The sequence below is a fragment of the Cucurbita pepo genome, chromosome 6, assembly GCF_057944985.1.
Source record: "Cucurbita pepo subsp. pepo isolate OVF chromosome 6, ASM5794498v1, whole genome shotgun sequence".
NCBI classification, from domain to species: Eukaryota; Viridiplantae; Streptophyta; class Magnoliopsida; order Cucurbitales; family Cucurbitaceae; genus Cucurbita; species Cucurbita pepo.
In genome coordinates this window covers 5834318-5976400 of record NC_141803.1, presented here as the reverse complement: position 1 = coordinate 5976400, position 142083 = coordinate 5834318, and the positions used below count along the sequence as shown (strand labels likewise).

At 36.8% G+C, this 142083-nt stretch overlaps 12 protein-coding genes and 11 non-coding genes across 30 annotated transcripts; 12 read left to right on the top strand and 11 right to left on the bottom strand.

Moving 5' to 3' along the window:
• The first annotated feature begins 18869 nt into the window (after nt 1-18869).
• Nucleotides 18870-21278, top strand: LOC111797694 (glycolipid transfer protein 3-like). The gene is made up of 5 exons (XM_023680791.2): nt 18870-19059; nt 19132-19303; nt 20200-20338; nt 20579-20722; nt 20802-21278. The coding sequence occupies exons 1-5, from the start codon at nt 18870-18872 to the stop codon at nt 20835-20837; spliced, it is 681 nt and encodes a 226-aa protein (XP_023536559.2). The 3' UTR covers nt 20838-21278.
• Nucleotides 21279-25141: 3863 nt separating this feature from the next.
• LOC111796550 (uncharacterized protein C57A10.07) lies at nt 25142-28073 on the top strand. The gene is made up of 3 exons (XM_023679222.2): nt 25142-26083; nt 26165-26289; nt 27574-28073. Exons 1-3 carry the CDS (start codon nt 25486-25488, stop codon nt 27892-27894), a joined length of 1044 nt encoding a protein of 347 aa, XP_023534990.2. The 5' UTR covers nt 25142-25485; the 3' UTR covers nt 27895-28073.
• A 1023-nt stretch (nt 28074-29096) lies between these two features.
• LOC111797452 (pathogen-related protein) lies at nt 29097-30190 on the bottom strand. 2 transcript variants are annotated; one of them, XM_087125061.1, is made up of 4 exons: nt 30015-30190; nt 29497-29931; nt 29257-29418; nt 29097-29225 (listed from the first exon to the last, which is right to left on the bottom strand). In XM_087125061.1, exons 1-3 carry the CDS (start codon nt 30150-30152, stop codon nt 29269-29271), a joined length of 723 nt encoding a protein of 240 aa, XP_086981187.1. In that variant the 5' UTR covers nt 30153-30190; the 3' UTR covers nt 29097-29225; nt 29257-29268. The 2 variants fall into 2 exon arrangements, with proteins under 2 accessions (XP_086981187.1, XP_023536214.2); XM_023680446.2 differs by having other exon boundaries at nt 29097-29418.
• A 4597-nt stretch (nt 30191-34787) lies between these two features.
• On the top strand, nt 34788-34861 carry TRNAV-AAC (transfer RNA valine (anticodon AAC)). The gene has a single exon. It is a non-coding gene; the product is annotated as a tRNA-Val (tRNA).
• A 1222-nt stretch (nt 34862-36083) lies between these two features.
• TRNAV-AAC (transfer RNA valine (anticodon AAC)) lies at nt 36084-36157 on the bottom strand. The gene has a single exon. It is a non-coding gene; the product is annotated as a tRNA-Val (tRNA).
• Nucleotides 36158-39449: 3292 nt separating this feature from the next.
• Nucleotides 39450-39547, bottom strand: LOC111797780 (small nucleolar RNA Z221/R21b). Its single transcript, XR_002815606.1, has one exon. It is a non-coding gene; the product is annotated as a small nucleolar RNA Z221/R21b (small nucleolar RNA).
• A 2812-nt stretch (nt 39548-42359) lies between these two features.
• Nucleotides 42360-45438, top strand: LOC111797530 (serine carboxypeptidase-like 42). Of its 2 annotated transcripts, none has more exons than XM_023680553.2 (10): nt 42360-42853; nt 42987-43094; nt 43166-43258; nt 43355-43447; nt 43866-43951; nt 44032-44310; nt 44391-44524; nt 44692-44784; nt 44873-44990; nt 45076-45438. In XM_023680553.2, exons 1-10 carry the CDS (start codon nt 42598-42600, stop codon nt 45241-45243), a joined length of 1428 nt encoding a protein of 475 aa, XP_023536321.1. In that variant the 5' UTR covers nt 42360-42597; the 3' UTR covers nt 45244-45438. The 2 variants fall into 2 exon arrangements, with proteins under 2 accessions (XP_023536321.1, XP_086980965.1); XM_087124839.1 differs by having other exon boundaries at nt 42691-42853; nt 42958-43094.
• Nucleotides 45439-46730: 1292 nt separating this feature from the next.
• Nucleotides 46731-49880, bottom strand: LOC111796516 (Pentatricopeptide repeat (PPR) superfamily protein). The gene has a single exon (XM_023679167.2). The coding sequence runs from the start codon at nt 49814-49816 to the stop codon at nt 46808-46810; it is 3009 nt and encodes a 1002-aa protein (XP_023534935.1). The 5' UTR covers nt 49817-49880; the 3' UTR covers nt 46731-46807.
• Nucleotides 49881-51627: 1747 nt separating this feature from the next.
• ADH1 (alcohol dehydrogenase 1) lies at nt 51628-53773 on the bottom strand. 2 transcript variants are annotated; one of them, XM_023679134.2, is made up of 9 exons: nt 53632-53773; nt 53360-53496; nt 53242-53288; nt 52822-53147; nt 52651-52733; nt 52499-52574; nt 52272-52429; nt 52029-52190; nt 51628-51943 (listed from the first exon to the last, which is right to left on the bottom strand). In XM_023679134.2, the coding sequence occupies exons 1-9, from the start codon at nt 53666-53668 to the stop codon at nt 51827-51829; spliced, it is 1143 nt and encodes a 380-aa protein (XP_023534902.1). In that variant the 5' UTR covers nt 53669-53773; the 3' UTR covers nt 51628-51826. The 2 variants fall into 2 exon arrangements, with proteins under 2 accessions (XP_023534902.1, XP_086981071.1); XM_087124945.1 differs by having other exon boundaries at nt 52272-52574.
• Nucleotides 53774-56758: 2985 nt separating this feature from the next.
• TRNAL-AAG (transfer RNA leucine (anticodon AAG)) lies at nt 56759-56839 on the top strand. Its single transcript has one exon. It is a non-coding gene; the product is annotated as a tRNA-Leu (tRNA).
• An 81-nt stretch (nt 56840-56920) lies between these two features.
• On the top strand, nt 56921-57001 carry TRNAL-AAG (transfer RNA leucine (anticodon AAG)). The gene has a single exon. It is a non-coding gene; the product is annotated as a tRNA-Leu (tRNA).
• Nucleotides 57002-62021: 5020 nt separating this feature from the next.
• On the top strand, nt 62022-62102 carry TRNAL-AAG (transfer RNA leucine (anticodon AAG)). Its single transcript has one exon. It is a non-coding gene; the product is annotated as a tRNA-Leu (tRNA).
• Nucleotides 62103-62324: 222 nt separating this feature from the next.
• Nucleotides 62325-62405, top strand: TRNAL-AAG (transfer RNA leucine (anticodon AAG)). The gene has a single exon. It is a non-coding gene; the product is annotated as a tRNA-Leu (tRNA).
• An 82-nt stretch (nt 62406-62487) lies between these two features.
• Nucleotides 62488-62568, top strand: TRNAL-AAG (transfer RNA leucine (anticodon AAG)). The gene has a single exon. It is a non-coding gene; the product is annotated as a tRNA-Leu (tRNA).
• Nucleotides 62569-62650: 82 nt separating this feature from the next.
• TRNAL-AAG (transfer RNA leucine (anticodon AAG)) lies at nt 62651-62731 on the top strand. Its single transcript has one exon. It is a non-coding gene; the product is annotated as a tRNA-Leu (tRNA).
• An 82-nt stretch (nt 62732-62813) lies between these two features.
• Nucleotides 62814-62894, top strand: TRNAL-AAG (transfer RNA leucine (anticodon AAG)). The gene has a single exon. It is a non-coding gene; the product is annotated as a tRNA-Leu (tRNA).
• A 1106-nt stretch (nt 62895-64000) lies between these two features.
• TRNAL-AAG (transfer RNA leucine (anticodon AAG)) lies at nt 64001-64081 on the top strand. Its single transcript has one exon. It is a non-coding gene; the product is annotated as a tRNA-Leu (tRNA).
• Nucleotides 64082-64619: 538 nt separating this feature from the next.
• LOC111797495 (scarecrow-like protein 1) lies at nt 64620-68051 on the bottom strand. Of its 3 annotated transcripts, none has more exons than XM_023680505.2 (3): nt 67905-68051; nt 67681-67748; nt 64620-66453 (listed from the first exon to the last, which is right to left on the bottom strand). In XM_023680505.2, exon 3 carries the CDS (start codon nt 66386-66388, stop codon nt 64736-64738), a length of 1653 nt encoding a protein of 550 aa, XP_023536273.1. In that variant the 5' UTR covers nt 66389-66453; nt 67681-67748; nt 67905-68051; the 3' UTR covers nt 64620-64735. The 3 variants fall into 3 exon arrangements, with proteins under 3 accessions (XP_023536273.1, XP_023536272.1, XP_023536274.1); XM_023680504.2 differs by having other exon boundaries at nt 67681-67784; nt 67905-68044; XM_023680506.2 differs by lacking the exon at nt 67681-67748 and having other exon boundaries at nt 67905-68024.
• A 6364-nt stretch (nt 68052-74415) lies between these two features.
• Nucleotides 74416-79295, bottom strand: LOC111796475 (thylakoid lumenal protein (Mog1/PsbP/DUF1795-like photosystem II reaction center PsbP family protein)). The gene is made up of 5 exons (XM_023679107.2): nt 78828-79295; nt 77038-77141; nt 74997-75108; nt 74673-74900; nt 74416-74568 (listed from the first exon to the last, which is right to left on the bottom strand). The coding sequence occupies exons 1-5, from the start codon at nt 79093-79095 to the stop codon at nt 74504-74506; spliced, it is 777 nt and encodes a 258-aa protein (XP_023534875.1). The 5' UTR covers nt 79096-79295; the 3' UTR covers nt 74416-74503.
• A 10793-nt stretch (nt 79296-90088) lies between these two features.
• Nucleotides 90089-91781, bottom strand: LOC111797496 (uncharacterized). Its single transcript, XM_023680507.2, has 2 exons — nt 90400-91781; nt 90089-90309 (listed from the first exon to the last, which is right to left on the bottom strand). Exon 1 carries the CDS (start codon nt 91746-91748, stop codon nt 90417-90419), a length of 1332 nt encoding a protein of 443 aa, XP_023536275.1. The 5' UTR covers nt 91749-91781; the 3' UTR covers nt 90089-90309; nt 90400-90416.
• A 16370-nt stretch (nt 91782-108151) lies between these two features.
• On the bottom strand, nt 108152-115304 carry LOC111797277 (SKP1-interacting partner 15). 2 transcript variants are annotated; one of them, XM_023680236.2, is made up of 2 exons: nt 113991-115302; nt 108152-108474 (listed from the first exon to the last, which is right to left on the bottom strand). In XM_023680236.2, the coding sequence occupies exon 1, from the start codon at nt 115145-115147 to the stop codon at nt 114035-114037; it is 1113 nt and encodes a 370-aa protein (XP_023536004.1). In that variant the 5' UTR covers nt 115148-115302; the 3' UTR covers nt 108152-108474; nt 113991-114034. The 2 variants fall into 2 exon arrangements, with proteins under 2 accessions (XP_023536004.1, XP_086981070.1); XM_087124944.1 differs by lacking the exon at nt 108152-108474 and adding an exon at nt 108533-110099 and having other exon boundaries at nt 113991-115304.
• Nucleotides 115305-121277: 5973 nt separating this feature from the next.
• On the bottom strand, nt 121278-130554 carry LOC111797101 (factor of DNA methylation 1). Of its 2 annotated transcripts, XR_002815478.2 has the most exons (9): nt 130430-130554; nt 128602-129493; nt 128148-128329; nt 127804-127893; nt 127404-127691; nt 126983-127198; nt 124094-124363; nt 122245-122389; nt 121278-122037 (listed from the first exon to the last, which is right to left on the bottom strand). XR_002815478.2 is itself a non-coding variant. In XM_023679999.1 (8 exons), the coding sequence occupies exons 2-7, from the start codon at nt 129491-129493 to the stop codon at nt 124133-124135; spliced, it is 1899 nt and encodes a 632-aa protein (XP_023535767.1). In that variant the 5' UTR covers nt 130430-130554; the 3' UTR covers nt 122086-122389; nt 124094-124132. The 2 variants fall into 2 exon arrangements, 1 of the variants encoding a protein (XP_023535767.1); XM_023679999.1 differs by lacking the exon at nt 121278-122037 and having other exon boundaries at nt 122086-122389.
• A 1712-nt stretch (nt 130555-132266) lies between these two features.
• LOC111797619 (transcription factor VIP1) lies at nt 132267-135882 on the bottom strand. The gene is made up of 4 exons (XM_023680676.2): nt 135206-135882; nt 134994-135126; nt 133071-133155; nt 132267-132851 (listed from the first exon to the last, which is right to left on the bottom strand). The coding sequence occupies exons 1-4, from the start codon at nt 135778-135780 to the stop codon at nt 132580-132582; spliced, it is 1065 nt and encodes a 354-aa protein (XP_023536444.2). The 5' UTR covers nt 135781-135882; the 3' UTR covers nt 132267-132579.
• Between the last annotated feature and the right edge of the window lie 6201 nt (nt 135883-142083).

Below are 142083 nucleotides of genomic sequence, written 5' to 3'. Positions count from 1 at the left end.
TGCCCCAGTATTTCCTTGTGTACCCTGTGACATGGTCATGTTACTTACTATCCTCAAAGATCAATACGAATCCTTTCACTAGGAGGTATCCAACCTACTTATCGGTTGAAGTTCTCACATTCTTCCCAGAGGTTCCTAGACGCCAATACACTAGGGAGATATGCAACCTACTGTTTCTACAAAGATAGAGTTTTTACTTTCATATTTCATTTTCATTTTTAAGAACAAATCGATTTCAATACTTCTGTCCCAAGGACGAAGAGTTCATTCCCTTCAACATATACCTTAGTCAAATGGTTAAAAGTTTAAATCTCTCAAATTCCACCCGTTATTAACCTAAAACAAAACTCGTAACTTCGCAACAAAATTTTAATTCACAAATATAAAATAAACTTTTTCGAGATCAGCCCGAACATTAGAATCAGAATAAAATAGTAGAAATTTGAATCTAGGACGATAATTAAAGGGTGTTATCAAGACATTAATCAATTAAAGTTATTTCCTAGTCCAAGTTTAAGATAATTAATTAATTAAATTAAATTAATAAAAAAAATTACATTTTAATATATAGCTAATCCAAAATTTTGGGTTTTAAATAAAATTCTGTAAGTTGGCAATTTAAAATTGTTGGAATAATTTTTGTATTTTATTTATGGAAAAAATTAAGATTCTTACGAGGAATGTTCATCCATTCATCTCCTTTTCTCATGCAGCTAATTAAATAATAAATTAATTTTAAAAATTGTTAAAAATAGAAAAATGAATAATATTAAAATTTAAAAATAGGAAAATTAAAAAATTAAAAATAAAAGTAAACTTGGTGGGTTTGACAATTTTCAATGAATACAAAATTTAAAGTTTTTTTTTTTTTTTTTTTTTTTTTTGACAAAAATGGAAACGGCCATGAATTATTAGTGCATACCCATTATCACAAACAAGACATGAACCCACTTTCTTCCCTTTTTAAAAATAAAAAATAAAAAATAATAGCTATGCTTTTTTTTTTTTCGACGAAATAGCGATGAGCTCGTTAAAGTCTAATGAATGAATTCGTTTGATTACACTACTGATCCAATCGAACCCATTTCTTCGTTAATGTAGATAATATCAATAATAGATATATCAATTATAGTCGTATATGAAACCCGAGTACATGAGAGGTGCATGAATGAATCAAGTTCACATCTGAATGGGAGAGATTCTGACTATAGATGACTAAGAAAATCTTACAAGAATCGGAATGTAGACGTATACCAATAAGATTAGCTCAATCATGGGAGCTCTATATTTGAGTATACCTTGCTTGGAGCAAATTATATATTGGGTGACCTCTTGAGAATTTTTCTAAAATGCATGTGAGTAAGGACATAAAATGTTGGAAAGGCTCGTGTTAGTTTGTGGGGATAGTGTTCACTCTTAGAAACGAGTAGTAAGTAACGTGACCATATCACAGGGGATGCAGGAGAATGTCGGAGCCATCAAGTACTGAATCCAGATTCCAAATCCTGGGTATGAATCGTTATATTTAATAACATAGTTGCGATATTTGGGTATCGATGTATTTAATCAATACTCAATTTAAAACTCTCGTGTATATATAATTGTATCATATTCAAATATGTTTTTTTAAGTTAAAAATAAATTATAAACTGGTTCCATATCACAGGGGATGCAGGAGAATGTCGGAGCCATCAAGTACTGAATCCAGATTCCAAATCCTGGGTATGAATCGTTATATTTAATAACATAGTTGCGATATTTGGGTATCGATGTATTTAATCAATACTCAATTTAAAACTCTCGTGTATATATAATTGTATCATATTCAAATATGTTTTTTTAAGTTAAAAATAAATTATAAACTGGTTCCATATCACAGGGGATGCAGGAGAATGTCGGAGCCATCAAGTACTGAATCCAGATTCCAAATCCTGGGTATGAATCGTTATATTTAATAACATAGTTGCGATATTTGGGTATCGATGTATTTAATCAATACTCAATTTAAAACTCTCGTGTATATATAATTGTATCATATTCAAATATGTTTTTTTAAGTTAAAAATAAATTATAAACTGGTTCGATTCTACCCAATCTAGCTTTAATGGAATCTATGAACCAATCCAACTTACAAATTTTTATTCATTTGAATCCAACCTAATTCAAATTAGTTCGTAACTCAAATCAAACCCTAATGGTTAGGCTGAGTTGATTGAGTTTTTCGTGTTATCAAATTTTTTAAACACCCCCATCGAATTATAGATTCGAGTTATAGTTTGAGTTGAGTTGATCGAATTTTTCGGATCATCGAGTTTTTTTAATACTCTTATCAAAACAAAGATTCAAGTACAACAACTATTATTTTTATTTCTCCTAAGTTTCTATCCATACAATTAAATTATGCTACTTGTGACAAACCCTAAAAAACATGGATCATTAAATGGAAGGTATCTTTCCTAAAATATATGAAGAGAATAAGATTAAAAAAAAGGTGGGTAAAGAATCTAAGGCAACAATAATCAATTTCCAACTACCCAAAAAAGTAGCTTGTTTATGGAAGCTTGGGTTTTTATTTTGATATATACAATAAAAGGGAACAACAAGAATATTCTTTATATCCAATGTGGAAACATATTGCCACCTTACTCGTAAGAGTCATGTTACTATTCCTCTTTAATTTGGCTCCATTCTCAATATCTTTATCCAATCTTTTATGTATCCTTAGAGATTTCTATATCTAAAAGAGTATTCATGGTTGCCTAGGTAGGTGGGCAAGCATATTCCATTTTAGAATTGTAAGGATAGAGAATACACGTACATTTGAAAAGAAGATGAGCAATTTCTTCGACGGAGAAATAAAATCTCGAGAAATTGTATAGGTAGAAAATACACGTACGTCGAAAAAGAGGATCATCGGATGGAACATAAGCAATCTCTAATATTCGCATGAAGTATAACACATCAATCATTGTCAAATTTAGAGAAATAGTTTTGCAGAAGTTTGAACTTGAATGTTATGGACTCACATAGGTTGACTTGAATTTTAAAGTACAAAAATCGAACTTTCATTGAGGATAAATTGGTGACACCAACTTAAGCTAATAGGTAAGTGACCTTACTACTGCAGTTAGATAATTGAATGATGTATGACGATGCATGCCTCACGGCCCATGCATGCACCATATTATTTTATGCTATACTTATGTGTTCTATGTAATGACCTATGACGCTATGCTATGTATGCATGTGATATCCATTACATCGTGTTGGGAATGAAATGAAATGAAATGAAATGCTATGTATGTCATGTTATGTCTTCCCATGTAAAACTATGTAATGCATTATGTGATGACCGTCATATATACATGATGCATATATGTAATATGTCATGGATGAAAGGAGAAAGGGAATGATGTTAATGTTATGCTATGAATGTAAATCATGGGGACCTCATGCATGTATGTATGTCATGTGCATCGGGTTACTTCTCCATTACGTTATGTTAGTATGGACGCGTACCTTTGATATTTATGTTCGTCATGATATCATGCGTGTCTTTGCGCATGCGTGGGTCGTGTATGGGAAAAAACCACAAATCCAACCCTACTTGAAACGGGAAAGAGTCCAAAACCATGCTACAATTTTAAAAGATAGGTTCCATCATTATATGTGTGATTGCATTACTAACTCCAACAGTACAGTGACTTACTGATAATTTTTTATAATATTTAAGCCACGTGCTACCCTTATATTTTCCAGTTAAAGGTAAAGCGCCCCGACACAGATGACAGTGAATGCTGGAATGGCCATGAGAGCCAAAATAGGACACTAATATACATTGAGTTTCATTCAGTAGTTGGTACATGGTTTAGTTCATTTTTTGTGTTCAAAAGAATGTTATTTCTACTTTCTTGTTTTAAATTAAATGGGTAAGTCCTTGGCTTCATTTGAAACATTTTATTTAAATTTTCACATATGTTATTAAAAGCATGCATGTAGCGACATCTTTGATTTAGGTAAGAAAATTAGGGGTATTACATCTATGGCTACAAGCTACATACGTTTTAGACCCTAATTCCAAACTACATAATCATAGTTCTGATTTTTCAGCATAGGCTAGATCGCCCATGTTATGAGACCTAGTCACATGCTAGATACTCAATCTCTTCAAGTTCTTGGATCGAGTAAGTTATAGAATATATGATCTAATTTTGAATGGTTTTAGGTCCCCAAGAGTTAATGTTACATTTTATTGTGTATCATATATAAATCCCCAATAGAGGGCTAATTACATATTTTTTGTAATGATCAACCTATTCAAAATATTTTTTTTAGTTAAAGACAACTGTGTATTAAGGACATGAAAAGAAGGGTTGTTGGTTGAAGTCCAGAAGTTTGATGGATCCAATTTCAATTTTTAGAAGATGCAGATTGAAGATTATTTGTATGAGAAAAAATTTCACGAACTCTTATCTAGGGTGAAGCTAGATACCATGACGACAGAGTAGTGGAAGCTCAAGGATAGACAGGCTCTAGGATTGATTTGGTTGATACTATCAAAAAATGTGGCATTCAACATTATAAAGGAGAAGACAACGTCGAATAAGTTGAAGGCATTGTAGAATATGCACGAAAATTTGTTGGCTATGAACAAGGTGTATTTGATGTGTAGATTATTCAATATACAAATATCTGAAGGTAGTTCTATTATGAATCATATTAATGAATTCAATGTGATTGTAAGTCAATGAGTTCGGTAGAAAATAATTTTGAAGATAAAATTAAGGCATAGATTTCAATATCATTTTTATTGGAGTTTTGAGATACTATTATCACTGCAATCAGTAGTTCTTGGGGATTAAGAAATTGAAGTTTGATGAGATCTGAGATATAGTTCTCAATAAAATTATTCGTAAACCAAAAATTGGTGATTCATCTAGCAATACTCATCTTGACCGAATGGAAGAAGTAACTTGAAAGGCCCAAACATGCATGGTCAATCAAAATCAAATAAGCGAGGAAAACCCCCCAAATAGACTAAACATAACAGGTTTGAATTATCGAGAAGAAGTACACTTTTCAAAAAATTGTACAAAACAGAAGAAGAAGCATAATCACAAATCTGGAGATGACCATGATTTTGTATATTCGGTAGAAGATATTGAGGATCTCTAATCCTTAGTGTGGACAACCTGATTAAATATTGAATTTTAGATTTAGCTTCATCTTTTCGTTCGTATCCGAACAAGGAATTGTTTCAAAATTTCAAATCAGAAAAATTAGAGTAAGGTGTATCTTTTCGACAATAAATCCTTAGAAATTAAAAGAAAATAAGACGTATGCATACAAACTCCAACAGTAAATCAGTGGACATTGAAGGATGTCAGATATATTTTAGGTCTCAAGAATAATATAGTCTCTATTGGTCAGTTGGACAACACAAGCTATGCAACAGAAAAGATTTGTGAAGGGTGTTATGGTGGTAGCACAAGACACAAAATGTAGAACCGTATACATCATTTCATAGTGTATGAACATAGTTGTTTTTGCTGAGAGTACTTCTAGTTCAAGTCTATGAAGATATTGACTATGAAAGAAGTTTTAGAAGGTCTTAAACTTGTTGATATGAGTCTTTGTGAGAGTTGTGTTATGAGCAAATAGAAATGCGTTAGCTTCACAAAGGCTTTCAGGGAATCGAAGAAAGTACAGTTGGAAATGGTCTATACAGATGTTTGGAAACTATCTCTAGTTCCATCATTTGGTGGATCAAAGTTCCACATCACCTTCATTGATGATTTCAACCGGAAGGAACGAGTTTATTCCCCGAAACACAAATTAGATGTGATTGCCACCTTCATGAAGTGAATAACTAATGTTGAAAATTAGACCATTTTAAAGATCAAATGTTTGAGGTCTAACAATGGAGGAGAGTACGAAAATTAGAATATAAAGCATTTTTTACAGTTGAGGGAATTAAGTTAATGAAGACAGTTCTAAGACAAGACAAAATGATGTTGTTGAAAGTATGAGCAGAACATTGAATGATCGAATAAGGAGTATGAAGATTCTCTCTGTATAGCTAAAGACATTATGAGCTGATGTTGTAAATACAGTAGCCTATCTGATCAATAGAGGGCCATCAATACCCTTGGAATTCAAGTTTACATAAGAGGTATGGACAGGAAAAGAACTTTTTGCATTGTGTATGTTCATGTTCATGTTCATTTAGAGGAGAGAGAGACAAGCTTAATGCTATAGATGTGAAGTGCTACTTTATAGGCTATGATTCTAGAATGTACAGGTACATGATTTAGAATGACAAGAATAGAAATATTCAGAGACATTGTGATGTGACATTTGATGAAATGTTCGGTAAAAAATCAAAGAAGAAAATTCTGAGACATTTGGAGTTGATGTTGAGTTGCGAAAAATTCACGTACTAATGTTGTAGCAAAAACTCAAGAAATACCAAAGACTAATGTTGAGGAATCAAATGTGGAGTTGAGTAGGTGTTGAGAAATTCATCTAGACCCATCAGAGAACGAGATAGATATTCACCTTCATTACATTATTTGTTGCTGACTAATGAAGGGACCATAGTCATTTGATGAGGCTCTACAGTTACAAGGTACAACCAAATGGGAGTAAGTCATGGATGATGAGATGAGTTGGATGTCTAGGCTTGAAAATTGTGTTGTTATTTCATCTTCTGAGACTGAGTACGTGACAATAGCTCAAGTTGGAAAAGAGATGATATGTATGATAGACTATCTAAAAGAATTAGGCAAGAAGAAGAGCGAGAAGATTCTTTATATAGATAGTCAGAATGCCATACAATTTATGGAAAACTTAATTTATCATTCAAAGATAAAACACGTCAAAAGACGATACCATTTCACTCTTGAAGTAGGTGATATGTGTTTGGAGAAGATAGAGTTCAAAGAATCCATAAAATTGAGGTTGTGCAAAGCCTTAGTTGTCCTGTGTAATGAAGATATTGATGGTGAAGAGAATCATCTGAGAATGAAATTCTTGGTTGACTAGATGAGTGCCTAAGCCGGAGAATGGTTAGATTATGGAACCTATTGCTTATTTATAACTTACTCAATAGTTATACATAATAAAACTATATATGGTAATGTTGTACGGCTGACGACGACATCACAATTTGAGATTATGACACATACATAGGGTAGTTGTACTTATTTTCTAAGACTTAAGTTAGAATAAGGTGTTTTTAATTGTAAAGCTTATTTATTTCATTTAGTATTTACATTTAATACAAGGCTATTGGAATAAGTTGGGATTTAACCAAGATTTGCCGTGGTAAATGACCAAAATACCCCTATGAGAATTCTAACATGTTTTCAATACCTTAGAAGAATGAAAATTTATATGAGACTCTTTTACTATACTAAGGGTAAGTATGAAAGAACTTAAATAAATTAGGACAATTTTGGAGTACGAACCAAGAGGAAAAACTAGGAATCTATGTGAGCCCTAAGTTAAGTATGATTTAAAAAAATTATGGAAGAATTGAGTAGAGAACCGAAAGTTAGGGACCTAAACAGCAAAGTTTGTGTGGGATCCAAGTGACTTTAAAATACCCCTATAATTAAGCACCACTTATTTATGATCCAAATGACCTTTAAATGACATGAAATTTTATAAAAAGTCTCCTCGTATGGTTTAAAGGAATTATGTAAAGTTTCAAGGTCATTGGAATATTCTAAGAACTTAAACCAAAATTTGGGTGGTAAATGACCAAAATACCCCTATAAGAATTATGAGATGTTTCAAGACTCTAAAGGACTCCAAGTGTGAGGATTAAAAAAAAAAAAATTAATCGCCGGAAAACGTGGGTTTCCCGAAGAACCCGCGCCTCCAGCAAACCCATGACCATACTTGAAGTCCTACACTTCAGTAAACCCTCAGATTGAACTGGTAAGAAAAGGAAACACGAAATGCCGAGAGAAAATGATGGAAAACCAATGGTTTTGTCTCGTCGGACATAAATGACGGTGAAATAGAGACCTTCAATCTAGCAAACAAAAGACTAACAAACACGCAGAGGATTAACACGACCATTGTTTTGGGAAGATGAGTGCGAGCTCACCGAGTTCAGTATGGTTTCAGAATGTGTAATAATAGCGCTGACAAGGATGAGTTTAAGAAAAAGGATATGGTCACGATTATTTATAAATAGAAAAATGATAGACTGATAAAATGATACGATTAGTTATGAATAGAAAACGATATGGTTACGTCTCATTGGTGAAATGATATGGTTAGGTTATGGATAGGAAAGGACAGAGATGTGATAGATTCATATAATGATAGGATTTAGGATACGTTAGGAAACTATATGACTACGAAGTGCTTATGAAATCATGTGAATGACATATATATATATATATATATATATACATATATATATATATATATACATATATATATATATATATATATATATATATATATATATGTTGTGATATGATAAGATTTATGTCATGGTACGAGATTTGTGTCAAATTGATATGTTTATGATATGATATATTGTGATACGCTAGGTTATGGTATGACATATTTATACGATGAAAATTGTTATATCTGGAAGCATGGAACGTTATGATATGACATATTTATATAATCTAAATGATATGATATGATTGACATGCAAAACAATAAACTAGTATGAAATACAACCTCGGAGTATGCATGAAAGATATGATTAATGATGTGATAAACAATATGAAAAATGATATGAAAAACTATATGATATGCACAAAATGCTAGCGGGGTTGTATTAAGGATAATTAAAATGGAAAAATGTAGAGACCTCATGCATTAGGGGATACCCCTATTCTTTCACGATGGTACGGACGCGTACACTATTAGGCAGGAGAACGATCATTATGTTTGACATAATGCGGCCGTGACAACCGCTACTTCTAATGGGTGTCCGACATCGAGAGCTACCAAAGAATACTCGTCCAACAAGAAAAGGGGGCCAAAGAGGTGTGCGAACCGACTAGTGAATCCATACTCACACGAGTGGGCCATGTGTAGAAAATTAATTACACATCCAAGCTGCCCGTTAGGATTGCCGCCGTAGGAAAGCAGACTGTTATGATAGATCCCATTCATGAAATTGCATGTGTTTGCATTCAAGCCACATGCTACTTCTATTTCAAGTTAAGGTAAGACATTCATGTACGGCTGACGACGACATCGAAACTCGAAACCATAGCACATGCATAGGGTAGTCGCATTTATTTTTCTTAGACATAGGTTCGAATAGGATGTTTTTCATTTAATCATTCATTTATTTTATTTAGTCCTTTGTGGTGTCATTTTAAAGATGTTTTCGAACACGTAAGTCCATGACTTAGTTTTAAGATGAAAATTATGTTTTATGAAAGTTTAAATGAAGTATTTTCACATTTAATGCTCATGATATGTATACAATAGCCGCCTTAAACTAAGTACAACATTTCAGGTCATTACACCAAGTGTTAAGAAATTTTATAAGACCTTAAAAGGTAATTTGCGATATCTCACGAGAGGTTAGAACATGTTTGAGATATGAACCTAAAGGAAAAGGATGAAACTACCCTTAAAAACTCTTGATAAGAAATTAAGGGTTATTATGAATAATATCATATGACACTACGCCGGTTATTATGAATATCATATGACAATACGCTCATTTGAAACTGATTCTTAGGTATCTTGAGTTTTACTATTTATGCAATATTAATCTTAAAGAAAGAGTTTTGTTAAGACCCTTCTTAGTCTTACAACGAGATTAGAAGAAATAACCCTCCTACTATTTATGCACTATGATTATAGCAGAAAATATTCAAAGGAAGCTTTGAACGTGTATGGGTAAAATTGTCAATAGTTGGACACTTCACCAAGGTTTAGAGCGTGTGACTTGAGGTTGAATTAAATATCTAAGGTATTCCAAAATTAGTATCAACACGAGAGGTGGATTTCAATAAAGAATCCAAGTCATGTACCCACTTACAATTCTTAAGATTATGGATAGAACAATTTAGTAGAGTTGAGGTAGACCAAGCCACAGACACATGAGTTATGAACGCATCAGCTCTCATCATTAAGAGGAAAGAGTTGGCCCACCCGACAATATATTGAACATGATGAGCGGATCAAGATAGTGATGAAAAAAATGCATTCACATAGAAACAAAGATTTCATCAAGTGTTCGACCCAAGAAGGGCAAGATATAAAGGTTTTGTCTGAGTCAAACATGGTTGTGTGAGTTAGAGCGATATCGTGGGCTCACTAATACCCTGTAGTTTATGTAATTTCCATGAATTAGATATTCAAGGAGGATTCTAGACTTGTTTCATACTGGTACTTGTATAATCATGGGAGGCTAATCAAAGACAAAAAGGTGACAACAAAATGAGCCCTTAAGTCAGTCTTTTATTATATAATATATCTTACGCCAAACCTTATGAGTCGAGTCTTGTTTACACAGTTATTTTTCTCAAGTAGCGAATGTCAAAGAAGATGGTATTGCAAACCAATTTAAAGGAGGAATGGTTTGCAGTTGGTCTAGCCTAGTTCATAGCATAAATTTGTAAGTTTCATCACTGGGATGATGTAGAAGGTTTTATCCAAATGTTTTGAGTTTAGCTCAATCGATTCACATGAACCCAACTCATATTTAAAACGAGACTGTGAGAAGAGCTTTCTAGAGTTAAAGAATTGGTTGACCTTAATATAAAGATGTATTAGATGATATATGCATGTAAGTAAAGTCTAATGGTGTTATGAAGGGATGACTAGTTGGAATACAAAGGTAACATAAAAAAGTTAGCCTCATTCTTAATTTAGAATTTGGTGCTAGCCCACTTGCCAAGCCTAACGGGTACGTGAAACTGCATGGTAGACCCATGTGTGGGTACGTGGGCCGTGTATAGAGAAGTACTGTACATCCAACCCTGTTCAAACTAGAGAGCAACCTAAGGCCGTCCCATGATATTTTTAAAAGACCAGGTTTCATTATATCACACGTGTTTACATTTTCCTCTTCCAACAATATAGCTACTTATTGAGTATTTCTTAAAATACTCAAGTCACGTGTTACTCTTATTCTTCAAGTAGAGGCAAGACAATACTCAAGCCACGTGCTACTCTTAAAGCAAGACATCCATGTACTGGTTACAACGTCACGGTGAAGGATATGGAACTAGGGTTAGGATAGTTATATTTATATTTGTTTAGTAGACCATAGGTTAATTAAGGGCTTTGTTTATTTTATTTAAATTATGATATTTACTTTTCGCTTTACTATTTACGACTACATTATTTTAAAGTATCTATTTTAAATTTTAAGTTCATGACACATTTTCTGAAATATTTTAAATAGATGTTTTTCGCACGCATTAGTCACATCATGCATGTAGTGACGATCTTGTTTTTAGTAGTCCCGCGTGCACGAAAACATTTTTCATTAACATGATGCATCATAAGAAATATTTCATGCCTAACATCATACATAATACCCATCACATATCATGCATGACGTATTATTTTCAGAAAACATATAATCATCAATACTATAGAAAATCGAACGTCCTAACCCTAAAAAGCTTCAATAGTAAAGCCACTTACCTCAATATTATCCATTTCACTTACACTCACTTTATTCTAATCCTCAAAATAAAGTCTCAATCTTAATACCGAAAATCTTGAAACTAAACTCTACTATAACGTTTTAACAATAGCCAAAAGGCTTAGAAATTTACCTTAATCATTACTTATCTAAAAATAAATTTCTCGAACCCCACGAACAATTAAATTTTAATACAAGAGAGCAGAGCTTATAGTCGAAATCACTACATAAAATAATGGACTAAATGAAAAGGTCGAGACCCATTACCTACTATAAGATCAACGAAAGAGACTAAAATTGAAACCAATTACAACTCCGAAGTTGCGGAACGTAAACATTCCCCAACCTCAATTCGACCCACCCCAAGAGTTTGGCCAACTTAAATTGATCAAAACCTATAATTTACTCGTGTGAAGATATGGTTGTTACACGTTAATTGAAAAGACGGATGGAGCGACCAAGAATGCTACTAAATGCAAATTTAAAATTGGAAAACTCGAGAACCCAAACGTAATCTATACCAAATTTCAAAGACCAAAATAGTAATTTACCAAAAAGAAAAGTTAAATTATACAAAACACTACTGCTATGTTTCAATTATATTCTTAAACTTCATTCACATCCGTTGACGTAATTGCTGATGTTTGTAAAAATTGATTATAGGATTAATTTAAATTATATTTTGAAATGAAATAAATGGTAACATCAATTCTATATATTTAAAAATAATATCACGAACGTTTCAACCTCAATTTTCAAAGTCTAAAGGTATAGTTCGATGGGCTAGTTTTTTTTTTTTTTTTTTTTTTTTTTTTTTTAATGTCAAACTTGTTTTGAATTAATTTATCTTGAATTGAGAATAAAATGCAAGCTGTGTTATGACCTAAGTTTAAGAATTTAAGGTATAAAAAGAATGGTTTTAATTCATGTCAATTGTCAAACATTCAATCATTTTTCTTAGAGATCTTATGGTTAATATTTAAAGAAAGAAAATGGATTTTTTTCTTATTATTATTATTATTAGGAAAGAAATTGTAGATGCATGAATATAATCTAGGATGGACTTCTAAACTTGATAGATACATAGATATATATTATTAAAGGAGTTGACCAAATTAAGGCATGATTTGCCATGGGAACAATAGAAACAATTTCAACAACCAAACCCTTCAAACCCTAAGAAACATTTGCAATTATTGTTTAAAAGTTAGATGTAACGCTTCATGCTCGAATTTGGAGTTCGAATTCATGCTCAAAACATGTTGAAGTGTTTTTAAGAGTGAAGATTATCCTCACAGACCAACACGAGTCCCTTTCAGCATGTTTTGTCCTCACTCACGGACTTTTCACGAAGATTACCAGGTCGAGCATGTTTAGCTATGAAATTATTATAATTGAGCCAACTAAAAAGAATGTGTGTCTTATTAGTATAGATGGTAACTATCGTTCTTTTAAGGATTTCTTAAACATCATATCCTTAACATCACTCTCATTCAGATGTTTGAATTCTATACCTTTAATTGAAAAACAAGTGTAACACGTGGCTTGAGTATATTAAAAAATACTTAGTAAGTAACTCCATTGTTGGGGTCGAAAAATGAAAACGGATACGATATGGAGGGACCTATCCTTTTCTAAAACATCATGGCATGACCTTAGACTACTTTCTAATTGGAGCAAGGGTGGATTTTTAGGATCGCACAACAACACACGCTCGATCTAGATGAACACAAAAAATGGGAGAGAGAAAATGCAATGAGAAATATTGGTTTTAGGTTTATATTGATGACCTTAAGTATATACAACAAGAGACAATATAGAGAGTGCAGAAGTTACATCTTCAAAGCACTTGTTTAAGTGAAATATATATAGTTCAGTTTACTATATAGTTTTATCAGATATAATCATCTACTGTATATAAACATCTACCGTATGTACCCTTTTACTATACATAGTTGTTTAAATGACCCTTTTAAGTCATTTACCATATATAGTTTTATTATGTATAACCGTTGAGTAAACTATAAACAAGCATCAATCTCATAACCTAATAGGATATGTAGTACTTCCCTACTTACGGTCCACGCAAGCTCACATAGATCCACCAAGCAGGCTCGTATTTATATCGAGGTGTGACTCGTCAGGCTAGCGCATGCTCATGCTACTAGACACCACGGAAGGAAAGGACTTGTAGAACATCATGGTGAACATAAATATCGTAAGGTATGTATTTATACTAATCGTAACAAAGTAGTCTGATGCATATGACACACTTAAATGCATGAGATCACATAGCTTAAAATCATGGGATAAGTTTATGATGTCAGGCATATCTTCATTCAGTAACAACATAACAAGCCTATGAATCATTCATACATAATTCATGTCAAATCTTTCATGCTTAACATAGCTTACATGGCGTGGTGTATGAAGGTTTATGCATCTTAGGTTATCAATATCATAAACATGATTCTACAACATGAAATAACCACATAAAAGCATAACATAACATGACATAGCATAGTATAACATGACATAGAATAGCATCACAATCGTAATTATGACACGTGCAAGGGCCACGAGGCACGTGTCATCATACATCATACAATTCACTTAATCAAGCTAATAGCAGACCCACTTACCTAGTTGGCCAAACCAACGTCATTTGAGTTGATCGAGGCATCCCATGATCATCAATACAAATTAAAACGCTATATAATAATCCAAATGTGAAAAGAAGCTTGAAATTGTGATATAATATTAACAAAGAGAGATAGAAAGGATAGAGATAGAGACATGATGAGAAGAGGATAAGGATTGATAACATTATTCCAAGCTTGAAAGGAAAAATTTCCTTAATACTTAGCAAAAATAGGAAACTTCACCATATTCTTCGGAGGGGAAACATCGTTTATGACACAGATGCACATTAGAAGGAACATTGATTCACTTTGTCCACAATAATGCATTACCCTTTATCCACTCACCCCTTTTTAAATTCAATTCCTCTCCCTACAAATAATTGGATATTATTCACATAACATCATCCTTAATTATTAATCGGTAACAATTTAGTGTTTCGGAGATAGATTGTGAGATCTTACATCGGTTGGAAAGAAGAACGAAACATTCCATATAAGGGTGTGGAAACTTTTTATGAGTAGACGCGTTTTAAAAGTTCTATGGTATCAGAGCCAGACACTGGACGATGTGCCAGCCTTCTCGCTGTTCCCTGAAGGGGGGTAGACACAAAGCGGTGTGCAAGTAAGGACGCTGAGCCCCAAAGGGGGGTGGATTTGGGGGCGGTCCCACATCGATTGGAGGAAGGAAAGAGTGCCAACGAGGACGCTGGGACCCGAAGGGGGGTGGATTGTGATGTCCCACATTAGTTGGAGAGGAGAACAAACCACCATTTATAAGGGTGTGGAAACCTTCTAGAGGGTAAGCCCGAAAGGGAAAGTCCAAAGAGGACAATATCTACTAACGGTGGGTCTGGATTGTTACAAATGGTTGACAGTAAGTTCGAATGAGGAAGACCAAAGAGTACAATATTTGCTAGCGGTGGGCTTGAGCTATTACATATATTTTTTTTTCCCATTAGCCAAATAAGTTTAGGGATAAAGATTACATTTCCTATCTCCACTTTGACCTCGCCCCACGTAAATATATATTTTCTAAGAGTAATTTTAATGTTAGAAATTATTTTGAACATTTTATTATATTTTTTTCTAATGAAATATTTTTAGATTTATTAAGATATTTTCCATATTAACTAACGAAATTATATTAGAAAATAAAAATTATCAATACATAATTTTTTTCAATATTTTCAAAATTTATAAATTTATTAAATAAATAATTCAAATTTGTTAGATAAATATTCATATTAAATTATATGAATGTAACATAAAAAAATTTGTGATAAAATAATGAAATTTTACAGATTTATTATACATTAAACAAAAAAAAAATTATAAAAAGGTTATTAAAATTAAATATTATAAATAATTCCAAATGGAAGACAAGTGTAGAGATTGTCGTACCAAAACCCAACAATATTTGTAGTTATCTCATTGGTGGCTAAATATTCAGATTAATCTAAAAAAGAAATAAATAGTATTTATTAAATTTAAAATTAATTTATGTTCTTCCACATTTAGACAAACCCCTCAGGTACATGCACGCAATAACTGTACTCTTATTAACGTGCATTATATTTATTTTTTTATTTTTTTATTTTTTTATTTTTAAAAAGACAACTCTTTTCAATTAATTTAAACTTTTTTCTTTTGTAATTATCACTGTTTTTCATTTTAATTTTATTTAGGTTCATGTACTTTCATTGTGGTTCTATTTTGGCCTTTTAATTTTTAAATATTTTTGTTTTTTTCTACCTTAGTTTAGAATTAAAATAAAGTCGTCGTTAATTATTTAAATAATGATAATGTAACGATCGAAAACCAGATTTGAAACAGGGTTAACAAGGGTGTTTCGTTCTCCTCTCAACCAATTTGGGATTGAGGGATCGCACAACTCACCCCCTTCAGGGCCCTGCGTCCTTGCTCGTACTCATTCATAATCGATGTGGGACCCCACCAAATCCACCCTCCTTCAGGACCTAGCATCCTTTCTAGGTCACCCACCAAATCCACCCTCCTTCAGGGCCTAGCATCCTTACTGGCACTCGTTTCTTTCTTTATTTGATGTGGGACCCCCACCAAATCCACCCTCCTTTAGGGCCCATCGTCCTTACTGGCACTCGTTCTTTTCTCTAATCGATGTGGGAGCGCCCTTACTGGCACACAGCCCTGTGTCTGGCTCTGATATCGTTGTTGTTCCTTTCTCTAATCTATGTGGGACTCCCACCAAATCCACCCTCCTTCAGGGCCCAGCGCCCTGTGTCTGGCTCTGATATCATTTAATACAACTCGAGCCCACCGCTAGCAGATATTGTTCTCTTTGAGCTTTTCTTTCTGGGTTTCCCCTTAAGGTTTTTAAAACGCGTCTCCTAGAGAGAGGTTTCGACACCATTATAAAGGGTGTTTCGTTCTCCTCCCCAACCAATGTGGGATTGAGGGATTTCATAGTTTCTTAGTCATCCTATCCCCAAGATTGCTCTCATTCAGATGTGATATCGATTCTTCATGTACCTCTTCTTTACTCAGATGTCACATTTAAAATAGTTAACCGTCGACTCTTTTAATTAATACAATTAAAAGTACATATTTCTAATTTTCATCCCATTTTTGTTTTTATTTCTTTAATTCTCTAAATAGAAAAGAAAATAGTTTTTGTGAAATTTGTGGACTAAAATGTAAAATCCAACAAAAATTAAGGACTAAACTATAATATTAAAAAACTTAATAGGAAATGAGTATACCATAATCCTTAAATTTACTAAAAATGTGTTGAAGCATTTTTCAATATTCTAATTTGACATTAAAAAATATATATAATATTCCAAATTTTCAACTTATTAAAAATATTTCTAAACTTAATATCATGGTTGACTACATTCCATTATTGTTAATAAATGAGATGAATAATCATTTAATTATATTTTTCTTGGAAGAAAAATGAAAGTAAAGACTATTTTATATAATTAAAAAAATAATATTTTAGAAAACATTCCAAAATATATTTATAATTATTATTGTCTAATAATTATAATTACATAATTTTCAGAATATAATATAAATAATGGATAAGATAAATAAATTTGTAAACAGCCAACCAACAGGAAAATCTTTGGAAGATACATTTAATTAAAATATTAATTTAATCTGAAAATGACTAATAATTTGTAGACATTTGGCAGAGATAAACTATATATTATTGGATAAAATACAATTATTTATTCAACAATATAACATAAGAAAGAGATGGGTGGTGTATTTATAATTTAAAATATTTCATAATTCTTGCTTATTAAATTATTTTAAAAACTAAAAAACATATTATAATATTTTAAAATTAATTTTAAATGAAAAATTTATGATGACTAATATTTAATATTTTATGATGCCTTTTATAATTAAAAACGAGAATAAGAAAGTCGTTATGATTTATTTAATTTAAAATAGGAAAAGTATCTAAAAGAAAAAAAAAATTAAAATTTCTATCCATTTTTTAGAAATTATACGTCTTAAAGTTTAAATTGCTTGAAGAACGCTCCATATTATAAGCCATGAATTTGTTTTTTTTGCATTTCTCGTGTCTAGATTTGCATGCTAGAGTCATTCAAGTAATCATGATCCAAGTAGTCATGATCAAGTTATCGTGTTAAATTTGCATGTCAGAGTCATTTGAGTAGTCTTGATCAAGTGCTAGAGTCAAATTTGCATGTCAGGGTCATTCGAGTAGTCTTTATCAAGTGCTAGAGTCATTCGAGTAGTCTTTATCAAGTGCTAGAGTCATTCGAGTAGTCTTTATCAAGTGCTAGAGTCATTCAAGTAATCACTGAAGATTTGCATATGCTAGAGTCATTCAAGTAATCTAATCTTGATCTGGGCGGAATATTTGCATATGCTAGAGTCATTCTAGTAGTCTTGATTAAGTTATCTTGTGGGCTGAAAATTTGCATGCGAGAGGCATTCAAGTAATCTTGACCAAGTTATCTTGTCGGCTGAAAATTTGTATGCTTGAGGCATTCAAATAGTCTTAATCAAGTTATCTTAGTCTTGATTTAGTTATCGTGTGGGTTGAAAATTTGCATGCTATAGTCATTCAAGTAGTCTTGATCAGTTATCTTGTGGTCGAAGATTTGCATGCTAGAGTAATTCAAGTAGTCTTGATAAGTTAGCTTGTGGAGTGATTCGAATTGAGCTCAGAAAAAAATTTCCATTCCCAAACTTTCCAGATCTAGTCTTGTTCTTCAAAAAGGCGATGAAAAAGATTACAAGGACTAAAGAATCTATGCTTACCTATCGAACTTCGAATGCAACAAATGCATAAATTAATTTGAAATGCACTAGTGGTGATCGAATCATCAATGTTCGTAGATTAATCACTAGTTATGTTCGGATCGACAAAATTTATGATGAAAACTGGGTCGAATATAAAATTATTTGCAGGTCAAGGGAGGGAAAAACTGCAGATGATACAAAATAAAATATTAATAAATCCGAACTCCCTAATTTTCTATTCCAAAAAACCGAGAATAAAAGGCAAGGCAAAGGAAGAAAACAGACCGCCATTGAAGCCGATAGAGGAAGGTCCGAAAATGGAGAAATCCGCGATCAGGTCCGCAGCAGAGCAACTCTCGCAACTCTCGCAACTCCTCCTCATCAAACCAGAACCAGAAGATCAGCGAATCAACCACGACGGCGAGGATGCTGCAACAGCCGCCATTAACATCGTCATCCCTGTCCAACCTTTCATTTCGCTCTGCAATTCGCTCATTCACGTCCTCGGTTTGCTTTTCGCCTCTGTCTCTGTCGATCTCTCTCTGTTTCTCTCTGTGATGTTACCGTTCACGATTGCAGATAAAATCGGACCGACAATGGCGGTTCTGAGGCAGGAAATTCGTCAGAACATTGAGCGGCTTGAAATGGCGGAAGAATGGGGGGATTTGGTTGAGATTCTGAAGAAAGAGGGAAGGGAAGGGAGGGCGAGAACGGAAAGCAGTTGTAGCAGAGCGTTTGTTTGGCTGATTAGGTCAGTTTGAATCATTTCACTGTTTTCGCATGCAATTCGACATCCATTGGTTAGTTACGCGTAATAATTAAATAAGCTATACTGTTCATAGCCATAGCCATAGCCATAGGTTTCTCTATTTTTTAAATTATTTATATTTCTTCATAAAAAACCATATATATATATTATTTAACTTTTTGCTACATTAATAAAAATACCTCGAACTAAAAGTATACTTTTAAAATTTTTAATAATACTTTTAATTTAAAAAAAAAAAAAACACTTATTGAATTGTTAATACTTTGTTTCAAAAATACTTTTAAACTCTCGTAGAATTAAAAATTTTCAATATTATTTTTAATCTAAAAAAATAAAAATTACCTTTTAACATTTTTTTTTTAGAGTTGTTAGGATATGGATGTAACTATTAGTACTACGTTTCAAATTATATGCACCTTTACTGTCAGTATATAGATTGAACTGTTATTAGCACGAAGAAAATACTTAATTAATACTGTTAAATATTTTTTAAAAAAATGAGTAGGGAGAATATTTATAGAGTGTAAATAGACAGTTTCTATTCATATATTGACGGTAATAAAAAAAAAATTATATTATAAAAGATATTAACGCTCCTTTTAAAAGTTTTATGAAATTTTTTTAACCATGGTACTGATGATAAATGTATTTTTAAACCGTAAAGAAATATTAATGAATTTTTTTTTTTTAATTTCGTCTATTCTATTTAAATAGTTTTAAATTTCTCATTTGTTTAAAATAATATTTTTTTTTATCAAATTTAGTAAAATTGTAATAAGATTTATCGAAAACGATAATATTAAATTTGGACGTTGAAAGTATATGAACAAAAATAAACGAGTCTCATACGCATAAACCAAAATGATAATGGTGTACAGATCTCTAGATTTCACATTGGCCCTATTGGAGAAGGTAGCAAGTAACGAAGTAGGGATGAACATGGAACGAGCAGTTGAGGAATCCTACAACCAAACTTTGAAGCCATGGCATGGTTGGATTTCGTCCGCTGCTTACAAGGTAACCAGTCACTTTTATACCATTCTCTTTGTAATAGTCCAAGCTGACCGTTAGCCGATATTGTCCTCTTTGGGCTTTTCCTTTCGAGCTTCCCCTCAAAGTTTTTAAAATGTGTATGCGGTTTCAATACCTTTATAATGTGTTTCGTTCTCCTCCCCAACTGATGTGGAATCTCACACTCTTAACCTTGTGTATACAAAATTACTTAAACAAAGATCTAAACGGGTTCGGTCGATGCAGATAGCTCTAAAACTAGTGCCTGATACACCAACCTTCATCAACATAATCATGGAAGATCACCATAACTACCACACCCTCCTCCATGACATCCACATTTTGATGCCTTTGCTCTCGGCTTTTCTCGAACAAGCTCACTCCATTCTGGTACGATAACGATCTTACAACTTTTGATTTTTTTAAATCTTCGACTTTTAAAAGTGTTTAATATGTTAAATGTATGCAGAGATTGTATAACTTGAATCGGATTAAGTCGAAATAGCCACTGAAGACAAGAGGAGATCAAAGTCGAGTGTTGCCTTTGTAAATTATATTTCATTTATTTGTATTCCTATCTTTTACTTGTTCCATCTGTGGAGAACCCATATCAGAACGGTTCATTGTGTTCTTGCATTCGTTATTTTCCATGCTTTAATGATCTTGTTGAATGTCGTCTTGTGTTCATGGCAATCATTGCTGATGGACTAGCCGACCATTTAAAGTAGATTTAGTCCATTTTTGTTGTTTGTCACACCGTTGCAATGTAGCCTCTCCTCCTCCCCGTTCTCTTTCTACCGATCGTCGACCTTCAACGTTTCCTCCCTTTGTGTTCGTCCCAACATCGTCTTACATAGTTCTCACACACGCACATCATTGTACGCTATCGCACCTCCCTTCCCTTTCCTCTCCTTTGTAGGTTTTGATCCTCGATCGAAGAACACCAAAACGAATAACTGAAGCAGAAAGAAACACACTAACTTGTGGGGAGAAATTCTTTGTTCTAATGTACTTTGAGTACTATGCTTTTCAATTTTTGTTGTGAGTGTATAAAGTGTACATCTGATGACTATTTATTGGGAGAAAACACTGAACAACTTCCGTGAACTTGCTTCACAAGTTACTAATTCATACAAAAAGGTTAAGTAAGTATAAGTCAAGTTTATTGACTAACAACCTCCCCTTAACGATCCTAAATTTTACCTATTTAATCTAACGTCATTACTATACCTTGAAATGCGAAATTTACATTAAGTTGGCTCTTATAATAAATACAACTTACACTGACCTTTTATTACCTCGTGAAAAAAAAAACGAATACAAGGGAAAGAAAGGAAAAAGAACAATACTGAAATAATTGTCTTATACTACCCTATAGTTTATTATGCGATTAAAATTCAACCTACCCTATGGTTTATTATGCGATTAAAATTCAACCTACCCTATGGTTTATTATGCGATTAAAATTCAACCTATACTAATGATGCAAACCAAATTCAACCTATATTAGCTTATACTACGAAATGGAAAACAACTACCCTATGTATGTACCACGGTCCCGGGGTATACGATGCTGCCGTCGATCTCACATGGGTGCCTTGCCCTTATTTGAAAAAGTAAATTACCACGAGGCTTGAGTATTTCTAGAAGACTCAGCAAGTGACCCCCTATCGGGGTTATGCAACAGTCACATGCAATGAGATGATGGGATCTATCTTTCATTCCGTTTTCCCTACGGTGCTGTCCTAACGAGTAATTTTGGACGTGTACCATATACTCTACACACAGCCCATACATGCGAGTATGGGCTCACCAGCTAGTTCGCACACCGCTGGGCCACTTTCCTTGTCCGGTGGGCATACTCTGGGAGCTCCTTAGGCCGGACACCCGCTAGAACTAGTAACCGTCACGGTAGCGCTATGCAAAGCATAACGATCGTTGTCCTGCCATTAGATGTAAGCGTCCGTACCCTCGTGATGGGATAGGGGTATCCCCCCAAATGCATGAGCACACATAATGCATGAGGTCCCCATTACTTCTACATTAGTCATTAATGAATATAACCCCACTGTCATGTTTCATGCTAACATGTCATTTCTCATTTTCAGTTTACGTATCATACATATTTCTATTGGGGTTATATTTTCAGGCAGTTTACCGTATTTCATATCATACATTTCATGCTGTTTACATTCAAATATTTCACACAATCATGCCATAATCATTTAAGAACATTATAAACGTCATGAGCACTACATATCTCATCGGACTAAACAGCATACATTCACATTCACATGATTACGTACTTAAGCATAACAGTCTAGCATACAATTTAATGACACGTGCGAATCCATGGGCACGTGCCAACATACAACAAATAACGCGTAACCTACGACGGGTGAGCCACTTACTTGGTAGGCCTTAGCCGAAGTACTCCCTAAAATATAAACGTAAGCTCCTAGCTCCTTGTAAACGTCCTACGCTTCCGTTGGTGGTTGGTTCCTATTGGATCATTCGACACCTTCGTTAGTATTTCACAAACATAATTAATTTCCAAGTTAAATTTGTGAAATACGACCTTAGAATGATCTATTTTACCTTAAACAGTGTCAAAACTAAGTCCGGGAGGGTTGGAACAGTGACAAACGGGTCAGAAACAGGTTTTTCGAGCCGATTAAGCCGCTGAAGCCGAGGGGTGTCGCGCTGCAGACGTGCCACGTGGCACAACCAAAGGTCGACGCATGTGCAGCGGTCTCGAGTCGAGGCGCGGGTTGTCGGGTTACATGCGAGTTTTCGGTTGTGATCACGGGCCTGGGTTGACCACGGGTGATGGGCCGGCCCGAACTGAAGAGAAAAAACGTGTAGGTGGGCTGGGCTATGAGCGTCGGGTGTTGGACTAGGCTTGCGGGTCTCGGGTCGGTTGGGTTTTTGCTCTCAGGTCGTGGATGATGGGTTAGGCCGTAACTGGCTTTCTGGTTTGGGCTGAGGCGACTGGGCCGCGGGAGTCGTCGGGTGTTAGACTAGGCTTGTGGTGGTTGGACTCGGTTCGGGTCGCGAGAGTCCGACCCTCGGGTCGGACTTCGTCTTCTTTGCCTGGTTGTACCCGTTTTTCTGGCGACCTCTCTCTCTCTCCTCGGCACTGGCCTCGTCGTCAACCAAGTCGTCGTCGGCCTCCTCACCATAATCGGCTCCTTCGCCCACTGTAGTGATCCTTCCGACTTCAACACCTTCTCTGTCCATTAGAACTTCACCACCTGAAATGGCGTCGGCTACTTCTCCACCAACTTCACTTACTATTCCATCATCGGCCCTCCACTCCTAGTAATGGTGGTGCTGTGAACAGAATTGCTGTCTCTGGATCTATCATTGTAGCTCTTCACCCACTCTTGATGGTCTCTTTATTAGTGAGTTAAAATATGCTTGAGATATTCTTACTCATGTATGGTAATAAGGTAAATATCTTATAATAAAATATCAAATATGATATACATGGTAAACAATAATTTATTACTAAATATCCTTAACAATTTGCTTGATGGCAAACGAGTTCACAAGGCGCAGACGACACTCCATCTTCGCCCCTCTCTTTCTTTCTTCGTCTATAATACACCATAGAGTTTGCCTTCTCAGTTTCTACCCTCTTCTTCCTTTCTCTTGCCCTTTTATCATAATAGAGTCATCGTTCTAATTTTGAAGTCTCTAACTTGCATCTCTATAGCTCAGAATTAATGGTTATTTCTCAACACCTTGCTGATGGTTCTCTTTTCTCTAATCTTACTCTATCAATCTCCCGTTGGCGTCTTCTTTATTGACTTTTTCTTTTATCCGTCATTTCTTCCCGATTATTTCTCCATTTCCGTACTCTCTACTCTCTTTCTCTAGTTTTATTCCTATTCTATTTTAAACTACAATTTCTATATCTTCCAAGGTTCGATTTGCAGTAATTCGTAGGGGGATTATTCATTCTCTCTCCGCTTTTTTATTGTCTTCGAGACTTGCGAAAGGCCCTTCCAATGACCCTCTCTCTCTCTATTCTCCTTCTTCCTCTCGGTTTTCCCTCGTACTTTGTGGAGTAGACATATTCTCGTTAGAGCTAAGGTATTGCCGCTGCAATTTTCATGGCCAAGAAAACACTATGTCGCCCAACCAGACATCTACTCCGAACCAAGTTGCTGACATCTTTCCAAAAGTGTTTCTCGATCTCTCTTTGAATTTTTCAGATTCAAGCTTCATATTCGTTAAAATCCGATGCTCAGCTTGCTGGGTATTAAAGATATTTAGTACTGAATTTTATATATATATATATATATATATATATATATTCTTTTATTATAGGCAAATATCTTGATATTTGCATAGCTTAACATAGGTATCATATTTGCCTTATTATTATAGATAAATATCTTGTTTCCACTCCTTGATCTCACGTATTCCCATATTCTTTATAATTTATTCGATTCTCTAAATGATTATAAATAGAAAAAATTTCCAAACTATTTAAATTAGCTGGGGTGGTTTTAGCAAATATTCTCCATGTTCGTCTTATGTCAAAATACACTATCTTTTGGTTTCTATCGTCAAGTTTTTTTGACATGTGGCCTTATAGTCTTGATACAACCAAAAACTCTTAGATGCTCGAAGTGAGGTTTTTAACTCAACCATATTTCGTTTAGGGTACGAAATATGTTAATCCAACCAGACCCAACCCTTATAAGTTGGGTTGGGTTGGTCCGGGCTAAAAGAAGGTGGGAATTAAATGAAAGATAATATAAATACCAACGGGCCGATGGCTGTAGAAATTTCTATACCGTGAGGTGTCGTGGTGTGAGTCGTCACTCATCTTAAAATTTTGCTGAGATTTTCAAACTCGTCATTTCTTTCCCACGCCGAGGAGCAGGTGCGAAATTTGATCTTCTGTTTTGTTTGACTCCCCTGTTCTTACCTTCAAACTCTATATTTATTTGTTCTATATGGATTTCTGGACATTCTTATACGTAGATCTCGTAATTTCTTCATCCGTTCATCTCAAAATCCATTCATTTTAATGATTGCTGAAGGGATCCCTCCTTGATTGAATCAACCTTCAGTTTTCGCCATTTGGGTATGTTTAATTCAATCCCAAATCGATACCCATCTCCTGGATTGTTCATATCATGCGCAAAATTTCATATGGGTCTTCAAATCCCAAGTCCTTCAATGCATATCCAAGAGGAGGCGACTTCGATTTAGAATCAGGAGGAACCCTAAAAAGAATTCGAAAGCCCAAAAATCCCCCAATCTATCTCGTGAGAATGTTCAAATCTATTGGAAATCGTATCCATTACTATTACAAGCTGCATCCTGTTATAGTTTTGTTCATCTGTTTATCAATTGGGGTAACACTTCTCATGATCTTGTCTATGTATGAAAATCATTATCGGATGACGAATTATTACGGGAAATTGAATTTAAATTCTGAGAGATTCCCATTTCCAAAGCTTCGAAATCTTGTAATGGTTGCTGGTCACTCTGTTTATGCAAGTAGTAGCTGTGAGAAAGTTGAGAAGGAAGATTCATGGGTTTTGGAATCGTATCAGAAGCATCCAGGCCAAGCTGCTACGTTTGTTTCTCATATTAAAGAAGGGATTGAGCTAGCAGCGATGGATGATGCGGCTTTGTTGCTGTTTAGTGGTGGAGAGACTAGAAAAAATGCTGGCCCTCGAAGTGAGGCACAGAGTTATTGGGCTGTTGCTGAATCAAAATCATGGTTTGGTAATGCGTTTCTTAAATCATAGAATGGATTGTAATATGATTGTGATACATGATTATCTTATAAATTGTTGTAATGTTTAGGTAATAAAGAGAATGTGAGATCAAGAGCACTCACAGAGGAGCATGCCAGGGATAGCTTTGAGAATCTTTTGTTCAGCATTTGTCGGTTTCGGGAGCTAACCGGAGAGTATCCTCGAAACATTACTGTAAGTCGTTTTACTTGAAGAATGTAGAGATGTATACACAAGGCTTTGAGACATGAGGAGAAGTTGCTAGCAGTTGATCTAGGTAGAGAGGAGAGGATTATTCATCTTGTTGTGACACTTGTTTGTGTGATTACATATAGTTCATGAAAATGCTACATGATTATGAATAATTGATGGATTAAGTATTAGTGTTATTGCTTGAAGTAATAACGTGAGATCTCGTATTAGTTGGGGAGGAGAACGAATCATTCTTTATAAGGGTATGGAAACCTCTCCTTAGCATACGTGTTTTAAATATCTGCTAGCGGTGGACTTGGGATGTTGCAAATGGTATCAGAGCCAGACACTGGGCGATGTGTCAGCGAGGAGGCTAAGCCCCGAAGGGGGTGGACATGAGGCGGTGGGTCAGCAAGGATGCTGGGCCTCGAAGGGGTGTGGATTGGGGGTCCCACATTGATTGGAGAAGGGAACGTGTGCCAGCGAGGATGCTGGGCCCAAAAAGGGGTGGATTTTGAGATCTCACATCAGTGGGGAGGAGAACGAAGTATTCTTTATAAGGGTGTGGAAACCTCTTTCTAGCATATGTGTTTTAAAAATCTTGAGGGAAAAGCCCAAAGAGGACAACATTTGCTAGAGGTGAACTTGGGTTGTTACAAATGGTATGAGAGTTAGACACCGGGCAATGTGTCAGCAAGGAGGCTGAGCCCCGAAAGGGGGTGGACACAAGGTGGTGTGCCAGCATGGACACTAGGCCTCAAAAGGAGTGTGGATTGGGGGTCTCACATCGATTAGAAAAGGAAACGAGTGCCAGCGAGGACACTGAGCCTAGAAGGAGGGGTGGATTGTGAGACCCCACATCGGTTGGGGAGGAGATCGAAGTATTGTTTATAAGGGTGTGGAAATCTCTCCCTAGCAAACGCATTTTAATAAAACCTTGAGAGGAAACCCGAAGGGGAAAGCCCAAAGAAGACTAGAACTTGAGTCTGGCGCCTTAGACCATGGATGAGTACCAATTTCTCTGCGTAACTCTAAAAGACTCGTTTTAAAAACCTTGAGGGAAAACCCAAAGAGGACAATATCGGCTAGTGGTGGGCTTGGACTGTTACAGTGTTGTTACGGGGTTTGGTTTGGGTACTCTGAGAGTACCAGTAAGGGATATATGGGTTATATCAGTATGATCAAGATCTTCCTAAATGAAGAACAATGATAATTACATCAGCTTTTTGTTTAGCTCGTTTTCGATGTTAATTTGTTACGATAATCGTTCAGTAGCTTCGTTTTCAGGTGGTAAGCTACGATTTTAAAGAGAAGAGATTTGCAAATCTCCATAGATCTGCCATTAACTTTCCAAAATCAAGGTTCTTCTATGCTGGCACACCAGCTTCAATGACATCGAAAGACGCTGCTCTAAAGGGCGAAGCATTGGTACGAGCTCAGTTCCAAGACGACCCCTTCGGATGTCAAGGTTCCCTCTACCGCAAAAAGCTCGGAAGAGACCCTTTTCATCGGTCGATACCTTATCCGAACGGGTGCCCTGAGATTGCTGGCCTTTTCAGATATTGCAGACCAGGTCCTTATCCTGGATCCCTGCCGTGGACTAAGTGAGTCTTGTACTGCGGACTCATGAGGTTAGATCTAACATTCTTAATGGCAATACACACAGCATTCTATTCTAATGGATGTCTTCACACACAACATTTTGTAGCATATAGTGTTTACATATACTGCTATCATTGTAAGAACCTTCCACATCTTCCCTATTACTATGCATTCTTATTTGGTTATTTTATCATTTTCTATTTATAGCTTTATGTAGTCTAAGTAATTAACGTCATTATTGTTAGGATCGCACAATAACGCACACACTCAATCCAGATGAACATTGGCTAAAGGTCTTGTATGGATGACTTTAGGTATGCACAGAGAGAATACAAAGAATGAGAAAGGTAGATCTTCAAAGCACCGCTAGTAGATATTGTCCTCTTTGGGTTTTTCCTTTTGGACTTCCCCCTCAAAGTTTTTAAAACGTGTCTGCTAGGGAGAGGTTTCCACACTCTTACAAAGGGTGTTTCGTTCTTCTCCCAAACCAATGTGAGATCTCATAATCCACCTCCTTCAGGGCCCAGCGTCCTCGTTTGCACTCGTTCCTTTCTCCCATCGGTGTGGGATCCTCACCAAATCCACCCCCCTTCGGGGCATAGCGTCCTTACTGGCACATCACCTCATGTTCACCCACCTTCGGGGCTCAGCCTCCTCACTGGCACATTGGCCGGTGTCTGGCTCTAATACCATTTGTAACGGCCTAGGCACACCACTAGCAGATATTGTCCTTTTTAGGCTTTCTCTAAAGGTTTTTAAGACGCGTCTGCTAGGAAGAGGTTTCCACACCCTTATAAAAGGTGTTTCATCCTACCCTCCAACCGGTGTGGGATCTCACAATCTACCTCCTTCAAGGCCCAGCGTCTTCGCAGGTACTCGTTCCTTTCTTCAATCAATGTGGGACCCCCACCAAAACCATCTCCCTTCGGGGCCCAGTGTTCTTACTGGCACATCGCCTCATGTCCACCCCCCTTCGAGACTCAACCTCCTCGCTGGCACATCGGCTGGTGTCTGGCTCTAATATCATTTGTAACGGTCTAGAACCACCGCTAGCAGATATTGTCCTCTTTGGGCTTCCCCTTTCGGGTTTCTCCTCAAGGTTTTTAAAACGGGTCTGCTAGGAAAAGGTTTCCACACCTTTATAAATGGTGTTTCGTTCTCCCCCAACATGTTGGATCTCACACTATAACAATTGAATAAGACATAAATAGACAACAAGCTCCATATCGTGTTTATTAGACAAAAGTCAATTGATTTGACATAATAGGTGATACAACCAGTGACGGAGATTTGAAACGCGTCGGTTTATTTTAGTTTAAACCATAAAACAAAGCATTAGATCATGGATACAATAGTAGTTCATTCAAAGGGTTTCCCATATCATTCCAAGTTCTCGAGCATCGGGCAACTCGAGAGTTCCTTCCCCTTCTCTGCAGAATCATCCATCTTAGGACCCTTCACAAGAGGTCCAAGCAACTGAGTAGGATCATAAAACTGCTCCACCTTCACTATCTTCTTATTCTCATCCAACTGCAAAAATCAGAATTGAATATGAACACTTGACTGTTTAGTATTATGATGAAACATGAATCATTGTTTGATTTTTACCTCAAAGATCCCAATGCCATACAACTCAACCAATTCACCTGTAGGAGCATGTCCTTTATAAGGACCCTCCATGTAAGCCCAATGCCTAAACTTATACACAATCAACGGTGGCCCCGAGTAAACCTGCACGATCTCGAGAGCAAACCCACATGGAAAAGTGGTCGTAAAAAGCTTATTAGATGTCTCTGCTGTTTCGTGTTTCGGGTCGTATAATCTGTACTCTGCAGGAAGAGAGGTTTGAAGTGCAGCATTGTACCCTCCCCCTAGCTTTCTTTTCTCCTCCAGAGTGATGGGCTTCCTTCCATTTAGACTGAAAGTTACTTTGTTGGGATCCATTATTTTGTAGTCCTCTTGCTTTACTTTGTTGATATTCTCCACTTCCCAATTCTTGACCAAGTTTTGGACCTCTTCCTCCAGTGATCCAGGAGGCCAAATCTTGATAATTTAGAGTGTCAAAACTAAAATAGATATCAATATAGAAAACCGCTCGATATCGAAAGGTATAAGCGAGGGATTACCTTAGTTCGTCCTTCCTCGAAGAGCTTGTTAACGCCTTCGTAGTTCGGAGGAGCTCCAAATCTCCATGTGGTGTTCTTCTCGACGTCCCCGTTCAATAGCCATCGATAAGGATCTTGTTTAGTTGCAGGGGAAGCCATTGGTTTGGTGGTAGACCCAATTGGTGAAGAAGCATATTATGTAGTGGAAATGAGAGGTGTTTGTGTTTTGGTTTGTTTGTGTGATAAATGAGTCGATGAAGAAAAGTGGTTATGGCCAATAAGTTTTGATGTCATTGACAACGTCATATTGATTTGTTGAAAAGTCTCATATGATAATTACTTTTCAAAGTGGGGTCGAACTATTTTTCGAAGAATTTTGGCAGCCCATGCGAGGGAATCGACAAAATATTTGTTGAAAAGTCTCATATGATAATTACTTTTCAAAGTAGGGTCGAACTATTTTTCGAAGAATTTTGGCAGCCCATGTGAAGAAATCGAGAAAATATTTTCAACTAAGAGATTAGAGATTTGAATTTGGATTCGATCACTGATGGCCCATGCTCAGGATTCGGAATTTGGATTTGATCCCTGATGGCCTCGACATTTCTATGCATCCTCTACTACATGGTCACGTTACTAGGAGAGGTGGGGTCGAACATTTCTATGCATCATCTCTTAGTTGATAATTACTTTTCGATGTGTGGTCGAACTATATTTCCTAGAATTTTGGCAGCCCATGTGAGGAAATCGAGAAAATATTTTCAACTAAGAGATTAGAGATTTGAATTTGGATTCGATCACTGATGGCCCGTGTTCAGGATTCGGAATTTGGATTTGATCCTTGATGGCCTTGACATTTCTATGCAACCTTTACTACATGGTCACGTTACTAGGAGAGGTATCGCTGTGATACCATTTGTAACTACCCATGCCTAGAAGTTGTTTAAATCTTTCTTAGTCACTCTGTCCTCAAGATAGCTCTTATTCAAATGTGGTCTCCATGTCATACCCCTATTTTATTCAAAATGTCATAAAAAAAATTTAATTTGTGTCAAATAGGATTTAAATTTTAATATATTTTTGAAATTTCAAAATTTTGTATCTTACCTCTCTCGATTTAAAAAAGTATTTAATAAATATCTTAATATTTAAATGTTTAATTTTGTATCTAACAAGTCATTATTGGAACACAAAATTTTCAATTTTATGAAACTAACGTGTTAAAGTAACATAGCAGATGTCAATTTAGGTAAGTACAAAGGAACTACGAATTCAAGTGTGATGACTCTCTATATTCAATAGCCCACGTGTGCCTCCATTTCGGCCGCTACGTCAAGCTGCCCCTGAAAAGAAAATTGAAGTAGGGTTGAGTATATAAAATTTACTCAATAAGCATCTTGTTGGTAGTTCATAGTTCGATATTAAGTTGTGTTGATCTTATTCATACGTTCGGTATTTTATTCTCTTTTGGAGATTCGTTCTCCGTATAGGCTCTTCGTAGGTTCTACTTTCTCTTGATTCTTGGTCCTATCTGGACATCCAGCCCTCAAAATATTCTTAAGTTCTCTAGGTCTTCTAGTTAGTCGTTTATGCTAATCACTTCGATATTAATCCATAGGGTTCATGCATGCTAAAACTTGACCAACTCTAAGGTGCAATTGTAGACCCTTGTTGCTCGTGGCAGGTTCACCAAAAGAAAGCTAACTTGCAAACTTCCTAATAGTCTCCACAGGGCACAAATTATACATCGTAAAACATCATAGGCCAGTTCTATGGTTATCTGGACCCTTGGCAATCGAGTCAAGTTTACGATGAGGAGCTAGTATTGGCAAACCCCTACTGTCTCAACCGCATAACTCACATGCATGAACAATAATCATAACCAACTCGTAAGGTACAGCTGTGGACCCCTATCGCTCATGACAGGCTCACTACAGGAAGTTAACTGGCAAACTTCACAATATTCCTCACCGAGTATAGTCATAAGTCATAAAATATCATAAGCCAGTTCTATGGTTATCCAGACCCTTGACAATCGAGTCAGGCTCATGGCAAGAGGTTAGTTGGTGAACTCCTAATCGTCCCCGTATAACCGCATACATCATAAACATATGGAACAAAGACATAACATAGCGATCTAAACATGGTTACCTAGTCATGAATTTCAGTTCAGAAGATACTAGGTATGCATTTAGTAAACATGCATAATAGCATTCTACATGTATCATCTCAGCTCTTTTTATGTCTAAACATTTATAATATGCTTCTTATCACATGCTTTGTATCATACTAAAGGCATGGTCTCAATTTCGATCAAATCATAACTCAACAGTTCATTCCTCGATAAACATGAATTATAGCATTTAACGTGCTCTTATATACATCAAATCAACTTATTCCATGCTCAAATTTCTATGATATGCTTCTCATATCATAATTTCATGCATATTACGAGCATAATTAAATCTAAGGTTTCAAGGTACTACTTGGAATGCATGAAACTTTTTGCCTGGGTTTGGGTCTTCCAAAAACACTCAAATTTACATCTTTCAATTAATCATAGGTGACGGTAAAGTTTATGTTCAAGGCTATAAATAGTCGTTTATGTTTGTTGTTTTAGCACGAACATTTTGAAGATTAAAACTGTCGTGATCCTAAAATATAAAAACACAGTCAAATAATTAAGCAAACAACACCACAAACAAAACGAATGGAGAAACGAGCATAGGATACAGTTACAAAACGAATACAAAGACCCAAAATAAATATAAAAAAATGAACTAATGGTTCAAAACGCGACTCCCTCTGTGATTACATAGCTTTCAAACACTCCACCTCCACCTGCAACCTGCAAACAACATCGGGAAAAGAAAGAGCAAATGGGTGAGTATAAAAATACTCCAAAAGTAACCTTAGTATAAAATAATGCTTAGTCTAGTAGGTACCCATGGACTTTACTTTAGGTTCTACGAAGTTTTAGCCTAGTCTCTATAGCTATCTGGGGAGGCCTCAAATATTCGAGCATATCTCTAGTATGAATCTTATCCTTAGGGGTCTGTACAAGTTTTCCAACATTTTTGTTCTTTGACTGTAGTTTGCTTTGATTGGCTGACCTCCTAGGTTGAGGTGCTACCTCATAATCATCTAGCGGGATAGTATAATTATTCATGGGGGTTAGCTAGCAAACTCTCTCACATGACCATATAGTCACCCTAGTTTGAGGGGAGCGACCCTCGAGTGCTTTCCAACTATTACGCCTACTTGCGTGGTTCCACGCCCCCTCTCAAGATAGCTATTACTGCACTGGGTAAAGTATCTGGTCACCTGGATGCACTACGCTATCAGGCATAGGCTTGACTTGACAATTGTACTACTATTGTTTGGTAGGTGTTGCTAGTGTTAAGGACATACTAGAGGAGATAGGAGGGGATGAAGGACTATAAAGAGAGGGGGATCGCGTGTGTCGTCTAGTTATAATACGCGCTTGGAAGGTCCGACCTGTTTGATCCAAAATCTATGCCCATGTCCATCGACCTGAACCGAATTTGCATAGGCCATGCGAAGCATCCGAAGCATAACTGCACACTCACACGATCTTTGATGAGAGATAGGAGCATTCGGTGGAACCGGTAAACTACACTTGCTTCTGGATAGATGTGTGGGACAGAGGGCCCTGCGCTTATGGCGGAAGTGTGTCAGCATAGGAAAAACCAAGAAAATTCTCGCACACCTCCAAATTTGAACTCACGCCCTGCACCACATGGACTTTAGGCAAGCAATACTTGTAGAGATTACTAGGACGAGCTTGCATGCAAGCATACCTTGTCAAATCTCATTTAACGTTTCTAGAAAGTTTAGAGCTAGCTCCTCGGGGTGCACTCTAGATCTCTAGTAAACCTAGCGATTCCTACGAGTATTGCTTGCCTAAAATCTGTCTGGTTACTTATCAGATGAAGTACGCCCTCCCAAGCTTGCTTTTATGCTAGTTGGAAGCTTCAAGTTTCGTAAAAAATCACTAATAGGTCCTAATTCAAGTAGAATTAGAGTTAGTATGGAAACCAAGACAAAAAATAGTCAAACGGGAGGTCAAATGGGTCAAAAACTCACCATCATGCTCGCTAGAAGGACTCACACGCGTGAATATGGACGCGTACAAACTTGCTCTTTGTTTCGAGGTCGAGAGAGAGAGAGAGTTCAAATTTGGAGGTGTGCAAAACATTTCTTGGATTTTCGTGCACACCGAGTCAGTTCGAGTTGTCGGACGTGGGCACAAATTTTAAATCAAACGGATTAAATAGGTCAAACCTCCGAGACACATATTATCACAGAACGAAAGACGCTCGGTCCCACTCCTTTTGTGACACGTGGCACCGTTCAACCTGACACACCCACGTCCTAGTTGTGTGACGAGTTTCCTACCTCTCTCTTCCCTGCGAGTTCACCGTTCCAAAAGCGGATAAATTTTTCATCTTCATTCTATTTTCTTCGCACTTTTATAAGTTCCTCACTCTTTAGCACATACCTGTATCACATTGTGGACGAGTATTACGAGACGAGCATATTAGACGACTTTCTTTAAAATAAATTTATTTAAATTGTAGCTTGGGACTTAAAAAAGGAGATCATCCTATTAATTAATAATAAATAAATAAATAAACTTTCAATGGAATTCGACATAAATAAAACTAAGCTTATTATTTGAGATTATTTACTCCATTATTGAGTTATAAGTTATAGGATTTTTCTTAAGATTAAAGATAAATAATATTTATATTTGCTCTGTGCCTAACAAATGGTGTCGTGGTGTAGTTGGTTATCACGTCAGTCTAACACACTGAAGGTCTCCGGTTCGAGTCCGGGCGACGCCATGTTTTACGATTTCTTTTGTTTATTTTTATTTCTCATTTGTTTAATCTAACGATCCTATTTTTCTATTAACATAAAAGGTTGAAACTACATGCATGACATGTTTTCTATACGTAAAAAAATTCATTTAAACCTTTCATAGACTTTTTTTATTACACGTTTAAGGTTAATAGAGCTCAATTCCTATAGTAGAATTCTAACATCAAGGGAGCGTACTGACTTTGGCTTAGCTCAACCAAGTAATTGACCTGTTGGCTTGGTTGGATGACTTGATTGATGTACGAACGACATGTGCCCTATGGCCCCTGCATATATCGTGTTTTATGATTGTATGACGTGTACTATGTTATATTATGTTTATGTTTATATATATATATTATGCTATGTTATCTGCTCTATGTATCAGGACATGTAAACTATGTTAATATGACTGATCTATGGTTATAAGACATTAGAAAGCTAGGTATGTAATCATGAAAAATATGGGAAGTAATATGCATATAGGTTTTATAGAAATGCTATGACATAAAAAGAATGAAGTTATGCCTTGAAACATAATCTTATGACATGATTTAAAGCTAGGATCTCATGTATTTCTGTATATCACGTGCATCGGGATACTTCTCCATTATGATTAGTACGAATGCATACATTATAATGTCATATTACAATATCATGCACACCATGATACTATGCGTACTTCTTTTCCTCCGTGACTTTTGACAGTATAAATGTGTGCTAGCTAAAGAGTAGGCTCAGGGGTTACGTATACGCCTGCCTGGTGGGTCCATGTGTGTTCATAGGCCGTGTGCAGAGAAGTACTACATATCCAATATTCGCCCGATTAGAAAGTAGAGTTCAAACTCATGAAATATTTTTATGAAAAAATAGGTTCCATCATGATTGGTTATGCATTTTCTAACCCCGACCGTAAGGTTACTTACCACCATGATTTCTTGTGTATGCATTTTTCAACCCCAACAGTAGGATTACTTACTAGTATTTATTAAAGTACTCAAGTCGGGTGTCACTCTTATTTTAAGGTGAATGTAAGATATCCCCCTACAGATGACGACAATGCTGAGGAGGCCATAGAACCGAACATTTCCATGTATACATAACATGTCATGCATGTAGTTGCAACCTTTTATGTTACTAGAAAAATAGGATCGTTAGATTAAACAAATGAGAAAAATAAAAATAAACAAAAGAAATCGTAAAACATGGCGTCGCCCGGACTCGAACCGGAGACCTTCAGTGTGTTAGACTGACGTGATAACCAACTACACCACGACACCATTATTGAACAGAAAGCAAATATAAACAATATTTATCTTTTTTCTTAAGAAAAACCCTATTAACTTATAACTCAATAATGGAATAAATAATCTCAAATAATAAGCTTAGTTTTATTTATGTCGAATTCTATTCAAAGTTTATTTATTTATTATTAATTAATAGATGATCTTTCTTTTTAAGGAAAATTAAACCTTTCCCGAATGTTTCTATGACAAATTTTTTAATCTTTTTCTTTTAATAAACAATGGTGCCGTGGTGTAGTAGGTTATCACGTCAGTCTAACACATTAAAGATCTCCCGTTCGAGTTTGGGCAAATATCATATCTAATTAGTCGTAATCATAAAAATAAACTCTAATTAGTCCTAACAATGGTGTCGTGGTGTAGTAGGTTATCATGTTAGTCTAACACATTAAAGATCTCCAGTTCGAGTTTGGGCGACGCCAATATTTTCAATTTGGTTTCTATTACATTATTCTAATTTTTATGCAAAATATCATATCTAATTAGTCAATTGTGTCTCAGATTCTCCTTGTGATATCCATGATCATATCGTGATATAATCTTAAGTTTTAGGATGTCATCAGTCATCATAGCTAACTCGAACATATTTATCGAGAATCACTCCATGTGTCATCATATCGTTGGGACATCCCAAACATACATCCATCCAAGCTCTATCAAGACATGAACCCTCTTGTTCCTTCTAAAGTCATTTATAGTTTCCGTACTGACATATATCAACCTCCAACACATGGGCAGAGCACAATGTCAACAAACCCATGATGGTCTAATATGCTCATCTCGCAATACTTGTCCACATTGTGATACAAGTATGTGCCAAAGAGTACTTCACTTAGGCCACAGGACCTAGAGGTGGTAGGATTCATATTTGGTTTGGTATTAGATATGATTTTGGATCATACAATCTCATGGAGCGTTTCTCGGGTGTCCAATCAACACCAAATTTAGAGAATATTCATATTTTATATACATAGACTTAACTACAAAGCTATATGCTCAAACCCATACTGAAACTCCAACTATTGAGGTTAAGGCTTAGGGCCATATCCGACCCTTATCAAGTTTGTTTGATATCGTTGCCTCTATCTTACTTATGCCTCAGCTTGGTTTGAATGCACTCTATTTGATGTGTTAGATAATACATTATCCTCAATAGCATCATGGCACTTGTCTGACTAATTAAACACTTATGTGCTCAATAGCATCATGGCACTTGTCTGACTAATTAAACAACACTTTTCTCTATGTGAGGATCATAACTCAACCTTCTCTATGTGAGGATCATAACTCAACCTTCTCTATGTGAGGATCATAACTCAACCTTCTCTATGTGAGGATCATAACTCAACCTTCTCTATGTGAGGATCATAACTCAACCTTCTCTATGTGAGGATCATAACTCAACCTTCTCTATGTGAGGATCATAACTCACTTTATTCATAGTATGATTGTAACATTCTCTCCCATTTTCAAACAACTTGTCTCCAATCTCCCATGTACACAGACCTGAAGATTTTGTCCGCACTAAACAAGTACATAGAGATCCTCGTGGGACCAAGGAGGAAGTCTCAATCGATCTTTTCTCTGACTCCAGGATCGGACCAAGGAGGAAGTCTCAATCGATCTTTTCTCTGACTCCAAGACCTGACCAAGGAGGAAGTCTCAATCGATCTTTTCTGACTCCAGGACCGGACCAAGGAGGAAGTCTCAATCGATCTTTTAGACTCCAGGACCAGACCAAGGAGGAAGTCTCAATCGATCTTTTAGACTCCAGGACCGGACCAAGGAGGAAGTCTCAATCAATCTTTTCTCTGACTCCAGGACCGGACCAAGGAGGAAGTCTCAATCGATCTTTTCTCTGGCTCCAGGACCGGACCAAGGAGGAAGTCTCAATCGATCTTTTCTCTGGCTCCAGGACCGGACCAAGGAGGAAGTCTCAATCGATCTTTTCTCTGGCTCCAGGACCGGACCAAGGAGGAAGTTTCCATCGATCTTTTCTCTGGCTCCAGGACCGGACCAAGGAGGAAGTTTCCATCGATCATTTCTAGGACTCCTTATCACACCGCAGAGATCTTTCCTATATAAGAGGACTCCCACTTGAATCTTTCCATTGTAAGATTACTACAAAATTAGGTTACCTGAATCGTCCACCTAAATACTTCCAAGCCAAAGGCTTTATTTTCTTCGTTGGTATGGGTATAAAAGATATTGAAACCCTAAATCTTCTTTCCCTTAATGTATTTTCATGTTAGTGTACATAATTTTCGACCATTTTCTTATGTCATATCTTCTCCAAGGTTTCATCCTCCATTGCATTCATCTTCATAGAGCTTATAAAACATATAAGCATAGACATAAATTCACCATCCAATACATCAAGAAATCAATTTTTCATTGGTTAGCATCAAATTTTCGTTCATTTAGTCAAAAAAAAAAATCTATGATGGTATAATCAATTACTAATGCTTAGTAGTAAAAAATCAAGCCACGATCATGTTTATGAGTCCAGTTCTGGATATTTATGACTAAATTCGGGCAAACAATTGCTTAAACGTTTTGATAAGTAAAAATTCTCTAAGCTGATAAAAAGGAAATATGGAGTAAATCCTGCAAAATAAAAAATTAGGCAAAGAACATATTTAAGGATGTTTTTCATTCGATAAATTCTGATAAACACCCAAAATGAAGAGTACTACTGTTTAATTCCTTTTACTAATGAACAAAGTAGCACCAGACGATTTTCAATCTTTTCAGAAACATCCAAAACCATTAAAAAGTACTTTAATTCATCAAAACGAAATCGACTAAAATCAGTTGTGGAAACTGATTCAGAATCTTCTGAAATGAAAAAATAAACCAAAATTCAAGAGTAGAACGAAGAACTAAGGCTATGTCCAGTAGGTAAATTTATTCAAAAAGTTAAGCGTTCAAATCGCACAATAATAATGAAACAAGGAACCATCAGATGCCAAAATTGATCCACAAGCTAAAAGCTATTCGGTCCGCATCATGGTTGCGTCTTCCGAAGAAGACGCCCATCATTTGGTTCCTTAACTTCATCTCCTAAACTTCCAAAATTAAAATCTAATTCCTCAAACATCAAATTCGACAACAGAACAAGAAGATGAAGGAAAGATTTGAACATAAAACAGAGAAAAAGAGAGAGTATCAAAGCGAAATTCAATTCACCACAGAAGAAGATAATGAAGGCAAGATTTGAACATAAACAGAGAAAAAGAAAGGATCAGAGAGAATACAGAGAAATAAGAGGCTCAGATCAATGGGTTTAGAGAAACTTATCATCACAGACTGATGTTAAACATCATCAGAGTGGTGCATGACAATCTCAAAGAATCCTCATTGCCAATACATTTCTTGTTACTCTAATTGACAAATCAAAAACTCCATAATCAAACACAGAACTCTCAAACGAAGAAGAAGAAGAAGATGATGATGATTCCCAGCGATACAATTGCTAAGGAAACCGGCTACTGTGATTATATAGGCGTTCGAAGCAGAAACCCTAATTTGATTTCCTCATTTTACTATTCAATGGCCGTATGGGGCTCCGGGTACGAAGCCACGGGCCTTGGCCTGGGCCTAGGCATGGGCCTGGGCCTAGGCATGGGCCTGGGGAATGGGCCTGTGAATGGGCCTGTGAATGGGCCTGGGCCTGGGCTTAGTCTGGCATAAAATGCTTGTTATTAAAGTTTTTTTTTTTCTCTTTAAATGTTATTCTCTCGACCCAATATGACTAATTTACCCTTAAGTTTCATTCCGCCATACATGTCGTACGCTCAAATGCGGTATCGCATCTCATTTCATCATCTACATATTAAAAATCGATCTATGAGCTAACTTTATACTTAGGACTATTGAGGTGCTGACGTGCAAATCCTCCCAGGTAATACAATACTATAATTCAGCTTCCAACTCAAGAGAAGCGATGCAATATTGGCACACTCGTGCCACCTGACACTATCCTCGAAAACTCATTTCCAAAGGTAGACCATAAAACACTCGTATTACAACACTTGCCTACACAGTAATACACACAAACATGAAAAATTGGTGAGGAGTCATATGTTAATTCAGAGGGTTCATTGGTGTCCAAATTTGGCAAGTTTACTTCTCTCACTTATACAAACTTAGCTCTAGATTCACTTGTCAAATCTCACAGATGAAACTCGAACTTTTGAGGTTATGGCCCGAGACTCGATCTGACCTCCGGTAAGCATGTCTCTAATACCATTGATGACATTAGTGTGTATTCTTGCTTGTGATTTAGCTTCTCTTCAATCGCATCATGATATTTATTTTTCTCCATCCTCATGAGGCACGTCAGGGAGCCACTCATATATCACCTTCTAATGTCGGTACATGATGATCACACAACTTATTATCTTTTTAGTACGGTTGTGACATCTGTACGCTTCCATCTCTTAATAGTCTTCTCACTAATTGATTTTCAACTTCAAGTCAATTGTTTCGTGATAACACAACGCCAGAAACGATTTCAGATCATTCCAACACACGAGAGTTACGTTTTAAACAAAGTGTAATAATTTATAAACGAGAAACTCGTAACTTACAACCCTTTCAACCTTTCATCAACGTGTCCACCACAACATATTGAAAAGTTCGAGCCAATTACAACATGTGTATGAAATTCATGATATTGATGGGGGTGTTAGACTACCACCACAAATGTCACTCAAGTGGTGTACCTCTCTCATAATTACTCTCACTTGATAGCCACCGAGTAGGGCAGGTCCCGTCTTTATCCCCATCACTTATTTTGCAAAATTCTCCATTTATTTTTGCTAGGATCGAGTTCTCTGCAATAATTTTTTCTTCTGTTTATTATTATTATTTTAAAATAATTATTTTAAAGTTTTCATTTTTCAATATAATTTTTTTAATTTACTAATAAATCAATATATTTCAACCCATCTCATTTCTAAAAAATTCAAATTTTAATATTACAATATAGTTTATAACGAATATTAATTATTTTTGTAATATAGCTAAAAATCATATATGTGTTGAAAATATATTTATATTAAACGAGGCAGGGACAAGACGAGACGAGGCAAGAAACTGGGCATGGGACATGGACGAGAATATAATCTTGTCTTTGGCCTCATTTATTAATAAGGAAAAAATGTTCCTCATTTCCCGTCTAAACGAGGAATCCCTCCCTGTTTCGGGCAGGTCCCTTCTAAGACCGCAACCCCACAGGTAAAATAGATATCTCCAATTTATATTATTATGTGTGTATACTTCTTATCTTTTTATCACTCTCGCGGCCTGCAGCGAAAGAGTGTTTTACCCCTAGATGTCCAGTCAACTGCTACGCCTCAACGCATTTCGGGGAGAACCAGCTAGCTCTGGGTTCGAGTGACATTTCACCCCTAACCACAACTCAACTGCTGATTCTTCAACATCAGTCAGTTCGGACCTCCACTTAGTTTCACCCAAGCTTCATCTTGGTCATGGATAGATCACCCAAGTTCGGGTCCATAAGCAGTGACAATTGCCCCATGAAGACTCGCTTTCGCTAAGGCTCCGGTGGGTTCCCTTAACCAAGCCACTACCTATGAGTCGCCGGCTCATTCTTCAATAGGCACGCGGTCAGAGTCTTGGTCTCCTCCTACTGCTTGGAAGCTTACGGTTTCATGTTCTATTTCACTCCCCGATGGGGGTTCTTTTCACCCTTCCCTCACGGTACTACTTCACTATCGGTCACCCAGGAGTATATGATCGAGACAGTTGAGCTATGTCCTTTCTTCCCAACCGAAAAGAAAAATTTAAAAGAATAGGTTAACCAAAATCACAATTCTAGTACTAAAATATTATAAATTTTACAACGTGTGCTTAATCCTAATACTCCTTTTTTATCATCTTTCTATTGAAAGATAACTTCTTTTGTCACAAGAGATGAACTCCTTGTTCTAACACATTACGTCAAGATTTCTTCTTCTAAACTTGAAACGGAATGAATTCCTAATCTTTCAGGAAAATAAACAAACTGTTTGCACAAAACCCGTGAAGAGTAATCCATAATTTGCTGCCTTGGCTGCTAGTTCTTGAGCAGATTTAGACTAAAAATACTGTAGAATTGGATAATTTCATGCCATTTATTGATTCACAGCTCCCAATGCTTCTTTTCTCACTCTCATCATTCATTTCTTACCTCTCAAGCCCCGCATGCACATAGCTTTGCCCCTCCCTCGCCCCCACTTCTTCCCACTTCACCCCTTTTTCTTTAAAGTGGGCAGAGATTCACGTGCTCATTCAAACAGAATTTGGTTTTCAAAACGCCAATAACTGCATTCTAATTTAAATTCCTTTGAAATCCGTTGAAGGAGGAAGAGGGGTTTGTTTATTTTTGTGGGAAACGGTGGATTTCTCAAATGGGTCTGTGGGGTTTTGATGGGGTTTTGCTTGTGCTTGGTTTTTTCTGGTTACTGAGTAGCGGCGGCGGCAGAGTTGAGGGTTTTCCTAGTGAAGATCTGGTGCTGCGGCTACCCGGTCAGCCGCCTGTTGGGTTCAAACAGTATGCTGGGTATGTCGATGTGGATGTCAAAAATGGGAGGAGTTTGTTCTACTATTTCGTTGAAGCAGAGCAGCAGCCAGAGATTAAACCTCTCACTCTATGGCTCAATGGAGGTTTCTGATCATTTTATGTTCTTAATTTCTTCAATCGATTCACATTTTGATCCATTTTTTGTTCTTCAAATCATGTAATGCTTGTTTTTGTTGACTGTTCATAGAGAATTTGTGGTTGAATCATTCTATTCAGGGCCTGGTTGTTCTTCTGTTGGTGGAGGCGCTTTCACAGAGTTGGGTCCTTTCTATCCCACTGGGGATGGAAGAGGCCTTAGGACAAACCCCATGTCTTGGAATAAAGGTATGAGAGATTTCATTATCAATTTAGTTTGAAATTTGAAGCAACTGAGTTTCATTTTGAATCATTTGAAGCTTCAAATCTTCTGTTTGTTGAATCTCCTGCTGGAGTTGGATGGTCATATTCAAACACAAGTTCAGATTATGACTGTGGAGATGCCTCTGCTGGTAAGGGAAATCGTTTACGTCGATGTCGGGTTTAGATGATTTAGGATGTTTGGTTCATAAGTTAAGAAGTTGAGTATAATTATCTGTTCGTCGCAGCCAGGGATATGCATATGTTTATGATGAATTGGTACGAGAAGTTTCCATTGTTCAAAGCTAGAGCGTTGTATCTTACGGGTGAAAGTTATGCAGGTTTGTTAAACATGAACGAGATCGAATTGTCTTTTTCGGTGATAAGCGAGTTTGATTATTGATACCTTAGTGTATAACTTGATTTCTTGAATCGATTCGCTCGTTGTCAGTTTGAGAGATTAGTAGTTCATTCTAGGGTTTGGACAACATTTGCTAGCGGTGGGGTTGGACTATTACAAATGGTATTAGAGCTAGACACTGGGCGGTCTGGGTCCCGAATGGAGGTGGATTGTGAGATCCCATATCGGTTGGAGAGGAGAACGAAACATTCTTTAGAAGGGTGTGGAAACTTCTCCATAACAGACACGTTTTAGAAACCCTGAGGGAGATTAGAGGGAATCAGATTCGGATCGAGAATTTCTCTTTCGTAGCTTAGTTTGGAAGAATGTCGGTTAATAGTTTCGCGTTTATTGCACAGGGCATTACATACCACAGTTGGCTATTGCTCTGTTGGATCATAATGAAAAGTCCAGTAGTTTCAAGTTCAATATCAAAGGAGTTGCTGTAAGAAGTATAGTAATTTGATAATACAGTTTGTTTTCTTTATACTTTTATTTACGGTTCAAATGGGTTTGTCGTTTTAGATCGGGAACCCTCTATTGAAACTCGATAGAGATGTTCCAGCATCATACGAGTTTTATTGGTCGCATGGGATGATTTCGGATGAAATCGGTCTAACCATCATGAACGAATGTGATTTCGAGGATTATACTTTTTCGAGTCCTCACAATGTGACACATTCGTGCAATGAAGCCATATCCATAGCGAACCACATTGTTGGCAATTACATAAACTATTACGACGTCATCCTCGACGTGTGCTATCCATCTATAGTGGAGCAAGAGCTACGGTTGAAGAAAATGGTATCGACTACATCTTCGTTCACTTTATTCTTCTATTTCGTTCTAGTTGAGTGCCTAAGTTTCGATCTAATCTTTTGCAGGCTACTAAAATAAGCTTGGGGGTCGACGTGTGCATGACCATGGAAAGACGATTCTACTTCAACCTTCCAGAGGTTCAGAAAGCGCTTCATGCTAACCGAACTAAATTACCTTACAGCTGGTCGATGTGCAGTTCGTAAGTGATACTGCGAAATAGTAGCTTTTATAAAAGCAAAACCGATCAATTTCGAATAGAAAAAGTACTCATTCTTTGTTAAATAGCAAGAGTTTTGCTCATGTTCAAGCACTATACATTGCTAAATCCATTTCAGGAACCTGACATTTTGTGAGCTTGATTGACAGTCTAATAAATTATAGCGACACGGATGGTAACATCGACATACTTCCATTGCTCAAACGGATAATCGAAAATCGAATTCCCGTTTGGGTTTTCAGGTAACTTAGTTTCGTATTAAAAAAATAGAAGCAAGAAACAGAGTAGTTATCTAGTTGATGTATTAGTTGACCTGATCTTCCATTGCAGTGGGGATCAAGATTCTGTCGTACCCTTGTTGGGATCTCGAACGCTCGTCCGTGAACTCGCTCATGATATGAAATTCAAGATCACGGTCCCATATGGGACTTGGTTCCACAAAGGGCAGGTACTTTCTGCATTCTAATGGTTTCATCAGTCTTTTGTTCTTCTGAATTTTGGTTCCATCTTAAGCCATGGCTGTTCATGGACAGGTCGGAGGTTGGGCGATCGAGTACGGAAATCTGTTGACGTTTGCGACCGTAAGAGGCGCTGCTCATATGGTACCTTACGCGCAGCCATCAAGAGCATTGCATCTGTTTAGTTCCTTTATTCGTGGCCGGAGACTGCCTAATTCAACTCGCCCGTCGATTGAAGATTAAACAAGTTTTCTACACAGATTACTCTTACTTCATATGCATCCTGGAAAATGGAAAAGAAGAAAATAAATTAACATTCAAGCCCACAAGTGTGGGGCAATTCATAATATGAATTATCTGATTTGTACCAGTTTCTTCTTATTGAGTTCTTTGAAAGTTGGGTTTGAATTAGCATGGAAAAAGATTTGATTATCTGGATTTCTCAGTTCAATACATTTATCTTAATTTAAGATGTGAGATCTAAGTGAGGAGAACGTGGAAGTTTTTTATAAAGGTGTGGAAACTTCTTCCTAACAGATACGTTTTAAAAACCTTGGAAAAACCTTGGAGAACGCTGAAGGAGAACAATATTTGCTAGTGGAGGGTTTGGATTATTACAAATGGTATCAGAGCCAAACATCGAGCGATGTGCTAGCAAGGAGGTTGAGCCCCAAAGGGGGTGGACACAAGACAGTATGCCAACAAGGACGTTGGGGATCGAAGGGGAGTGGATTGGGGGCTCCCACAGCGATCGAAGAAGGGAACAAGTGTCAGTGAGGACGCCGGCCTCAAAGGGGGGTAGGATTGTAAGATCTCTATCGATTGGGGAGAAGAACGAAATATTTTTTATAAGGGTGTGAAAACTTCTCCTAGTAGACGCGTTCTAAAAACTTTGAGGGAAACTCTGAAAGGGAAAGCCCAAAGAGGATAATATTTGGTAGCGGTGGATTTGGGCCGTTAGGGTTTAAGGTTTAGGGTTAGGGTTTAAGGTTTAGGGTTTATGAAAGTTAAGTTGCAAAGGGTTTATGAAAGTTAAGTTGAAAAGAAGAAAGAAAATGCAATTTTTTCACTTGCAAAAGTCTAGTAGATGACTTAATAACTAGGGCTACCCAATCCATGACTTGATCAACTAGGGCTACCTAATCTATGACTAGATCAACTAGGGCTACCCAATCCAAACCACAAACAGGTTCAGTTAAATCTTTAGACAATTGAAGATTTTGGTGCAGTTCATGGGTCGGAGATTTTTTTTAGTCAAATCAACTCGACCCATTCAAAAATAGAGTTTAGAATCCAACCCAACCCTCATTGGGATGTGAATCTTGTACGGGTTATTTGGGTCATCCAAAAAAAAAAAAAAAAAATTCAACCTCAAAAATTCAAAAAGAAAATCTAAATATAAAACTATTTTTGTTAATAAAAAGAAAATTTACCATCCAAATATACACTCATAGATCGTATCACTGAAACTTTAATTTTCCACTACAAATCAACAGTCTACAGAAGCATTTTTATCCGTCATTGTTGTAAACAAATGATTATTTATAGATAATAAGATCACCCCTACATGAATCTAAATCCATTTTTTCTAAGCATTTACTATTTACAGACTCATAAATAAGGAATTAATTAGAGACTTATTCTTTAGATCAAGAAGAAAATCTGCATATCATTCAAGTATCAAAGAAGATGACATTGAAAAGATTGTTACCTTAAAAGAGTGACTGATAGGCAGCTTAGTTCCTTTGGTTCTCCATTACCAATTGCACACCTTCTTCAGTTGATAAGTCATTAGTATGGATGACACCTAAGTCCTTGTGTTCGAGTTTGGCTCCTGAATCGTATACGAGCTGCCTCGTACGCTTCTTCCTGGCTCTATCCAGCTATATCCGGGCAACTTTTTCACTCCCTTCGATTTCATTTCCCTCCTTAAAGAGTCAGCTTGTTTCCAATTCTCTGATGCAGCGTATATGCTAGAGAGCAGCACATAGGGTGAAGAACTTTGTGGTTTCAGTTCCATAAGTTTCTCAGCCGCACGCCTCCCCCTAACTTCATCTCCATGCTTTCTGCAAGCTCCGAGCAAAGTCGACCAGAGCATCGGATCTGCTTTGCATCCGAGTCTGTTGATGAAATCCTCTGCTTCATTAAGGAAACCCCATCTCCCAAGAATGTCTACCATACATCCCAAATGATCAACTCTTGGCTGTAACCTGTAATGGCTAACCATCACGTCGAAGATCTTTCGGCCTTCGGACACTCTTCCAGCATGGCTACAGGCAGAAAGAACACCAAGGAACGTAACATCATCAGGCATGATAGATTGTTGCTCCATCTCCCTGAAAATTTCAAGTGCTTCTTCTGAATAGCCATTCTTTGCAAGTCCAACTATCATGGAGTTCCAAGAAACGACACTGTTTCTACAACGCATTTCATGAAAAACTTTAACAGAGCTTTCAACATCACCACATTTTGCATACATATCGATAAGAGAACTACAGGTGATTTCATCCATGTTAAAACCCGTATGGAAGATAAGGGAATGAATCTCTTGGCCGTTTTGTAGAGAAGACAATCCAGAGCATGCTCGAAGAACACTCGCAAACGTTGCTTGGTCCGGTAAGATATTCTCGGATCGCATATGTTGATAGAATAGCAAAGCCTTCTCATAGTGATTGTTTTGTGCACATCCTGAAATGAAAGCAGTCCATAAAACTAAACTTTTTGGATACTGCAACTCAGAGAAGAGTGTTTCCGAGTCGGAGAGTCTTTGGGAGTTCATATACATGCACAAGAGAGACACACACACCATTTCCCTACCTAATAGAAAACCCCACTTAATAACTTCACAGTGAACTTGCCTTCCTAGTTTCAGCAAAGATGCTCCATCACATCCATCTAAAAGCCCTGCAAATGTGACCTCCGTAGGTTTAAGTCCAACCATCTGCATCTCATGAAATAGATAAATAGCTTCCTCTAAATGGTTCATAGTGTAGCCAGCAATCAGAGCGTTTACTGAGACGACACTTCGAGAAGGCATAGAATAAAAGACATCCCGAGCTGCCGAAAGAACCCCGCACTTGACATACATGTCAATGAGGGAACTTCCAGCACAAATGCTTGTATCTAAACCAACTTTAACTAAGAGACAGTGACATTGTTGCCCTGGTTTCAACTCATGAACATTAGCACAAGCACTCACTATACTAGCTAAAGACACCTCATCTGGAAGAGCCCCATTGGAAACCATTCTTCGAAACATGATGAAAGCTTCATCATTATACTCTTCCTGAACATATCCTACAATTATTGCATTCCATGAAACATTGTCATGAATTTTCATCAACTCAAACTGTTTTCTTGCGTCCTTTAAAGCCCCAGATTTAGCATACATGTCTACCAACGCATTTGCAACAAACAGATTAGATATAAACTTGTTCTTGATCATAACATTATGAAGTTGACGACCGAAATCGAGATACTGCAAGGAGGCACATGCACTGAAAATACTAGTGAAGGTAAACTCATCAGGCTGAGGTCCATACCGTTTCATATATGAGAACAAATCCATCACTTCATGGGGTAGCCCGTTCTGCGCAAAACCTGCAAGCATAGCATTCCACAAGACAATATTTCTCTCTTCTAAAGAATTGAACACTTCATTCGCAGCATCCATTTTTTCACATTTGGCATACATATTCACCAATGCACTTCCTACATACACATTATCATTTAACCCTTCCTTAATCACCTGAGCATGAACCATTAAGCCATAATTCAGCATCGATAAACTAGCAATTGCACTCAAAACACTTCCTATAGTAGATCTAGTGGCTTTTAGGCCAGTTCTCTTCAATTCAAGAAAAAACGAAATAGCTTCCAATGCAAATCCTCTCTTTGCATGCCCTGAAATCATCACATTCCAAGCTACAATATTAGGATTGGGCAACTGGGCAAACAACTTACGAGCATCACCAAGCCTATCTAAAGCAACATAAGCATTTATAACAGTTACAAGCGCTATCTGATCAGGTACAAGTCCAACTGTCTGCATTCTATCAAACACCTTGACTGCCTCCTCAGGTAAACCATCTTGGACATACCCAGCAATCAAGGCTGTCCATGAAACAGTATCCATATTAAGTGCCCCATCAAACACCAACCGAGCATCTCTTAAATCATGGCATTTGGCATACATATCAATTAGCCCACCTTGACAAAAAGAACTAAACCCAAGCCCCATCTTAAGAACACTACAATGCACTTGTCTACCATAGTTAACATCCAGCAACCTAGAACAAGCAGATAATACCATCGCAAACGTGAACTCATTAGGCCGAACCCCATCATTCCACATAGACACAAAAGATTCAACAACAGTTGCAAATAACCCATGCTTAGAGTACATAGAAAGCACTGAATTCCAGGAAAATACATCCTTCTTCTCCAGCCGGGAAAATAGCTTCTGAGCATAATCCACATTGCCGCATTTGACATAGAGGTCAACAATTGCATTGCCCAGTAACCCATTGAGCCCAACTCCAATCTTCAAACTCTTCGAATGAATGACCTTCGATGTTCTCAATGCTCGAAGAACTGGTTCAGGCTTTTCATCGAACAGGTTGTGGGCTTTGATTCGCCTGCAGTGATGCAAGCAAAGTTGCAGAAGTTCTGAATGGGGATTGTGATCTTCGGTTAAAACTTGGTTCGAAATGTAATCTGGAGTGGAATAGGAGGCGATTCTGGCAACATGGGGTGGATTTAAGAAGGATGGAAGCCGGGAAGAACATGTGAAGGAGTTGAGACGCATCGACTTCATACGGCTTCCACATGACTTGGACTCAATAAGTCCGCTCCTCTTTCTCTAGGTTATAAAAAGGAGATATTTCACATTTTAAATTGTGAAATTATTTAATTTCACATTTTATTTTATTTAATTATAAGCATATTTTTTAAACATTTTTTTGTAGGTAACCCGTTCCATTCCCTGTTATGCGATATTTGAGAAGAATTCTTAGATGTTCTAATACTAGCAAGTGCATCTTATGCAGTCATCGATTCTCTCGAGAGGTCACAATTACCGCGAGCAAAATTAAAGCCTCATACCAATGGAGTTAGTATTCCTCACTTATAAACCCATGATCATTCCCCTAAATTAGTCAATGTGGGACTTCCATCATCCAACACCTCTCCTCGAACAAAGTGCACCTCCCCTTAATCGAGGCTCGACCCCTTTGGAGTCTTACTCATTTTTTACTGCCTTCGAGGAGGGGCTTGGCTCCTTTCCTTTAGAAGCCCTAAGTTTAGGGCATGGCTCTGATACCATGTTAGACGGGGGCTTGGCTCCTTTCCTTTAGAAGCCCTAAGTTTAGGGCATGGCTCTGATACCATCGAACACGACTCTCCACAATGATATGATATTGTCCACTTTGAACATAAGCTCTCATAGCTTTGCTTTAGGCCTCATACCAATGGAGTTAGTAATTCTTTTAAAAATTTTAATTTTGGGTTTAATATATATATTTTTTTAATTTTAAATTTATGTATCTACTAAATAAGAATTTTGAATTTAATGATTTTATTAAACTAAAATTTTATTACATCTTTAGAGCAGTTATTATTTTTTAAAAAATGTAACTAAAAAATAATAGTTTATGACTTATCCACTTGTTACTATTTTTTAGAAAAAATGGATTAAAATAAACATAAATTAATATTAATTTATTAAAAAGGTGAGGAGAGAGAAACATAAAATTAGTACCAATTCCGTGTGGGGTCCGCCTACGTCACAAATTTTAGAAATACAATTACTTTTTATTTTTAAATAATAAAAATAAATAATTATTTAAAAAATAGAAACCACAGATTGGCGTTATCCCTCAATAATTATAATACCTAATAAGCTTCCCCGAACACAAATTGTATTAGTTAGTTTCCTTTTCTACAATACAAATTGAGTTCCGTTGAATTTTTTAAAAATTAAAAATTTAAATATATTTGTAATATATATTTTTTTGAATTTCATAAAGGGGTTTGGCGGGTAGATAGAGAGTACCTAAGGTTTGGCGGGTAGGTAAAGAACACCTATGGATACGAGACAACTCTCTCTATCAATACCTAAGGGTCGTTGTTCCTCAATAGCTTAGTAGTAGAAGTCGACTGTTAGCTTGGTTTTTTGGGGTGATAGTGTAAAACTTTTCGTGCCAATTCCTTTCATTTAATATCCCTGTGGTGTCATTGAGATAAGAGATGTTTCTAGTCTATCTGTTTCTATTGAAGAGGGGAGGAGATTCTCGAACGAAGAAAAGGATCCAATGAATTGAACGAAGGGTGTCATTCTATCTCATCGTATCAAATTCTATTCTGCGATATTTGAGAATTACCATCAATACCTCAGCGTACGTCTTAGTAGGACTCATTTCAATAGGTGTTTGTTTGGTTCACAATTACGGAACGAGGAACAGATACCAAATTCATTAACAAATTCATTAAATGGACTCAGTTGTTCCTATTATTATTTATTTAATTGCAAGGATTTGATTTAAAAAAGAGTGGTCCATGTAATTTAGTATTATTATTATTACTATATATATATACTATAAATATAAAAAGAAAGGTACAGAAACGATATGAAAAATCAAAAATGAACTTTCTATTTATTTATTTATATTAATAACATCGATGCAATCCCTGGATGAACTCGATGAACACGAAGAACACCCAGAAACATAAAACAACAACGAAAACAAAAAGGAAACGGAGAGAAATCCTCCAGTTTGAGTCATAATCTTTATTCCAAAATGTAAAACTAACCCCAGAATTTGTTAAATCAGTCTCCCATGCGAATGATGCATCGAATGGACTCCCCTTTCAGCATGTAATCAAACGCCTTGTTGATCTCAGAGAACGGCACTGAATGAGTTATGAATTTCTCCAATTCCATCTCCTAATCAAGAACAAACAATAAGAAAAAGGCCTCAGAAATCAAATTCCTTCAATGGGGTTTGAACATTTTGAGGATTTTTCATTACCTTTTTCATGTACTTCTCGACGACCCCGGGAATGTCGGATCGAGGCTTGTAGTTACCGAAGAACGTACCCTTTAGAGTTCTTTCGTTGAGGAAATTCATAGGATGAGTTTTGAATGCGTCGTCTTTGTTTGGGACTCCCACTAGTACTGCAACACCCCACCCCTGTTTTCAAAACAAAATCAATAATGAGTGTTCGTCGTTTAGAAGCACTTAGAATGTCATTTCAAATTGATGCTTAATTACATCGTGAACGCATTCGAATGCCGAGATCATTGCTTGGATGCTTCCGGTGCATTCGACGCTTCGGTCAACTCCTCCGTTCGTCATCTCGGCTATCACCTCTTGAACTGGCTTGCTGTGATCCTTTGGGTTAACAAATTCATTGCAACCAAATTTCTTTGCTGCAAAGATCAAACAAATCAATACTATGGTACATGATAATTCATCCAAAACAAGTAATTTGACTGCACCTTCTTCGAATCGAGCCGGGTTCAAATCAACACCAATGATCTTAGATGCCCCGGAAACTCTTGCCCCTTCAGCAGCCTAAGATTGAAAAACAGTGTCATTATGGGGATAATAGAAACGAGAATCTGCGAGTGAAGAACAGATATGAACTTACAGCAAGCCCAACAGCTCCAAGGCCAAAGATAGCAACAGATTGACCCTTTTTAGGCTTTGCAACATTCACAGTGGCACCAAAGCCTTCATTCACAATCACAAACAAATTCATTCAATATCAGCTAATGAAAACAAGAATCTACCAAACATTATACAAAGAAATGCTCAAAACCTGTGGAAATTCCGCAGCTAAGAACGCAGACTTTGTCGAGAGGAGCAGCAGGATTGATCTTAGCCAAACAGCCAAAATGAATAACAGTGTATTCACTAAAAGTGGAGGTTCCAACGAAATGATGAATTGGTTGTCCATTTTTGGAGAATCTGGTCTTGCCATCACTGATCATAACACCACGATCAGTATTGATTCGAAGAAGATCGCACATATTGCTCTCTTCTGATTTACAATGACGACAATCGCCACATTCACCAGTGAAAACAGGAAGAACATGATCTCCTGGTTGAAGATCTTTCACGCCTTCTCCAACACTCTCAACAACACTAATCAAACAGATCCAAAAACCAAAAAATCAATATCACAAACAAAATGATTCAGAATCAGAATCAAAATCAGAACAATCAATCCACTACTTACCCTCCAGCTTCATGTCCAAAAATGCGAGGAAACAAAGGAGTTTGGCCCTACAAAACGCAAACAAAATCAAAAACCTAACCGATGTGATACATTCCTTCATCATTGATTACAAATTTACCTTCGCTTCCCAGAAATAAACATCGGTGTGACAAAGAGCTGTGAAAAGGATCTTCACTCTAACTTCATTAGCTTGCGGCGGCGCCACTTCCACTTCCTCAATCACTAGTGGCTTTCCAGCCTCCCAAGCCACAGCAGCTACAACAAAACAAAGATCCAAACATCCAAATCAACTCCAAACACAAACACGAATCCCTAAACTTAGACTATATTGATCGAATCCCAATATCCGTACCAAATTTCACGAATACCGAAATGAAATGTTACAATTACCTTTGCATTTGATGACCTGACCGGCAGTGCTAGACATAGTTGATTATAGTAGAAGAGAGATCTGTAGAAAGAAAGCTTTGATGAACTGAAAAGGATTTGATGCGAATGGTGATGAGAAATGAAGAACTAAGGGAGAGTATTTATAGTGATTAATTATTTTGGTTTTGGATTTTCGAAAAATATAAACCGTGGTTTTCGGCGGTAATACCATTTCCGGTAATACTATTTCCTGGTTTTCTGGGTGCGCCTCAGGTTCTTAGGTGTGCCACGTGGGCAAAGGCGACCATTATCCATAAACTAAAACCCAACTTGCCCGCCTCGCCACTATTTAATTTTAATTACCAAAATAATTATGTTTTTAATTTAAAATTATAAATTACTAATTTAATTTTCGTTATTATAATTTTTAAATTAAATTAATAAAAATAATTTCTTATCTTAAATGTAAATGATTAATATATTAAAATAAAAAATATTCATGATATTTTAAAAGTTTTATTGATATTTAAAAAAAATTTAAAACGTTAAAAACATCTTAATTTTTTTTTAATTTTTTAAAATACCGTTACTAATAAAAGTAAAATTAATATTTTTTTTTATATTTTTAAAAATAGCTTAGAGATGATGTATGACGTGTAGATAAATACTTTCTATCTATATAACGATGGTAATAAATTTTTTAATTTTTTTTATATAAATATTAGGATTTTTAATGCTAAGGTAATAATTTGATTTTAATTATTATATTTTTAGATTAAATTGATAAAAATAATTAAAATACCGTTATTAATAAAAGTAAAATTAATATATATATATATATATATATTAAAAAAAACAGCTTAGAGATAATGTATGATGTGTAGATAGACACGTGACGTGTAGACAGATACTTTCTACTTTCAACGGTTCCAATAAAATTTAAAAACAATTTTACCCGTTAATATTGTTAGATGAGACTCTCCACAATTCTTATGGCTTTACTTTGGATTTTCCCAAAATGCCTCATACTAATGGAGAGAGTATTCTTTGATTATAAACCCATGATCATTCTCTAAATCAGCCGATGTGGGACTTTCATTATCCAACAAATATTTTGTTCGAAAAATAGGCTTAAATTTTCAAAAGTGCTGAAAAAATCATGTTCGAAATGAGTAATTGTGTGATGTCCCACATTGGTTGCGAGGAGAACAAACCATCATTTATAAGAGTGTGGAAACCTTCACCTAGTAGACGCGTTTTAAAGCGGAAAGCCCGAAAGGGAAAGCCTAAAAAAGACAATATCCCTCTAGCGGTGGATTTGGGTCGTTACAAATCGTGTCTTTTAAATCACGTGAACGTGAATTTGACGTAGATAGTTGACATAAGGATAGAAGGTCCATTCGAAAGGGGACAATTGAGGAAGGAACAAAGAAATTGGAGACCTTTTGAAAGCTATATATTTTGGAATTACACATCATTTTCAACCCAATGGTTTTGGACAATAAATTTCATTTGATATAATTTTATATATATATATATATATATATATATATAGCCACTTGCCAGGAAAATTTAAGGTTTTAAATTAATAGCTAGTTGAAAAAAAAAAACGTCCATATGGAAGAGTCGAGTACAAAGATAATATGGTCAAAATCCTTAGGTTCGATAAACACATCTAAAGGTTTGAAGAAACAACCTGAACCAACGGACTGTGTTGTATTTAAAAAATGTTTTAATTTGACTGAATTCAACCCACAAACACCTCTACTATTATCGTAATAAATACGAGTTTTTTTTTATAATAAAATTGAATTAAACATTTAATAGATCCAAAAAAAATTTAAAAGAAATAAAAATTTGAGGGATAAAATTATAAATAAGCCAAAAAAATTAATATATAATAAATTCAATGGAAATATGAATATTATTCCTTTAATTAAATGTTGAAACGAGAAATTAAGTGAAATTAGAAATAAAAATATATTGATGTTGTTTGTTTGTATTATCAAAAGTATAATAATTACTAGAATAATATTTTAATATTTCTTGCTAATTTAAAATGCATAAAATAAATAGCATCTTAATATAATTTTGAATTAAAATAATAATATTTAATACTAAATTTTAAATTTAAGAAAGTGTATTACTATTTTTATTTCGTAATAATATTTATTTTAACAATTAATTTTATTTTGATAAATAATAACTAATTAAAACAAATAAATGATAAATAATACCCTATTTATTTATTTTAACCATATAATCGATATTAGGTAGTAACAATTAAATGTAAATTTTCGTATATCGTAACAAAATTATATCAACTTAAAAATTTATATAGTTTTTATTCGAAGAAAATCTTATGTTTTAATAAATTAAATAATAAACCATGTATAAATAAAATTTAATATTAAAATAATATATATATATATATATAATTTTTTTAAAATAGAATAAAATTTATTAATAGTATAAATATTTTAGAGTAAAATTGTAAATAATAATAATATAAAGGTTGTGGGTCTTATCATGGGAGGAAAAAAAAAAACAATTAATGATAAAGTAGACAAATGATGTGTTTAGTAATAATGATTCTTATATTCGGTGGTTCTCGACGTCACTCGTCATCCACCTTTGATTTAAGATATTATTCATATCTTATTCATTGAACTATGTTCAAATTGGTCAAATCTATAGATTTCATTTCGCAAATTTTTATTCTCTTGATCTTTGTCGATAGGACTCGAATCTTTGAATTGCAGTATTGGTCGAGAGAAAAGTTGAATATTTGTCGTGTATGCTAGTGAGATTCAACTATTTAAGCGAATATGATTACACATCGATTCAGTATAACATCACGATTTAACGATGGTTACGTGTCTAAATTGTTGTTTATAACGAGATTCGCTTATAGGCAAGGCTGACTAATTTATTAACGAGATTCGACCATGATTATGTGTGCCTTATGCACGGAACTATGTTTGAATTGGTCAAATTTATAAATTTTGTTTCTCAATAATTTGATCGAGCTTATCGGAGAAGTCAAAATAATTTAGTTATTTACAAAAATATACATCGAAATTAATATATTTATAAAATTAAAATATAAATATTCAACATTGATATTTTAATCTTATGCTATAAACAAGTTGAGATGGCCGAGTTGGTCTAAGGCGCCAGATTAAGGTTCTGGTCCGAAAGGGCGTGGGTTCAAATCCCACTCTCAACAACCTTTTAATTTTTTTGCTTAGCCGAATATGGTGGGAATTATTAGGGGAAGAAAATTATGTTGAGAATTGACAGTATCAAAGTTGAGATGGCCGAGTTGGTCTAAGGCGCCAGATTAAGGTTCTGGTCCGAAAGGGCGTGGGTTCAAATCCCACTCTCAACAATCGTTATATTTTCTTTTATTTTTTCTTTTGCTTGGCCGAATATGGCGGGAACCGCTGACCGGTCAAAAGCCACATCCTCCACAGACTGTGACCGTTTGGAATTATTCGCAAAAATCAATTTTCTATTTTAAATACTAAATGAAAAGTCTTTTTTTCTTCTTTTTTTTTAATGAAAAATATAATAAAAACATTTTGAAATATGTTTTTCAAATAATAAATTTTTTGTTTAATCTTAAATATAAAAAATCTCTATTTATCAAAAAAAAAAAAAAAAAAAAAAAAAAAAAAAAAAAAAACTCTTGTGAAAGTAGATTTGGTAGTTAAAAGTTATCATATTTTTAATTTAATTGATTTAAGTTTAAAATATATTATCACAATAGGATATTTTATTTTTAAAATTACTCGGTGAGCGATAGACTTACCAAGTCTGTACACTTCTTGTGAGGAGAGGATGTCTATACGGTAGACAATCAGATATAATTAGATATGAAGGATATTGTTGGACTACATAGAGTGCCAGTATCAACAGTGTCAATTTGGGACTTACACTTCACATCCAACAGCTAGTTGAGACTACAAGTTGTTCCTCATGGAATTCACCTACCGTAGTAGTTTTCAAGCAATCATTGACATGGTATTGTTCAAGGCTTTATATGGATAACGATGCAAGTCTCTAGTGCATTGGGACGAAGTGGGTGAACACGAGCTGTTAATATTAAATAACTATATATAGTAGATGGTTAAATCGAGTAAAGCTATATATAGTAAATAACTATATATAGTAGATGGTTAAATCTGGTAAAGTTATATATAGTAAATTGAACTATATATATATATATATCCGGTCGAGAGCTTTGAGAATGTACTTTCTATTCTCTGTACTCTCTCTTGTTGTACATACCTAAAGTCATCAATAAAAAGAAAATTCTTTTAGCTAGAGTTCTCCTTGCAATTTTCTCTATCTCATTCTTTGTGTTCATCTAGATCGAGCGTGTGCGTTGTTGTGCGATCCTAACAACTGGTATCAGAGCTAACAACTGGTATCGATCCTAACAACTGGTATCAGAGCTAGGCGAAATTCACCACGATCTGTGAAGATGGAAAGTTCAAAGATTGGAATTGAGAAGTTCGATGGATCCAATTTCGGTTTCTGGAAGATGCAGATTGAATATTATCTGTACCAGAAAGATCTTCACGAACCTCTGTTGGGGGTGAAGCCGGATACCATGACCACGGAACAGTGGAAGCTCAAGGATAGACAAGCCTTAGGGATGATCCGGTTGACGCTATCCAGAAACGTGACGTTCAACATTATCAAGAAGAAGACAACGTCAGATCTGATGAAGGCTCTGTCGAATATGTACGAAAAACCGTCGGCTATGAACAAGGTGTATTTGATGCGTAGATTGTTCAATCTACAGATGTCTGAAGGTGGACGTGTTGCTGATCATATAAATGAATTCAATATGATCATAAGTCAACTGAGTGCGGTGGAAATTAATTTCGAAGATGAAATTAAAGCGTTGATTTTGATGTCATCCTTACCCGAGTCATGGGATACTGTTGTTGCCGCAATCAGCAGTTCCCGAGGATCTGATAAACTGAAGTTTGGTGAAATTCGAGATGTAGTTCTCAGCGAAAGTATTCGCAAACGAGAAACTGGAGATTCATCAGGCAATGCTCTCAGTGTTGATCGAAATGGAAGAAGTAAACCGAAGGGCCCAAACAAAGAGCGATCAAAATCAAAGAGCCGAGAAAAATCTCCAAATAGACCGAACGTAACGTGTTGGAATTGTGAAGAAAAAGGTCACTTTCGGACAGGTTGTACAAGACCAAAGAGGAAGCAGAATCACAAATTTGGAGATGATGATGATTCTATAAATTCAGCAGAAGACATTGGGAATGCTCTAATCATCAACGCGGACAGTTCGATTGAATCCTGGATTTTGGATTCAGGTGCATCTTTTCATTCGTCTCCAAATAAAGAGTTGTTCCGAAATTTCAAGTCTGGAAATTTCGAGAAGGTGTATCTTGCCGACAACAAAGATTTGGAGATTAAAGGAAAAGGAGATGTATGCATAAAAACTCCGGCAGGAAATCAGTAGACATTAAAGGATGTCAGATATATTCCTGCTCTCAAAAGGAACCTGATCTCTATTGATCAATTGGATAGCACAGTTTATGCAACAAAGTTAGGGAAGGGTTCGTGGAAGATTATGAAGGGTGCTACGGTGGTAGCACGTGGCTCAAAATCTGGAACCCTATACACCACTGCAGGGTGTATGAACATAGCTGCTGTTGCTGAGAGTGCTTCAAATTCAAGTCTACGACACAATAGACTTGAACCTATGAGCTCGAAAGGAATGAAGAGGCTGGCTGCGAAAGGAGTTTTAGAAGGTCTGAAATCTGTTGATGTGGGTCGTTGTGAGAACTATGTTATGAGCAAGCAGAAACGAGTTAGCTTCACAAGGACCGCCAGAGAATTGAAGAAAGTGGGGGGGAAATGGAACCATATGTGGAGCAAGGTTCGACGAAGCAAGTGGGAGTTGAGGTTGAGATGCAGGAAAACTCACTTAGTGATGTTGTAGCAGATACTCATGAAACTCCTGAGACTACTATTGAGGAACCAGATGTGGAGCAAGGTTCCAAGACCACGAAGCAAGTGGGAGTTGAACTTGAGTTGCAGGGAAACTCACCTAGTGATTTTGTAGCAGATACTCAAGAAACTCCTGAGACTACTGCTGAGTAACCAGATGTGGAGCAAGGTTCCAAGACAACAAAGCAAGTGGGAGTTGAGGTTGAGTTGCGGAGAAAATCACCAAGTGATCTTGTAGCAGATACTCAACAAACTCCTGAGGTTGTTGCGGAGGAATCATCAGTGGAGCAAGTGACACCTGAACCAGTGTTGAGAAGATCATCCTGTACCATCAGAGTACCAGATATGTATGTACCTTCATTACACTATCTATTGCTAATGAAAGGGAATCACAACCCTTTGATGAGGCCCTACAGTTGGAGGATACAACCAAGTAGGAGCAAGCCATGGATGATGAGACGTCTAGGCTTCAAAAATGCGTTGTACTGAGGCTAAGTACGTGGCAATAGTTGAAGCTGGAAAGAAGACGATATGGATGACTGACTATTTGGAAGAATGGGCAAGAAGTAGCACGAAGATATTCTTTACAGAGATAGTCAGAGTGTCATACAGTTGGCGAAGGAACCCGGTCTATCATTTCAAGAGAAAACACAGAAGACGATACCATTTCACTTGCAGGTTAGTGAAAGATGGTGATGTGTTTGGAGAAGATAGAGGGTGCGAAGAATCCAGCAAACATGTTGACAAAATGTGTTGATGTTGGAATATTGAGGTTGTGCAAAGCCTCAATTGATATGGTGCCATGAAGACCATGAAGATGCTCATGGTCGTTTGAGAATGAAATTCTTGGTTGACTAGATCAGTCTCCAAGTGGGAGAATTGTTAGGTTATGGAGCCTGATGCTTATTTATAGCTTGGTCAACGGTTATATCTGGTAAAGCTATATTTGGTAAAGCTATATCCGGTAAAGCTATATATAGTAAATAACTATATATAGTAGATGGTTAAATCTGGTAAAGCTATATATAGTAAATTGAACTATATATATATATCCCGTCCGGTAGAGCTTTGAGAATGTACTTTCTATTCTCTGTACTCTCTCTTGTTGTACATACCTGAAGTCATCAATAAAAAGAAAATCCTTTTAGCCAGAGTTCTCCTTGCAATTTTCTCTATCCCATTCTTTGTGTTCATCTAGATCGAGCGTGTGCGTTGTTGTGCGATCCTAACAACTGGTATCAGAGCTAATAACTAGTATCGATCCTAACATACATAACGTGTTTCACATGTCTATGCTTTGTAAGTACATAATCGACCATACCCATGTGATAGATTGTACCTTTGCAGTTAGATACGGGTATGAGTTATGAGAAAAGACATGTATAGATTTTAGCCCTAGAAATAAAGACCCCACTAGGATATACGGTTCGACAAGGTACTTTGGCAAAACCATAAGTCAAAAAAGGCAGCATGGGAACGTGAGGACGAAATGGTGGAGAAGAATCTCGAGCTATTCCAAGCTTGAGGTACTTTCAAGGACGAAAGTTCTTTTTAAATGTGTATATTGTTATAGTCAAAACATATATACACGCACCTACACAACCCCATTTTCTCTACTTTTCCAATTTAATTTCTTAAACCGAGTTCTAAAACCAGATCTTAATCAATAGGATCAAACGAGCATGGACTCAGAAAATTTAATGACTTTGACTTAGGCCAACACGTAAGTGGTTTTACTATTGGATGCACATGGAATTGGATGGATGACTTACGTCCCGTAGGAATGACACATACCTTGTGGTCCATATACGCGTCATATTTTTATGATGTTATGGTGTGTTATGTGTTGAATTACGTTATAATATGAATGTTATATGATACATAACATGTCCACAATGTGCTTATGAGACATTAATAAGTTATGTATGTTAACCATGATAGATATATCGAGTATATATATGCATACGGTTCTTGGCGAAATCGAACGATCAAATCTTCGCTTCTTAATCCAGTGTAGACTTCTAGGCCAATTTCGTTCCAATCCCCAGGTTGAACGAATCATCGTTTTTCTTTCTTTTCGTCAGAACCTTAGCTCCGTTCTTTCTTACTTTTATTTTTTTATTTTTTTTTGCAAGTGATTGGTCTAAGTGCTACAACATATCCGTTAGGGGCAAAATGACCCTCGGTAAGTTTGACCGACATTTTTTTCTACTATTTTATTTTTTTAGGTTCTCGACACTTTCTCGAGTATTTTTCTATTCTAACGTATACTCAAATTAAACCTCTAATGTCTTGGAAGTTTGATATTAAAATTATAAAGGGAGGAAATTAATTCCCGTATCCAATGTTACATATTGGTAGATTGAATAAATAGCCATTAATTTAATAAAACTAAATTAATTATTCTTATAATTTAGCAATAAGTTGAGATGGCCGAGTTGGTCTAATGCGCCAGATTAAGGTTCTGGTCCGAAAGGGCGTGGGTTCAAATCCCACTCTCAACATCTAATTTCCCGTTTTTTTTGTTATGGCGGGAAGCGCTGACTGGTAAAAAGCATTTGTTTTATAATTATTCATAGCAACAACGTTGAGATGGCCGAGTTGGTCTAAGGCAAGGGCGTGGGTTCAAATCCCACTCTCAACATCTAATTTCCCGTTTTTTTTGTTATGGCCGGAAGCGCTGACTGGTAAAAACCATTTATTTTATAATTATTCATAGCAACAACGTTGAGATGGCCGAGTTGGTCTAAGGCGCCAGATTAAGGTTCTGGTCCGAAAGGGCGTGGGTTCAAATCCCACTCTCAACATCTAATTTCCCGTTTTTTTTGTTATGGCGGGAAGCGCTGACCAGTAAAAAGGATTTGTTTTATAATTATTCATAGTAACAACGTTGAGATGGCCGAGTTGGTCTAAGGCGCCAGATTAAGGTTCTGGTCCGAAAGGGCGTGGGTTCAAATCCCACTCTCAACATCTAATTTCCCGTTTTTTTTGTTATGGCGGGAAGCGCTGACCAGTAAAAAGGATTTGTTTTATAATTATTCATAGTAACAACGTTGAGATGGCCGAGTTGGTCTAAGGCGCCAGATTAAGGTTCTGGTCCGAAAGGGCGTGGGTTCAAATCCCACTCTCAACATCTAATTTCCCGTTTTTTTTGTTATGGCGGGAAGCGCTGACCAGTAAAAAGGATTTGTTTTATAATTATTCATAGTAACAACGTTGAGATGGCCGAGTTGGTCTAAGGCGCCAGATTAAGGTTCTGGTCCGAAAGGGCGTGGGTTCAAATCCAACTCTCAACATATTTCAGTTTCATTTTCTTTTCTTACCCGAATATGGCGGGAAGCGCTGACCGGTCAACGTTTGGAAGTATTCAGAAAAATCCTTTTTCTATTTTAATTACTAAATGACAAGCCTTTTTTTTTTCTTTAATGAAAAAATATATCTAATAAAAACATTTCAAAATATTTTTTTTCATAATTTTTTATCAAATATAATCTAATTTTAATAAATTTATATTTTTCACTTTCAATATTTACTAATAAAATGAAACCGCTCGAGTTGAGATTCTCATTAAAAGAATGACAAAATAAGTTTTTTATATCATAGACAACTGTTTAGATAGAGATAATTACTTATTAAATTGATGTGATTTTTGCATTCAGATGAACCGAAAGAATAGCCAAATACTTGCAAATTGTGACGTGAGATACAATTGTTGAAGTTGTTACGCATTAAATTAAATGGACACATTCATTCATAATATATATAATATTTATTTCTATTTATATTTATTATATAATAATTCCCAGTATTACTTTTTATTTTAAATAAAAAGTAGTGAAAATAAAATCTATACTATTATTGATAGGACTCAAATCTTCGAGTTGCAATATTGGTTAAGAGAAAAAGTAGAATAATTGCAATGTATGTCAGTACGTACATCCATGTTTGACTGTAATTTCAATAAAAAAACGTAAAACATCAAGTTTTAACGATGATTACAAGTCTAGAATGTTGTTTATAAAGAGATTTTCCTATAACCACGAGCGACGAATTTATTACATATTTCTTGTTTTAAAACATAGGCCTTTGATCTTGGATAGTTATCTGTGTCTTATTCACTAAGCTGTGTTCGAATTGGTAAAATTTGTAGATTTGATTGTTGGCTATTAGAAATGTTGCAATAATTTAAGTGAGTTTATCGAGAAAGTGACAAAGTAATTTAATTATTTAAAAATATATCCATCAACATTAATATATTTATAATTTTCAAATATAGATATTGCCTTCACCTTTTCCTTAAAACACAAAAGGTAAATGAGAAGAAGATTAGTTTTTTTGATCTTAGGCCAATAAAAAATAGCAATAAGATTAGTTTTTTAAATTTAAAAATTATAACAATAAAGTTGAGATGGCCGAGTTGGTCTAAGGCGCCAGATTAAGGTTCTGGTCCGAAAGGGCGTGGGTTCAAATCCCACTCTCAACATTCATTTTTGGTTTTTTTTTTTTTTTTTTTTTTTTTTTGGTATAGCTGAGAATTGCGGGAAGAGCTGACCGGTTAGAAATAATCCCTTTTATTAATTTATAATCACAAAGTTGAGATGGCCGAGTTGGTCTAAGGGGCCAAATTAAGGTTTTGGTCCGAAAGGGTGTGGGTTCAAATCCTACTCTCAACATCAATTTTCGTTTTTTTTTTTTTTTTTTTTTTGCTTAGTCGAATATGGCAGGAATTAATTTCCAATAGTAAAGTTGAGATGTCCGAGTTGGTCTAAGGTGCCTGAAGTTTTGGTTTGAAAGGGCATGGTTCAAATCCCACTCTTCGAGGTGAGGTGATCCTTGAAAGAGTAACTGAACAGGTTCAATTTAAGGGTGTTTGTGAGTTGAAACATTTTTTAGACCGTACCCAAATATTCGAGTTGTAAATTTTTTCAACTCAAATAAGCCTTACGGTCGTTCATTAGAAGAACAGCTTACCTTATTAACAACTTTTAAACCGAGTTCAACTCAATTTAAAAGATCACCCGTGAAACTTATAAGTTTGAATTCTAAGATTTGGTTTTGAATTAAGAGTTATGAAATAGAATGGAATATATATTACATACATCAAAATTAACCACAAAGTATTAAATCATACAATTTGTTACCTCCATGTTGAAGTTATAATCAAGCTTTTCTCTTCCCATCCAAAATGAACTGTGCCCATTTCTTCATACATCTTCAATCTCTCGCAATACTCCCCGATAAGCTTTCGAATCGGGTCGGTCACGTTTTGGCTCATCGTACAGGAACTGAACCCAGCCATCGTCATTCTTGCCCGCCATTTCCCGGCCACTTCGTATCTCTCCACTCTGTCCTCACCTTCACAAGCTATGATGTTGACTATGTCCTTCGCCAAGCATTGCCTCTCTACATTGATTCGGTCTTGACTATCTCTTGGGAGTGTCGCATCGAGAGTGTCGTAGACAGCTGCAAAGTAGTTATAGGTTTCGACGAATCTTGAAAAGAATGGGGTGGTGTTTGTGTTCATGTCCTGTTCGACGACTGTTACTAGTTTCGGGTTTAAGTTCTTAACCATTCGGAGAAGCTTGTCTCGAAGATTTACGGTTGAGACACTTTCATCTGGCATGTGGTGAAGCAGAAAAGCGAAGTTGACTATGACTGCTTCTCCGTGGCAGGAGGCGAGCATCGAGGGAGTGACATCAGAAGTGTTCGAGGCAATTGCTTGAAATTCAAATGGAACTCGTAACGCTTTTGCCAGTTGCTCGAGTCTTTGTCCAATGTGTTTAAGACCTCCAACGGGTCGATGTACTGATTCGGGATCATCGACCCCTGTTAACCTCAAGTGTGGTGGCTTCCCTGGCTGAGTTGCTAGCATCTGAATCAAATTTATGTACTGAGTTCCTTGACTTACGTCGAAATCGATTATGTGAATTCTCTTCTCATCTTTCGCTGCCTCGATAATGGCACAATTTGCAGCCATAAAGCCGAATTTGAAACAAGGGCAGACCTCGAAAAGGATCTGCATAGCTGCGAGACGGTCCGAGGAAGGCGGTTCTTTGCATCTCAAAGCTTTATAAAGACATTTTCCTGATGCCAACAACCGAGCAGCAAGACCTTCCACCATATACGCAGCAATCCTCTGTGAGGGATCGCCCTGAACCGAGACCATACCTCGGAGCTGTTCGATCATGGCTGATGCTTCGTCAAAGTTGTCTTCCGAGATGGCAAAAGCACATTCTAAAAGCATTTCTCTAGGATTCTGTGAAGACATCTGAGATGCATCCTTGTTGCTGCCAGTTGTACTGAAATTAGAATCTGTCGACGAGGATTCGTTTGGCGAGTCGTGTAGCAGTGCATCTTTAATCGAATTCGCCCATTCGCTATCGATTTCCATGGCTTGACCATTTGCAAGCATCTCGACATCGTAATCAGCAGCATCAGGTTCACCCAACAGGTCCCTCTCCAATTCTTGCAACTTCAGTCTCACTTGATCATCCTCAAAATCCAGCTGTTCTGGACTTGTACTCTCAAGGCAAGCTGAATCTGAATCGGTTCGCCCATACGAAGCAGCGTTCGGGTGAAACGAATTGGTAGAAATGCCCGAAACGCCAGAAATCGATAGCTCTTCGATCGGGAAGTCAAGGAAATACTTCTCATAGCTCTCACTCCTATGCTTTTCAGAGCCAAATCTTTGAGCAGACAAGTCAGGAGCATTCTTGGTTCCGTTCAACGAGTAGAGCTTGCGACTTCCGTATGATAACGGAGACAGATCAGATGGCCTGACTAACGACATCGTTTTCTTTGTCCGAACTATGCTTTTTCAGGAAGATCAAATTTACACCATATAGATTGGAAGCTCTGAAAACAAAGAACATGTATCCATAAATCATAGCTCACTAACAAACCACAAATCGAACTAAACTATCGACCATTCAATCCGAATTCTCAATCATTTCCTTATGAACTTGTAGCACAAAAGACAGGATCATATCAGTCAACTAATTATATAGAATCAGAGCAAAGATTTCATAGAACAGAACAAAGCTCGGTGTGAGATCCCACATCGATTGGCGAGGAGAATGAAACACCCTTTATAAGGTGTGGAAGCCTCTCTCCCTAGCAGACGCGTTTTAAAAACCTTGGGGTAAGTCCGAAAGGGAAAGCCCAAAGAGGACAACACGTGCTAGCTATGGGCTTGGGCCGTTACAAATGATATCAGAGCCAGACACCCAAATGTGCCACCGAGGAGGCTGAACCCCAAAGGGGGTGGACATGAGGCGGTGTGCCAACAAGGACGCTAGGTCCCAAAAGGAGGTGGATTGTTCCTACATCGATTGGAAAAGGGAACGAGTGCCACCGAGGACGCTAAGCCCTGAAGGGCGTGGATTGTGAGATCCCACATCAGTTGGGAAGAAAAACGAAAACCTCTCTCTAGCAGACGCGTTTTAAAAACTTGAGGGCAAGTCCGAAAGGGAAAGCCCAAAGAGAACAATATCTGCTAGCTATGGGCTTGGGCCGTTACAAATAATATCAGAGCCAAACACCCGACAATGTGCCAGTGAGGAGGCTGAACCCCAAAGGGGGTGGACGCGAGGCGGTGTGCCAACAAGGACGCTAGGCCCCGAAAGGAGGCGGATTGTTCCTACATCGATCGAAGAAGGGAACAAGTGCAGGACGTTGAGTCCTGAAGGGCGTGGATTGTGAGATCCCACATTGGTTGGGAAGAAGAACGAAAACCTCTTCCTAGCAGACGCGTTGTAAAAACTTGAGGACAAGTTCGAAAGAGAAAGCCCAAAAAGAACAATATCAAAACAAAGCTAAATTGAAATAGAAAGAATCCGATTCACACAACAAAGTTATCATTCTATGCCTCAAAGCACGATGAACACGATGAACACGATGAAGAAGCCAGAGCAATTTGGTTAAGCGATAGCTATTAATTCAGATAACAAACAAGATTACTTCACAATTAGCCCACAAGTTCATGCAGTAATCCCTAATCAGAATCGCAAAAGAAACAAGATCTTGAGCATAAAAACAAACAGTTCTAAGAATATGAAAAACCAATGAATCCAAGACAAGTACCTGAAACAGGGCACTCCTCAAAGCACTTGAAACCACTCAAAATCAACAAAATCAACCTCAAATCCGACCTAAATCGAGAGAACCCACAAATCAAAACGAAAACCCTAAAACGAAATCAACGAACAGAATCAGAAAAAAGGAAACCCAAGAACAAAATCCAGAAGAGAAAAAGGGGGAGACAATCTTCTGGAATTCAAAAGTGGAAGAAAAGTAGAAGAACTCACCTTAATATATGAAACTTTTGAGAAATTTCTCGAGTCGTAATTTTGAGGGTTCAATTGGGATATTTAGTTTGGGGGTTTTTGGAAGCATTGGTTTGGGGCTACTCCAATTTTTGTCCCACTAAAAACAAATGATTGAAAATATCATATCACGCCTACATAATGCTGACGCCCGCGCCATGGATGGATTGTGCCTTGTTCTTCTTTGAGTTCCATCCTCAAATTCAAATTAATTTTCGTGCACCAGAATCGTAGTAATTATCTATCTCTATGTTTCGGATTTACGTTCTTTACCATCTCGATATTTATTGTTGTATGCATATCTAACTCCAACAAGAGAAGTTGCAGTGTGAGAGACTGATTGATTTTAAAAAGAGAATCAATATAAGTTTTTGATTATTTTGATGAACATGTATGAATTTCTGACGTGTATGTTTTCATTTTTTACTTTAAAATAACGTAAGAATACATATGATAACGAGCTTAGGTTGATCTAGAATTGTAATATGTCGATCGTTAACAAAAATTAATTAAACAGTGAAGTCAACTAATTAAAGGATATGCTTAAAACGATTATTATTTTTTTTTTCTTGGAGTTTCGTATAATATATAGTCTATAACGACTTATTAAGATGGCATGAAGTGGAGTGGCTAATTAAATTATTTTTTTAAAAGTATGTATAGATGTGACATTTTAAATAAAATATTATAAATAAAAATAATTTAATGTTCAAATTTAAATTAATATATTAATGTTATGTTACAAACAAAATTAGCAAAACCATTATCAATATCAAAGAATGAATAATTAACTATAAGATTTTAGCGCATAAATCGAAAAAATCGAGTATCTCTATCATACTTCTTAAGTTTTACTGTGAGATCCCACATCGATTGGAGAGAAGAACGAGTGTGAGCAAAGACAAAAGGTCCTGAACGAGGGTGGATTATGAGATCCTACATCAATTAGAGAGATGAACGAGTGCTAACGAGGATGCTGGGTGTCACGGTCATGTTTGTCCAAGGCGTGTTGTCCATGGTCGCATGCCTGTTACACGTCGAAACACTTTGCCATGTACTACTTTACCGCTTTCTTTTATTGCTTTCATGTTGTATTATTTCTTTATTGTTTTCTTTAAGAGTATGAAGTTTCGACAATATCATGGCTACGTCTCGTAAACATGAAATGCCCCAAAATGTACTATAGGGGGATGCGATTAGTTGTCAAATTCTCCCTACTCGAAAAGTTATATATTGTTTAAGCCGCCGTTGTTGTCTTTTTGCTTGCATGCTATATAACACCACTCAATTTCTCTCTCATTCTTGCTTTCAAAACCTCTCTCCCTTGCTTTCTAAAATCTTCTCTTTAATTCTAGGCCCGAGGTTTGAATACACGTTACCCGACTGTAGGCAACGTGATTCGAAGTTGGTTTGCCTCACTCAGTACTACCAAGAAAATGTGATTGTGACACTAGGCTCCAAAGACGGGTGGATTGTGAGATTCCACGTTTGGAAAGGAGAACGAAACATTTTTTATAAGGACGTGGAAATCTAAGGGGAAGCCAGAAAGAGAAACTCTAAAGAAGACAATATCTGCTAGCGGTGTGCTTAAACTATTACACTTACTATGGACATATGACGCTCACGCAGCTACAACGATCGAGATCGAAAAAGAAAGAAACGCTTCAATCATAAGAATTGAAGAAAAAGAGAGAGTGTGAGTTGAACCAAGTCAATATTTTCGGACGTTCCATCTTTTACCACTTAATTTTCAAAGACGTGTGTTCTTAAAAAGACCAAAAACACCTTTGAACATGTCAATAATATACATGTGCTTAGTGCGCCAATTCATTACATATACTTGTGAACTTGGTTAAATGATTTGTATGATCGGGTCGAACAAATTAGGTAGGGCAATGCAAATGTGATGTCCCACATTGGTTGGAGAGGAGAACAAAACGTCATTTATAAGGGTGTGGAAACCTTCCTCTAGTAGACACGTTTTAAAGCCTTGAGGAAAAACCTGAAATGGAAAGTCCAAAAAAGACAATATCTACTAGCGGTGGATCTAGAGCGTTACAGCAAATCTATGTAACTCGATAATATTATGCTTTTGATATCTGTGTAAAATTTTTATACTAATAAAATATTATTTTTATTTATATTTTAATAGATATTCTTACGATTAGTATTTTATTTCAAAAATACCATTAAGTTTTAAATTTTTTTTATTGATATTCTACCGACTTTTTTAAATATTTAAAAAATATTATTACCGTTAGTACTATGTTTAAAAAATACCTATTAAATTTTGAAAGTAATATTAGTCCATTTATTTTTTTTAAGGATACTGAAACCATTTTGAAAATTCAAATATATTTTTTAAAAATAAATAATAATAGTTTTTTTTATTAAAAACGTAAGGATATTATTATTTTTAGTCTAATAGTAATTATTTTAAGAATTTTTTTAGTGAAAGTAAACATATGTAACATTCTTTAGCGAATATTTGTAGTTTGAACGTTCCTCCACGTCGTATCAAGGATAGACATCGCTCACTATCAGATGGGGAATAGGAGTTAATGTCATAATCGTGCTCTTGCGACACTAGAACAACGATTGTGCTATACTTATTCTAACCCAACGAATTACTATCGTGTGAAATTCAGACTTTGCGGACAATATTAGCTTAAGCTCGAGTCTCGGGTCACATTTGAGAGAAATGTTTTAGAAAAGGTGAGTGAGGAAATATGTTGAAAACAATTTAAAAGAAAATTATGTTATAAGCTAAAATCGAGTAAGTAACAACGTTTTTGATAGTATATAAGTTGATTAGGAATAATTGACAACTATTCATATCCCGTATAGCACATTTTAGGACATTTTAGGACATTTTAGCCCTACGTGGGTGTAGATATGTTTGGTGACCGGTCATACTGTAACAACCTAAGTCACCACTAACAAATATTGTCCTCTTTGGGTTTTCTCTTTTGGATTTCACCTCAAGGTTTTTAAAACACGTATGTTAGAAAAAAGTTTCCACACCCTTATAAACAATAATTCGTTCCTGTCTCCAACCGATGTGGGATCTCACAATCCACCCCTTTTCCGGGCCCAGCGTTTTCGCTAACACTCGTTCCTCTTTCCAATCGATGTGGGATTTCACACATACACTCCTGTATTGACACAACAATAATAGCAAATGTCAAATCTAACATGAAAGCAAGTGGGTTTGGAACAGGCATGCGACCATGGACAACACGTTTTGGACAAACATGACTGAGACATCTGGCAAGTGGCTACAAGAAACATGTCTTGGACAAGCATGATCGTGACACTATAATTTCGTAAATAGTTTTAGGGTTTTCCACAAGCCTCTACGAACAGCTAGTTAGTTTTTTCTCGACAAGTCACACAGTAAAAAATTATGGTAAACTAATTCACTGAGTTATCGAATTTGGATCATGTTATGTCGTTAGGATACTTTCGACGTTGATCATTAGGACTTATACTCATAACTTTATTGACTAAACCATATAAGCCATGTGAAGGTCATATCCTCATCATAGCATGACTTGTACTCATCATTTAACACATTTGACCTTAAAGCCATAAAGCCTTCATATGACAGCTCAAGTTAAGCTAAAATTTAATTTGTTGAAAATTATGTCATAAAGTCTTGTGGTTAATTGTATGAATATGATTAAGATAAGATGAGACGTGTATATATATATATATATATATATGAAATGGTAAGCATAATGTAGCTTGGTTAAAGTCCCTATGTTAGTTGGGTTTTTCAACCTTAACATAATTACACTCCCATGCTAACCAAAGGCATCCACAAATGACCAATTTTGTGGCAAATTTTGATTCATTTCCCATTAGTTTTAGAGGGTCAAAATGGCAATCTATACAAACTTGGACAAAACTTACACCCATCATTGTTGTGCTCTCCTTATCACGACCCAAAATGCTCGTCTTATTGTCGTAGCTTCATATCCATCATTTCTACAACATCTCAACTCCACCACTAGCAAATATTGTTTTCTTAGGATTTTTTCTTTCGGGTTTCTCAAGGTTTTTAAAACACGTATGCTAGGAAGAGGTTTCCACACGCTTATAAGAATGCTTCGTTCTCCTCCCCAACCGATGTTGGTGTAACAGTTCAAGCCTATCGCTAATAGATATTGTCTACTTCGACCCGTTACATATTGTTGTCAGTCTCATGGTTTTAAAACATGTCTACTAAGGAGAGGTTTCCATACCCTTATGAGTAATATTTTGTTCCTTTCTCCAACCAATGTGAGATCTTACAATCCACTCCCATGGGGTCCAGCGTTCTCACTGGCACACCGCTCAATGTCTGATTCTGATACCATTTGTAACAGCCCAAGCCTACCACTAGTAGATATTGTCTGCTTTAGCTCTATATATATCGTTGTTAGTCTCACAGTTTTAAAACGCGTTTGCTAGGGAGAGATTTCCACACCCTTATAAGTAATGTTTCGTTCCCCTCTCCAACTGATGTGAGATCTCACAATTGGTGTCGATTTGAGTATAGTTTAACTAATTAAGACATGTCTTCAATTCTCATATGACGATTAGTGTGTACTTTTCACACTTTACCGTGTGTTAGAGTCCTATGTTGACTAATTAAATGGAAGATATTGAGTATATAAGTAAGAGACAATATCTCTATGGATACGAGATCTTTTAAGAAACCAAAAATAAAACCATAAGAGCTTATGATCAGAATGAACAATATCGTACAACTGTATAGTTTTGTTATTACTATTAGTGATATTAGAACCCGACCCTTATCTTAACTTAGTATTGTCAATAAAATCCTCAAGTCTCGAGTCTCGAGCCGCAGTTTAAAATTATAGAAATCAAATACAAACCAAGTCTTAAAAGTTCATCTTTTTATATTATTAGTTTTTGTTTGTCATTCTCTTTTTTATTTTAATATATATATATATAGAGAGAGAGAGGAAAAGAAGAGTCTTTGGTGTTTATTTCCAATTCAAAGTGGCAGTTGGAATTGGAAGACCAAAACCTTATAGTTAATATAAAATCTCACCTAATTCTAACTGCCATTATTCCAAGTTTATCTTCAATTTCATTAAAACTGAAAGCTGAATATGAATTACTGTTTTTTTTTTTTTTTTACTTCAATTCCGACTGAATTAACTTGCGAATTTTGAACCTTAAAAAGAAAAAGAGAGTTAAAAACGATAGCAGCTCAAACCCACCGCTAGTAGATATGGTTATTTTTTTGACTTTTTCTTTCGAGTTTTTCCCGAAGGTTTTAAAACTTGTTTTCTAAGGAGAAGTTTCCACACCCTTATAAGAAAATGGTTCGTTCTACTCCCAATAGATGTGGGATCTCACAATTCATCCTCCTTCAGGATCCAACGTTTTCATTGGCACTCGTTCTCCTCTTCAATCGATGTGGGACCCCCCTCCCCCCCAATCTATTTGTCTTCGGAGCCCAGGGTTCTTGTTGGCACACCGCCTCGTGTCCACCCCCTTCGAGGGTCAACCTTCTCGCTGGCACATTGGCCGATTTCTAGCTCTGATATCATTTGTAACGACTCAATCCCACTGCTAGTAAATATTGTCATCTTTAGGTTTTCACTTTCAAGCTTTCCCTTCAAGATTTTAAAATACATATGTTAGGGAGAGGTTTTCACGTCCTTATAAACAATATTTCGTTTTCCTCCCTAATGACGTGGGATCTTATAAAAACTCCTCAAAATGTATAATTTCATAAAAATTTGAATAAATTTCTCAAAACCCATAAATTTAAATAAAAAAAATCGAGTTTTAACGTTTTTTTCTCCTTAAAATGCTTATTTAATTTCAAAATATATTAAATATATATTTTATAATTCATTAAATCCATAAGAAATTTTTTTTTAGGACGATAGTTTACATAATTTTAAAAATATTTATATTAGGTAATAATCCAATACACCAAATGTAGTTCATCATGCTCTTCAATTAAATAAAATGTTCATAATTATTAAAATAAATCAAAGTCAAATATTTTACAATTTTATAATTATTTTTAGTGACCGGATGGAGATTCAAACTTCTGACCGTGTAAGAGACGTTCTATTATACTTTAGGTATAATATCACTTCATATAATATTGAATTTTCTCGATTAATCATTTTTTCAGATTAATCATTTTCAGATTAATCATTTTTTCATATATTTTAGATATAATGGAGTGTTCATCATGCTCTTCAATTAAGTTTGTAATGATTTCAGTCAGATGCAATTTAAGAACGACTTTGAGAGCTAAGCAACGTTGACGTAGTATTAGGAAGAATTTTCGATTTATTTGATAATTTTTTATTTTTTATTTTTTAACGGTAACTTAGTGATGCGAGTAATTTTTTAAAAATAATTTTAAAAAAATAACCCAACAACACAACCTAACCCAGCTCGAAAGTAGAGGGTTGAGTTGGGTTGTGAATTCCATTTGAGTTTCTCGAGTCACCAATTCAACTAGAGAAAAAAGCTTGATCAACCGTTGTTCTGTAATTCACACTGCATATGTATATACTCCAACTAGCTCCGAAACAAGTTCATCACACGACACGAAAGGAATCCGCTATCCGCTTCAGGTCGCTGTAATGTCTCTTCCATTGAAGGCCTATAAGAACACCCAGAGAAACAAAAACAAGCTTCCTTCAGTTCTAATGGAAAACAATTGATATCATATCATATCATACAGCAGCGTTCTTGGTGGTGTCTTACCATTTCCTGTTACACTGAATAGATACAGACGGTTTCCTGCCGCTGTTGCTGTGATCAAAACATGAGGAGGCTCCAATTCAAACTGATAATATGTTCTTCCATTATGCTCTGCCACGCTCATGTTCATCACCTTCCCTTCTACGTTTTCTCCGATCACTTCTGGTCCGAACGCGCTGATTACTTTCTCTGGAGGGCCAACCATTTCAATCGTTGCATCGTCGCCGATAACTTCACAGGATTATGACAATGAACGCATCATTTAGCAGTGTAGTTTCTTTACAATGGAAAGTTGAACAAGAAGTATAAAGTTTTGGGGAAATGCACCATCGGAAAATCGTTGAACGGGCGCAACGATGACGAACAGACGACCTTCCTTTGAGCTTTTGAATCTGAGATCAATCTCTGTCCCTCCAAGATCAGCAATTGACACAGGAACCTGCCACTCAAAACCACTTTGTGTCATGTCTGCTTTGATCAAAATAAAAATGAAGTTAACTTGCATGGACATATCTAACTAGCACGAGACTTTTCCATTCCTAGCAAAGAAATAAATTGGGAATACATATCAATATCATTCGATGCTGATTAAAGTAGGTCCCACATTCGGTTGGTGAAGAGAACAAAACATTCTTTATAAGGGTGTGGAAACATCTCTCTAGCAAATGCGTTTTAAAAACCTTGAGGGAAAGTCTGGAAGAGAAAGCCCAAAAAGGATAATATCTGCTAGTGGTGTTACAAATGGTATTAGAGCTAGACACCAGGCGATATGCCAGCGAGGAGGCTGAACCTCAAAGGGGGTGGACACGAGGCAATGTGCCAACAAGGGCGTTGGACCTGAAACGGAGTGGATTGGGGGGTCCCACATCGATTGGAGAAAGGAAGGAGTGCCAGTGAGGATGCTGGGCCCCGAAGGGAGGTGGATTGTGAGATCCCACATCGGTTGGGGAGGAGAACGAAACATTATTTATAAAGGTGTGTAAATCTCTCCCTGACAGACACATTTTGAAAACCTTAAGGGGAAGCTTGAAAGGAAAAGCCCAAAGAGGACAATATCCGCTGGCGGTGGGCTTAGGGCATTACATGATACATTGTGCTAGTGGTGTTACAAATGGTATTAGAGCTAGACACCAGGCGATATGCCAGCGAGGAGGCTGAACCTCAAAGGGGGTGGACACGAGGCAATGTGCCAACAAGGGCGTTGGACCTGAAACGGAGTGGATTGGGGGGTCCCACATCGATTGGAGAAAGGAAGGAGTGCCAGTGAGGATGCTGGGCCCCGAAGGGAGGTGGATTGTGAGATCCCACATCGGTTGGGGAGGAGAACGAAACATTATTTATAAAGGTGTGTAAATCTCTCCCTGACAGACACATTTTGAAAACCTTAAGGGGAAGCTTGAAAGGAAAAGCCCAAAGAGGACAATATCCGCTGGCGGTGGGCTTAGGGCATTACATGATACATTGTGCTAGTGGTGTTACAAATGGTATTAGAGCTAGACACCAGGCGATATGCCAGCGAGGAGGCTGAACCTCAAAGGGGGTGGACACGAGGCAATGTGCCAACAAGGGCGTTGGACCTGAAACGGAGTGGATTGGGGGGTCCCACATCGATTGGAGAAAGGAAGGAGTGCCAGTGAGGATGCTGGGCCCCGAAGGGAGGTGGATTGTGAGATCCCACATCGGTTGGGGAGGAGAACGAAACATTATTTATAAAGGTGTGTAAATCTCTCCCTGACAGACACATTTTGAAAACCTTAAGGGGAAGCTTGAAAGGAAAAGCCCAAAGAGGACAATATCCGCTGGCGGTGGGCTTAGGGCATTACATGATACATTGTGCTAGTGGTGTTACAAATGGTATTAGAGCTAGACACCAGGCGATATGCCAGCGAGGAGGCTGAACCTCAAAGGGGGTGGACACGAGGCAATGTGCCAACAAGGGCGTTGGACCTGAAACGGAGTGGATTGGGGGGTCCCACATCGATTGGAGAAAGGAAGGAGTGCCAGTGAGGATGCTGGGCCCCGAAGGGAGGTGGATTGTGAGATCCCACATCGGTTGGGGAGGAGAACGAAACATTATTTATAAAGGTGTGTAAATCTCTCCCTGACAGACACATTTTGAAAACCTTAAGGGGAAGCTTGAAAGGAAAAGCCCAAAGAGGACAATATCCGCTGGCGGTGGGCTTAGGGCATTACATGATACATTGTGCTTACTCCTCTAATCAACAGGAAACTGGAAACTTGACGCACCCCAATGCAAATACCAAAAGACAACGGACCCAGAAACGTTGGACAATAATTGGAACAACCTCAAAGGACGAACTAAAGCAATTAAGGGAGAACGCCGGCTAAGACATCTAACAGCAGTTACCTCTTCCCAGTCTTGTGGAACTGAAAAGGCATAAGGAATAATAGGACTCCATCCAACTCCATGCCCACCGGACTTCTCGTCGGGTCTACGATATGTCCTCCAACCTGTCTGAGCAGGCAACAAACAAGAAACCAGATATGCTAAGCTTGAGTTTAAAAGCTTTCAATGGTCAAAAATGAAATTTGCTGCATATATTCTGATTAATACAAGAGATTCCTGCACAAGCACAACAGATGCTATGTAAACTTGATATAGAAAACATGGCATGATCAGCCCTGTTTGCTTCTTTTGATGCAGTGGATCTCACCGCTAGCCGCCCAAGCCCACCGCTGGCAGCAGATCTGACAATCCACCCCCCTTCAGGGCCAGCGTGCTCACTGGCACTCGTTCCCCTCTCCAGTCGTTCCCTTCTCTAATGATGTAGGATCTCACAATCCACCCTCCTTCGAGGCCGAACGTCCTCGCTGGCACACTACCCGGTGTTTGGTTCTTATACCATTTTGTAACAGCACAAGCCCACCGCTAGCAGATATTATCCTCTTTAGGCTTTCCCCTTTCGTACTTTCCCTCAAGGTCATCAAAACGTGTATGCTAGGGAGAGGTTTCCACACCCTTATAAAGAATGTTTCGTTCTCCTCCCCAACCGATGTGGGATCTCACAATCCACTCCCCGCGGTGTCTGGCTCTGATATCATTTTGTAACATCTCAAGCCCACCGCTAGCAAATATTGTCCTCTTTGGGCTGTCCCCTTTCGAACTTCACCTCAAGGTTGTCAAAATGTGTATGCTAGGGAGAGGTTTCCACACCTTTATTAAAAATGTTTCGTTCTCCTCCCCAGCCGATGTGGGATCTGACAATCCACCTCCCTTCGAGGCCCAGTGTCACGGTCATGCTTGTCCAAGTCATGTCGCCCATGGCTGCATGCTCGTGACACGCCGAAACCTTTGCCTTGTACTACTTTATTGCTTTCTTTTACCGCTTTCATGTTGTATTATTTCTTTCTTATTTTCTTTACCAATATGACGTTTCAGAGATGTCATGGCTACGCCTAGTAGACATGAAATGCCTCAAAATGTACTATAGGGGGATACGACTAGTTGTCAACTTCTCCCTACCCGATAAGTTATATGCAGTAAGCCGTTGTTGTTGCCTTTTTGCTTACGTTCCCATATAACACCAATCTCTCTCTCTTACTTTCAAAACTCTTTTTCTAAAACCTCTCTCCCTTGCTTTCTAAAATCTTCTCTTGAAATCGAGACTGAGGTTTGTATTCAAAGTAGGCTTAACCCAATCAGTGCTGAGAGTGGGTGCCATAGAATCGCTAAATCCGCTGCCTAGAAACCGCGATTGTGACACCCAACGTCCTCACTGGCACTCGTTCTCCTCTCCAATCGATGTCGTTCCCTTCTCTAAGTGGGATTAGAAACTCCAAAAACTAACAGGATGGAATTAACTAAGTACATCACCAAAATCAATATAGAAAATTATACATCATTTTCAATATCTATTCTCTAATTTAAGAACATATTTGTTCCCTAAAGATTTATCCATCAACACATGCAAAAAAATTCTACAACTTAAAAAGAATTGTAAGAATAGAAACTAAAAGGTTAGATATTAAAGTTCATATACTTAAAGAGTGAACAAAGGTATTACACAATCCACAATCTGCAGCAACCAGAAGATTCCACCAATTGAAACAAAGAAACAAATCATAGATGTAAACAAGAAACAAAACGACAGTAAGGATTACTTAGATACAGAGTTCAAGAGGTTAAGAAAAGCCAACCCTGTTCATCTGGTTCAGACAACCCAGGAATCCTCCCAGCAAGAAGACCTTGCTTAACCGCAGCCAAACACTCGCTCTGCAGCCCCAAACCCGCAGAAGAAACCAGAGAAACGCCGGATAGCAAAACCGATCTCCGATTCACAATGGGAGACCGATTCTCCTTTTCGCCACCGACACCCGGAACACCCTTTTGGAGGATGTGGGAAGGAGGCTTTGATTGATGAAAGTTGCAGGAGAATGGAACAGAGGCGAACATAGTCGATCCCATTCGAACCCAGAAACGATGATTTCTGGAGACGAATTGCAGAAATGGAGGAATCAGAATGATTAAGGGATGGAGATGGAAGTGCCTGGAAATTGGGAGATCAAAGACGAGAGGGATTTAGTTCTTCGATTTTTGTGTGGATGTGGTGCGGAATTGCATCTCTTTGGCGCCATATGGATTACAACTTGTGCTTTAGGTTTCTTCAACTTTAGATTCTTTTTTCAATTTTTTTTCTTTAAAACCTTCCTTTTATATATATAACCATCGATAATAAAACTTTTAAGCTTGTTCTTTGTGTTCATCTTGATCGAGTGTGCGTTGTTGAGCGATCCTAACAAATGGTATCGATTCTAACGTATAATCTTCGAACACTCTAAGAAATATATATATATAAAATTGAATCCCTGTTCTCATCCGATCCTCGTTTAGCTAATAAGGAATAATTTCTTCTCGCTGTCTTCCCTGTTGAAACGAGAATGTTTGAAATATTTCATCTTGTTTGGGTGGATCTTTGTAGGACCCGACCTTGTAAGTTAAATGAACATCTATAATCGTCATTGGGCCAAATTTTGGATCCAAATTTGGGTCAAATGAGACGAGGGCTTCAACCTTGGCCCAACTTATGGAAGCTTGGGCTAGTTTAAACTATAGACCCAATCAATCTTTCATGGGCTTGGTCTTGAAAGGGGAATAAGGACTACACTCGTAGAAGATTCGTGATGGGTGCCTTTGGTGAATGTGGTAAAGGCCCGAGGTCCCGACAGGGTCTATGACGTATAAGAGAACTTTCTAGAGCCTCGAGAAAAGCCTGTGGTAACTTACTAGAATCCGGATGCATTAGGAGCCTAGAAATAGATCAATCTCTTTCCCCTTTATTTTTCAAGTGGAGGCTACCAATAAACAATGACATTTTTAATTAATTCTCTTTTATTATTAACATTTCTTGTCGAGATTTATTATCTTTAGCTACTAATTGTTGTATGCCTCGAGTTGTGAATATGGAAAAATCCCTTTTAGCCTATAGTTTTTACTCGTGTTGACGAGCAATATGAACAAAAATACTTATAAAACATTTTCTCATGAGCTTGCCCTATTTAACGTTGAAGCATTAATAGTTATTATTAGAAGTTCTTGTCATACCGTAGAATCCAATTGCTCACGCTCTTTTAAGAATCTCTTTTGACCATAATTGGCAACGTTACTATCCTATCGCCCGTATATGAACCAATTTTGACAAAGAAAACCCATAAGCTAAAAAAGACGTATAATATTTTAAGAGACTCGTTAAAGACATACTAAATAAAAGTATTGGAAGAGGTCATTAAAAGAAGAGAAAAAAGGCAAAGCATAGACAATGGCAGAAGAATAAAGTCATTAGATCCACCTTTTCGTAGTTCCCTCAAACATCTTATAAGTAGGTCTCGAAGTTCGGGCCTAATTCCACAACTATCTTAACTTCTAAGTAGGTCTCGAAGTTTCAAGCGATTCTGATATGAACCAAGGCATCAATCATGCAAGATAAACTTCAAGGAAGATTTTAGATATTAAAACGAAGTTGGCATATTATACTTCTTAAGTCATGAGTTTGTTCCTTTGCATTTCTTGTGTTTTGATTTGTATGCTAGAGTCGTTCAAATAGTCATGATCATTCGAATCACAAGTTTAGAAACGAGTTTTTTTTACTTTTGATCTTGATCATAAGTAATTCGTTATTAAACTTTCCCTTGGGTTGATTCCTTATCGTTTTTGGGGTTCTTTGATAATTTAGATTTCATTTTTCAACAAGGTTGTTAGATCAAATCCTAAAAAATTCATAACAAGTTCTCTTACATGTCATAGACCCTATCGGGATTTGGAAGTTGGTCACTGGGTTCCAGCACCACTCTCATGGACGGCGAATCTCATTTTGAGGTGAACCAACTTTATGTTCACGTGCTTAGTACGCTTACACATCCCCAACGTTGAACATTCGGTATGCTGATTTTAGGTGCGACTTTGGACAATATGACATCTCATCTGAACACATCTATGTAAGGTTAACTAGCGACCCTTCTACAAGAAAAGTCATACAGTCACCATCTGCATGAGCGACCCGTTATGTCTGCCAGCTACTCAGTTTACCCATGTGGTCCCTCACCCCTCTAAAGGAAAGTTTACACTATAGTAAGCCTGTTCAAGGGCCCTTGACTGTTTCCAAACACGATAGTGGTACCTAGTCGTCTCGATACACTACATTATCTGGCCTAGGCCAGACTCAATGGTACCTATACTACTACCGTTTGGTAGGGCGTTGCTAGTGCCAAGGGCGTATCAAAGGAGATAGGAGGCGGAGACTTTGGTGATACTGTCATACTACTACTAGGTTTGTTAAGCTTTGTTATTCGTCTTTTTCATAGAGGTCAACTAGGTTCTTAGGAGCTTTTAGGCAATTTAATTCTTGTCTCTCGTTTCTGGGATGTTTAGGACTAACTCCTTGAACTAATCCCTTATTTGGGTGCACACAAGTCTAGATCTATAATTGCCGCTCACAATCCTCGGGTTCAAGGTTACTCGAAACATACTGACCTAGGTCAACATGTAAACCGCTCTAGCTATAATGCCCTAATCTTAAATTGGTTCTCTAGTGCATGCTTGTTAGGGAGATATTTCTTTCAATCACCTAAAACACGAAACACATGATCTAAGTATCACCTTGGTCATATCTAGGCGCTCAAAAGGTCTATTAGATTCTTAGGACGAGTAGGTGATTTAATGCGGACTTATAGCTTCAAGGTACTTTGTTCTGACTCATCAAGTCTTTCTTATTATGGGAGCACTTGGGTCTAGACTCTCTGACCATCGCTCACGATCCAAAGGTGCTCAGTCTACTTAGCGTTCTGACCTAAGTCATCGTCTAGCCAACATGCATTTATTTAAGTAACTTTTAAAATAGACAACAAAATTAGATTCTTTGACTTTCTTACATTCACACGTCTAAACATGTATGTCAATCCAAAATTATTATTTTCTCGAGTCATGTTCATCTTCCAAAGCAATTATTAAATTACTTTTACCCTTACCAAAACAAAAATGGTAAAAGGTTTGTTAAGGGTAAAAACATTGACCCATCATCTTTGTTTATAAAATTTGCATTGACAAAGGGATGGGCAGCTGAGTTCTTGATTGTTCAACACTCCACCAACTATACTCCAATAATGGGGTTCCCTCCTCTTCCATTTATTATTTTCTTTAGAGGAGAGAGCGGGAAAATAATGAGTTCTTTCGCCTCGATTTTCTTTTTAGATAAGGGTTGGATGCATACTATTGCTCTACAAAAGATCCACGCTTTATAACGACCATACGAAGACTATTAGAAAGTAGCAAACTAATCTCAAATAGTGAGTTGTTTAATGGACATGGACGGTATATGTCAAATAGTTGGATGGTATTGGAGGTTGCACCGCACCCATCTGTGATATGAATCGTTAATAAGAGAAAAGTAAAAGGAAATTAAAACGTGAACCACAGTATATCTAAATATTAGGATGAGCTTAGAGAAGTAAGATCATGTGATACAATGGTTGGAGATTGTGACATCCCGGTTTGAGAGGAGAACAAAGCATTCCTTGATAAGAGTGTGGAAACTTCTCCCTAGTAGACACATTAAATCTTTGAGGGGAATCATTTAAAAGAAAAGTTCAAAGAGGATACTATCAGTTAGCAAGTTAGCAGTAGACTTAGATTGTTACAAAAATATCAAAGCAAAACAACGGGCGGTGTGCCAGCGAGGACGCTATGTATCATGGTCATGCTTGTCCAAGGCGTGTTGCCCATAACTGCATGCCCGTTACACACTGAAACCCTTTATCTTGTACTTCTTTACTGCCTTCTTTTTACTGCTTTAATGTGATATTATTTCTTTCTTGTTTTCTTTCAGAGTACGATGTTTCGGCGAAATCAACCATGAAATACCTAAAAATGTACTATATGGGATGCAACTAGTTGTCAAATAAATTATATACTGTTTAAGCCGTTGTTCTTGACTTTTTGCTTGCATGTTATATAACACCACTCTCAATCTCTCTCTCTCTCATTCTTGCTTTCAAAACTCTCTTTACAAAACCTCTCTCCCCCGCTTTCTAAAATCTTCTCTTGAAATCGAGGCCCGAGATTTGAATATACGTTGCCTTACCGTAGGCAACGTGATCTAGAGTTGGCTTGACTCCCTCAGTGCTAAAGGTGAGTGCCGCACAATCGCCAAATCCACTGTTAAGAAACGGCGGTTGTGACACTAGACCTCCAAATGAATGAATCGTAAGATCTCACGTCCATTAGAAAAATATAAAAATCTGTTATTAGTAGACACGTCTTGGAAAAACTAGATACCATAACCAAACATAAGCCTCTTGAGAAAAAAATTTGTTTTTAAAAAGTCAAAAATGTTGTACAAAAGTTATTAAAGCCTGCAATTGTTGATTCAGACAGCTCAATTAATACAGACTGATGGTCATGCTGACTAGTAAAAGGTCGTAAGCAAAGAATTTAAAGCTTCCAATTTTTTCAACACAAAATTATCACCGACCATTCAATTGAAAAATGATGTGACAAGACATCTCTATCTCATAGGAAAATTGATTAAAATATTTATATAATCAATTAATACGTGTGTTACAGTGTGGGCGAGCGTGTCGTCTAGACGAGTGTCTCGGGCAACTTCTTTTGAAATGGGTTTTTCAAGGACAGTATTGGGTGGCACGGGTGTACAGGTATTGTACCCCAAAACACATGTTGGAGGTTGCTACATATACTCTATCTAGCACGGTATCCGTAAATGACATGGCATGGGTACAGGAAGGACAATGCCTCAATAGAACTAGAATTTATGAATGTTCGGAAAGTCCCGATGAGATAAGCAACACACGGGCCCATTCTCAATGGCATAACCGAACGAGTTGTGATGGCCAACGACATCTCGAGACTCAATATAGTGTCAAGACACAGAAAATTGCTTGCGATTTAGAGGGAATAGTTTGAATTGTTCACAATAGCCTTAAAAAGTGTGTATTTTTTATTGTAAAATGATTAGATAAGCTCGTAATCACTTTAAAATTATTCTCTTGCACGGGCTATAAGCCTACTATCTTAGGCATTTATTAAATTAACTATAACTATTTTTTTCAATTTACCCATCTAGAAGAAGTGAAAATGGAAAAATTACCATATGAATCAAGTTAATATGGATCAATCCCATCATTTTGTCACATCCTAGGTTAGAAAAAATTACCTTCATCATTAATAGAGAACAGTAAATAATTGAATTATGACAATAATTTAACTATTACAATAATTGTCCTACAAAGGTTCCTTCGATTCTTAATGTCTTCCACTAAAATCTCATCCACGTTTTCTATAAATAAAAAAAAAAAAAAAAAAAACTTAATAATTAAATAATATTAAAATAAACAATGGATCAAATTCTTATAATTTCTCGTGAATTTATTGTTAATTTTAATATATAAATAAATAAAATGTTTGTATATAAATAAACAATGGAGGTGTAGTTGCATTTGGACCACAGGCGAGCTCGTATACATTCTCCCAAGACCTGAATATCGACTAGCGTACATTTACGTTTGGACAACACAGAGGGAAAGGGCCAGCATAACATCGTGACAAACATAAATGGCGTAAGGTGCGCGTCCGTATTAATCATAACGAGGAAGTAACCATATAAATATGACCCAAAAAAAAAAAAAAAAAAAACATGGGATCCCCACAGATTAGAGTCATGGCATAAATTTATGATTTAAGTCAAACCTTCATTCATTTGTAATTCATTTGTAATTCATTTATAATACTGTGAGTCTATGAATATGCATACATAATTCCTGTCAAATCTTTCGTACATAACATAACTTACATGACATGGTGTATGAAGGTTTATGCATCATAGATTATCAACATCATAACATAATTTTACAACATGGCATGTTCACACTATAGCATAGTTTAAATAACATGACATGACATAGTACAACATAGCATGGCATAGTATAACAATCATAATTATGACACGTGTAGGGGGATCACAAGGCACGCATCATCAAACATCATACATTTTGTGCAACCAAGCTAACATTAGAACCACTTACCTGGTTGGCCTAGGTCGAAGTTACTAATTATTCTTAGTACTAGTCTGAATCTACTCCACAAAGTCTAATTCAACCTCAAATCCATTGATGTATCCTCTTGTTGTATCATTAGTCTCAAATCCGTTGATATATCCTATTGTTGTATCATCAGTCCGTATAAGAAAAATAAGACGTTGAAGGACAGTCTCTGACCAACTTAAAAATATTTAGAGACTCCAATCAAGGGCAAACAAGTAAGTGGCTCTAGTGTTGGTTGGTTGGTTGGAAGAATTGTATGTTGTATGCTAAACCCTAAACCCTAAATCCTTGAATGTGTCAATAATTAGGAATGTTATGCTATGTTATGTATGTTATGTGATGACCTACGATGTCATGCTATGTACATATGTGATGTCCTAATTATGTCATGATATATATGATATGAAATGTTATGTATGTTATGTCATGTCATGCTATGTAAAGCCATTAGATTATTACTGTACTAATGGTGATGCATGTGAAGTTCATGATGAGTATTATGCGTACATGACTCATATGCGTACTGTGACATGAATGAAAGGAAAAACAAAATAATTCTTATTATATGCTATGATTTTAAGTCATGGGGACCTCATGCATTTATGTATATCATATGCATCAGGGTACTTTCCTGTTATGCTATATTAGTACAGACACATACCTTCAATATCTATATTCACTATGATATCATGTGAGCCTTTCACTCTGTGATGTACGGTGGCGCGTAAGCGCATTTAGCCCCACGAGCTGGCCTAAGGAGTATGTATACGAGTCTTCTTGGTGGGTCATTGTACGCATACGTGAGTTGTGTGTGGGGAAGTACCATACATCTAACTCTAACTAGACTGGAAACGGCTATGAAAACTAAGTTAGGTATGTAGTATACAAATATCTTTAACATAAATTACAAAAGTTAATAATATTTTAGCAATATAGAAGGGATCAAAAACAAAAAAAAAATAAACAAGAAACATATTGAGAAACAAGGTAACAGCCTTTTGGACTGACAAGTTGTATGAAAGTATTTATTCAAGTCGACATGTTCAATGATTCATGATGTTTGGTCCCAAAGAGTGTTTCAGACGCAAAACCAGAAGTGTACTTGTTCTTTGCCCTCATATCATCATTTCTCCTTGAAACCCTTTACATGTGAGCTCCTAACTCCATTTTTGTTACCCATCTTTGTTTCTTTTGGCATATTCCTCAATTACTCCCAACAACAAAGCTACCCATTTGTTTACAAGTGATACCCATCTTTGTTGCTTCCCCATTTTCAATATCTATCTTCATTGACTTCTTTGTTCCAAATATGAGTTTCCTCTAACATGCTTGTATCATGCTTTGATTATGCCATACATCATTATTCTTATTCTTAGTTTGAAGAAGTTGAGTAAGAAACAAAAAAAAAAAAAAAAAAAAAAAAAAAAATGAAGTCCTAAACTAATAATTGTATCCGGTTAAACCCTAGAGTTTGATAAGCGGAATGTTTATGAAGTGAGTTGAATTAGAGCATTTTTATAAACTAAACTCAATTGTTTGGATCGTAAATATTTTCCGTTCAAACATCTCTTATTAAATATAATAAGTTCAACCCAAATATAATTTTTTTTTTGGGTTATATTGGTTTGAGTTGTTTGTGTAAAACCCAAAAATTAGAAAACTAAAAAAAAAAAAAAAGTAATCACACATCCCGAGGTTCTTCGCTTCATTTTAGCATTTCACTTGAATGGTTCAAAGCAAGTCGGAGAATACACTTTCTGACGGTTTAATATCAACATTCTGGCTGATCTGACTTGGGTCTGATATGCTCACACTCTCTCCTTCTAGTTTCAATTGTTGGGAAGCATTTAAACTTAGTATGACTATCTTTTGGCCAGATAAATTTTTGGAATCAGGGTTTAAATTATGTATCCATAATTAGGCTTAGTTAATTTAAATTAATAGGAGTGAGTTTTTATAGAGTAGGTTTAAAATTATTTTAATGCAAAATTAAGTGAGTCAATTTAGACTGTAGTTCTAATTTATGATTATTGGACTTCTTAGTCAAAATTAAATTTCAGAGAGCTGCGTTAAATAACGCTAGTATCAAGGAGTCATAGTAGTTTCGGCATAAGTTAACCAACTTAGGTCAACCAAGTAAGGGGCCCTACCGTTGGTTTGGTTATAATTGTATGTTGAATGATGACATATGTCCATGGCTTCACATGTTGTCGTATGCTTGTATATGTAAACTGTTATGAAATGATATGTGTATGATATGATCCGTGAATATTATGTTGTATGCGATGAATTGATATGTTTACGATATGATATTTTTATGATAAGATATATTGTGATGAAATGTTATGGTGTGTCATGTGACTATTATGATATATGATATGTGTATGATGTGAATTAATATGTGCAAAGATATGATAAGTTATGATGTAATATATGTACAACATGAATGATATGTGATATGATTGACAAGCAAAACGATTGGGGAGAAGAAACGAAACATCATTTAAGGGTGTGGAAACCTCTCCCTACCAAAGACATTTTAATAACATTGAGAGAAAGTCCAGAAGGAAAAGTCGCGGTGAGCCTCGGCCGTTACAAATGGTATTAGAGTCAGACACCAGACGATGAGCCAGTAAGGAGGCTGAACCCCAAAGGGGGGTGGACACGATGCGGTGTGCCAGCAAAGACGCTGAGCCCTGAAGAGGGGAGGATTTGGTGGGGTCCCACATCGATTGGAGAAAGGAACGAGTGTTAGCGAGGACACTGGGGCCCGAAGAGGGGTGAGTTGTGAGATCTCACATCGGTTGGGGAGAAGAACAAAGGAAATTGAAGAAAGGAACGAGTGTCAGTGAGGAGGCTAGACCTCGAAGGGGGGTGAGTTGTGAGATCCCACATCGATTGATCTCTCCCTAATAGACATGTTTTAAAAACCTTGAGGGAAAGCCGGAAAAGTCGAAAAAACCCGAAGAAGACAATATCGGCTTGATTTCGTGTATGATTGGTTTCGATTCCTCTATCAAAATTGTATAACGAGACGAGAATAGTTTTATTATTTGTATTATTTGAAGAATATGGAAATTTTATTATATTAAAATGAGGGGCAGGTATATGAATCATGGATCTAATTTATTAATCCATTGTTTATTGTATTGTCTTGTCACTATCGACAGTTCTTAAAGAAACTTTACTATCAGCCTCACATGTTTTAATGTATACAATGTATATATATGTTATCTATATCGTTTCAAATATTTCATTTAAATATTTTATTTCATACACAAAATTATTATTAAATGATTATAGTAAATCTTAAACGTGACAATCACATCGAGTGAGGGTAATATAGTAATTGAGATATCTACTCGTTTTTTTGAGGTGGGAGATTTAGATCTCTACACTATATTAAAAGTGTACGCCAATTGGGTTAAAAAAATTCGTTGATCAACCTAAAACTTTGAGTTGATTGAGTGCCGACGAAGCAAATATTGTCTTCTTAGAGATTTCCTTTTCGGACTTCCCCTCAGAGTTTTAAAACGCATCCACTAGAGAGTGGTTTCCACACTCTTACAAGAAACGCTCTGTCTTCCTCTCTAACTGATATGAGATCTTACACAATCCAACCCAACCTAGGTTGTCGGGTTAAAATTACTTTAAAAATTCTACTTATTTACAATATATGTTATATTAATAATTAAAATCTCGTCAATCTCAAATATTAAACATTGGCAAGTCACAATCTATCACTAACATTGGTTACAAATGTTAAATATTCTTAATTTTCGTAATAATATTAAAATTAGGGTTGGATTGTAACCCTATTTTCGAATTAGTCGAACTGACCCGATAAAAAAAAAATGTCAACCTTGGAACTAACCCAGGTTTTTTGTTTTTATAAAATTCAACCCAACCCAACCCAACCCAACCCAACCCAAAAATAAAATCCAACCTAACCTTTATGGTTTGGGATCGGTAGTTCTGGTCGGTTCTGTGTTCCACTTATTGAACAGGGTTCTATGGTCAGTCTGCGACCCCTGGATATCGAAGGTATCCTTAAGGTGATCTTGTAGTTCCTACAGGGTGGAGACGATGGGGACGGTCCATGAATTTTCCTTCCTTTTGCCGCATTTCGCTCAAAGGGTTGAAGGGAGATAGTGCATCAAGCTGTTCGCAAAGGCCAACTTGATCCTCTTCCACTGGGATCCCAGATGAGAGAACCCTAAGAGAGCCGCCAACTCCAACTATTGTCCATGTACGATCCATACTAGATCTCACCAACCGCCCATCCTACTTCCTCTACCTTCTTGACGACCCATTGAGTCATTTGAACATACGTACATTATATTTTTAAACTAAAAAGCAAATTTTCAATGAAATTAACAAAATATATATATATATATATATATATATATATATGAATCTTATATCTCCTTTTTTCGAAGATCGCTCGATATTCAAATCATTTCAGCAATAATAGGTTCGATCTATTTTACCAAAAAAAAAAAAAAAAAACGTTTCTTCACCATTATTATCATTATCGTCGTGGTTCTTTCCGACTTTAAACCTTAGACTTTAAACTATCCACTAAATTAATTGCAATTAAATCCTCACATTTATAAATTTTGCACAACTAAGCCCCAATTATATAACTTAGGTGTAGTTGAGTTAAAGTACAATTGCATGTGACAAAAAAAGGGCAGTAAATAATTGAGCCAAAAAGCAAAAGAGAATCCAAAGAGGGGTCGATAAATAAATAACAAAAAATGTGGGCCCTCACAACAAAATAAATAAATTAAAAAAAACAGACCTTTTTTATTGGGAAATGAGAAACCTCTGATTTTTGAAGCACATATTTTAAATATATATTTATATATATTATATAGTGCATTACAACTAATAAAATGACATGGAAAAGAAAAAAACAAGACAAACCCTAAAACAACAACAAATTCAACGGTTATGAAGCTCAAGCAGCAGCAACGACGACAACAACAACCCTCCAGGCTTCCCTGTTCCAATTCTTGACGCTTATCGACGTGCCATTTATTTGCTGACAGCCTCCTTTTGCTTCCTGCAAATGACAGTGAAGATTCGTTTGGTTAATGTTTCATTAAAGTTATCAAAATTAAGCTCACATTGTTTGATTGTGTGTGCTTAGTACCTTGATGAGATTAGTGTTTAGTAGTGAGGTGGTGGGGGCGATGCGTAAATGTAGACCGGTGGTGGTGGCGGGGGAGATTTGTAGTGGTAGACAGGTGGTGGGTGGTATGGCTTTACTGGGGTTGGAGGTGGGTGATAGGGTTTGATGGGCGGTGGTGGTGGAGGAGACTTGTAGTGGTATGGTGGGTGGTAGGGCTTTTTGTGCGGTGGTGGTGGTGGAGATTTGTATTTGTACATGGGTGGTGGTGGAGATTTGTACTTGTAAATTGGCGTTGGTGGGTGGTATGGCTTCTTGTAGGGTGGTGGTGGAGGCGGGGACTTGTATTTGTAGACGGGTGGTGGTGGAGGGTGGTATGGCTTCGTGTACGGTGGTGGTGGAGGCGGTGACTTGTATTTATAGACGGGTGGTGGTGGAGACTTGTACTTGTAAATTGGTGTTGGCGGGTGGTATGGCTTCTTGTACGGTGGTGGTGGAGGTGGAGATTTATACTTGTAGACGGGTGGTGGTGGAGATTTGTACTTGTAAATCGGTGTTGGTGGGTGGTATGGCTTCTTGTATGGTGGTGGCGGAGGTGGTGACTTGTATTTGTAGACGGGTGGTGGTGGAGATTTGTACTTGTAAATTGGTGTGGGAGGGTGGTACGGCTTCTTGTACGGTGGTGGTGGAGGTGGTGACTTATATTTGTAGACTGGTGGTGGTGGAGACTTGTAATTGTAAACCGGTGTGGGAGGGTGGTATGGCTTCTTGTAGGGTGGTGGTGGAGGTGGTGACTTATATTTGTAGACTGGTGGTGGTGGAGACTTGTACTTATAAACCGGTGTGGGTGGGTGATACGGCTTCTTGTACGGTGGTGGTGGAGATTTGTACTTATAAATTGGTGTAGGCGGATGGTACGGCTTCTTATAAGGTGGCGGAGGAGGAGGCGACTTGTACTTGTAAACCGGTGGTGGAGGAGACTTATATTTGTAAATGGGTGTCGGAGGGTGGTACGGTTTTTTGTACGGCGGTGGAGGAGGGGGAGATTTATACTTGTAAACAGGTGGAGGAGGTGGCGGAGACTTGTAGTGATGAGGTGGGTGATATGGTTTCTTGTACGGTGGAGGTGGTGGAGGAGACTTATATTTGTACACGGGTGGCGGTGGAGGAGGAGATTTGTAGTGGTAAGGCGGATGGTAAGGCTTCTTGTGCGGAGGAGGAGGCGGGGGCGGGGATTTGTAGTGATAAACGGGAGTCGGAGGAGGAGGGGAAGAGTAGAGATACTCATTGGCATTAGAAGGGAAGGTTAAAGAGAGCAATGTTGCCAAAATGGCAACAGCCAAAGAGGCCATTGAGGAACCTCTTTTCCCCATCTTTGGTTTGGTTGTGAGTTCTTAAGCAATGCCTAAACACTCCCTTTTATAGCTTCAAAAATTTACCATTTCATCACTCGACCCATTATGGTAATTTCACTATTTTAATCTCAATATTATATATATATATATATATAAAAAAGGATCCAAATTTGAATAGTCAAATGGGCTGTCATCAATGCTTAGGACAAGGTAAGTGAGAGAGACATCATAATCCACCAACCCCAATTAATTAATTTTAATGAAAAATTATATTTATATATGATTTAAATAGTATATACTTTTTCTTTTAAAAAATTATTTTGGGCTTTTACCTCCAGATCTAGATCAGAATTCGGTACCTAATAGTTCTAGTATTACCTTATAACATGATCACGTTACTTACTTGTCGATTTTAAGAATGAAGACTATCCCTATAGAGTAACTATGAGGTTCTTCCTAGTAGACGCGTTTTGGAATTGTGAGGTTGATGGTGACACGTAATGGGTCAAAGCGGACAATCTCTCCTAGAGGTGTGCTTAAGCTATTACAAATGGTATTATAGCTAGACATTTGGGATGTGCAAAGGAGGATGTTGGGCACCCAAGAGGGGTGGAGTGTGAGATCTCACATTGGTTGGAGAGGGGAACGAAACATTCCTTACGAGGGTGTGGAAACATCTCCCCAGCATATGCGTTTAAAATCGTGACACTGACGACGATATGTAACGGGCCAAAGTAGACAACATTTGTTAGAGGTGTGTTTCAACTGTTATAAATGGTTTTAGAGTTAGACACTAGGCGGTGTGCTAGCGAGAACGTTGGGCCCCCAAGTGGGTGGATTGTAAGATCACATATTGGTTGGAGAGGGGAACGAAAAATTCCTTATAAAGGTGCGGAAACCTCTCGAATTGTTACAAATGGTATCAGAGTTAGACACTAGGCGGTGTGCGAGCGAGACGTTGGGCCCCCAAGTGGGTGGATTGTGAGATCACATGTTGGTTGGAGAGGGAAACGAAAATTCCTTATAAGGGTGTGGAAACCTCTCACATTGTTACAAATGGTATCAGAGTAAGACACTTGGCGGTGTGTCAGCGAGAACGTTGGGCCCCCAAGTGGGTGGATTGTGAGATCACATATTGGTTGGAGACGGGAACAAAAAATTTCTTATAAGGGTGTGGAAACCTCTCGAATTGTTACAAATGGTATCAAAGTTAGACACCGACACCAGGCGGTGTGCCAGTGAGAACGTTGGGTCCTCAAGAGAGTGGATTGTGAGATCCTATATTGGTTGGAGAGGGAAACGAAACATTTCTGGAATACTCTCTAGCATATGTGTTTTAAAATCATGAGACTGACAGCGATACAACGGCAAAAGCGGACAATATCTACTAACGGTATGCTTGGACTATTACAGTAGCACGATATTTTACTTAGTGTCACACATGATAAACCCATACTCGATATTTTATATATTACTAATTTGTTAAGAATTGACAATAGACATTTAAAAAATGAATTTAGAAGTTATATTATAATAAGAGTTTAAAGTGGATGAAATATGATATAGGAAATAATAGTTTATTGGTACACATTTGAAGCTAATCTAACCAAAGAAAATTAAAGAATTGTAAGTTCGTCCTACAGAGTTCATTATTCTTGACCAACTACTCGGTTTCTTAAATTAATAAAAATATCTTTAAATTCGGTGTAACGGTTCAAGCTCGCTGCCAGTAGATATTGTCCTTTTTGGGCTAATCTTTTAGAACTTCCTCTCAATGCTTTAGAACGCGTCTCCTAAGAACACCTCAAAGCATTTTCAGGGCCTTCGAGTCTATCATTTCTATATGATTTCTAGTAAGACAAGAACAAGAGTTTAGACAACCGGAGTTTGAATCGAGGGATCTTCAACTCCGAGAACTCCGAGACCAGGCTGCTTCTCGGCTTGCACGCAACCCCGCCTCGTTATATTATGGAATAATTGAATTGATTGCAGGGCTAGTTATTCAGAGCCAGCAATTGGCTGCCAGATTTCGTCCCACAACTAGAAGAAGATCGCTTCTAATTCAAGGACTCGTTGGTCAAAGGAAAGGGTAGGTCCTGATGCCGAGACGGAGCCATATGAGGTAAGAGTGTCACGTACGATTCGTTTGAGAAGGGTGTGATACCACCACCTATCAGGCTCAACAAGCAGTCCACAGAGCTGCATCAATTTTCCATTTTTAGATACTTTTTCAGACCTATTGCTGATACTAAGTTCGGTATGTTCGATGAGAACAATAGTCTAAAGAACCTTACTAAGTTCGGTATTTTGACTATTAGTACTATATTTAAAAAATACTCATGAACTTTCCAAAGTAACACGAAAAACGTTTGTAGATAATCTATGAGGTGTCGATAGACAGTTTTCATTCCTATATTGACGATAAGATTTTTTTTTATAAAAATGAACGACGGTATTTTTTTTAAAAAATATCGTATTTATATATGAATATTGTGTTGATTGATAGTGTAGTGATATGGGTGGGTAAGCTTTATGCATGATTTTGTCTATAGGGAGTGGGACCTGGCGGCTGCTTTTTAATTTCTAGAGCGCCCCATAATAATTATAATATATGCTACTTTTTTCATTTCTACTTTAATTATTATTTACAACATTAAACTATACTTTTTATTTTATTATTTTATTTTTATATTTGCATGAATCTTCGCCCAAATTACGCTTTCACCCGAAACTATTTGATATTTGACATTGCAATCTTTACCTTAAAGGGGAATTCGCTGCAGATAGATCCCGTTCAGTGTCCTCCTCTTTCCTCCACCGCCTTCCGACCCACAGGAGTATATAACGACAACTTTCAGGTCATACTTGATCGTGTAACTGCCTGTTGAACGTTTGATGGCGCGTTGCTTCGACCGTCCAGTAGACTCTCTGTTTGACTCATCCCCTTCGTCAGCTTTTTTTAAACACTCTAACGTTCAAGAGTATTTTTAAAACAATGTATGACATATGTACATAAAGGTCATTTCACGCTTTTTATCTTTTTATTTATTTATTTATTTAATAATTGACCTTAATATAATTAAAAAGAAAAGGTTTCAAAAGTGCAAGAATGATTTACTATGATAACAAACATCATTATTATCCTTTACATAATTTAATATTACGATTATTATTTTATTTATTATAAAATAATTAATTTGTTTTTATAGTTTGTAACAAAAATTTAAAAATCTACCTATTAATATCACAAATTTATAAAATTAGATAAAATAACTATTTTTAAATTTATGTTATAATCCCAATTTAAGTGATAATTTTTGTGAGACTTATGTAAAAAAGGGATATACGAATGAACTGAGACCATATATAAATGAGAATGATCCCGTAAATAGGATGACTAAGAAAGGTTTTAAAAATTGGAAGTCACTATCTACACTAACACGGTGCACCTTCTTTTTCGGTGGCTCAATCATACGAACTTCATGGTTAAGCAAACAATTCTATGTTGGGAGACATCCTAGGAATTCATGCGAGTGAGGACAAAACATGTTAAAAGAATCTGTGTTGGTATGTGAGAATAGACTTCACTCTTAGAAGCGAGAAATAATCAACGTGACCATGTCGTAATGAATGCAAGGGAATCGAGGATGAATCAAAGCGGAAGCTGGTGGGCATGTGACACCTTAAGTAAAGGAAGCAATTCTATATTCGGTGAGCTCTTATAAATTTTTCGAAAATGCATGAGTGAAGACAAAATATGCTTGTCAAAAGAACTCGTATTGGTCTGTGGGGATAGTTTTCACTCTTGAAAACAAGAAGCAAAAAACGTAACCATGTCGCAGAAGATGCAGAAGAATATCAGAACCATAAGGTGTCAAATCGAGATTCTGAATCCAGTATTATTAGGTTAATTTTTTAAAAAATAAAAAAATAAATAAAATGGTTTTACTTTTAAACCAATTTTATGAAGCCATCTTTTAACTTTAAAAAAATTAATATATAATATAAATTATGAATATGAAATTGCATTATTTTATTATGCTCGTGCACTCCATCATAATTAGTTATAATTATTTTAATATCCAAATAAAAAAAAGGGGAAACAATACATTTTTTAATAATAATAAAAAAATTAGGCTTAATTTTTTTAATAGAAAAAGTCGTCAAATATAAATAACGCTCAACCCATATTCACGAAAATATTAATTTTAAAATAAGGTTTCAAAATTCAAATTTGACATTTTGATGGCCGACAATTTAATATACTGGTACCCCTTAATTACTCGGGTATCATAATATAGAGTCAAAATTAAAATTTTGAAACATAATAATGAAAAATTTGAGCGGACTGAATGGAAGATCTAATGTCGTTTTTTTTTTAAGTTTCATTAATTTTGTACTAAACATATTTATTATATTCATTAAATGTAAATTAAAAAAGACTTTATGGATGGTTTTTCAATGTATTTAAGATTAAAAATTCAATACCTAATTTAGTTTAATTAAATACAGCAATAATTATCAAGTTGGGGGTAATAATTGATAAAATCTTCAAAATATTAATAAATAAATTTACTTAAAAAAAAAAAAAAAAGACTTATTTCAAGAATAATAAAAATTAAAAATAATATTTTGTCAGAGTGGTTTTTGGCTTTCTCAAGCATGTGAGGCTCTCAAGTTAACCAAAATAATAATAATAATAAATTAATTAATTAATTAATTAATAGTTAATTACAGCGATCAGTTTCACATTCATCCAATCACAATCATTCTTAAAACGTTTTTATTTTGTATTCTTACCATTAATTAATTTGTTTTCTCTTTTTTAATTAATAAATAAACTCCAACATTCTTTAATATATATATTTTTTTCTTCTTTTATTTTAATTTTGTTTTTAGAAAATCACAGGAAGTTACGGCTTTGATAGTACTGATTGTGATGCAATTATTTAGATTTGAGTTAGAAATCATCGGAGGTTTAAAATTAGACGGAATACGAGGATGATTTGGAAGACGAAATTAACAAAAATACAAATATCATACCGTCAGCATACTCATCGTATCCCCCACAAAGTGAATCAAGCATATCAAATACGTCATATATCGAAATATACGTATATTATGCAATCATCATACAACATAACTCATACATCTTTATATACTAGTGTACAACATTGTACGATACCATTCATATATCATCATAGCTCATTCATCATGAATTGTAACTCATACAATTTCTAGCTTATCAGATAAGATCACTTACTTGGTTGTTCTTAGCCGAACTACTCTCTAATTTAATTAATGTACACTCTTGTTTCTCGAGAGCTGCTCCAAAGGTCGCTGGAGTTCGCTTCCTATCGCACCATTCGTCACCTTTCATTAGTATTTCACATTTTAATTAGTAATCCAACTAACAATGTCAAATACGGCTACAATAAAAATCGAATTTCACGTTTTCATTATTTCTAAATTGTGTTGGAGAGTAAAACTTAAATCCAAGTATTTTTTGTTATAATAATTTATCAGATCTTCCGCTTTCCTCTTTTTTTTTTTTTTTTTTTTTTTTTTTTTTTTAATTCGGTTTATTTTCAATCCATTCTAATTTTCATTTTCTTTCTTAAAAATATCTCAAATGAATCATACTTGGCAAGGAATTGGAATAGACATTCCGTCCATTTCATCGAAATAAACAAGACGTATTCTATTATAACTTGTTCCCGCCAAGAGAAAAAAAAGAGCAATGCCAATAAATCCATGAGAGATTATTTATAAAATAGCTCCATTGAGTCCCGTATCGCTTGTAGAACAAATTCCTATAAGTATGAAACCCATATAAGAGACGGAGGACTAAGCGATTCTTTTTTTTAAATTGGGTTGACCCAAAGATGTTGAAGCTGCATAGATTATTAGAAACCGAAAACCGGGCCAGTGTCCCGTGAAAAAAGGGAATAAGAATAAGTTGGTAATAAGTAAATTATAATTAAAAGATGCCCACAAGAGGGAACCAATTCAAAATTGGCATATTATATATATATATATATATATACTCCTTGGACTTGGGAACATTTGTCTCCATTTAATTAAAATAATGTCCTCAAGTAAAATAGAAATGCTTGAATAATTACAAAAATTCATAAAATTATTAAAATTAATAAATAAACATTTTACCATTTTTAAATAGATTAACCATACTTTAATATATTTCTTTTATATTTTGTCAAATGATAAAATGAAAATTTTGATGAGCGTCGATATTGAACTCATAAATGTAAGAAAATGTTGACGGAAATTTCATAACCTAATCGTAACAGCCAATACCCACTTTATTTTTTATGTTAGCTCACTTTCTTTTGTCATTCTATAGCTTGTTACAAACGTTGTGACACCCGAGCAAAGACAATGTACGTAAATGGACTAGGATCACATTAGAATGAGTGTAATGATGTGTCAGCCTTCTCGCTGTTTCTCGAAGTGGGGTAGACACGTGGCGATATGCCAGTAAAGACGCTGAGCCTCGAAGGGGGATGGATTTGGTGGCGGTCCCACATCGATTAAAGGAATGAGTGCCAGCGAGGACGCTGGGCCCCGAAGGGGGGTAGATTGTGATGTCCCACATTGGTTGAGGAGAGAACAAACCACCCTTTATAAGGGTGTGAAAACCTTCCCTTAATAGACGCGTTTTAAAGCCTTGAGGGGAAGCCTGAAAGGGAAAGTCCAAAGAGAACAATATCTGCTAGCGGTGGATCTGGGTCGTTACAAAGAGAGTCATCTCGAGGATAGGATATATTAATTATAAAGTTTATGAAATATCTCCTTTTATCTCGAGAAAAAAAAAATTAAAAAGGGTAATTTATGGTCATCGAATTGATACAATGAATAAAGCAAAAAGAAACCCGAGATGAGGAAAATGCCTAGAAGCAACAATACATGTGAGAGAGATATAGAAATAAAATAAACGATATTATATATTCGAGACATAGATTAGCATGTTATGTTTTGACTAATTTTTCATTATTGGAGACATGCATCAATTTATTTTCAACACTATAATATATAAATATCGACATGTATACATATACTCGATTAATAAGTTATATTTTCGACGTTAAACTATATAATAAGTTAAAATATAATGTATTATTTAATGGTAATCTATATAGTTTAATTATAAAAATACTCTCATTTATCAATCAAATTAAAAAGGAAAAAAAAAACATTAAAAATAAGTAAAAGATATTCCCGGGCCACGTGGAAGAAACATGGGGCTTGGGTTGACCCATAAAATATGAGTATTTCTTTATATATTATTTAATTTTATACAAATTTGTCGACAATATAATATTAAAATAATAATAATAATAATAAAAAATAAATAAGTGGGTGGCTGAGGTGGCAGGCAAGGCCACGTTTGAGTAAAACAAGGAGAAATAAACACCGGATTCGAAGCAGCAATAGATGTCGTAATCTTCCCCAATTGTGGGCCTGTCGGATCTGGGAGAGGTCATTAGTTAAAAAAATAAATAAATAAATTAATAATAAATTTACTTAAATTTTATTTATTTATTTTCAATATTTAATTAAAATTTGTGTAGGAAAGGAAATGACTGATATAGCTCGGTTAGTAGAGCAGAGGACTCAAAATCTTTCTGTTACCGGTTCAAATCCGCTATTGAAAATACGTTGAATGTGTTCGAAAGGAAATGGCTGGTGTACCTCACTTAGTAGAGCAGAGGACTGAAAATCCTTGTGTTACCGATTTAAATCTGCTATCAAAATAAATAAAGATAATGTGTTGGAAAGGAAATGGCTGGTATACCTCACTTAGTAGAACAGAGGACTCAAAATCCTCGTGTTACTGGTTCAAATATGCTATGAAAATACGTCTAATGTGTCGGAAAGGAAATGGTCGGTACAGCTCAATTAGTAGAGCAGAGGACTCAAAATCTTCCGGTTACCGGTTCAAATATGCTATGAAAATAAATAAAGATAATGTGTCAGAAATGACCAGTATAACTCACTTAGTAGAGTAGAGAACTCAAAATCCTTATGTTACTGATTCAAATCTGCTATGTAAATAAATAAAGATAATGTGTCAGAGATGCCTGACTCAATTTGAATATATATGGTTAAAAAATAACAATTAAGAGTAGTCGAAGAATAAATAAAAAATTTAGACATATTTCATTTTTTATGAGAACAAATTCTACTACTTCTGGTCTTGAAGTTTCCACGCTTGAAAAAAACAACTTGGGACGTATCGCTGGAATCATTTGTCCGATACTAGATGTAGCTTTTCCCCCAGGCAAAATGCCTAATATTTACAACGCTTTGATAGTTAAACGTCAAGATACTACCGTTCAAGAAATTAATGTGACATATGATAGTTAAACGTCAAGATACAGCTGTAGCTATGAGTGCTACAGATGGTCTAATGAGAGAAATGGAAGTGGTTAACACGAGAGCTCCTCTAAGTGTTCCAGTCGGCGGAGTGACTTTCGGGCGAATTTTCAACGTGCTTGGAGAGCATATTGATAAAATAAAAATATGTATATCTATATGGTAAATAAAAGGTATTTTTTAAAACTTAACCATGAATAGGGTAATTGTAACAAAGAATAAATAATAATAAACAAATGACGATGATATCGCAACTTAAAAGACCATGACACATGCACAAGATAGTTGTATTAATTTCATAGACAGTAAGTATAGAGTATTTCTGTTTTATTTTACTTGTATAAGTCCATGACAATATTTTGTAATTATGTTTCAAATGATTATTTTTGCATAAAATGGTTACGTTATGCATACGGTAGCGATTTTAGGTTAGTAAAAATCTAGGGTCGTCACATGCTAGCATAGTATGTATGTGGTATAACATATAGAGTTTCAAGCATCATACAACATTGAGTTCGTAACTAGATCCATAACATAGTATAATTGTCTCGGTATAACTTATAATGTAGCGTAACTTATATCATAACATAAACATAACATAGTACATGTCAAACAATCACAAAACACAGTATGTCTAGGAGCTAAAGGGCACGCGCTGTTCATACTTCATATAGTCAATCGAACCAAACCAATAATAAAGATACTTACTTGGTTGGTCTAAGGTTAGCCACTTTGTCCTCTTCTGGTAGCTTAAAATTGCTCCTTCAAATTTAATTCGACTTAAGGAGTCCCACAATCATATTATAGAAATTATCGACTCACCTCATTTGCATAAAATAATCTAAAATTAGCTCTAAATAATTTAAATTAGCTAAAAATTAGTCATACTCGGGTCAAAAATCTTTGAAAATGTCAAAAACACCTCCCAAAGAGTCATAAATGGTAGGAAAGAGTTAGAAAGTATTAGACTCGAGTCGGATTAGCTGGTCTCGAAAGGGTATAAAACTATCAAATCCGTGCCAATTCAGCCGACCTCAAAAAGGGTTTGAAGATATCAAACTCGAGTTAAATGAATCGAGAGGCCAAATTGGAGTCGTAAAATAATGTATCCTCCATTTGTCTTCCAATGCCCAAGTGGGATAAAACAGATCATTTGTTGTGACTTGCCCCTAATTTTCTTACCTAGATAAGAGACGTCACTACATCGGGTTAAACGTGCTGACGTGTCGTCGAACATCATAGAGGAAAAAATCTACATGATATCATGACGAACATAAATATCGAAGGTACGCGTCCATACTAACATAACATAATGAAAAAGTATCCCGATACACATGACATATATAAATGCATGAGGTCCCCATGACTTAAAATTATAGCATATAAGAAGAATCGTTTTGTTCTTCCTTTCATTTATGTCCTAGTACATGGGGCATGCATCATACACCATATCTCAAGATAGTTCAACCATCTTAGTTTGCTTGAACATGTCTACCGGGATGGACCAATGTATCACTCATCTCGTTAGGATATCTTGAACATCAATTCATCTAAGTTCTCATCAGGGCATGAACTCTCTCATGTTTATGTCATGTCATTTATGGACTCTTTACGGAATAGAGGGTGCATATACCAAACTCACATAGGCTGGGGCACGATGTCAGCACACCCATGTTGTCCAACACTGTCCTTGAACGATCCATTTCAAAGGAAGTCACTCGAGACGTTCGCCCTTGTTGTGACACATATGTGCCACAAGGTAGCTTGCTTAGGCCACAGGGTTTAGGGGTCGTAGAGAGCTAACACCATGCCTCCCCCTAGAGTATATTTTGAGGCATTTCAAATCTTTATGGAGGAAACATTATTTTGGCGAGCGATCATATAGCTCCGAGCCTCGTGGAGTGTTCATCGGATATCAATTGATACCAAATTTGGTGAACTTTCATCTTTCATATACACAGACTAAACTCCGGAGCCGCATGCAGAAACTCATATCAAAACACTAACTTATGAGGCTATGGCCCGAGGCCTATCTAGCTCTCTCCGAGCTTGTCTTTCACATTCATGTAGCCTCGTTCTCTCAAAATTTTATTATGCCTCAACTTGGCTTTAATGTACACTCGTCTTGGTTTGTTAGATGATGCATCGTTCTCCTTGATTGCATCATAGACTTATTTCTCTCGACTCTCATTTGATTGGATGAACGCCACTTATAGATCACTATCTTATTAGTCTTCATGTGGAGTCACAACCTACTATTTTCATATTTTCATAGTAAAATTATGAGACCATACACTCAATATGATGTAAGCAATGGTTTTCAACTTAGGTATGTTATTAGTGGTTCTATGAGCGAGTGTTGGTTCAAGAAAATGAAAATATAATATGGTGGCAAATTATTTCGGATATCCGATTATTCATCTATCTCTAAAATGACATGATATTGTTTACTTTGTGCGTAAGTCTTTCTATTATATTTGGAATCACCAAAATGTCTCATATCAACAAAGACGTTTTCCCTCATTTATATACTCGTGATATTTCCATTCCTCAGCCAAAATATGATTTTGATATCAATCTCAACAATCTTCCAAAATAGTTATTTTTTTTCCACTTTTCTTGCTTTCTCGATAGTTTGTCCTTATCCAAACGAGCATTTCTTCTTTTTTCGAGTACTCTATCTATCTGGATCATTTGGCTACGTCATCAAGGTATACCACTTACGTTTGTCACTCGGGATTATACACAAATATGACTAAGTTAGGTGCATAATTCTAATATCACTTGTTAGAAACAATGAAACGTCAACAATCTCCACAATTATGATATCACTTGTTATATATTTATGATATTCTCATTTTCTAGCCAACATGATACGTAGATCACGTCTAACACAAACTTTTTTGTGATTGATTTTTATATTAAAAATGATTATTGATTCTTATCGACGAGCGATTTTTTTTTTTTACGATATGTAGCACCTCCGACCATTTCAACTAAAAATCTAACTCTTAAGTTGGGCTCCCCTTCAATCGAGACCATTTTAAATGTGATTAAACTCTTTGATTTCTTATAACGCAATTAATCGTCACACTATATTTTTGTCTCAATTTTAACGAGAAAACTAATGAAATGGTTGATTTGAAACAATTTCAAAAGTTTAGAGATAAAGATGACAAGCGCATCATTTAAATTTAGGTAAATAAATGAAATTTAATACCTAAACCAAAACCGTTGGTTTATCAAGAATATACAAGAAAAGCACTTCCGGTTGTTGATTCATCACTAGAGATGGCTTAGAACCAATAGTTTATTATCTAATGGATTTTTCCGTTATAATACTCCATCCGAGAGTTATCAGTATTTATCAAATCTGTTCCTATCTAACAAAAAGCTATTGGATCAAATGACAAAGACATTGTCGAGAAAAAGATAGCTTTTTCCAGATGAAATGTTTGTTGATATCTGTTCCAATAAATAAAATAGAACAGATAGACCATTCTCTTCGTCTTACGTCGACAAATCTTCTCCATTGAAAGATCCCCTATATGGATAATACACATTCCAGTTTAACGAGTCTAATTCTAATTGTTTTGTTCGAAGCACACCACAAGACGGTTCGTCCTATTCAGATATTCACGATAAAAAAACACTGGATTCTCTTTATCACCTATTTTGTTCAGGAGTAGAGTTTGCCGGCAGACAGGTTGAGGCAAACAAATCTTTAGGATTTACTTTTCTACCAAACGCTATTAAATTCAAACAAAAAGGACTTCCATCTTTTTTGGCTTATGTTCCTTTAAACATTCTAAGACATCTCTTATTTACCTTTTAGTTTGGTCGTTTTTTGGCAATAGAGAATATTAATAATTCAAAATCATGTTCGATAGTGAAAAGCCTACTACTACTTTGTCTATCTTATAAGAGGAAATAGATCATAGGTCGGGTGAAGAATTCACGTAGGAGTAAGAGGGGCACGTGTCTTGAAATTTTTAGTTTTCTAGCGTGTATATATATATATATGGAGAAATTTCGTAAAATTTGTGTTGGCTTGTTGATCGAGAGGTATGAGAGTGGGTTTAATGCTTTAAAGTTTGGAGTCGATTCCTTGAATACGTGGGATATAATTTATTTTGTATATATAAGAATGTAACGCCCCATGCTCACAATTCAAAATTTGAATCTTATACCTGATGGTCCCGACATTCTCCTACGACATGGTCACGTTACTTACTTCTCACTTCTAAGAGTAAATACTGTCCTCATAAACCAACACGAGTTCTTCAAACATGGTTTGTCCTCACTCACTATATCTCTTGAAAATTCTCAAGAGGTTACCAAATATAGAATTGTTCAAAGCAATTTGTTGGTATAGGTAGTAACTTTCATTTTCGTTAAGTCCTTTTTAGTCATTCTAGCTTTAGAATCGCTCTCATTCTGATGTCATATCAGTTTATTCATGTACCCCTCCTTTACTAGGGTGTCACATGCCCACCAACTTTTGCCTTATGCCCACATCTTACTGAGAGAGATACCGCTCTGATATCATCTGTAACGCCCTATGCCCATGATTCAGATCAAGATTCGGAATCTAGATTTAGCACTTGATGCCCTCGACATTCCCTTGCATCCCTTGCAACATGGTCAGGTTACTTACTTCTCGCTTTTAAGAGTGAATATTATCCCCCACAAACCAACACGAGTCCTTCCAGCATGGTTTGTCCTCACTCACATGCACCCTAACATTTCAAAATGAGTTCAAGCCTCATCATGGTTGATTGTTGTAATGACCCTATTTTTCTACTAAAATAAGATACTATTTTAGTAGTGAGGATCTTGGTCTCGAGTTTTGAGTTTTTATCCCTTAGGAGACTTGTGGGGGTTCAATGGTCAACGAACAACTCAATCTGAACCTATGCTCGAGACTTCATGCGTTCCCTACAACATAGTCTAATACTTGCATCCATGACTTCATGTGTTCCCTGTGATACAATCTTAAATCATACTTTTCAATTGCATTAATACACTCTTACTATTAGTATATAGACGAAAACCGCTAGTCCGTTGATCTACAACTCTTCACCTCCTTCTCCTATTTACTCTTTCTCTTCTATTTCAATCTATGAATGATTAACCGTACTAAGGCAAATTTTAAACGTTTCAGAGTTTTTTTTAAACACGGTACTAACATTTATATTCATATCTTAACGACAAAAGATATTTTCCTTAACTTTTTCAAAAATTTAAAGATATGAATGAAATTTTGAACAGTTTTCGTTCCGAACACGATCCTCAGAGTATTGATTACAGAATCCAAAGTCGATAAATATTTTTTAGAATTTAGTCGAACGAAGTTAGCGGGAGAAGGAACGAAAGTACATATAAAATAATAAATAGAAAAGGAAAAAATGGTATGAGAAAAGTAGATTGAGGACCATATAGGGATTGGACTTATTCACAAAAGTCAAAGTGTCCTATCTCCATTTCATATTTTACATTCACATGTGAACTCACCTTTAAATCCCAATAAAAATAATGAATTATCTAATTAAAATTAATTAAAGTAATATGAGAACTAAAAAAAATATTTTATTTTATTTTGAATAAACTCAATTAATTAATTGTTCTTGGTTTATAAAATTATTATAATTAATCATTTAATTGTAATAAATCAATAATATATTTTTTAATATATACATTTAATTTATTTTAACAAAAAAATTATTAAATAAATGAATTACTTATTTACTAAAATTTATTTTGATAATAGTTATTTATTTAAAATTAAATTGTAACGACCCTAGTTTTTTACTGACTTAAAGTCTGTCATATGCATGACCTAACTTGTATGAAAATATCCATTTAAAACAACTTCATAAAACAATGTCATGAACTTACGTGTTTAAGAAAAAAAAAGTCTTAAAACAATACAAAGGAAAATATTAAAATAAACATAAATAAATATAAAAACAGTAATGTCTTATACTAACCTAAAATCTACGAAATTAAATGCGACTAACTTATGTATGTGTCATTGTCTTTAATTGCGATGCTGCTGTCAATAAGGATGTCTTGCCTTTACTTGAAATATAAAAGTAGCACTTGTCTTGAGTATTTTAAGAAATATTCAGTGACCCCATTATTAGGGTCAAAGAATACAAACACATGCAATCATGCAATCATGATAGGGACCTATCGTTTAAAACCATTATAGAGGTGGCCTCCAGTCCAAAAAAATTGGACTGAAGTACTTCCCTGCACACGATCCACACGTGCGAGCACAAGTTCACTAGGCGGTTCATACACTTCCTGACCCTATTATAGTTGGGCTAGTTAGCTGTAGCTGAATTTATGGAGGTACAGTAAACCCTCGAGTATCATGCAAGGCATGATGATGATCATCATCATCATATTGTACGCGTTTGTACTCATCGTCATAAAAGGAGAAGTAACCTGATGTAAATGAACATACATTATACATAAGGTCCTTGTAGTTTTCATCTTAAATCATTCATGTGATACAATCCTACGTATCCTTCCCTTGTTACTCTAGGTAACTGGCATGCATAACCCTTCATACATTCATCATTAAACTCTTCATCATAATGCAACATGACATCTCATATATACACATCATCTAATGTGAGATATCATCATATTATGTCATATCTTCATCATACATCTTATGTCATCATGTCATATACATCATTCTAGTGTGTCATATCATCATAGTACATCGTATTATCACATATCATAACATCATCATAATACATCCTAATGTCATATCAACTTACATCATCATAACATCATAGCATCATCATAACACATCATAATATCATATCGAATTGCATCCGCATAACATCATAGTATCATCATAACACATCATAATATCATATAAACATGTGTAAGGGCTACTGGGCAATGTGTCATCATACATAAGACAAGTCTTTAGATCGAGCCAATAGTAAGACCACTTAGCTAGTTGGCCTTAGCCGGCATTTTATCTTATTTTCGAGATTGGCTTGATTCATTCCTCAAAGTTCATATCAACCTATGTGGAGGAACTTCACTATATTAGAATTTTCCCCCTAAATTTTTCCGGCAATCTTACCTCTTGCGTAACCACTTAAATTGAATAATGGAAGCTTATACCGTCCTAAATCGAATGCTAAGACGAAATCTTTATCAAATTGGCCTAAATTATTTCATAACCTTGATCTTATATAGATCTTGTCCTGTCTCTTTGTTTGTGATAGCAAAAGATTCTTCCTCTCAAGACATGCGACCATGTTTGAGCCATGAGATTGTGCTCACTAAAAGCTGCCTAAGTTCGAGATGTGATGTTCTTTGTCGGATTGGTTTAGATCTAAGGATATTTTAGGTAAAAATAAATAATTATAGCTAAGTATCAACACATGTTAATCTATAATTATAATCCCCATTGCATACATTACTCACCAACCATGTGATTAGCCATCAATTTAGTGTTAATCGTTATTATTAGTAAAATAAAAATACCAACCCGAACTTAGACCATTCGATAGTGATATATTGTTACTTTTTAGAGTTTAATCAACTCGATAAGAAATATACACGCTCATCCAATAGATTAAAGGTTTGAAACTCACCCCTACATATTTTTAAGCTAGAAAAACGAACATAGCTATTAGCCATGTCAGCTTAGGAATAATATAAACTTTACGGCTATATTTTTATTGACATTTCTATAAACTCGAACAACGATGTTTCCATCAATATCCAAGTTTCAAACTTTACGCTATTATTTGTAACCCAAGTCTACTAGTAGCAGATATTGTCTTCTTTGAACTCTTCTTTTCAGATTTCCTCTCAAGGTTTTTAAAACGTGTTTGCTAGAGAGAGTTTTCCACACCCTTATAAAGAATGCTTCGTTCTCTTCCCTAACCGACATGGGATCTCACGTTATAAAGAGCAATAACCTTCCGTAGTATCATTTGATATAATGATGCATTCAAGAAGGGCAATGCCAATGAATAAGAATTCCATTTGGCTAAAGATCTCGAACCTTGATTTTATATTTACTGTTTCCTTTTTATCTCGTGGTGGGTGAAATGTAGATGGTAAATCTTTTAAGAATAAAACTTAAATTAAAAGCAAACAAAGAGCAGATATAGGAGGACGCCCACCAAATTGCTCAGAAATTCTCTCCATCAGAACATTCCAATGGGTTGACAAGAAACTTCCATTACGAACCATTTAATACGAGTCGAGTTTTCTCCACGCTGTATACGTAGGAACTGGAACCTGTTCTCGACTCCTTGAATATATTTGCAGGGTAACTTGTCATAATCCAGATCCACAGCAGTCACTGTCACACGCGAAATAAATTCGAAACGAATCCTTAGTACAATTCATTTTAATCATCCAATATAACAAAGAATAACAAAGGAAGATACAAACATCAGTTCAACAATTTCAGCAGTAAAATTCTGATGGTGAAATTTATTTCACCTCTTGTCAGCTCAGAATTTTAATTATATGGATGGTCAACATGGTTGAAAGCTTACTATATGCAACCTTATCGAGAGTCGATATCATGAGTGTTCCAAGATTTTTTCATAATGGAGTTATCAATAGCAACCTAAATGAAACATACATACGTTTGATCTCAAGAAATTGGATGCTTGCACGGTCGCAGACTTTCACTTTATAAGTCTTACAATCGGACTATAAAGGTGCTATCGAAACATCTTAAAAAGGATCTCGCTTTCAAGATTAGCGAGCAGCAAAGAGATTTTGCAGAGGGATGGAAAATCCTTGATGCATCTCTCATGACATATGAATGGGAAAGGAAAAAACAAAAAGATGTAGCCATCAAATTGGACTTGGAAAAGGTCTTCGACGAGGTCGATTGGAATCTCCTCGAAAAGTTCTTGTAGCAAAAGGCTTTGGCTCAAAATGGCAGAGGTGGATATCATCATCAATGGAAGATTTATGCCACATGAGGTCTTCGACAAGGGGATCCACTATCCCGAAAGGAAAATAAAGGGCTTTCAGATTGGCAATGAAGGCTTAAGAATCAACCACTTTCGGTTTGGAGATGATACAATTCTCTTTTAATTTGTTAAATATCTCCTCCATAAAAACCATGTTCAAGACGGCAAGAATCTCTGGACAAAACATCCATCTCCAAAGAACAGAGATTATGAGCATCAATTGTTAGCATAAAGATTATCGAATAATTTGTCGGCAGATACGATTGTAAAAAGAGTGAATGGTCGAATATTGTACATGGTCATCATGTCATACTTTGAAAGGAAGGCTCACCCTAGTACAAGCCACACTATTCAAACTCCCCGCTTACATGTCTCTATTTGAAATGAAAGAAAAAGTAGCTACGAATATAGAAAGATTATTCATAAACTATTCGTGGTAAGATGGTCCACATCTTGTTCCATGGAATATCATAAACTTCCCAGTAGAAAAAGGATGACTCAGTTTATTTTCGATAAAGAAGAACAAAACTCTCATTGCAAAATAGATATAGAGATATCATTACGAAGAAAATACTTTGGGGAGAAAACTTATAAAGACTAAATACACTCCTACATCAGGTAAAAATCAACTCTCCATCTTCTGCAAAGGGACCATGAAAGTACATAAAAAAACATCAAAACCTCATCATCAACTAAATTCGCCATAGGTTGGGTGATGGAGAAGACACATCATTTTGGACGACCCATGGATTGAAAACACCATGCTAGCCCACCGGTATCCACTCTTGTAGACTCTCTCATAACAAAAGAGTCACGATCAAGGAAATATGGAATGATGTCAAAAAATTCTAGGACCTGAAGCTTGGTAGGAACCTAAAAGATAGTGAAGCTATGGAATGGGCAAAATTACGACTCGACCTTGCCCCAGTTGTATTGTTAAATGAAGCAGACTCGTTGACATGGCTTCTCAGTGCTAACGTGGTCTTCTCGACAAAATCTTTGATGATGGACACAAGAGAAAAAGTAGAAGCAATAAATCTCACGTTAGCAAATATAGTATGGAAAGGAAATCCTCTTAAAAAGAATCTCCAACGTGACTTTATTTTCATATTGGCGTCCATTATGCAAGAGAAAATGAAACACAAAACCACTTCTTTGTGCAATGCACATATGCTTAGAGTTTCTAGACAAAGATCCTCCATATCTTCGGATGGTATCTCACATTTCCTAGGAAGGTAAAGGACTTAGCGGGCATGCTTTTGACGTACCATCCTTTCAAGAATGCAAAAGCCTTATAAGGAAAAACTTCTTTCTTTTGGAATCGGTGGAAAGAAAGAAATCGAAGAATTTTCACAGAAAAGACAGATTTATACAAACTCTTTATCTCATTGCCCTCGGCTGCAAAAACGTCCCTTTTTCTTTGCTACCTACATATTTCCTAGTAGGTAACCCGTTCCCCGTGTCTTTGCTTCTATTGCATACCCCCTTCTCATGATAAAAACCCGAGTTTGAGAAAAATGAAAGAATATATAAGGGCATACAAAAACACCCACAAAAGGAGTCCTCAAAAAGTGGTAAGAACATACTTCAATCCAGAAGAATCACACCAAATGGAAAATTACAACAAAGTTCGATTAACATATGCCCATAAAGACGCATTAAATATTACCATCTCCTCGACTTCCATCAATGACTTCTACACCCCTCTAAAAATTTTACTATTCCTCTAGATCACATTGCCCACAAGATAGCACAAAAACTTGCCTATCACAAGACTCTTCCCACAGAAGGGAGAATTCATCAAGATCTCATCCATCATAGAATGGCCGTCCCTATTACGCACCATCACCACACAAAATACCATAAAGAAACAACTCCAAAGGGAGCAAACAAACTCACAACCCCATGAAAAATAATCAAGATGATCCTCTTGATGACGAAAAGGAACACACCATCGGGGATGCAAGACAAAGCAACTGTCACTGAAGACGATTCTGAGTGTTCACCCTACCATGTATAATCCCCTATTTCTTTTTCATTTTTCAATTTCCCACAAAAGAATTCTGAAACCAGTAATCATGCTAAGAAAATTGTTTTAATCCTTTCTGCAAGCACCTTAGGCACAGTTTTACACGGACAACTAGTTAAGCTGTGGTGGGGGTAAGCTTTAACTTCTTTGGCATGCTTTCTATGGAATAAAAGAGATAAAACCCTCATTTGTAATAGATAATGATGACTTTCTCAACGGAGAAAGAAAAAAGGATTGGTGGTTTGTTTATATTTTTCATGAATTCAAAGGAGAAATTATCTCAGTCGAGAAGCTTTACCAAGACTAGTGATTGAATCAAAGACCTCCAACTGTATAAATTATCTCATTCGTCTTCCTCTCCCTCGAACTCAACTTCATCTTCTCCTCCAAACGACTTCAACAACAAAACCTTGCTAGAACCGGTTTCAATGTCAAATTCTTGATTTCTCACGTCTGGATTCCTTGATTTTCTCAAGAATTGTTGGTTTAAAGTGAAGAACCCATTTTCCAATAAATGAGATGAAAGGTTCCCTTTACATAATTTGTGAATTCATCTTCATCCTCTGAAGTGAAGCTTCTTTTCTTCCATCAAAGCAAATAGTAAAGCTCTGCAACAAGAGCAAACGGAAGGCTCCCAAAAACCAAGCTCAACCCAATTTTCAATCCACTAAATGAAGTCATTTCCTCCAATTGGGCCAAATCTGCTTGCATCCAAGGACAAAGATCTTTGTATATGGTCCTTGTGCCCTCTCGAGGGGTTTTGATAGATACTTCTTTAGTCTTCTTTATCGCTCTAGTTTTCCCTCACTCTCCATTATTTGTCTCCTTATGGAAGATTAAAGTATCCATGAAGGTGTGTTTCATTGCTTGGCAGGTTTACCTTGAGAGAATAACACCATGGATCACATCATTAGACATTCTACCTTCACATTGGAACCATAGTGGTCAACACTCTGCAAGTTACTGTAGGATCTGGACCACATTCTTTGGAGTTGTCTATATGCTTGCTCGATTTGGTCTTCTTCCCTTGAGACCTTTGATGTCAGTTGGACCCAGAACAAATGTCCGTTGATAATGGAGGAGGTGTTTTTCCATCCTCCCTTTCAAAATGAGGAATGTATTCGGTGGTAGTTTTCTTTCCTTGTTGATATTTAGGTGTTGCTGTTGGAGAGAAAAAAGAGAATTTTGTAGGAGATTGGGGGATCTTGGAGGAGGTGTGGTGTGAGACACATCGGTTGGAGAGGGGAACGAAACATTCCTCATAAGAGTGTGGAAACCTCTCCCTAGCAGATGCATTTTAAAAACATTGAGGGAAAGCTCAAAGGGGACAATATCCGCTAGCGGTGGGTTTGGAATGTTACAAATGATATCAGAGCCAGACACTGGGCGATGTGCCAGAGAGGATGTTGGATCCCCAAGGGGGTGGATTGTGAGATCCCACATCGGTTGGAGAGGGGAACGAAGCATTCCTTATAAAGGTGTGGAAACCTCTCCCTAGCAGACGCGTCTTAAAAACCTTGAAGGGAAGCCCAAAAGAGAAAGCTCAAAGAGAAAAATATCCGCTAGCGGTCGGTTTAGGATGTTACATGAGATCCTTTTTTAGGTTAAACGCCTCCATGGGGGCTTCAATGACTAAGTATTTTTGCAATTACTCGCCTAGTTTGGTTGTCCTAGATTGGACCCCAATTTTTGTATAGTTCTTTGGGTTGGGGGCAGTTTTCCTTGGACTTGCTAAAACCCAGCTCTTATATCAATGGGCAACATGGAAATCCCAAAAAGGCCTTCAAGTCAGAATTTAAATCCTTCATGTTTGGTGTACAACTTCCAACTTCCAAAATATAATGAAAAAAAATTCTAGCTCAACTTTTTCACCTCTAGTTAGACAACTACCACCACTTACACAATCTTAGTAATGAAGGTTTTTTCGTTCTCCCACTCATAATATGTCATCTCTCACCTTGATCCACTAGTATCTCTTGGTTCAAGATATCCAAAAGTTCCAACCTAAGGGCCTCGCATATTTTTCACAACAATCATTTATTATCCCCAGCACTCTATCATAGCATCAACAACCTTGGCTTTTTCAGTCACCAAGGCTATTCGATTGGCGACATGGCCAAACACGTCCTTGTTTTGAAACCTTAAGAAGATTCTTTGAACCTTTAAGCTTAATAGTGAATGCAAACTGAGACCATCCTTCTACCATCCTTCTGTATGAAATGACTCCCACCAACCCATCAGATGAGTGCTAAAAGAGGGTTGCTAACCACACATCAACATAACATAGTCGTAAACACCAAAAACAGTGTCCTAATGTGTACGTGCTAACTCCTAATTTAGAAATTCTTATCATCGTATTCGTCTTGTTACATCTATGTGTTGAGTTCATACTTGTGTCCCTCCTTTTCTTTTCTTTTTTGATGAATATTTGTGTCCCTTACCTATTGTTCTCATTATGAGGATGAAACTGATTTACTGTTGTTCCTTCATTGATCAACAAAGACAAACATTGCAAAGTTTACAAGTCCTCAACAATATAAATCACGAGGAAATACATCAATAGGATTTATTAGGAAAATTCAACCAGCAATGAACTTTCCATACAAGCCTGGAAATTATTCATTTTGATACCTATAAATCTAAGCATATAAGAGAAGGTTACCATTCAAACTTCTAAAGGCTAAGCATCATCTCACAACCGTCCGACCGCATTTTAACGAACGAATTCATAGACGTTTAACTTTTTCTATACAAAAATGCACTTAAAATTTATGGTTGTAATAATGCAGCAATTCACAACCAAGGCCATCACATTCAATGTAAAGATTGTACGATAAAATAACCTGTTTGCAAACTTACCTGACAGTGATTTTACGTAGCAAGAAAAACCAGGCATAGGCAAGTTAAGGCTGTATGGCTGTGAACCTCGCCTCGAACACGAATCCTCGGTAAAGGCCATCGTTATATCCAGGCACCCCACATATCCACCGCCACTCTGCTTTCCCAGAACAACGATCCCACAATGCCATCATTCCCATCCTCTTAGCAGAAAAGCAAATCCGATCACCACCACCAAATACCTTAAACTTACTCGACCCTTGAAAGCACTGAAACATCTGGACAGGCATACGACCCGCCTCATCCCATTCCAATGTATCCAAATCCAACCTCAAAATCAATATCGTCGAGCACGAAGCAGTCAATGAAAATGAAGATTTAAGCCCACCCACCATCAAGATTTGGTTACCCGTCCCTCGCACCAAACGGGGCCGTTTCAGAATGTCAAAAACATCCCCCCATTCATGCCTCTCGAGCCGACCCCAATTCTGGGAGCTCTTTAGATCGGTGATAGTACAAGCGAACAATTTCCACTGGCTTCTCCATGGAGAACCCACATCACAAAGAGCATAGACCGAATTAGAAACCAACACAGGGCTTCGAGGTTTCGAAGGCAAATTAGAAGAAAATTTACTCCACTGATTCGACCCAGAGAAGTAAAGAGCAGCAAGCTCAGTCAATACCATAACTCTGTTAGCAGAATCAACCAAAACCGACCCATGTCGAGACCAGGCCGAGCCGAGCTGGGGTAAGACTCGGAACTGGCGAGTCAAAGGGTTACAAACCACGAGCGACTTATTTGACTCCGGCGAGTCGGGCAAGTCGCCCCAGAGATAAACAAGGCCGAGAGAGGAGGCAACAGGGTGAGGGAATCGGAAGGGTAAAAAATCGAGGGAGAAGCGAAGCCACTGACCTTGATCAGGGTCATAGACGTGGAGACAGGGATTGACGGCGGCGGCGGCGAGGCGCTGATGACTGTGGTGGTGGTGCGGGGGGCGGAGGGCGACGAGGCGGAGAGGGGGACGGGTGGAAATGAGGTCAATGAAGAAGGAGGAAGAGATAATTTGGTCGAACAGCTTGCAGACGCAGCGGCAGATCATAATCTGACGAAGAGGGAGGGAGAAGAAGATCTGATGGAAGGTGTCATCCGGAAGGCGGTAGATTGGAGGTGGTTCCATCCGGCGAAGGGCGGAGGCGGCGGCGGAGGAAGGGAGGAATTGGGGTGAATTGAAAATGGGGGATTGTGGGTTGGTTTGTCCAGCGGAGGGGCTCTTACTCTGTTTTGAACTTCCCCTGCGTGGGTGTGTAGAGAAAACCAACGTGGGTGGAATTAGAAATTTTCTCTATGTATATATATATATATATGTATATATGTACGTGTGTATGTATATATTCCTACGAGGTTTCTAGTTGAGGTGTTCATATGGCTAGAAAACTCGACTAATTCGTCCAATTCAAACTATAAAAGTTGGGTTGAGTTAAATTTTTTGTTTTCGGATTTGGGTTGAATTGAATTTAGAGAAAACCGAAAATTTTAATTTGATATACAATTCAACCCATCTATACCCTACTTTCAAGATGATCATGAAAATTAAGAATATTTAATGTTTGTAACGAGGTTAATGATGCATTATGACTTGTAAATGTTTGATATTTGAATTTTACGATAGATAAGTATGATATTTTTAAATGATTAAAAAAATATAACTATCGACAATCAATCGAAGGTAGGGTTATGAACCGTGTTTAGGTTGGTGATTGGTTTGGGTTGTGAATTTTATTTGGATTGCCTCAGGGTTACCAACTAAACTCAACTCGTGTGTACCTTAATTATTTTTTTATTTTTAAGAAATTAAGTCAAAAATGTCGGTAAAATATATCCATAAATTTTGTAATGATGATGTCTCTAAAAATATCTTCTTTTCTTTTAATCATAGAAAGCATAATTTATGAATCAATTTAAAACTTTTATTAAAATTTTATTGTAAAATTGTTTTAAAATTATTGATGCATGATTTTCATATAAGACTTATTTTTATAAAAATTAGGTTTATATTAGAAATATATATTTGGAATCTAAGCTTTGATATCGACTTTAATTAATAGGAGCGAGTTTTCGTTTCTTTTATGTTTATAATATAAGGAATTATTATTATACGTATTTATTTTTTATTTAATAACATCTTGCTTTGGAATGCAAGATACGTTCGTTAAGTTCTTCGTAACAACCGTTTGTAATCTATTTGTAAATTTTAATCATGAATAAATGCTTCTTTTAAAAATAGAAATATAGATAAGCACATAAGAGTGAGCGGAAAAGGATGTATAGAAACGTAATAGAAGAAGAAAAGGAAAAAAATCTTATTAAGAATCTGATTAGATAATGACGGGAGGGTTTCTCTTCTTTCTCTTGATTGTTCGACTTTGGTTCTTCACTGACACGTCACTTTCTCTACTAGTTTTGAGCTTCAATCGAACCACATCGAAATGAATAACCGTAGCAGAAAGAATCACAGTAACTTGAAGAAAGAATTTCTTTGTATTAAAAAAATTCTATAGGTCTCAATTTTCTGTTGTAAGGTTCATGAGCGGGATGGTTTGAAGTTGTATTTGAATGACTACGAGGCATCAAGGAACGTTTGATGTTCAAACGATATTGTTGGTTCGAGGTTAGAGAAGTAGATGTTGTGAGCTTTGCTTTTAAGATATCTGAATGAACGGTTAGTAATTTCTTCCATGAAAGTGTAAGTGTTATGTTTCAATGTCAAAATTATTTTTGAAAAGGACGGACACCAATTTTATAAAATTCAATGGACTACAACGGGAAGTGATTTAAGGTACGTAATGTACATTTGCAGATGTTTTGTCTAATGATGTGAGCATTATTAATGCGCATTAATTTTTATGTGTGTTTTTTAAATTTGCTTAGAGATGTTTAAACGCTCTGAATGGAACTCACGACAAAGTCTATGTATTAGAGTCTGAAAAATCAAAGTACAAACACAAGGAAGAACAAAATTGTAATTAATATCTTGGAAGTTCGCTTACCTGATATCTAATTTGAATACATTTTACTTGAATTGAAAGGTGTCACAATCCATGGAGTGATTGTAACCGTAAGTAAGTCATCGAGGATGATAACTAATTTAAGTGGGGGAGAATGTCACAACTTTACTATGAAGAGAGTAGGTTGTGACACGCATGTAACAAGCAAAGTGGTGACCTTCAAGTGGCACTCATTCGGCCAAGTGAGGGTCTAAACGAGTGACTTGATGCGATCAAGGAAGACAATGCATCATCTAATACACTACACAAAGTGGTCATCGAAGAGATAAGGGCCACAAGTAGACATGAGGGTCAAAGATAGGCTTGTCGAAAGGCTAGGTAGGGCCCCGAGCCTTAACCTCAAAATTAGGGGTTTCAAAAGAAAATTTGGGCATGTGATTTTAGAGTCAAGTTCGCCCATATGAAATATAAATGTTCACCAAGTTTTGTGTCAATTGAACACCGAACGGATGCTCTACGACACCGTATGCCCGTTCGCCAAAATGATGTCTATTAGAGTAGAATTGAAAATGTCTCAAAATGTACCCTAGGGGAGGCATGATGTCAGCTCTCCACCACCCCTAGGCTCTGTGGCCTACACGAGCTACCATGTGGCACTTACGTATGTCACAGTGAGGGCGAGTGTTCCGAAACGAGTGTCTCGAGCAACTTCTTTTGGAATGGGTCTTTCAAGGAAAGTACTGGACGACATGGAGGTGTCGGTATTGCACCCTAACCCAAGTGTTGGAGGTTGGATTATGCACCTGCTATCTAGTATGGAGTTCGTAAATGACATGACATGGACATGGTAGAACCAATGCATCGATAGAACCCATATGGATGAATGTTCGGGATGTCCTAATGTTATGAGCGACACCTGAGCCCATTCCCAATGGCATGACCGAGTGAGCTGTGATAGGGGACGACACCCCACAACTTGGGATGACATCAAGATATATGGGTCATGCTAATTGGAAACCAAGATGATGTTGGATGTGACGTTGCACACGACAGACCTTGGCCCCGAGTAAAGTCAAGGTCAAACCAAATGACTTGACCTAGTATAGAGGCAAGTTGGTTGTGTCACAGATGATTTAACTTGCACGCACTGACAACATGTGTGGACGAACAAGTAATATTCAATTGGTAAAGACAAATCGCCTAAGATTCGACAAAGCCACCAAACCGGACGAAGAATGAACATGGAGCTTGAGTTTTTCTTAAGATTTGTCGTGAACCTGTGTTAAAAAAGTACGACCGTGATAGAAGGTTTCGTCGATGATGGAGAAATAAGTAGATTGAAATTGGTTGAGAGTCATTTTAAGGTAAGTTTTTTCAACTTTTACATTGTTAAAGTTCTCACGGTTCATGACAATATAACCAACACTTCCTTTCTTTAATGTGCAGGAAATTATTATTTGATTGATGTCCAATCAGTGTCGGATTCATTCAATTTGTTCAATTTAGAGTTTAAAATGTCTTTTGTGTTTAGCAAACGTTTGACATGTATGCTACAAACACTTATGAGACAAAGTGTCGGACTGTAACATGGAGCTTCGACGATCAACCAACCCGAATCCGCAAGTCCGTAACCGAACCAAGCTAGGTTTGAAAGCCCGCTTCCAGCGTCCATGCCTTTGCATTCAGACATAGTTCTGGACTAGCCTAGTCACCTCACGTCCCAGATGAAAATGGCCCGTTAGGCAAATTAAGTCTTTTAGTATGGTTTAATTCGATGTCGCGGACCCACATAGATTGAATTGGATTTCAAGAGATAGATTCAAACTAGCACCAAGGATAAATTAGTGACTCCAGCCTAAGACAACCATGTAAGTGGCTTTAATATTGACTTTATTGGATGAATTATATGAAGTATGAACGTTGCGTGCTATATGGCCCTTACACATGCCATGTTTTGTGATTGATTGACGTGTACTATGTTATGTTTGTGCTACGATATAAGTTATGCTAATGTTATAAGTTATCATGAGATGATTGTACTCTGTTATGGATCTTTTTGTGAAATTAATGTTATATGATGCATGAAACCTCAATTTGTTATGCCATGAACACTATGTTAGTATGTTCCGTTCAAGTTTATGAGATACTATTATGCCACATATGTTATAATATTATGTTTACAAAAAGAACGAAGGTATGACTTGCATTATACATACATGTCGTGATTGAAAGTTATGGGGACCTCATGCATTTTGTATTTCATTTTTATCAAGATACTTCCCCTGTTATGATTAGTACGACGCTTACACTATGATATTATGTACACCATAGTATTATGCGTGTTCCTTTCCCTCTGCGGCTTTTTCGACAATGTGAGTGTACGCCAGCTGAAGGGCAGGTCCAGTGGTACATATATGAGCCCGCCTGGAGTCCATGTTCGAGTGCTTGAGTCATGTCTAGAGAAGTATTACACATCCAATTTGGTTTGAACTGAAAAGTAGAGACCAAGACTAGGATGTTTTAAGAAAAGATACCCATCATGAGTGCATGTGATTGCATTTCCTGACCTCAATAGTCGGACTACTTACCGAGTATTTTTAAAATACTCAAACCAAGTGCTATTTTTTTTTTAAAGTAAAGGTAAGACAATTCTGTACGGATAACGATGTCACTCTGAAGGCCATGAAAGTGAAGTTAGGATAGTAGCCCTTAAGTTATCTCAAAAGTTTGAAGATTTCCACTATTTAGTAAACATTAATGGATTAGTGAAAGTACCAAGCCACCATATGACTCGAGTCATCTGTTCAAGTTGATCAGCTTGACACAAAACGGAAGTCGTAGCAGCAAGCACAGTGAGGGGACACGACCACCCGACCTGCAAGCCAAATCAACGGTCAAATTGTCGGATGGCAAACGAAGCACTCGTTTAGTTAATTCCAAACCGACATGGAAAAGGTCGGTGTTAGAGCCCCAATTCTAAAAGCAAAGGGCTCCATATGGTGTCAGCTCTATAGGGAAACGCCATAGGACAAGAAGATCAAGCCGTGTTTGATGCAACTTCTTTCAATCTTGTTAGATATCAGTTAGGCTCCACTGGGGCCAAGCTTTGTTTTGGGATTCATGCATATCTTCTGGGATTTGACACACCACTAAATGTATCAATTTCCGCTAACCACTATCCCACCAAAGCTTTCTAACCTTGCCTCCATAAAAGGAGAAAAAAAATATCTACAGTGGAAGTATACCATTCATGATATGAACTACGATCACGGAATTTCCAGACCTCAAGGCATAATTATAAGGACGAGAGTCAAAAAGTTATCAACAAGCTTTAATCACTTTAATCACTCGTCAAAGAAAATTCTAGAAGACGTTGGAGTCCTTCCCTAAATGTTGTGCAATTACGAGTGTTTTATCCTCCTATTTGCTGCATAAAAGGAGAAAAAGTTATTAATAGGCTTTAGTCACTTATATTTAAGTTATAGTGAGCTCGACAAATAAAATTTTAGAAGACGTTGGAGTCCTTCCCTACATGTTGTGCAATTACGAGAGCTTTACCCAAGTTTTTTCTCCATAAAAGGAGAAACATATCTCACCCGAACTTTATCCTATTTGCTACATGGTATACAAAATTGAGCTTCAAAATAGATATGCATATTAACTTAGAGTTGAATACATAGAAACTAATCCAAAAAGTATTTTACTTTGTAAATTTTTGTGTTTAAAACATAAATATGATAGAGTCATTTGAGTGGTATTGTGTTTAAAACATACATATGATAGAGTCATTTGAGTGGTATTGTGTTTAAAACATACATATGATAAAGTCATTTGAGTGGTATTGATCAAACCTATTGTGGAGTGATTCGAATCACAAGTTTAAAAACAAATTTTTCTTTACTCTTGATCTTGACCATGACCATCCTATTGTGGAGTGATTCGAATCACAAGTTTAAAAACGAATTTTTCTTTACTCTTGATCTTGACCATCAAGATAATCCGTTCCAAGACTTTTTCTTAGATTGATTCCATAACAAGTCACTTGGGAAGAAATGAATTTTGTCGAGTCAGATCTGAGCTAATAAGTAGCTAGATTTCACGAGTCAAACCGCGTTCCATTTACTAATAAAACAATAATTCAATAACATATTAACTTTTTTCCACAAAATTATCTGAAAGATAATGAAAGCCTATTTGACCACATGGACTGCCTACACAACAGGAGATTCATATTGATTTCCATGGCATGGAGTTTAGACAACTTCAACATCAGCAGCAATGACACTCAACACAACGTAGAAATGCTGAAATTAATTAAACATTAGCTGAAAAATGTAGAGCATATGGCAAGGCAATGATAAAACAGGATGTACTCGCCATCAACAATTTCAACGAGAACAAGCAACTAGGGAAAGTTGATTAAGCCCATTTGGGACTAATGTTGAAAGAACAGAAACATTTCATAATGGACAAAATTTTATGTTCTTATCTAATTTGAGGCCATACATTGGGTCGGTAACGACCCAGATCCACCGCTAGCAGATATTGTCTTCTTTGGGCTTTCCCTTTCGGGCTTCCCCTCAAGGCTTTAAAACGCGTCTACTAGGGGGAGGTTTCCACACCCTTATAAAGGGTGGTTTGTTCTCCTCCCCAACCAATGTGGGACATCACAATCCACCCCCTTCGGGCTCCTTCCTTTAATTGATGTGGAACCGCCACCAAATCCACCCTCCTTCAGGGCCAGCGTCCTTACTAGCACATCGCCTCATGTCTACCCCCTTCGGGGAACCGAAAAGGCTGACACATCGTCCGGTATCTGGCCCTGATACCATTTGTAATAACCCAGATCCACCGCTAGTAGATATTGTCCTCTTTGGGCTTTCCCTTTCGGACTTCCCCTCAAGGCTTTAAAACGCGTCTACTAGAGGAAGGTTTCCACACCCTTATAAACGGTGGTTTGTTCTTCTCCCCAACCAATGTGAAACATCGAGCTGACCTTTACAACGCATTGAGAGTTGGAATTTTGCCACCAGGCGGCCTGCTCCTATCTACTTTGAGATACCTGAAAGAAATGAAATATGGTGCAGTCCTGTATAATTAAGGCGTTGAGTCATCTAGAAATACTTCATATTTTGGAGTTAGATTTTAATACAATGGATTATGGCTGAACATAACATTAAATGAGAGGAGGAAGGAACGCATAATATCACCCAAATATAAGATGTCAAGAGTAAAGGTCTGTGTTATTTCTTCCCTGGTAGTCCTTTACCTCTGAACTACATACTACAAACAAAAGTCAAGATGATGAATTTGCCTCGCTGATAGGAGTTGTTTGTTCCATTTACCACAGGAAAAAGGTCCCACCGGATAAGTTGCAAGCAATAAGGCCTAGCCATTTACATCCAATTCTTCACCTGTTCATATGAAAATTAATCAGTATAAGAATTGAGAACAAGTTTCGAGAACGATCGGTATTATAAAACTAGTCGAAAAGAAGTTGAATCTAGTTGTAGCAGGATGTATATCATGTGACGGTAGTCAAGCTGATGAAAATTTATAAATTTAATAACAAAAAAGTACTCCACACAAACTGTTACCCTATAGAGTACACATATTCATACAAATCAATATTACACTATAACAGCCTAAGCTCACTCTTAGTCGATATTGTCCTCTTTGGGTTTACTCTTTTGGGCTTCCCCTCAATAGGGAGAGGTTTCCATACCCTTATAAAGGATGTTTCGCTCACCTCCCCAATCCCCCCCCCCCCCTCGGGGCCAGCATACTCGCTGGCTCGTTCCTTTCTCCAATCGATGTGGGACCCCACCAAATTCATCTCCTTTGGAGCCCAGCGTCCTTGCTGGCACATCGCTTCATGTCCACTCCCGGGCCTCAGACTCAGCCTCATCGTTAGCACATCGCCCAGTGTCTGGCTCTGATACCTTATGTAACGGCCCAAGTCCATTGCGAACAAATATTGTCCTCTTTGGACTTTTCCTTTCAGGCTTCCCCTCAAGGTTTTTAAAACGCGTATGCTAGGGAGAGGTTTCCACACCCTTATAACCTCTCCAACCCTCTCCAACCGATGTGGGATCTCACATCACCAAATCCCAAGTGCATGTATGTGTAGCATGCTGATAAAACCTTGACCCATTTCCTTTTTGTCTCAGAGTTTCAACCTTTTCGATCCCACAGTTTTCCTAGTACAAAAGCCAAGCATAGTATAGTGGAAAAACTATTTTCTGATTTGGATCTGTAAGCTTGACTGTCAGCAATTTTTTCTTTTTTAGTAAGAAAACGAGTTTCCACTAAGATAAATGTACGCATGTACAATAACATGCAAAAAGAACCAGCCCAACAAAAAAGGGATACTCCAACAAACTACAAGACACCCCAATCCAACAAAAATCAAAATAAGAACATTATTACAAAAAGCATAGTGACCGATGTCCACAAAGAGGCGTTGAGCCTCACCACCTCCCCAAATCTCAACACACGACATCTCCATATTTCCAAAAATCTTATTGTTTCTAAGCTCCCACAACATAGAAAAAAAAAAAAAAGTTATTCTCCCGAAAAAGCAAACTCAAAAGCACCTCGTTAATAATAGTGTAATCATCGCTATTCTAAGCCAAAGGTCTGAAATCATCAAAGCCAGAGAGACTGTTCAAACTGACCCAGTCAAGCGATTTTCAAATTAGAGGAGTAAAGACTTTCACCTTCATTTCTTCTTTTCTTTAGTGGAAAAACTAAAGGCAATTATAAACCGAGGCATCAATTCAGATGTTTTCAGGATAGATTTTTCATTTTAAAAAAATCAATGTAAATCAGCAAAAAATTGACCAGGGTATAATCCTCAGACATCAGCTCAAAAGTAAAAAAGACAATTAAACTCAATTATGGTAATCATCCATAATTCTAACCAACAAGTTTTCAAACACAAAATATTGTGAGGGCATGTGATTGTTTAATGAGACTAGCCAACGTATATGCAACTTGACCTATATACATTGGACACGAGAAAAGGATTGACAGAACGAATAAAGCCTCTGCTTGAAAACATAAGGAATTTTAAAATTTGAACTCTTAACTAACAGAAAAAAAAGGTAAGATAATACCTTCCTCTAGCGTTCTCTTTCCCTTCTGGGATCTTCCTCTCATGTTCTCTTTCGCTTAAGTGACTTGATACTCTTAACAATATAGCTGATGACCTCCTTCAAAGTAGCTTTCCTCCCTTCCTTAAAGTTCCATAATTCAGGTACAGAATAACGACCACTTGGATTATATTCATTCATTTCTTTAAGGGCAACAACAACGGCATTGTATATCTCATCACCCCATTCCTGCTTGAGACCTTTCAGTTTCTCATCATCCTCGTCAATATTTTCCTGTTGCATCACGTAGTTAATAATGTAACTTTCAACTAGTCAATCCAGAAGATGGAATGAAAATACTACTTCAACAAAAGAACTATGTGGAAAACATCACTGGAACAATTTACCAGCTATAATGTCTACCAAGACTAATCAAATAACCATAAGATATTTCATACAATGAAAAAGAAGTGCAGAAATAACTTATTTCCATATGAAAATAAGCCCATTTATTAGAGATCTGTAGCTTCAAGGTACTGTTTGTTCTGGTACTATCTGGATAATCTCCAAGTCTGTTTGGCATGCTCTCAAGGTAAGTACCCAGGAGTTGGTTTGTCCAGGCCATGAAAGTGATTGATAGAATTTGAAAGGTTTATTCAAGACTCAAACTTGGCTCGAAGAGCAGCAAAAGTGTGAAGGCAAGATTCACACTAAAATAACCATAGATCAGACTTGATGGAATAATCGATTAAAAAAAATAGACAGATGAATGCAGACAGATTGCGCCATACATAACGAAACCTATGAAATAAAAAAAGCGAAGCTCTAAAGCACACTTTGGTAAGTCACATTCTAACAAATAGCCATTATGACCACAGGGCATACTTGGCAAGAACCTAGTCCCTTTTGGCAAGGACCCTAAAGCCTCCACCGAGAACCTTCAAAAACGGATACTCTCTTACATATAGTCATCAGACCTGGATGGTGGTAAGCAAGCAAACAACAAGCAGAAATGGTATAAAATCTATACACCGACCCACAACATAAATGCGCTAGAAAACTCAGATGCACTAGTGCTGTGTTGAGAATCGTAAGTTTGTTTGAGTTTGAAGTTGAATTTCAAAAAAGACTCGGGTGTGTGTTATTTATTATTATTTTTTTTTTTGGGTAAGAAATCCCACTTTTGTTGAGAAAAAATGAATGAATACACAAGGGCACAGACACAGACACACACACACACACACACAAATAATAATAAACACAAGAAAAAATAGTTCCGCTAGCTACAAAATGACTTTAATATAAAAGAACAAAATCAAGCTAATACTTATAATTACAAAAAGGCCTAGTGAACGATGCCCACAAGGACCCTACAGAAAAAGACTCGGGTGTGTGTTATCAACAATTCTTCAATTTGAAAAACGAAAGTTGTGCCATGTTCTTACCAATGACATATTTGGCCATATGCTGTTAAGGAGTAAACTATGGAGATGGTTTTTGGAATGCAGTAATTTAGATACTGAGCAGAAAATTGGAAATATGGAAAAGTTTTCTGTCAACAAGAGGTAGAGATCGACTTTGTGTCAGTTGGTGTAGCTTGCAAGAAAACATTCCAACTTATTTCATGTCTATTTTTCCAATGCGAAGGTAGGTGGAAGCTCTGATCAACGGTTACAGCAGGGAACAATAATTTGAAAAAAGGGGAATAAAGCTTAGTTGACAAAATTGCTATGGATATCTCTTGCTCAATCTGATTAGCTTTGGTATAAGGCAATTACTAGTATCAATGGGAAGAAAGAGGAACGGGTTTTAGCGGAAGGAAGTTTGGTGGAGGAAGATGTCTTTGCGGGAATATAATGAAACAGAAGATGTTTCAAAATTTTCTCGAGTGAAAGTTGGATATGTTTTGAAACCCAGGTTTTGGGAAGCTGTATGGGTGGGTCAAGTGTTATTGGTATTCAAATATCCTAATTCATAAGGGCTGGTGGAAGGAAGTTCCAATCAGTAGATGTAAGGCAGGATTAAAGAACAACGAGCTGGAATCTTACAACTAGAAGGATCTTAAAAAAGGGAGAGCAAGTTAAAGTTGTTGGAATCGGTAAAGTTGTTGAAGGGTTTGCTTTAGCTGTTGGGGTCAAATGGTTGCTTTTCAATCAGATCCTTCTCTCATAATTTGTTAAAAGGTGAAACAACTAGGATGGTCATTTGTGCACTGACATTTCAAAAGAAACGTGTGCTGAAAGGGTAAAAGTATTTCATTGGACAGCTCGTCTCCAAGAGTCATTACACAATGGAAAGAATTCAATGTAGATGTCCTCTTTGTTAGGAATCACAGATCTCCACAATGGTATGATATTGTCCACTTTTAGCATAAACTCTCATGGCTTTGTTTTGGGCTTCCCAAAAAGGCCTCATACCAATGGAAATGTACTCCTTACTTATAAACCCATGTTATTTATTTATAAAGTGTGTAAAATACAAATCGTGTTTATTATATATTGTCGTTTCAGCAGAAAGACATGGCCTGTTTTCTTCGAGTGGCAAGTTTGTGGGAAGTTTGGATTCATCCATCTGCTATATTGAAATAATAGCCTCAATCTGATAGGACTAGACAGCAAGGGGTAATATGGTAGTTAGAAAGGCAGTTTATTGAAAGTCTGTTAAGAGACTATTTGTTATAACTAGTGCGATAGTGCATTAGTGGAAGAAGCCATAGTGTGGCGGTTTAGTCTTGAATATGGAGAAAAGAGGTGCGTCTAACTATTTTAAGTTACTTGGGAGTATCTTACTGTATTTTCTTCTTGTTCTTTCCATACCATTCCCCAAACTATACAAGCTCTCTAACCAGTTTTTAGCCACTAAAAGAGATATAGGTCACTTCTTCACGGATGATGAGAAAGACATTAAGGTTACCTGGGAATCCCCGTCGATAGTAACAACTTTAAATGGATGCCAATTTGGATCGGTCAAATTATCCTGCCACAAGGAGCATAAAGTGGAGGCTTGGATCATTGCCTCATCCGGAGAAAATTTCTGTTTGCAAGTATTCTGGAACGGTTTAATATCAATATCCCCCATTCTCTTTATTCCAATATTAACACGGGCATTTGACGATTGATCTTGCAATCCCTGCACAGAAAAAATCATTGGTTGATGAGAAAGTAGTATATGTCATCATAATTGTATGTTATATATCTTTTCTTTCTATTACGAATAAATTGGAGAACCAAGAGAAAATCATAAGTAATAGAAGGGTCTTTCTTTCCTAGTGTTTGTCCATGGAAACTTAGTAAGGTTTAGGATGTAGAAAGTAGAGAATAGGAAAGAACATTACACTTATTAATTCTTTACGGGCGTCTTGTAACTCATCATTGCTTTCACGCTCCTTAGCAACTAGAGTTCGATACAACTCATGCAAATCATTCAAATCTTCAACCTTTTGATTCAAATCATCATCCATTTCTTTCATCTTCTGTTGCACTCCTACATCATCTTGATCCTCAAGATGCTTCATAACCTGTAGTTTCCCTTTCAATTCTTGAATTTCCATTTCCAGCTTCTGCTTGGCATCCAGCTGCTTTTCTAACTGAAGAATCTTGCTTAAAGCCTCTTCTTTTTCTCTCTGGATGATAAAAGTTATCAAATCATTGCTTCTAAATGGGAAAATAAAACAGAAACTAAGATAATACATACCGTTACACCAAATGCATTAGAATCACTAACAATAAACAAACCTTCTGCTCTTCAACAAGGCGTAAAACATTTTCATCAGCCCTTCTCTGCTCCAAAGAAGCTAATTGGAGCGAATTGTTCCTCATATCATTCTAGGACAAGAAAAAAATGAAAATGATTATAAACCATGACATCTTTAATCATAAAATAGATATACGTTTAAGCTTTTTTATGCTTACTAGACCCCACATCTTAAATGTAAGAGAACATTGTATGAAATATGAAGTAAACAATAATAGGGTAAAGACGTAAAGTTGGCAACCAGGACGATACGAACATAGAAACTGCAGGAAAAGCAAGTGATTTTTCAATTTTCTTAAAGTGAACACAGGATGCCTCATATCACCTTTTTCTTCTCTTCATCAAGCTTTTGTCTCTCGATTCCAGTCAATGCTTCACGTTTGTTCAATTGCTTACTCCAGGAATCAAGTTTCTTTTTCTTCGTCTCCAATTCTTGGTGCAGTTTTTCTTGTTCTTCTAATATTCTTCTAACATTGTCACGTGCAAGTCTTTGTGTCTTTCTAGTTTCTGAACAAAATAAGACAAATCATAAACACCAAATAGCATATTAGTGATGCAATATAAATACACACTAGGGAGATAGTAAATGTTGAGCACAGTCATCATCTTTATGAGGGTGGTTTAGAGATGATCCGTTGCAATTTAAATTATGGAAACTGAATATTCCTTCATACCATTGTTTGCATATTAGGGTTATAGTATATTCGAGCAAAATATACGAGAATATGAGCTAAACATTCATGAATATATGCTCCCGCACACAAACAAAAAAGAACAACCTTCAACAAAAGCATGGTGAAGCTGGTCTTTCTCTTCAAGCATCCTACTTAAAGACATTGTCTTCTCATTGTACTTGTATTGCAGTTCATCCAAATTTTCATTAGTCAAATCAATTTCATGGGTCAGATTCTCCACAACAGTATTTCTACTTTGAGTTGCTTCATTCACAATGTCTGAGACAGTCCTCAATTTCCCTCTTTGTCGAAGAAACTCTCCTATTGGCTCATTTGAATTATAATCATCAGCCCGTGCACACCAACCAAAAATATCCAAGCTCAAATTTGTTTCGGCTTTCCAATTCTTTTTACTATGATTGTTGGTCTCAAACAATTTTTCGAAGTCCGTTGCATTTACAAAACCATTCCAATCATTGTTGAATTCAACTATTGCCTGAGCTCTTGGTTCATTATCATTCCAAAAAATATAAACATTCAAGGGTCTATATTTAGCAAACTTTTTCATCCAATATCCTGAATCACAGACCGACTTTCGGTCCTCCCCTACCAATATATTGACTATGACACCCATCCAAGGCCATACATAAAGCTCTTTTTCAGAATCCTGACTGATAGGAGTCGGTGCAGTTGGACGCGGTGCTTGGTCTGCTTCAGAAGCTAGCTCATTCTGCAGAAATTTTGCTAAAGCAAGATGGTTCGCCTTCTGTTTAGCATTCCTGTTTTTAGAACCTTTACTCACTCCAGAAGCATGCTGGAGTAAATCCTTATATTTGTAGTCTTGTTTCTTCTTGCCCATACAGAACGGGCATCGAAGAATTCCATTTGCTGTTTTTACAACAAGCCTCCCAGTCCTCAACTGCTCATATGGTTTATCCACGTAGTCATTGATCTCTGATTCACTAAAATCCGACTCTTCTTCACTGCTGTTGTCCATCTAAATAAGCAAATCATTATAAGAATGGTTAATCAAAAGCGGCAGAATTATACATCATTAACTAAGCATTCAAGGAAACGAAGCCAGACATCATGATACATCCATCTACGTGTCACTATACAACAAAAATTGATAATAGAATGACAAAACAAGGAAAACAACCAGAATCAATCACTACAAAACAAAAAATTGTTGATCAACAACTGATGACAGCACAAAAATTCCCGATCATTCCCCCTCGACTGCAAATTTTGCACTAGTTGCTTTTTTCATCCTAAGAAAAGAACCCCATGTGTTAGATGAACACGACTCTCCACAATTGTATGATATTATCCACTTTGAGCATAAGCTCTCATGGCTTTACTTTGGGCTTCCCCAAAAAGGCCTCATCCCAATAGAGATAGTATTCCTTGATTATAAACTCATGATCATTCCCTAAATTAGCTGAGTCTGAGATCAGTATTCCTCAATTATAAACTCATGATAATTCCCTAAATTAGCCGAGTCTCAAGAGATCAGTATTCCTCAATTATAAACTCATGATCATTCCCTAAATTAGCCGAGTCTCAAGAGATCAGTATTCCTCAATTATAAGCTCATGAACATTCCCTAAATTAGCCTATGTGGGACTTTCATCCAACTTCATGAAACTTCAACCACCAAAATTTAGAAATCAAAACCCTGGCTGCATGTTTAGAGACTGTCGAAATACTGAATTTCTGTTTATAGAAATAAACTAATGAATTCCTTAGTTTAACGGGAGGGGAAAAGAGTCGATCAACATTTGGTGCGTGAAACATCGCCTCGAAAACAAATTCGAAATCAAGCAACATTGATGAATGTTCTGCCAGAGTGCAACACGAATCCCTAAGCTAATGGAAAGAAAAAAATTAAAAAAGGCAAGAAATAGTGAATGAATTCCAAAGGAGGACTTACTTTTGTTCTTGATTACAGTTTGACGATCTTCGAAAACCAGAGAGAGAGAGAGCGATAGAGAGAGAAAAGAGTGTTCTTTCTTCTTCGCTGTGGTACCAGAGAGACTGTGGGAAAGACGAGCAAAATTTCACTATTAATGTTTAATAAATAAATAAATAAATTATGAAATTGGTAATTAAAATAAATCAAATATAATTGTTTAGTATTAAGTATATTAATATTTTTTCTAAATTTCATTTATTTTTATCATTAATATTTTAAAAAAAATTTGAAGTTTCTTGGTTTTTGGTCAATTTTTCTCTAGAATGTTAATAGTTTTGTTTGATTTTTAGGTTATTAGGTTTATGTTCGAGAGCTCTACAACTTTGGTGAAGACGTCGAGAGTTGTTAAGGACAAACAAATGAGATAATGTTTAGAGTTTAGGTAAGAACGATGATTCCAGGTCGTATTTGAAAGTTTGGAAATGAGGAAAGTCATCGGATATGTGGCTGACTAAAGCTCGAGGTAAGAGGTGATCGATTCGATTTGGTTCGGTTGGACTAGTTGGTTCGATCCTATAGAATTAATTTGACAGATTTTGCATAATTTGGCCTAGCTTGAAAATTAACGCTCGAAATCATGATGAGCATGACGTAGATATTGATTATGCAAATGATTTAAGATGGAATTCACTTTTGAAAAATATGATAGTTGTAGAAATAGGCCGTATGCACGATTTTTTATGCTTTAAAATGTTTATTATGTAAAAATTGTTTGGATTAAGAGCATGATAGAGATCCACGATTAGGTTAAATTACTACGATCACTCTTGATTATCTAAGTTATACTTGATAGGAACATGATACTATGGAGAAACCGTAAGAGTTTTGACGGCTAACAACCAACGGGCTAACAACGGAAACAACTAAAAATAGGATTGAACCGCAAGGTTAGCGGTAAGCAAGCTCTGTTAGACGAACACGACTCTCCACAATGGTATGATATTGTCTACTTTGAGCATAAGCTTTCATGACTTTGCTTTGGGCTTTCCGAAGAGGCCTCACACCCATGGAGGGAGTATTCTTGGATTATAAACCCATGATCGGCCAATGTGGGACTTTCATCATCCAACACCTCCCTTCGAACAAAGTGCGCCTCCCCTTAATCGAGGCTCGACTTCTTTGGAGTCTTAGTCATTTTTTACTGCCTTCAAGGAGGCTTGACTCCTTTTCTTTTGGAGTCCTTTGTTCAATGTTTGAGAATTTACCAATCTATTGACACGACTAAGTTTAGGGCATGACTCTTATACCATGTTAGACGAACACGACTCTCCACAATGGTACGATATTGTCCACTTTGAGCATAAACTATCATGGCTTTGCTTTGGCTTCCCCAAAAGGTCTCACACCAATGGAGAGAGTATTCCTCGATTATAAACCCATGATCATTTCCTAAATTAGTCGATGTGGGACTTTCATCATCCAACAAGCTCATTTGGACATGCCGAAGGACATGCATGTCAGTGCAACACAGCTTCAAGCTCAACATATGGTCTATTGAATACAAAATTGAAAATTTGAAAAATTAAGTTAGATACAAATCTCAAAGTTCAAAGATTAAATTTGTAATTTAACTCTTATCAATGAACAAAACTCATGTTCGGGATTCTTATATCTCATTCAATCCATTATCTCGAGCAAGATGTGAGCATGTTCGGGATTCTTATATCTCATTCAATCCATTATCTCGAGCAAGATATTATTCCGCTCAATATGATTATTCTGGCAATCATCTTGTTATCAACTCTTTTTTGGGTAAAAATTCAGTTCTGTCATCCTTCTTCATATGGACGCATAATTAAATAAGCAATAGTAAGTTTATTCTTCATACAGAAACCAAGCAACAACAGTAACATCAACATTACAATGGAATACAATGCCATGAAGAAAGGGGCACTAGTAGAACTTATGGTGAACACGAGCCACCGTTGTGTATGAGATCGTCCAATCGTACCTCAAAGCAATTCTACAAATACAACATCTGTAACGGTGATAGGTCGTCGACGAACTTCTCATGCATAGAAGATGTATATATGAATAATGTACAAGAAAATTATTGTAAAGAACCATTACCCTCTTTTGCTTGATGATATTATATGTACAGACATGTTCTAAGGTTTTGCTTGGCCATCCGGACTATGACTGTGAAGCTGAGATGAGTTTGTCCATTTCGGATCTGATTGCTGCTGGTTTATGGCCAGGATGGACGGTGGCTGCTGCTGTTGACCCGGTTGCTGGGCGTGCGAGCTACTAAAATGGTGTAGAGGTGGACGGGTCGATGGATATTGCGGAGGTCGGTTGAAAGGATTTCCATTGACTGATGCGACCTGGCTTGCAGCTATTCTAAGCCGTTGAACTTCTTCCTTCAAAGCTTCACTCAAAGCTGTGAACCATGGGAAAGAATCATATGAATGCTTGTGTGTGTGGAATGAACCTACCCTCTAACCGAAAGAATACTAGAAGAAACAACACATCCAGCTAAACTACTCTAGAACCATCAATATGTTCCTTCTTTCTTTTGCTTGTTTGTACTCTTTTCATACTATAAAGTGCTATAATAGAAGCGAAAGGCGAGATAGAAAGGCGGTTGTAACACGCATACCATCTCGAAGCTGTGCTTGTTGCTCCATAGCCTGTAACCGAAGTTTGAGTTCCTTATTTTCCACGGTTAATCCAGAAGTATCTCTCTGCATAACACGAAATTCATCGTATAAGAGTTTTCTTCTTACTTTTGATTATTATAGAAGAAACAAGAATTTCATTGATGAATGCAATTTACAAAAGGGAAAAAACTTTCAAAAGTCCAAAGTGGATATTATCCTCTTTGGGCTTTGCCTTTCGGATTTTCACTTAGGGAGAAGTTTCCACACCCTTATAAAGAATGCTTTGGGGCCGAGCGTCCTCACCGGCACTCATTCTCCTCTTCAATCGATGTGGGATATCACAATAGTATGATTTGAAGTTTTAAATAGGTAGCAAGAAGCTGTGTCATGACGAAGTCCACATTATGGATGCCATTGATCCAGAACTTGCATTGAATAGTCAATTGAAGAAAATAGAATTTCGGTATGTTTCTATAATAGCCCAAACCCACTGTTAACAAATATTGTCTGTTTTGACCTGTTACTTATAGGGAGAAGTTTCCACACCCTTACAAGGAATGTTTCGTTCCCCTCTCCAACCGATGTGGGACCTCACAATCCACAGGGCCGAGCGTCCTCGCTGGCACACTATCCGGTGTCTGGCTCTGATACTATTTGTAGTAGCCCAAACCCGCCACTAACAAATATTGTCCGTTTTGACCTGTTATGTATCGCCGTTAGCCTCACGGTTTTCAAACATGTCTTATAGGGAGAGGTTTCCACACTCTTAAAAGAATGTTTTGTTCCCTCTCCAACCGATGTGGGATCTCATAGAGGATTCTTTTATCATATTATGATATGAGAGCAAAAAAGTCTTGTGTTCCAATCCTATCAATATCATTTTCTCCTGAATTGCTATTAATAGTAAACGAGAGGAGAGTGTTAAGAATATGCATAGAAGATTCAATCTACATATCCGATCTACAAAATTTAAAATTTTATATTGCAAAGTAAATCAACATTCCGGAGTCCTTTGTTCAAATCCTTGCAAGTCAAGCATTCAAGCACAAGAAGCTTCCTTCATAAGTTGTGGATTTAAATCTACTTCTCCTTCAACCATAACATAATATCCTAAGAAATCTATCTACCTATCTAATTTTCCAAACCCACAAGTGAGGTGAGTATTAAAACTATATATGAAAGACTAAAAATCATTATCTATAATGTTAAGCTTTTAGATTGAGTGATGCCATGATCGAACCTCATGAATTTCCAGGAATCTAAGAAGATATCTCAACTTTATTGCATTTTATCAGTCCATTTCTTCAACTTTCGAACTGACACGCATGAGAGGGAAATACAGTCTCTAGCTATAGAATGAGCTATTCGTGAGATCCCACATCGATTGAAGAGGAAAACAAAACATTTCTTATAAGGTGTGAAAACCTCTCTCTAGTAGACGCGTTTTAAAAACCTTGAGGGGAAGCATGGAAGGGACAGCCCATAGAGGACAATATTTGCTAGCGGTGGATTTGAGTTATTACAGATGGTATCAGAGTCAGACACCGGACGATGTGCCAACGAGGACGCTAGGCCCCAAGGGGGATGGATTGTGAAATCCCACATCGGTTGGAGAGGGGAACGGAACATATCTTATAAGGGTGTGGAAACCTCTCCCTAGTAGACACGTTTTAAAAACCTTGAAGGATAAGCCCAAAGAGAACAATATCTGCCGGGGGTGGGTTTGGGTCGTAACACTATTGTTCCATTTTCATGCGACACCTCAAACTCACTTCTAGCCTGAACTTTTTCTCCAAGAAATCTCTTCAACTAGAGCAGCAACATTGATCTAATGTCTAAACATTTCATAACCAAGCTAATCAATCAAGGTTGCTGTACAACAAAACATCCAATTCTCTATGAATGTGCAATGGACTTCATACCTGAAGAATCGTCACCTGCGCAGACAGAGTGGTAGCTTCAGACTGCAATGTCTGAACCTTTCTCTCCAGCTCATTCGCGTACCGCATCTTCCTCTCTTTCGATCGAGCTGCAGATTGTCTGTTCGCAAGAATCCTACATTCAAAATCCATTGATTCAGGTCATCAATTTCAAGTTCAGTCAAATTACACATAAAAAGGAAGTGGATGTTAACCTTTTAGCCCTTTTCGGGTCAATTAGGGCTAGCTCCGCAAGTCTCTCCGGGTCCATCGCCTTCTTCACTCCATCAATCGCTAGGCTTGAATTCGCCTCCAACGACGACGAAGAACCATCCATGGACAGGCTATGTCGATGACGAACTGGCCGATGTTCACTCACTGGAGTTTTTATCGCCAAAGAATCGATCTCCCCACTATCACCGCCAAGGTCCAGATTCTGCAAGAAGTCAGAGTCCACGGACAAGCTCCGCAAGTGACCACCGAACGATCCGGAGACAATCGGCTCCGGCTTAGGGCGAACGGCATCATCGGAAAACTTGGAATCAGACGAATCGACAACCATCGCAGCACCACAAGAAGGAGGAGAAGAAGGGGAAGACAGCATCGAGAGGTCGAGCTCTGAAGGGTCAAAGAAGAGAAGTTCGTCGAGGTTCGGGAAGCGAAAGGAAGTGTCGGAGTGAGAGCGGCGGTGGTGAGAACCACGATAAGGATTCTCCGGCATCTGTTCGATGTCCATCGCCGCCGCCGCCAACGGTGGCTTCGCCGACGAGAAATTAGGGTCCATCAGCATAATCTTTGCTGTGGATTTGTGATCGAAGTTACTATAAAAAGATTTATGAACAGCGTACTCTAATCGACACTCAAATTATATAAATAATCGAGATTTTAGGAGAAACTAAGCATCAAATTAATTACGTTCCTGTTTTGGATTTGTTGTGTAATGTGTTCTTGAAGAGAAAAATTTGCACTAAAATCAACAAACAAAAAGGAAAAACAAGTATGGAGGGATTGGATTTCGTGCCATCACTTGAATTTCAATCTTCAACATCGTTGGTCAAGAAGCTCGACTTGTTCAAAGCTAAATATTGAGCATCACGTTCAAATCATTGATGTGATTTGAACGTGATAGTCATACAATGTCATATTATACGTGCATTGTTGATACATGATTTAATTTTTGCACAATTTATTGATCGTGGAGCGTTTTAAGGAAAAGTTATTATGGTCGAGTGTTTCTAAGAGAAGAATTATTAGTGTTTTTGTTCTGCAAATACTCATCAATTGTATGTTTTATTTTGAACAAAAATTGAATAGGGTTGTGATTATCGTAAGTATTTGTAGTACAAAGTGTGTTTTTGTAAGTGTTTCATTGTGTGTTGATTATTCATTTCAGTGTGTTTTGATCGAGGATAAAAACCTACAAAGTTAAATGCTCGGTTATCTAAAGAATTTGATTCTCGAAAAAAGATAGTATATTAACATTATTGTAAAAAGAATGGAAAATATGTTAAATCGATTTTATATGGAAAACGAAAAATATGTGAATACCCGTTTGGCTTTTCAATTTAGAATTATCTAAGAAGCATTCACGCACGAATAAGATAATTAGATTTTTAACGTGACCTATGCTTCTACTATAAGTAACTTTATGTGCATCATGGTTTGCACAAGATCAAACATTACACGTATAGTATATGAATAATCTATCTAGAGAATAACACTCGAGGTTGTAAAGTGTATTAGAGCTTTTTGAGTCGTAGATCGATGCAAGAGGTGATGAAAAATTGGTAATTCTTTAATGGGTCAAAATTTTCTCTTGGAAAGTGTTAGATATTAGATTACTTGCATCCCATCCCAAATAATTGAATTCGCCACAACGGAAAATAGGTTATGATCCCCACAGATCAAGACACATACGGTGTGACCCTTAACTGGCGCCCATCTAGCCACGCGAGGGTCAAGATTGAGGTGTTATGATGTGATCTAGGAGGACGGTACATCATCCAACACGCCAAGAGTGTGCATTGAAGATAAGTCGAGGCATTTGCAGGGTTTAAGAGAACGAGGCGACACGAGTGTCGAACACAAGCTCGAAGAGGTTGGGTTGGCACGAGGCCATATATCCGCTCGCTAAAATGACGCCTACTCGAGAATGATTGAAAATGTCTCAAAATGTACTATAGGGGGAGGTATGATGTTAGCTCTCCACCACCTCTAGAGAGCATTTTGAACAAGCGAGCTACCCTGTGACATATGTGTGTCACATTGAGGGCGAGCGTTCCGAGACGAGTATCTTAGACAACTTTATTTGAAATGGATTTTTCAAGGACAGTACCGAAGGACACAGGTGTGCCGGTACTGTGCCCCAACCCGTATGTTAGAGGTTGGATTATACACCCGCTATTCGGAATGGATGTCGTAAATGGTCAAGCATTGACACCAGAGAGTCCAATGCTGGATAAGAATCTAGATAAATGGATGTTCAGGATGTTCCAATGAGATGATCGACACATGGGTCAGTTTTCAACGAATGTGTCCGAGCAGGCCAAGATGATCGAGCTATCCAGAGACATGGGATGACATGACGATGCATGGATCGTGTTGTTGAAAACCGAGATGACAATGAGATGAGATATTGTTGTGTTACAGACAAGTGAACATGCACGCGCAAGCGGTGTGTGTAGACAAACAACCTTGGATTCCGCACAAGTTATATTTAGTTGGCATAGAAAAATCTTGTCTAAGGTCTGCCGAATCCACAAACCTGGACAAAAAATGTAAATGGGGCTTGAATTTTCCTTAAGGCTTGTCGTAAGCGTGTTAAGATCACGACGCTGCACGGTTGAACAAGTATGATCGAGACAATAAGAATGAGATTTTGCCGATTTTAAACACAAGTTTTAATGAATTTAGAATGTAAACAATATCAAATTTGTAATTTAATAAATGCTTACTCTAACTAGATGCGTGGAATCAAAGAAACTTATGTTGGATGATGGAAGTCCCACATCCACTAATTTAGGGAATGATCATGGGTTTATAAGTGAGGAATACTAACTCCATTGGTATGAGGCCTTTTGGGGAAACCAAAAGCAAAGCCATGAGAGCTTAGGCTCAAAGTGGACAATATCATACCATTGTGGAGAGTCGTGTTCGTCTAACATGGTATCAGAGCCATGCCCTAAACTTAGTGGTGCCAATAGATTGGTAAATCCTCAAATATCGAACAAAGAACTCCTAAAGAAAAGGCAGTAAAAAATGACTAAGACTCCAAAGGAGTCGAGCCTCGATTAAGGGGGGGTGCACTTTGTTCGAGGGGAGGTGTTAGGCCTTTTGGGGAAACCCAAAGCAAAGCCATGAGAGCTTAGGCTCAAAGTGGACAATATAAAAATGACAAAGACTCCAAAGGAGTCGAGCCTCGATTAAGGGGGGTGCACTTTGTTCGAGGGGAGGTGTTAGGCCTTTTGGGGAAACCCAAAGCAAAGCCATGAGAGCTTAGGCTCAAAGTGGACAATATAAAAATGACAAAGACTCCAAAGGAGTCGAGCCTCGATTAAGGGGGGTGCACTTTGTTCGAGGGGAGGTGTTAGGCCTTCAAAGGAGTCGAGCCTCGATTAAGGGGGGTGCACTTTGTTCGAGGGGAGGTGTTAGGCCTTTTGGGGAAACCCAAAGCAAAGCCATGAGAGCTTAGGCTCAAAGTAGACAATATCATACCATTGTGGAGAGTCGTGTTCGTCTAACAACTTCAACAAATAATAAATAACTTAGGCTCGAATGAAAGATTATCAGTATGAACAAAATGCTAAAGCAATATCTTTGCTCATTCAAGGAATCTTCCAAAATCTACATAGATTTTGAGCTATTATTTATGTGACTTAGGTGAGTAATTATCCTTCAACTCTTAATTAACTACTAACCTAAATGAGAAGCTCGTTTATTTATTTTCTCGGAAATACACGAGCCGGGTGTGTGTAAAAAATCCATAGTTTTTTCTCTTCTTGAAGTCTCGATTAGTTCTTCTCTTCAATTTGACGGGTGTTACCTTTTATAGTCCTCTATTCTTATGAATTCAGGGTCGATTAAGTCAAATAGGACACATGACAACTTCTTATTGATGGTGCAACGCCATACACATTGACTTTTCTCACCTCATTAAGTAGAATCTTCTACTCGTGTGCGAATATTCGTGTGAACTTTGCTCTTCTAAATGTGTCACAACTAATTTTCAAGGCTTTGAAGCTCCGATCATGGAAAAAAAAAATGAAAAACACAAATAAAATAAGAGTAAAATAAAACAGACAATAAAAAATACGAAAAATACGATAGAGTTTCATACGATTTAAAATTCATATAGCACGAATATCAAAATCCAAAACAAAACACAAAGCAATTACTGTTCAAGTTATTTACAAATGGGGAACGAGAATGAAATACCAAAAATACAAATGGTAACCCACAAGATATATAGGTCAAACTGACAACCCGGGATGACATCGTTCTGTGACAGTGCAACTCACAAACACATTCTGACCTCAATCGGTAACTCGTTCACCTGAAAAAAAGAAAGCAAAAAGGAATGAGTATGATAATACTTAGTAAACAGCCGACTTGTAGGCTCTAATTGCATTTTTATCCTAACAGGTTACCATAGGTTTTTCTTAGGGTTCTAAGGAGTTGGAGCCTTGTTCTCTCTTGACCGATAACCCATATGATTGTAGTACCTTTCCTAATATCATCTTCTTGTTAAGCCTCTCTCAAGGCAAGTTTGTTCTACATTCACTAGTGGTTCTTGATGTTACCTACTCATGTAATCCCTCGTCTCCTCTCAAGGCAGGTATACGGGTTTTGACCCGTTTCTACACACAGTGGTAATTCTTCACATTGCCTACTCATGTAGTCCCTCATCCCCTCTCAAGGAGCGCTTAGCACGATTTTACACACATTAGTAATCCCTCACATCACCTACTCATGTAGTCCACCGTCCCTTCTCAAGATGGTTTTACAAGCCTTGACTCATTTCTATGCACAGTAACGATTCCTTTATGGATATCGTTTTTGCTGTTAGCCATCTCGTAAGTTCTCTTAAAATTTCTTAGGTACCTAGTGATTAAGTAGGCTCTTAAGGCGTCTAGACAATTCAAATCTCACCTAACATTTTCAAGACATTCATAGTTAGCTCATCGAGGCTAAACCAACCTCCGGATGCACTCAGGTCTAGACCTCTAATCTCCGCTCATGATTCTAGTATACTCAGTTTACTGAAAACGTACGGACCTAGGTGAACATAAATTCCGCTCTCATTCTTGCACCCTAATCTCTTCTTGGTTCATGCAACTCTCATTGGAGAGTTATCAGATTTGGAAGGAAACCCTAATGACATGGGGAGAAGTAGAATGGACAAAGTTGGACAAGAAGGTGATGGGACTATTCGTATGGCTTTGACAACTGCATATGTTGCTACTCATTTAAACGATTTTGATTTGTTGACGAACAAATTGGCAGCTATTGAATTAAAATTTACTTATGGAAATGAAATTTTGGTTTTGAGATATTTTCCTCCAACTATGAACGTTGTTGTGAGATCTTACATCAGTTAGAAAAGGATCGAAACATTTTTTATAAGAGTGTAGAAACTTCTCCCTATTAAACGCGTTTTAGAACTATGAGGGGAAGTCTGGAAGGGCCGTTACAAATTGTATAAGAGCCAAACATCAGGTGATGTGCCAATGAGTACGCTAGGCCCCAAGGGAGTGGATTGTGAAATGGACCGTTACAAATTGTATCAAAGCCAAACACCGGGTGATGTGCCAACGAGGACGCTAGGCCGCAAGGAGATGGATTGTGAAAAATCCAACATCGATCGGAGATGGGAACAAAACATTTCTTATAAGGGCGTGGAAACCTCTTATTAGTAGATGTGTTTTACAACAGTGAAAGTAAAGGCGATATATAACAGGCGGATTGAACTGTTACAGTTGCATTAAGTTCCGGTCGAGCGGTATAAAAGACACATGGGTATTGGATTCGAGTGTTTCATTCCATATTACAGGATCTCCAAACATTCTAAAAAATTGTATCACACAAAACCATGAAAGGTTCTTGCTGATGGAGAGCCTTTGGAATATTTTTAACTATTTTCATATCGTCCTCTTTGGGCTTTCCCTTTCGGACTTCCTCACTTCCCCTCAAAGCTTTATAAAACGCGTCTAATGTGGGACATCACAATCTACCCCCTTCGGAGTCCAGTGTCCTCGTTGGCACTCGTTTTTTTCTCCAATCGATGTGGGACCCTCCGCCAAATCCACTCCCTTTCGAGGCCAGCGTCCTTACTGGCACACCGCCTTGTGTCTACTCCCCTTCGGAGAACAGTGAGAAGGCTAGCACATCGTCTGATGTCTGGCTCTGATACCATTTGTAATGACCCATATCCATGCTAGCAGATATTGTCTTTTTTGAGCTTTTCCATTCGAGCTTTCTCTCCAGACTTAAAAATGCGTCTGGTCTGGAAAGATTTCTACACACTTATAAAGAGTGTTTTGTTCTTCACCCGAACCAATGGGACATTACAATTTTAGTTGCATAAGATTTCGTGTCGAAGTGTCGTGAATAATGAGGAGGCAGCCAAAGTAATATATTAGATGAGATTGAGATTCAGTCAAAGGTACGGGCTTTGAATAAAATCTTAGCCCATTCTTTTTTATGATCACAAAGAAAAGGGAGATTGAGCGTACACATTTTTGCCTTTCCTTTGCACGACGTGTCAAGACACAAACAAAAGGTGGTAATGGGTTGAATATCTCTTTCACACCCAAAAGTTCCTTTGGATAGAAGGGTTGATAAAGACGTGTCAAGGAGGAGGAGGGTCATGAAATATTTCTTATATGGATGTGGAAATCTCTCTATAACAGTCGCGTTTTACAAATTGTGAGGCTGACGACGATACATAACAGACCAAGGTAGACAATATCTATAAGCGATGGGCTTGAGCGGTTACAAATGATATCAAAGCTCGACACTGGACGGTGTGCCAGTGAGGATGTTGGGCCTTCAAGGGGGTAGATTGTGAGATCCGATATTAGATGGAGAGGGGAAC

Coding starts and splice junctions, on each gene's coding strand:
- LOC111797694 (XM_023680791.2), top strand. CDS start 18,870: ATGGAGAAATCCGCGATCAGGTCCGCAGCAGAGCAACTCTCGCAACTC. Junction 19,304..20,199: donor GCGTTTGTTTGGCTGATTAG/GTCAGTTTGAAT, acceptor AATGGTGTACAG/ATCTCTAGATTTCACATTGG. Junction 20,339..20,578: donor TTTCGTCCGCTGCTTACAAG/GTAACCAGTCAC, acceptor CGGTCGATGCAG/ATAGCTCTAAAACTAGTGCC.
- LOC111796550 (XM_023679222.2), top strand. CDS start 25,486: ATGCGCAAAATTTCATATGGGTCTTCAAATCCCAAGTCCTTCAATGCA. Junction 26,084..26,164: donor TGAATCAAAATCATGGTTTG/GTAATGCGTTTC, acceptor TGTAATGTTTAG/GTAATAAAGAGAATGTGAGA. Junction 26,290..27,573: donor AGTATCCTCGAAACATTACT/GTAAGTCGTTTT, acceptor CTTCGTTTTCAG/GTGGTAAGCTACGATTTTAA.
- LOC111797452 (XM_023680446.2), bottom strand. CDS start 30,152: ATGGCTTCCCCTGCAACTAAACAAGATCCTTATCGATGGCTATTGAAC. Junction 29,932..30,014: donor TCGAGGAAGGACGAACTAAG/GTAATCCCTCGC, acceptor TAAATTATCAAG/ATTTGGCCTCCTGGATCACT. Junction 29,419..29,496: donor ATGGCATTGGGATCTTTGAG/GTAAAAATCAAA, acceptor TGATTTTTGCAG/TTGGATGAGAATAAGAAGAT.
- LOC111797530 (XM_023680553.2), top strand. CDS start 42,598: ATGGGTCTGTGGGGTTTTGATGGGGTTTTGCTTGTGCTTGGTTTTTTC. Junction 42,854..42,986: donor CACTCTATGGCTCAATGGAG/GTTTCTGATCAT, acceptor CATTCTATTCAG/GGCCTGGTTGTTCTTCTGTT. Junction 44,311..44,390: donor AGCTACGGTTGAAGAAAATG/GTATCGACTACA, acceptor AATCTTTTGCAG/GCTACTAAAATAAGCTTGGG.
- LOC111796516 (XM_023679167.2), bottom strand. CDS start 49,816: ATGAAGTCGATGCGTCTCAACTCCTTCACATGTTCTTCCCGGCTTCCA.
- ADH1 (XM_087124945.1), bottom strand. CDS start 53,668: ATGTCTAGCACTGCCGGTCAGGTCATCAAATGCAAAG. Junction 53,148..53,241: donor TTTGGACATGAAGCTGGAGG/GTAAGTAGTGGA, acceptor CTGTTTGATTAG/TGTTGTTGAGAGTGTTGGAG. Junction 52,575..52,650: donor TTGGAGCTGTTGGGCTTGCT/GTAAGTTCATAT, acceptor TTTCAATCTTAG/GCTGCTGAAGGGGCAAGAGT.
- LOC111797495 (XM_023680505.2), bottom strand. CDS start 66,388: ATGTCGTTAGTCAGGCCATCTGATCTGTCTCCGTTATCATACGGAAGT.
- LOC111796475 (XM_023679107.2), bottom strand. CDS start 79,095: ATGGGATCGACTATGTTCGCCTCTGTTCCATTCTCCTGCAACTTTCAT. Junction 77,142..78,827: donor GTCTGAACCAGATGAACAGG/GTTGGCTTTTCT, acceptor CTGCTCAGACAG/GTTGGAGGACATATCGTAGA. Junction 75,109..77,037: donor TTCCACAAGACTGGGAAGAG/GTAACTGCTGTT, acceptor TTTGAGTGGCAG/GTTCCTGTGTCAATTGCTGA.
- LOC111797496 (XM_023680507.2), bottom strand. CDS start 91,748: ATGGGGAAAAGAGGTTCCTCAATGGCCTCTTTGGCTGTTGCCATTTTG.
- LOC111797277 (XM_087124944.1), bottom strand. CDS start 115,147: ATGGAACCACCTCCAATCTACCGCCTTCCGGATGACACCTTCCATCAG.
- LOC111797101 (XM_023679999.1), bottom strand. CDS start 129,493: ATGGACAACAGCAGTGAAGAAGAGTCGGATTTTAGTGAATCAGAGATC. Junction 127,894..128,147: donor TTGATGAAGAGAAGAAAAAG/GTGATATGAGGC, acceptor TTCTTGTCCTAG/AATGATATGAGGAACAATTC. Junction 124,364..126,982: donor CTATCGACGGGGATTCCCAG/GTAACCTTAATG, acceptor GTGATGCAACAG/GAAAATATTGACGAGGATGA.
- LOC111797619 (XM_023680676.2), bottom strand. CDS start 135,780: ATGCTGATGGACCCTAATTTCTCGTCGGCGAAGCCACCGTTGGCGGCG. Junction 135,127..135,205: donor GACCCGAAAAGGGCTAAAAG/GTTAACATCCAC, acceptor TTTTGAATGTAG/GATTCTTGCGAACAGACAAT. Junction 133,156..134,993: donor CGCAGGTGACGATTCTTCAG/GTATGAAGTCCA, acceptor CGTGTTATGCAG/AGAGATACTTCTGGATTAAC.